Consider the following 142772-nt stretch of genomic DNA (forward strand, 5'->3'; position numbering starts at 1 on the left):
TTTAATAGTGGAAGTTAAAAAGTCTTGTAGGTCTGACAGAAAAGACGCAGCAGACCCAGGTGGACGATAAATTAAAATGCCGTATGTGGGCTGTTCTCTTCCAATTTTTATCATAAGCATCTCAAAAGAGTTTTAGCAGCTTGAAGAAATCATCTGGCATAAAAATGTATTTTTAAAAACATTCTGTCTGACTCCTGACACTGTTTCACAGACAGGCAGTCACAAAGCACTGTACACAAATACATGTATGACATTTATTAAACATAGATTTAATGAACCCAATCCAAAGAGGAAGTCTGGAAGTCCGCCATTTTGAATGTAAAATGATATTTTGGCACGTTTTAGTGTTTTCCAGGCATCGCTGGTTTACACATTCGCCTGCAAAGTGAGAGGTCACTGGTTAAATTCCATTTGGTTACTTCAGGAACTTTTTGGGGTTACTTCAGAAAGGGACATCTTCATCAAAGTCATGTTTGTGGTGGAATTTTGATCATTTACCACTGAACTTAAGATTTTCATCTCTAAAAATGTATTTTGTCCAGTCTGTCCCAAACTTCACATGTTTGATGACAGTCTGGCGACGACTACATGCCAATATCTGGTCACACATGGTGCCACAGTTCTCATATAACATTTTAATCAAGACTGTGATTGAAGTATTTCTTGCAAAACAATCATAACCAAACAAAACCTGTCCTGTACTGTAAATGAACAGTAGGACAAAAAGATTTCTAGTCATTACGGAAAGCAATGTTTTTGTTTACATCGTTGGAACGAGGAAAAATTCCCCCACCACAAAAACACAGAAATACTCATGAAAGCAACCTGTAGTGCAAACACGAGGGCTGAATTTATTACTTCCTGTGCTAGAAACCTGCTGATGTTCCTGATATGAATAGATCACCAGTCTTCCTTATCTTTATCTTATCTCCTGTTGAGATGTTGCAGCAGAAAATGTTTTTAAAAGCATTAGTATGTCAGAAAGAAAGACCATTTTCTCCATGGGAGTGATAAACTCCTATATTTGTGGTTTATTGCACTGGGTAGCATCTTCATCTAAATCTACTGCTGGAAAAGGATGATGTCACCACTAAAGGTACAGTGCGTTCTCAGGGGGAGTAATGTAATGTTGAAAATGGCATTTCACTGTGACTGAAACACAAAAAGGAACCAGTCCCATCCCTACATACACAAGTGGGCATCCATAGCTGCGATTTATCAGGTGGGTGCAGTGTGTGTTGGCAGTGGACTCACTGTGCCTAAGCAGCCATGAATCATAGAGGACTTCATGCTCCTCCATCATAAATCCACTGGCACCTACCAGCCAGTCACTGTGGGTTTGTCATTGTAGAAAGCTGAACATACAACCTCTGCATAGAAGCACAGCTACAGTTAATATGTTAGCTCTGTATTTGTTCTAAAACCTTCTATCACTGTGTGGTGATGGATACTGGTTGGATATTTTTAGCTGCTTCAAATGTTGAGACAATCAGCTCCATTATCCATTTGCCGATTTTTTAACACAGGTGAAACCAGTTACTCATTTCTAGTAAATCAGTTGCCTGAGAAATTTTCCCTGGAAGCCAAACTGTGGCAAAGAACGACCCTGAAGCTGGCTGACCTGAACAAAGTGCAGCAACACTTAATAATTACACAAGCACATGTAAATATGTCTACTGCGCTGTTGCATAATTTTGGTTAGGTTGCAAAGCATGACAATAATGTTAATATCATTTTTACCAACTTGTACGTGAAGTGGGGAAACTAATTATTAAATTGCACCAAAATAACAACAAAGAAAAGAAAACAAAGCTGCCTTACTGCACTAACAGAGAAAGTTAGAGCTTCATGAAATTTCCCCTCTTTTGTATTTGACCCTTCACCCTCAGTTTTTCCTGTTCTTCGCTATTAGAAGCTGACCGTTTAAACCTCTGAGTTGGATTGAAATGTCCTAGCTCGGCATGTCAGACGGAAGGAGAATCACAGCTGAAACTATATATCTTTTTTCCCTGCAGAGCCATAGAAATGATTGCACTGTAATGTTTTTAATAAACGTCTATGGCAGGGGTCGGCAACCCGCGGCTCCGGAGCCGTATGCGGCTCTTTAGTCTTTATTTTGCGGCTCCGGGTGGTTTGGGAAAATAAATTAGAAGTATTTAGCTGAAGTGTATTTTATTTGTGTTTATTTCTTTTTTTAACTTGTAGTTCTAAATTAGAAGATTATTGTGATATTGAAATATAAAAATACAATTATATTCTATTATTTTTTTTCATCGCTCATAATAAGCGTCACACTCGCAGAAGCCGGTGTACCCGCCGAAACGCCTGCATTTATCGAGACTTTCAAACCCAGGTAGGCCAATTATGGATCTTTGGATCCACATTATGTCAGCAGCTCCACCGTGAACTATGTTAAAAACAAACATGCTCACGCCTCACAGACGACAGCTTACAGTCCTGCGTAAACTGACTTCGTACAGCCCCGACCTGCTGTACACACACAGCCGGCTGTAGCTTTGCAGCTCACAGCCCGACACACACCAACACAACAGCAGAGAGAGCACAGACGTAAAGGCGGCGAGGCGTGATTGCGGGTGCCGCTCAGGTGCGTCGCCTCCCCTGCGGCGGCGCTGCAGACCACGCCCCGCCACACACATTAACCAGGTAAAATACATATTTAGGCAGAATTTTGCAAATATCTATTTTTCATTTTTTAGCAGCATAGTGCTTTTTTTTCCAAATATTTTTAAAAGTCGGTTCAAGGCTCCAAAAACACAAAGGCGATATAAGGGTGGCGACTCACAACAGTTTGTTTGCTGGATCATTTTAGTTCAGCTTTCCTTTTGTTATATTTCTTTAAGAGTTCAAAATGTGTTAATTACATAAATAAAATGTAATTTTCTCTGTAGCACTTCATGGATTTCATAAGCAGCACACCTTAGTTGCTCTGTGGATTCTTTTAAAAAGCAGTTAAAAACTTTTCTTTTCAAACAAGCCTTTTGTTGATCTACATATTTTATATTCTTTACATTATGTACATTTGATCTTTTACATTGTGTATAATGTCTATTGATTGAATTGTTTATTTTAATATTTGTGTACAGCGCTTTGTGACTGCCTGTCTGTGAAAAGCGCTTAATAAATAAACTTTACTTACTTACTTTAGTTGTTCACACAAAGCATAAAAGTAAAAAACAATATATACAGTGTTATCTTCATTTTAGATGTCAAAAAGTATTTGCGGCTCCCAGCGTTTTCTTTTGCGTGGAAACCGGCTCCAAGTGGCTCTTTGGTTGTTAAAGGTTGCTGACCCCTGGTCTATGGCAAGTATGACAGAAGATTCTTAAATCATCTTAAAAAGGAAAGTCTCATTTTGCTCAACTGTTTCTGGAGGTCACAGCTCACGATTGAAATGGAAAACATTAAAGGAAAAAAGTGCACATTCTCTCATTTTTAAGGTTTGACATATAAGAACATAATAGAAATGATCTGGTCTTTACGAGCTCAGATGAACCACAAAGTGTGTGGAAACTAAGAACACCCCATGATTCAGTAGCTTGTAGAAGCAGCAATAACTTTATCAGGTTCTTAAATCACTGTTGATAAGAATGTTGGCCTTCACTTCATTGAGGGTTTGAAGACATTGGTTCATGCACAGCTCTCTTAAGGCCCAACTGCAGCATTTCAATCAGGTTGAGGTCTGGATGTCGACTGGGCCGTTGCAACACCTTGGTTGTTTTTTTACATTTATCTTTTCACCTAGCCATTTGGTTGCAGATTTGCAGCAGAATGTGTTTGAGATCATTGTTTAATCTGTTATGTTGTTGTTCATCTGAGGTTGTGTGTACCCAATTTGAGCCAAGCTTTATCTGTCAGGCAGATGGCTTCACGTTTGATTCAAAAATACTTTGGTACACAAAGGAAAGGTCCTGTGGACTTGCTGTGGATGGTCCTTTCTAATTGTACTGTCATGAACATTAGCATGTAACATGCTAGCAGTGGCCTGAAGAGTCTGAGACGTAGCTCTTGGGTTTTGTGCAGTTTTCCTGAGTATTGCACAGTTTGATCTTTGGGCATATTTGCTGGGATGTTCACTACTGAGAAGATTAGCAACTGCACTGAATGTTTTCCACTTGACAATCATCTGTCTCTCTGTAAAATGATGGGCTTCTAATTGTTTGGCCTCATTATAGCCTCATAACTTTTCCTAGATTGATGGGAAGCAACCATTTCTTCTCAAAGATGATTGTTGATGTCTTTTCTAGTTGGCATTGTGTTAATGTAACGGGTGTATTAAAAAATTTATATTTCACCAAAGATCCATCCTGCAGTGTTATCTCGCTTTGTCAGTATTGGTTATGTATATGTGTTTATTTATATATGTTTATTTTCTGTATTTATATTTTGGGAGCTTTTATTTTGTTTGTGTGACCTTTGACTTCCCACGAAGTCACTTCCTGTAGCTGCGCGCTATTTTCCTCAGTCGCCTAGAGGCCCCGCTGAGGAAAGTTCTGGGAGAATAAATCCACCCAGCTGGCAAAGTGAGAGCTGACTCCTCTGGTCATTCGCACAACACAACGCAGAGAACTAACGGCAATAAGAGTTTAAGGCCAGACCGGCTACAGTGGTGCCGTGACCCGGATCCACATCACTTCAGACTTGCTCATCGTGGTTCGTGGAGACGCGATCAACATCAGTTTGGTCACCAGAGGTTGCTGTAATGGACAATGTAATGTAAGCTTTGAACACAAATCCCAAGCGTTCGAGGAAACACTTGCACCTTTTTTTTGGACTGTTGTTTACAAGGTAAATTTAATTCTGCTGTTTGCATTGTACATATGTTATAACAATGGATGATGAAAAAGTTTTAAGTGACGGGTTCAGCTTTGCCATGGGAAGAGGGAGGGTAATTGAGGGGTTGCCTAGTACACCTGTTCGTAGTGCAGGCTCCCCAGCTTTCTGTTCCACTCGCATACTTGGTTGCACATCTTCCAGTAAAGGTAACTCATTCTCAGACCCTTCAGCCACAGCAGACCCAGCATTAAATGACCTGATAACACATATAGCTCAACAGGTGGGGCAGACCATTAGGGATCAGTTGAAAAAGGAATGTGGGGAAAGGGATGACGGGGCCGCACAAGCTCAGAGCAGTGTAAGCCAGCCACCCAGCGAGCCCACTTACCTTAACCTGACTGGGGCAAAGCTAGTCCTGCAGTCAGATGTGAGAGAGCCTCCAGTCTTCAGAGGAGATGGGTCGGATAAACATACAGTCTGTGAGTGGGAGGAGCTGATGAGAATGTATGTCAAGAAGCGAGCAACACCCCTTCAGGAACAGTACCAAGAAATAATGTTCAAGTTGATGGGCAAAGCTAAGGACATTGTAAGAATAACTCTGAGAAGCACCCCATCGTTAAAATCTTGTGAGAATCCAAATGTTATATATGACATACTGAGGCAACATTTCAGTGACATGACATATTCGTGTATGCCTATGGCCGATTTCTACAGCACAGTTCCAGTGCCAGGAGAAACTCCTGTAGAATATTGGGTCAGACTGAATAAGGCAGTTGATGCAGCAGAGGAAAGCCTGAAGAGACTCGGACGGCACATGGAGGATCCCTGCCAGGAGGCAGCCATGATGTTTGTGAAGTACTGCCCTGATCCCACCCTTGCTGCTGTTTTCAAGTTCAAGGCACCAGATAAGTGGACAGCCAGTGAGATTCAGGAGCAGGTGAATCGGTACCAGCTTGAGATGAAAGAGCGTATGCTCCCCAGGTCTAAGTGTCTCACACCAGTTAAAGCCAACATCCAGACCCCTGCAGCTGATGGTCTAGCGACATCAATGCACCCGGGAGAAACACAGGTGCAGGCGGGATCAAATGAGACAGTAAAGGCCCCTTGTAATGACAGTTGCCTGAAATTACTAATCAGCCTTTTTGACCATGCTTTATCGCAGAATAACCAGGTTGCAGACAAGCAGCTTCCTCCAGGTCAGACCCGACCCAGATGTTGTAGAGTATGCCAGTCCCCTGAACATTCTACCCTTGTGCATTGTAGGCAGAAACACCTATGCCTTGCATGCTTTGAGCCAAACCATATTAAGAGAAACTGCCCTCGTCGCTCACCGATTCAAAGGCGCCCTGCCTCCCAACCTAATGACACCCAGCCTTTAAACTAGCTGGCCCGCATTTGGTGAGGGGATGTGTGGGCACAGATGTTGAAACCCTCGGCAGTGATGATGTTGAAAAGCATTACATTAAAGCATGTGCAGCCGCACCAGATGGTGTTAAGGTGGTAGTACAAAACACACAGAGAGTTGGCCCGTTTGACAAACTGTTTTACACTCCTGTCAGCATTAATAACAGACACCACATGCAGGGTATGCTTGACTCTGGTTCCATGGCGTGCACACTCAGTGAGCAAGCAGAACAAAGTATGCTGAGTGCGAATACACTGCCAGAACCCACTCCCCTGCCTCAAGAAATAGTGCTAGTAGGCTGTGGTGGCACACTTACCAAGCCCAAATGCATGTATGAAGTTGAAATGAAACTGTATGGAGAGACCTGTATTGTTCCCATCCTTGTAGTGCCAGGTCAACGTGATGATATAATCATTGGCACAAATGTCATCCGGTTTCTCATGCACCAGTTGAAAATAACCAATTGGCGCCTCGTGTCAGGTGGCGGTTGTCCCCCAGAGTGTGAGCAGTTTCTTGACCTCATGGCTAATTCATCCCGATGGAGAGGTGAAGAACTCCCAGACAAGATCGGCACAGTCAAGCTTCAGCAGTCAGTCACCTTGTTAGCAAGACAAGAGCATCTAGTCTGGGGCAAGCTGCCGAGTAATGTTTCTATGTCACCAGGGAGCACAGTGATTGTTGAAGCCACTTCATCAAAGTCCATGCCACGTAACATCATGGTTGGCTGCATCATAATGCCATTGTGGGGTGATAGGTGGGTTCCCATGAAGGTCACTAACCTGTTGGATAAACCAGTCACCCTGAAAAGAAACAGTAAGTTGGCTGACGTGTCCCCTTGTGTTGCTGTTGAGGATTTTGAAGTTTTCCAGGGCACCTGTCGACCCCAGAAATCTGTGCAGGAGGAAGAGAAGGATGATGCCCACCTCACTGATCTTAAACAGAGACTAAAACAGGTTGGGCTCAGCGAAATTGATATTGACCTGTGCCATGTTGGTCAAGGGGGGAAGGAGAAACTGGTTAAAATGCTTGAGAAGTACAATGACATTTTCTCCAAGCATGCACATGACTGTGGCAAGGCCGAAGGCTTTGTACACTGCATCAGGCTCACTGATGAGAGGCCATTCCGCCTTCCTTACCGCCGAGTCCCTCCAGCACATTATCAAAAGCTGCGACAAGTTTTGTCTGAAATGGAAGAACAGGAAATCATCAGAAGGTCCGTGAGCGAGTATGCCTCTCCACTGGTGTTAGTGTGGAAAAAGGATGGTAGTTTGAGAATCTGCACTGATTTCAGATGGCTGAATGCAAGGACCCTCAAAGATGCACACCCACTGCCACACCAGTCTGACTGCCTTGCTGCATTGGGTGGAAATACCTACTTCAGCACCATGGATCTGACCTCGGGATTTTATAACATCCCTATGGCAGAGGAAGACAAGAAATACACAGCATTTACAACCCCAATGGGATTGTTCGAGTACAACAGAATGCCCCAAGGACTCTGTAACAGTCCCGCCTCATTCATGCGAATGATGCTCAGTATTTTTGGGGATCTGAACTTCAGTAGTCTGCTGTGCTATCTCGACGATCTGCTTGTATTTGCTCGGACAGAAGAGGAGGCCTTGGAGCGGCTAGAGACTGTGTTTCAGCGCTTGCGCATCCATAACCTCAAACTAAGTCCTAAGAAATGCCACTTAATGAGGTCATCAGTCAAGTTTTTAGGCCACATTATAGATGGCAATGGAGTGGCTGTGGACCCAGCAAAGGTTGAGGTCATAGCAAAGATGACAAAGGCTGAATTGATGGAGGATGATGGCTGCACCCCGTCAGTTAAGAGGATTAAGTCATTCCTGGGGATGATATTCTACTATCAGCATTTCATCCCTAGCTGCTCCTCTATGGCCAAGCCTTTGTTTGCCCTCACTGCTGGACAGAAGAGGAGAGGGAGAGTTAAAACAGGCACCAATGCTGGTGTATACAGAAAACTGAAGCCCTCTGACTGGACAGATGAATGTGACGCAGCTCTGTCTAATCTGAAAGAGAAGCTGTTGAATTGTGTAGTCCTTACACATCCAGACTTTTCTTTGCCTTTGATATTGTCCATTGATGCTTCATTAGATGGGCTCGGTGCTGTATTGTCACAAATACCAGCTGGACAGCAGAAAGCTCGTCCAATTGCTTTTGCAAGTAAGACCCTGAGCAATTCACAGAAAAAGTACCCAGCCCACAGGCTAGAGTTTTTGGCATTGAAATGGAGTGTGTGTGAGAAGTTCAGTCACTGGCTAAGAGGTCATCCCTTTACAGTGTGGACAGATAACAACCCTCCCACCTACATCATGACAAAACCAAGGCTTGATGCTTGTGAGCAGCGTTGGGTGTCCAAGCTTGCTCCTTACACATTTGATCTGAAGCACATACCTGGTACCAAGAATGTCGTAGCTGATGCTCTCAGCAGAGACCCCTTTGCAACAACAGTCAGCCATAGGCTGATCACAGAGCAGTACAGTCACCTCCTTGCTGAAGCTGAGAGTGTCAGTTCTGAGGGAATACAAAATGCATTCCGGCTGAAGGTCCAAGGTCAACACGTGGACACACCACCTTTCCACACCACAGGACTGCAGACGCCCTCGTCTCAGCCTGGGTGTGATGCTATGGATGTTAAGGCAATCCTGGATTTTCACAGTGAGTGGGATCTGGCTGCTGAAACAAGGGCTGTGGAACTGTTCCAGTCTGTTCAGGACCTAGTGTGGCCAGGACAGGAGTCATTTTCTGTGTCCACACTAGAGGAACTCCAGCATAGCCAGGAACTTGATCCCAGTATTTCAAAGATCTTACCATTTGTCACAAGGAGAAGGCGACCTTCCAGGCGTGAAAGGGCAGGATTTGATGTGAAAGCCATGGTGTTATTTAAACAGTGGGAAAGGCTTAGGATCCAAAATGGAGTTCTCTATCGGATCACAAAGGAGCCCCTGAGTAAACAAAGGAGACATCAGTTTGTTTTGCCTGACAGTCTCAGAGCAAAGGCACTGAATGGTGTCCATGATATTGCAGGACATCAGGGGCAAGCGAAGACTTTATATCTGGCAAGACAACGGTTCTTTTGGCCGAAGATGGAGTCTGATATAAAAGAGTATGTCAAATGCTGTCAAAGATGCATCCTGGCCAAAACACCAGAACCCTCTGCTCGAGCCCCACTTGAGAGCATCAGAACCTCCGCCCCTATGGAGCTGGTGTGTTTGGATTTTTGGAGTGCGGAGGATAGTAAGCAACGCTCAGTAGATGTTCTTGTCCTTACAGATCATTTCACTAAGCTAGCCCATGCCTTCCCTTGCACAAACCAGACTGCAAAGCAGGTGGCTAAGAAACTATGGGACCATGTTTTCTGTGTGTATGGGTTTCCTGAGCGGATTCACTCCGATCAGGGGGCAAATTTTGAAAGTGAGCTCTTGGCAGAACTGCTCAAGTTCTCAGGGGTCTCCAAATCCCATACTACGGCATACCATCCCATGGGCAATGGAGGGACTGAGAGGTTCAATAGGACACTTGGCAACCTGCTTAGGTCCTTGCCCCTCAGAGAAAAGAACAAGTGGCCTCAACAAATACAGAGTCTGACATTTACATATAATGCAACTGTACATGAGACCACAGGTTTTGCCCCATTTCAGCTCATGTTTGGCCGCATCCCGAGGCTCCCCGTTGATGTGATGTTTAAACAGGTGCTCTGTGATCCTGTAGTTGTGGATCAAAAAAGTTATGTGAAAACACTCATGTCACATCTTCATGAGGCAGCTAAGATTGCCCAGACTCATGCCATCAAGGAACAAGACAAACAGGCAAAAGGATATAACAGAAAAGTAAAGGGCACTCATCTGAACATAGGAGACAGAGTACTCATTGCCAATAAGGGTGAAAGAGGAAAGAAGAAACTTGCTGACAAGTGGGATGCAACAGTGTACACAGTCAGAGACAGAAATCTGCAGACTCACACATACAAGTTGGAAGATGACAGAGGCAACATAAAGGTGGTACATCGCAACCTGGTTTTAAATATCAGCTTCCTGCCAGTAGTGACTACTGAACTGTGTGACACTGGATCAGAGGGAGGGTCATGTGCGTCAGACCAGTTAGATTCCTTGGATGAGGAGACTGCAGAGGACAGGACCAGTGCTTGGATCAACTCAGATGATGATGAGAGTCAGGAGACCCTGAGTGAGGGACTCTCAGGATTGAGCAAGACAAGTCAACAAGCTCCAGAGGTGGTTGCAGGGGATTCAACCCAGTGTTCCCTGGTAGGAGAGGACTGCCCAGACAGAGACACAGACTTGGACAGTTTGGTAGCAGAACCTGACTTGGACTCCCCGTCTGTGTTAGACACACTTTCAGAAACTGCACTCACTCACTCACATCCATCAGACACAGATCGTGATGCACACACCAAGCCCCTATCAGTAGTCCCTGTGCATGTCGCCGACACGCAGATGCCTCCAACGGATGTATGTCATGATGTGGGTCCACAAGGACAGCCACGGGCAGGCCCGGACAATGTTGTCATGACGCGAGCCGGCCGAGTTAGTAAAAGAGTTAATCGACTCATTGAGTCCATGGTTCAAAAGCCTTTTGGCTTTAAGCGTTTGGCAAATTCAGTTAGCAGAAGGTCTCAGTCTCTTCTTACGCTGTTTTAAGTAAACCCAGGTGTCTAGAGATCTTTCTGTATTTTGATTCTGAGGGACAGTATCATTATGGTACAATTAAATACATAGTGTGTTTTTAAGGTATTGATGTGTGTGGATGGCCGGGAATGTGTGTGGTGTAAATGGCATCACACTGATCTAAGAAAGGCTGAGGCCTGATCACCCTCATGCTCTTTCTGAACCTATCTGGTAGGTGGCTTATACAGCTGATACTAGAGCTTATAGCTCGGAGGTTTAAACCCGTGCCCAGGAACCATAAATTCTGTAGATTTGTCCCTGTGTTCCAATTAGATTGTTCACCTGACTGTTCAGGATTTTGGTGAAATCTAGGAGGGGTGGATGTAACGGGTGTATTAAAAAATAATTTATATTTCACCAAAGATCCATCCTGCAGTGTTATCTCGCTTTGTCAGTATTGGTTATGTATATGTGTTTATTTATATATGTTTATTTTCTGTACTTATATTTTGGGAGCTTTTATTTTGTTTGTGTGACCTTTGACTTCCCACGAAGTCACTTCCTGTAGCTGCGTGCTATTTTCCTCAGTCGCCTAGAGGCCCCGCTGAGGAGAGGTGTTCATGCAGAAGTCCAGTAAAGTGAAGTTGCTGTACTGTTTTGTTTTTATTTTAAACAGTCGCCTAGAGGCCCCGCTGAGGAGAGTTCTGGGAGAATAAATCCACCCAGCTGGCAAAGTGAGAGCTGACTCCTCTGGTCATTCGCACAACACAACGCAGAGAACTCTGTCAGTGCGCCCCAGGGTGGCTGTGGCTACAATGTAGCTGCCATCACCAGTGTGTGAATGTGTGTGTGAATGGGTGGATGACTGGATATGTAAAGCGCTTTGGGGTCCTTAAGGACTAGTAAAGCGCTATATAAATACAGGCCATTTACCAATAAGAGTTTAAGGCCAGACCGGCTACATTAACAAACAGCTTTCAGACCTGCAAGCTGACAAAGCTGCTTTCACAGCGGTGTGCACACCTGCTGTTGTGAACACCTCTTAATCAAGTACATTTGATTAGTAGCACCTGGCTGCAACATATCTTCTAAATTCCTATTAAAGCAATAAAGGTGAACTCAGTTTTCAACACACTGTAAATTGCATTTTGGCGTAGCTTTTTAAAATAAATAATGACACAGTGTATCATATCAGTGTTATACATGATAACATGTGATATATGTATGTAATATGTAGTTCATCTGACGTTGTATTTACCTCATTTTAAGACCTGCTAAGAAACAGATTGTTTTTATGGTATTTTTTTTTTTACTATGACTACAAATAAGGATTTTAGCCATCTAGAGCATGGCAGAGTGAAAGATGGAAAACAGAACATAGAAAAAAAACAGAGGTTAATGTTATTTATTGTCTCAAAATATCTCAAAACACCCACAGATCAAACTGGAAGAGGACTTACACCCTGTAACAAAAGAAAAACGGCAGACGAATGAAAGAGAAAATCAGAGAGATAAAGGCAGAAAAAAGTAAGTATACCTCTGAAAACACTCTGTAAACTACACACGATTGGACGTTCAACCCTGTTATTGCAGTCAGTGTTCGTAAAGACCATTTCAACGTGCAAAGCTGTCAGGTCAAAATTCCTCGCTACGTAACACGTCAGCCAAAACTGTCATGCGCGCCCCCACTGTTTCGTGAACTGTTCATGAAAAAAAAGTGTGACGCGGTAGCTCTGATTGCATTCAAATACTGTAGTAATTTTAAAAAAGAGAAACAACCTCTATAGGAGTTTATTAATAAGGTAATAACTTGGCATTTTTATTACTTGTCGTCCTTTCCAACATCTTGAGACAATGTTCCACATTTTGACTGGCTCTGCAGGACATGGCTGGCTTTTAACTAATGCAACATTGCAGTCAAGCGACGGTTCGGCAGTCCAGTGCTATGCTGAAAGTTACGAGTTACCAGAAAGTCACAAGTCAACATGGTGGGAAGTAGATAATTTTTTTCCCATTTCAATGCAGTGTGTGTGTGTGTGTGTGTGTGTGTGTGTGTGTGTGTGTGTGTGTGTGTGTGTGTGTGTGTGTGTGTGTGTGAGTATATAATGACTAATACATGAAATCATATAGGGAACAAAATTCAGCTTCCTGTTATTATTATTATTATTACTTGATTTGGAAACGTTTCATTTAAATATAATGTGTCTGACTGTTGCGCCACACAAACTCTGTGCTAGTTTGTTGGGGTCTGGTCGCCCTGGTCAGCCTGTACAGTCTGCTTAGTATTTGATATCAAACACCGATGTAGCTTAAAAGCAAATGCAGTTTCCACAAAGTGCTGCTCACGGAGTTCTGTTTTCCTTCGTTTCCCCATTTTAACAAATCAGCTGGTGTGTTACGGAATATGACATATTTTAAATATTGTCACAAACGAGAGGAAGCGTTGGTGAATATGTTTATTGAGACTGGGATATCTACACAACTGTGTGAGTCAGTTGCCTTCAAAAAGTTTAGCAATGCACCCGGTGCTGCAAGAGTTAATAGTCTTATTGGGGCCAAGATATATCTTTTACAGTTGCCTGCTATCAATGGTTGTTCATCTGCCCTCATTTTTTTATTTTTTTAAAGAACCCATAGGTTCCCCTTAGGTGGGAATGTGAGTTGTCTGTCTCTGTGTGTTAGCCCTGCGACAGACTGGCGACCTGTCCAGGGTGCAGTATGGTAGCTGGAATCGCAACATACCCAAGGATGAGCAGAAGAGAATGACTGATATGATGAAACTGGGATTTTGTTGCACTTAATTATTGCAAACACAACTAAAACTATAACTGAAACTAATCAAAACTATAACTGAAACTAAGGATGTTCAAAAAAATAAAAACTGAACTAAGCTAGCAAACAATTGGTAAAAACTAATTAAAACTGATATAAAATTGAAAATCTGAAGTCAAACCTAAATAAAAACTCTTGATTTTCGACTTTGCTAACGAAACAACTTCATCCTTAAGTGTTTTTGACGGGGCTAGATGTGATGTGATTCGAATGTGTTTTTCTCAATTAAACAACATATTTATATTAACAATTCACAGTTAGATTTAATCTCAATATTGAGCGTTTCAGTTAAAAGATGCTAAATACAAGTTCATTACTCACAATCAGCTCCAGGGCTTGTCTTATGGGAGACTGTATGTCCAAAGATTTACGGCCCTGTATTTTGTATCAGTTTTTACATGCTCTAGTCAAAAGCACCACTTTAAAAACATTACCTTTTAACAGGAAACAGCACTTTGTTTTGACATCAAGAATTCATTTAGTGATTCATAAAAAAAATGATTCGTGTATTCTTCAGTTCTCTCACATCCTCGAGGTGAAGTCCATTCTCCTGACCAGGGACCTGCTTACTTCAGAAACTGAACGACAACCTGGACACAAACACACAAAACCATGTTTGTCAAATAGTCTCCAGTGATGACAAAGTCTGAAATCTGAACTGATGTAAATGTAACAAGACTCAATCAGGTTAAATATATTGATACAATAAAATAGCTTACTTCATCTTGTGTTTTCAAGATTGGAGGAACCAAATATTCTAGAATAATTTCTCCACTTTTAACAACATATCACAGTCTTTGACTTTAATGTTTTAGTTCTGTTAATTATACATTTCTTATCAGTTTGTTTTCATATTCCTTCTTACATCTCTCATTCCCAGCAGAAAAACACCCTAATCAAAGTCATATTCTGAGGCTGACTGAGAGAAAGTCTCCGAGCTTTAAAGTATTTAAGGACTGGGCAGTGGGAATGTTCCACTTAATACTTCATTATGTTTTTTGTGGATTCTTCAGTTTAGAAAATTACATGGTGTCAAAATCCTAAAATGAAAAAAAAAAACATCAATACATATGAATGAAATTAATATAAAACAATTGCAGTAAAAAGGCACATGTAATGTAAAACTAGCAAAGCAGATCCACATAATAAAACAAATGTTAAAAGTTCTTAATAAAAAACAAAGATCTATTTGAGCTGCATCATCAACACATGCTGATCACAGAGCTCTACAATCAGAACAATCAGAGCTTTATATTCATGTTTGAACTTGGCTGAAGGTCGACAAATATCTTATCCATGGCGTTGAGACAGAGCCTCTGAGAGTCTTCACCTGGAACTCCATGCTACTGTTTTGGGATATTGTGGGTGAAAACCAGCAGGAGGCAGCAGAGACCTGAGCAGACCTGGCACACACAGGCCTCCTCTGTCTGTCATACGGCAGATATAGTAAAGATGGGCCTAATCTGGGTTGTCTTGTCTTTTAAATCCGTTTATTGAAGATTGTTTTTGTCCTTGCATCCTTGTTTATGCATTTATTCATAGACATTGGCAGCATAGAACATCTAATGATTGATTCCACAACAGTTCATTGTTGGCATGTAGTTTGCACAATTCATCTGTTTTTGGAGTCATTTTAACAACAGATAGGTAAGGCTGTCTTTGGCAACATACAATATAATTCCTTTTTAACAAATTAAGATAAATTGCTGCTTTCTGAAACCAAACCTTAACCCTAGTCTTCACTTTAACATACACAATGTGCTTTTTTTGTCCACATTTGTGTTTATATTCAACGGGTTTGTAAAAATAGTTTATAAGTGACTTTTCTGCAAAGTACATTTCCTGTGTTCTTGTTACCTGACAGGGCCATAGCCAGTCGCAGTTCATCTTTCAGAAGCTCCAGAAGCTCAATAACTCCTTGTTCCCCCTGGGCAGACATAGAAAACCAAGATGATGTTTTTATAAATAACCATCTTTATTTTGGAGCCCAAAAATGTGATGGTGGAAAAAAGCTACTGAAGTGCTTCACCTGGCAGGCAAGGCCCCACAGCACAGGTCGACCAATGAAAACAGCCTTTGCTCCCAGAGCTAAGGCCTTTAGGACGTCTGTCCCGCGTCTCACTCCTCCATCCATGTAGACTTCACATCGACCCTGCACTGCCCTCACCACCTCCTCCAAGGCATCTAGCTACACACACAAAACACACAGTGATCAACTACAATGACAATTATTAACTCAAATCATATCCTCAAATTCTAATGTATCAATGTTCCAAATGAATTTGGTATAGATGTTTAACATTTTGTTCAAGCACACGTCAAGAAATAACACTAGTGTTGACCTAAAAAGTAAACTAAATGTCTACAGGAACTAAAGTTAGCAAATACTGAAAACTCCGACAAGAATTCAATAAAACTTGAAAAGAAAAATAAAGACTTCTAAACTAAACAAAGAATTAATCTAAAGCAGGGGTGTCAAACTCAACCAAACAGTGGGCCAAAATTCAAAACTGGAACAAAGTCGCGGGATAACGTTAGTATTTATTAAATATATTTATTCCTCCAGATATAAGAATGAATCTTTTCTTATGGACTCAAACCCGTTTTGCTGGAAAACTGAATATGGAACAAGCAAAGCTTAATACTAAACAATATATATATTAGCTGTATGATACCAGCAGGCCAGCTCTGATAGTAACTTGTTTTGGCTTCGTGGGCCAAATGTTAATTAGGCTGCGGGCCAAATTTGGCCCGCGGGCCAGAGTTTGACACCTATGATCTAAAGCAACAACTTCACAAACATTAAACCAGATATCAAATAGAATAAAAGACAAATTGACTCCAATCCAGACGAAAACCAAAAGTACACGACACAAATTACAAACTAAATGAACTTTAACAAATAGTAAGGAAATCTGTGTTTGGTTGATTATTCATTGCAACCACGTTTCCTGGCAATAAACAGTCTTTCCAACAGTAAGATTCATTTGCCCTTAAATGTTGCCACATTCTTAAAGAAAATACATCGATGGGTTGAGCAGAGGACTTACGTCCTCTCATACACCCCTTCGTACATCAAATTACTTTTTGCACAGCCCATTGTTGCATTTGCCTGCATTGTTCTGTTCTGTCTGGTGTTGCACTGTCTTTGTTTTGTTTCTGTTGCAATTTTTGCACACTTGCACTTTATGTATTCCTGTGTTGATTGCCTGTTATATGTAGCACCGCGGTCTTTGAGGAACGTTGTCTTGCTTCACAGTACACTGTACCACTGCACATGGCTGAAATGACAAGCCACTTGACTTAAGTGACTTGACTTGTTTTGAGCTGCTGGTATCCCAAGTGCTGACAATTAAGAGTCTGGTTGGTGCCTGAGTGAGCATGTCAGCAGTCAGTTGGTGTCTGCTCCCATCATGCTAAGTTTGACTGATCTGGATAGGGCCTGTGCCAGAGGGCATTTTCAAGCTGCTGTTCCTAAAACAACCAAAAACCCCAAATTACAGCATTATTTGGAGTGCCCTAGTACCATCTTCAAATTGAAGGCCAAGTTGCATATAACAGGGGATGTCAGACACAGGCCATGAAGTGGGCGTCCCAAGATGACGACATCACAAGAATAACATTTCCTCTCCCTGTCAGCACTTAGGAAACATAAGCAACCTTCAACAGATTTGCAGTCAAGGTTTTCAGGACAATATGGTTGACTGCTCTCTACCCAGACAATCCAGAACAAACTGCACACAGCCAATGTCTGGTCTCTGCCAGGAGTCCTGCCATGACTGCCCTTCATCGTCAGGCCCATATTTCAGCGATGAGTCCAGATTCTGCCTATGGCAGGTGGACGTGGGTGGGTAGAAGTGTGGAGAAGACTTGTTGAATGCAATACTGAGGGCAACATGTTTTGGTGGAAAAGGTGTGATGATGTGGGGTGCTGTCTCCCATAAAGAGACAAGGCTTGTCATCATCTGAGGTGTTAGAAAGCACACCGTTTACATGTTGGTTATTTCTCTATAGTATTATGTTTCATCCACTGATAGTCTGTGAAAGCCATCTCTTACTGGAGCTCCTTCAATGCACGACCTGTGTTTGATGCCATGTGGTGAATGTTTATAATGTCTACTTTCTCCCATTACGGCTGCTGATAGCACACATCTTTTTCTTTTGCCCTTTTTACTGGATAGCTGTATTTCCTTGGTTAACTGCTCTGTGTGAATGCCAGAAGGTGAGTTCTGATGATGTCATGTAGATTAAATATTAGCACATGTATTTGTTCACTTGTGTATACACTAATCTTATGCTAAGGCACCATTCATGCTACTAAGCTAATTTATGCTAGTTTTAACCCTCCTGTGAGGTCATTGTTTATGTTACTGATTGTTTAGTTGTTTGTATTATTACTACAGACCACAGCAGAATCAAGCCAAACCGAACCAAGCTGCACCACTTTAGAGGACATGTCTCCTCTGTTCTGTGCCTGTCCTTGTCACGAGGCAGTCTCTATGCAAAGCGATATTAAGATGAGATTGACAATCCTTTATCTCCATAGTCTGGAACCAAACTCCAACCACGCTTGTGCCCACAGAGTGTGGTTTTATTAAAGACTACCTCCGGTGGAAAGGATGGAATGGTTTCCTGCAGTTCTGAATTTTATATGCAAGGCCACAAGAGAGTCACAAAATGATAACTACAACCAAAGCCCTCAAAGATAAATCACTTCCAAAACCAAAAGGAAACATGAACTCAAACTCAAAACTGTCACCGTAACACTGCACGCAGAGTAGGAAATGAGAGTCTTAAGAAAAGTAGATAAGATTTCATATTTAAACATATTTAAGACAATCCTGGGTTCAGCAGTCAGGTCCTTCTTCGGGAGCCCCAGTTTTATCCAAAACAATCATTTCAGGTCACCTCATGCATCTGTGAAGCCACTTTTACTGGATGGACGCACCGAGTATAAAAACAGATTCAGGTTATACATTTTTAATATTATTATTATTATTATTATTATAAGATCAAACATTTAGGGCTGCTTAATGAAAACTTGTATTTGTCAGAGTTCAATTGCAATCCACCCAAAAACAGAAAAATTCAAATGCACACACACACACACAGACCGTGGCAGAAACCCCGTCCAGTTGCCGAGCTCCGTGATTGGACACCAGGATGCCACTGACACCACAGTTCACAGCCTTGGCAGCATCCTCACCTGACACACAAAATCAGAGAAATAAGCTCAGGGTTTCTGTGTGATGAGCATATTCTGTATTTGAATACAGTTACTCTTGATAGCATTGTTTTCCTAGTATACCTGTGAGGAACCAGTGTGTATGTACCTCACCAAATGTCTGCGACTTTCATTTTCCTAATACTGCCAAAATATAACCACTGATGTGTGCAGCACTGGATGCTTTAAAGTCTACTTGAAAAGCATCTTAAGTCAAATTTATTTGTATACAACTATCCAGACAAGCCAACTCAGAGGGATAGAAAGGAGTATAAAGATACATGTATACAGGTCATGATATAAACCGTACAAAACTAATCAGAGAAATGGAAAAGTCTTGTTTCTTTTTTGCTTCTAATCGGAAGAGTTGTTTTCTGTGTTTGCAGATCTGCAGTAATATATATTTATTAGAGATTAGAGGTTATTTCTGCAACAACTTTGGTAAAAGTAATGTCAAAACAGTTTATTAAGAGAAGATCCAGTCCTCTGTAGCCAACTCTTAGTCTGCTCTCTGACATCTAACTTTTAGACCACAAAAAGGTGAACATGAGGGACCACCCACTAGAAATTAAATGGAATCAAATCAGTTTGCAGATGTGGTTCATTAATAGGCTACTTCCAATAATAAAACGTTTTGAGGCCTGATTTAAACGAAGTAAAACTCGATGATTTCAGGTTTTCAGAAAGTTTGTTCCACAGTTGATGACAAAAAAAAGACTAAATGATTTTTCTTTGTTTTTTTCTTGATTGGGGATATTTTGAAGGTCTGTTACTGCGAGTTCAGTACATAGTGTAAGTTACAATGGATGCCTTAGTATTACGCTGATTCAGTCCAAGTCCATTTAGTTCTTTTTAAACTAGTAGAAGAGTTTTAAAATACATCCATTGTGACATCAGATGCTAATGTATAGATTTGAAAACAGGACCAATGTTCTCAACATTTTTGAACCTGGTTGATTCAGCCCCCTGCATCTGAATAAGCTGTAGGAGATCTTTTGCTAAGACCCGTAAGACCTAAAAACCGTTTTATTTTCTATAAACGAGGGTAGGAGCTATGGTCCTGAGTTGATGATAAAATATAGAGTTGTGTGTCATCAGGACTCTGTGCCTGCCAGCCAAGTTCTTCCACACCACACTCACTTAATCTTGTGCGTTGGTGCACAGACATGTTGGAACACAAAGAGGCCATCCCCACACTATTCCCACATAGTTCTAGGTATGTTCTAGGTATACTGAAACACGCGTTCCTTTCACTGTAACTAAAGGGCTGAGCCAGCTCCTGAAAAAGAACCCCACACCAGAATCTTACGTCGGCACAGTGTAGTCAGACAAGTCTCCTGACCACATCCAGACTTGTCCATGGAATTGCCAGACGGACAAGCATGACGCGTCACTTCAGAGGACATGTCTGCACTGTTCGACAGTCTAGTGGCGGAGTGCCCCACAACACTGCACTTTGCACTTGCTCATGTAAGACTTAGATGCAGCTGCTTGGCCATGGAAACTGAGCTGAGAGCCTCCAGGTACCTGATTCCATGTGGCCATGGAAGTGACTGGAACACCTGGATGGGTGAGTGAACAGTTTTGGTAATATGGTGGATATATGAGTGAGATGGTGAGACTGTCATGATTCTCTTTCCTCACTCCGATCTGTAACTGTGTGTGTGTGTGTGTGTGTGTGTGTGTGTGTGTGTGTGTGTGTGTGTGTGTGTGTGTGTGTGTGTGTGTGTGTGTGTGTGTGTGTGTGTGTGTGTGTGTGTCCATCTACCATTTAATACTCCTTTTACAATCACAGGGAGGCGTGTGTGTTTTTTCAGCCACGTGATGTCATCCCAACAGATAGAAGGGTCTATGGCGTTTGCAACATAAACAGCCAGGCCACTGTCATTGCCGTAGTCTCCCTCGGAGAAAGCCAGGGAGGCTGTTGAGAAGTTAGCCATGCTGGAATCACACATGCACAAAGACACAGAGAGAAAGAAGAGTTCAGAGTTCGATGCTACAAAGGAACGTGGTGTAATTACACAGCCTGTACTGTTCTTTTTGTTTCCCTACCTCAGGTGTGGGGGCATCTTAAAGCGGTTGCGCACATCATCCAATCTCTTCCCTAGGTATGGTGTATCCACGGTAACAAAGATGGCTTTATAGCCCGCCTTCTCGGCCCGGCGCACCAACGACAGCGTGAGCTCCCTGTCTTTATAGATGTAGAGCTGCAGCCAGAGGACACCACCACTGCCCAGTGAGGTAGTCATTGCTGACATCACTTCCTCTATTGTTGAGGTGGCCCAGGAACTCAGCATCATCCCAGTTCCCATTGCTTTGCATGCTGTGAAGAAATGTTATATTACTGGTGACAATGGTCTTTTCCAAAGAAGTTTCAAAGGAGGTTATGATAATACTTTAACTTAACTAACCCAACTCAGGTATTCAGTAAAGATCTCGCCCTCTCCCCTTCCTCACCTACCTAATAATTTTTCCATAGATCTGTCCAGTTGCCTTTTGCCCACTAGTCGTCTCTACAACTTAACTGAACCCAAATGAAAAGCTATGGAGAAATATTTCACTCACTCTCTTGCTTCCAGTATAATCCGCCCCTTTCCTCTCCTATTGGTGATGTTTTTTCTTTGTTGAACAGAGACAAAGATAGATTTCTATGGCCTCAACAAAATCACAGTAAAGAACAAACTCCTAAACACCTCTAAACTCCTACAGGGGCATGTCATACGTGTGAAGTGTGAGGGTTGTGATGCCCCAAATGCAGAGGCTTTGAGGCAGTGTAAATTTAATCAAAGACTAGCCGCTTAGTAGGCTGACACAAAAAATGAAAAGATGAAAATAAATTAAACTTGAAAACTAACCTATGAGTAGGGAGCAATGAACCAAGAGACACGAGGGAAATGTCCTCATGTCAGGTTTTGGGTTTTTTTTTGTTTTTTAAATGATGTGTCACTGTTTATACAGTGATACTTAACACTGAATAATATATTAATCATGCAAAGACTATAATTATTTAGGATTAGAGAACAGAACAAGATAATTATCAGAACAAACTTATAGAAGACCTTGATAAAACTATTGCCATATTTTATAGATATATATGTTCTGACAACTGTAATTCCTTCATGCTCCTATGATTTTGAAAGCAATCACATGAATCCATCTTGTACTTACTTTTTCGGGGGTAGTATTTGTCTTCAATACAGAACTTTCGAATAATCGAAACAGCCACCGTGAACATGTAGCACACATGAGGCACAGCAGGGAAGAATGTACCTTTTTTATCTTAGTTCTGTTAACTTTTAATCAGGACACAGTGTTTTTCTGTGTGCTGATGCTGTGTTCATGTCTTCAGCGTGCTGGAATATTCATGTTCCTCCCGTGGGGGGCACTCTTGAGTCACACAGAGAAAAAGTGAGTGAGAGTTTTGTCAGACAGAGAAATGGCCAGTGTTGGGACTAATGCGTTATTAAGTAACGCGCTACAGTAACTACGTTATTATTGTGGTAACGAGCACGGTAACTAGTTATTATGCCAAAATCAGGAACGCGTTAGTCGTTACTGGGATTTAGATAGGCTCGTTACTCGTTACTTCGTGTGGTGGCTGTCGCGGAGCTTCCACAGATTCAGTAACATTAGCAAGTGGTGGAGGCCAGCAGGTGGATGAAGGAAAAGGGAGGCAAGAGGAGAGACCCGAGGCGGGCGCTGGTCCGAGAGTGTCAGGTGAACTGAACTTCAGGTAAGAAGTTATGACCTGCAGTCTATCTGTGTCAGATATGAACCAAGTTTAGGTGGAGTTTATTTTCGTTATGCTGACTTTTTCGTGCTGCGTGCTAGCTAGCATGATAGAGTTTCTGTACAGCTGGGTGGTGCTATGTTACTGATGTTGAACTTTATTTTGTTCATAAGGTTAATTATTAGAGTTGCCAACCGTTCCCTAAAAAACGGAATCGTCTCGTATTCAGAGAAAATATTACGCGTTTCGTGTTGAGGTGAAAAGGAACACAGTTTGTTCCGGACTTCAGCTACGATGAAAAAGACAAAGCTGGAGTTATTCTGTGTTTACGCTGCACAGCTGCCTCTTCTTCTCTCATTCTCTCCCCTCCCTCTCCTGTTTCTACTTCAATCATGAAACTGATCAATGATCAGCTGATCGTCTCTCTCGTTTGTTGATCGCCCACTTTGCGCCAGAAAGAGGAAACCAGCAGATGTCGCGCTAAACAACAGCAGCACGTTTAAGCTTGATCAGCTGTTGTTAGTAGAGATGGCACGATACCACTTTTTTATGTCCGATACCGATATCAAAAATTTTGATATCTGCCGATACCAATATGAATCCGATATAGTGTGTTTTAATCAATAAAACAGTTTTTTTTAATATCTTGCTGCTTTTTGTATGAGTTCATACTCAAGTTAAAAAAAACAAAACAATTCCACTCTCGCATTCACACACTGGTGGAGGCAGCTACGGTTGTAGCCACAGCTGCCCTGGGGCAGACTGACAGAAGCCAGGCTGCCATATCGCGCCATCGGCCCCTCTGACCATCACCAGTAGGCAACAGGTGAAGTGTCTTGCCCAAGGACACAACGACCGAGACTGTCCGAGCCGGGGCTCAAACCGGCAACCTTCCAATTACAAGACAAACTACCAACTCCTGAGCTATGATCGCACCTTAAAATACAGATATTTGGTTAAAATATCACTAATGCTGGAAAAAGGCTATCACCAAGGGATAGGGAAAAGAAGATCCTCCTACCCTGGACCAGTGGACACAGATTGTAGAGGAAATCTACATTATGGAAGAGGTGACACACCAAAGGAAGCTCAGCACGAAGAAAAAAGGACTAAATGGACGCTTTATAAACCAGAACAGCAACAAAAATTCAGAACAACCGGAAAGGAAAATTTACCAATAAAACTAAACTGACAAAAAAGGCTCCTGACTCAGAGGATGAATCAAACCTGGCAAAGACTTTTCACTTGCTTGTTTAAGCAATTTTACTGGCAGATGGTCACAGAATAAATCTATGACAAATGCCAACGATAACACAGTAACAGACAAAACAATATTTTTGCACCAACAAGGTGATTCCCAAAGTTTCCCAAAGTATCTCAGTAGGAGTATGTCGGAGGAAATAACTGAACCCTGTGATCGACTAATAAAACAGTAAAATAAAAAGATGAGAAGGCAAAGAATCTTTGAATTGAAATTCTAATTTGAATGTTTTCACTCGGCTTGAATCTGTTATGAGAATGAGAACTTTTTAGCTGTTGTCTGTTTGAGGGCGACTTTGCTTCCACAGAACAATGAGAACAGTCAGGGGTTAAAGTGGGAGCCTGAGATCTGTGCAGTGTCTCACAACTCGCAGTGATGTGTAATGTGAGCTCCAGGACAGGCTGTGCAGGGTGTGACCAGCTGACCATTGTGGATTTACAAAACTGAATCCAACAAGATAGAAGCAGACATTTCACAAGCTGTCCTTTACAGCATGCTGTTTGTACCATCTTTATCCACTGGGGATAGCCCACTACCATCCTTATACTGTATACAGTTGTTATAAAGGTTGAATTAAGTGGGTTAATCTAAGTATTATCATCTTAAATGCTAAGTAACCTACTGCGTAACATAAGTCTGACCATAAGGAACAGCCTAACAGTGCTTTACTAGGAATTCACCTCAGTACAGCACAAAACTACCCAGTACTTTGATGCAACAAATTGTAGGATGTCTCACAATATGAAAATACATAATTTATGAAAATACCCCATATACAGATTCAATTTGTGATGAAACATTATGACATTAATCAAATCTTTAAATGTGCAGTTCTTCCCTTCAAATACTGTCATGGTCCTTGGTCGGTGACCCAGCGCTTTAAGTTTATTATTAGCATTTTCCAATTTATTATCATGATTATTATTATTGTTCGAGTTCTACGTGTTATATTTGGTCTGCCTCTGAGTCTGCGTCTGTATCTGTCTGTCTATGGTGTCACCCCGTCTGTTTGTTAATCTGTCTGTTTAGTTCAATGTCTTGTCTGGTTCCATGTGTCTGAGTTTCCTGTTTTATTGTGAAGGTCTCTGTCGTATGTGAGTGTGCTCAGATTACGTTTCCCCTGTCTCGTCAGCTGTGATTTCTCCCAGGTGTGTTCCCCTCCTGTCTCTCATCCCTTGATTACTGCCATCTGTGTATTTAAGCCCTGTGTTTCTCTGTGTCAGTGTCGCGTCGTACCCGCAACTTGCTGTGTGTTTGTAATGTCCTGTCCTCCAGCACCTCGGGTTGGAGTTTTGTTTTTGTAAGTTTTATTTCGTGAATCATTCCTCCAGCAATAAAGCTGCATTTTCAGTTTATTCCCATCTCCAAGAGTCCTGCAATTTTGGGTCCACCACGTCTGCTTGCCTGCCACACAGCCAACCATGACAGAACGACGCGACCAGTACATGGACCCAGCGGACTCATCCCGGGAGCGCAATCTCGCCCGCGTCATGACCCTAATGAAGCGGATTTCCCACACAAAGGATACTTTTTTTTTCTATTTCTTTCTTTCTTTCTTTTTTTCTTTTCTTTTTCTTTTTTGTCTTTTTTCTTTTTCTCCTCCCTTTTCCTTTTTCCTTCTTCTCTTTTTTTTATTCTTTCTTTCTTTTCTTCCTTTTCTCTTGTGATGATTTAAATTAAGCAGTGTTCACCGAGGTTTGTAATCATGTGGTACTCACTGGTTCTGGTTCGAAATTAACAGCAAGCAAAAGCACTGAAAATTATGACAAAACTAGTTCAAAATTGGCTCGAGAAGCAGTGCACGCATGCGTCAGTTTGACCGGATGTCCAAGTTGACACACGTTTAAGCTTGATCAGCTGTTGTTAGAATTTATTTAACATTAATTTCTAGTATCAGCTGATGCTTGCTGGAGCCACAGCTGTAAAGCTGCTGGTCATGATATCGATTTGTATATCTGGTGAGAGGGAAACATGAAGATGAAACCAGGAGATGTCCTTACTGAATCATCAGAGCTGAACAGCTGATGGAGAAACAGGTTTACCTTTTAGGTGACATGAATGAGTTGAAGGGAAGTTATGAACTGTTTCTGAGAGACAGATAACACCAGGATCCTTTTCTAAGTCACTGACAGCTGGTAACAGCTTTGTAAGAGGGGCACAAAGAAATACTTTTCTTTCTTATTCTCATTTAAAATGTCTAGCTTTAATAAATAATTATCTTACAACCAAAGTTTTTATCTGATGCAAAATGTATAGAAATCATACATATACCAACAAGACTGTACATCACTGTCACAAGAGCGTTTGTTTTCATTCAAAGGCTTTATGCCTTTTCCTTGAGTTTGCATAAATACATTAGTTGTGGCGCTTCTTAATGACGGTATCTTAGCTAACAACCCCAACTTATTCAACTTGTAATTGGCTAAAAATAACTTAGCTAACTGGTGAGAGGGACGTTGCTAGCTGGCAGTTTTATCAGTCAATGTTGAAATTTCCACATTCAGATACTTCAAATGCTTCAGGAGCTTTCAGCTCAGTGCATCATCCATCCATCCATCCATCCATCTTCATCCGCTTTATCCGGGGCCGGGTCGTGGGGGCAGCAGCCTAAGCAAAGAGGCCCAGACCTCCCTCTCCCCAGCCACCTCCTCCAGCTTATCCGGGGGAACACCAAGGCGTTCCCAGGCCAGCCGAGAGATATAATCTCTCCAGCGTGTCCTGGGTCTGCCCCGGGGCCTCCTCCCGGTGGGACATGCCTGGAACACCTCACCCAGGAGGCGCCCAGGGGGCATCCTTGTCAGATGCCCGAACCACCTCAGCTGGCTCCTTTCGATGTGGAGCAGCAGCTGCTCTACTCTGAGCCCCTCCCGGATGGCCGAACTTCTCACCTTCTCACTTCTCAGTGCATCATCACCACGGAAATACACGGATACATCCGTAGACTTGAGACAGAATTCACAATGCGTTTTTGGGACTTTCAGGTGTATGGACCAATGTTTTCTTTTCTGATCAAACCAGAAAGCTTTAATGAGGAGCTGGGTTTGTCTCACATTAACTGCCTGAACACAGAGGACATCGAAATGCAGCTGATTGAACTGAAAAGCTTGACACTGTGGCGGTCAAAGTTTGCAGAACTACAGATGCAGCTGGAATCCACAGCTGTGTGTGTTCATGGAGCTGCATGTTCACCTGCTGGACATCACTACTTGACAAGTTTAACTGTCTTCAGAACATTGCAGAGGCCTTATTGACAGTATTTGGCTCTACATGTCTGTGTGAGCAGATTTTCTCTCACATGAAGAGTGTCCTCACGTAGCCTCTGAATGCTGGACACTGGGAGACCTGTGTCTCTGAGTGGGAGACCAGAGATCACATTAACATGTGTGTCTCTGTATTAACAAACATGCCATATTGGCCCAGTTTATTTTTCTTGTCATTGTTGTGAGGAGACCATAAACAGCATTTTGCATTTTCTGTTTCAGTTCGATTGCTATTATGGATAAAATGTGTTTTTTCTTTTTTGGTTTCAAAATAGCTGAAAACTATTAGCTGACAGCTGCCAACATCTGCGAACAAATATAATGGTCTGAGTCAGGGGTCACCAACACAGTGCCCGCGGGCACCAGGTCGCCCAGCAGCAGCCGAATTTTGGGTCGATTTTGGGTCCACCACTTCTGCTTGCCTGCCACACAGCCAACCATGACAAAATACTACCTCTCATCTTCCTCTCTTAGCGTTCTCTGTCTCTGACTGCAGATACCTGCACGCATTTCTCCTCCTGAGTAATCCAGCGGCTGGACCTTCAGCGAGCATCACACTGTGCAGCAGATTGCACAGTTTGTGTGTTTGTTGTTGTTTGTTGAGCCAACAGAAACATTGCCACTTGTTTTATGATTGCTCCTCTTCTGTAGCACCAGATGCAGAAGTAATAACTTACAGACACCTGCACACTCTGGCTGATGTTGTCTCTACATAGCACAGCTGTACTGTGATAAAACGATCTGGGTTATTTTATCCATTCATTTTACCTAATTGGAAAACCGAGGCTACATTTTTTCCATTTTGTGTTCCCAGTTTTGTGCGTGTGTCTTTAGTGTGTGTTAACCTTTTGCTGTGGCTGTCTCTCCTTCAGGATGAGCCATCCTCTGCATTGCAGTGGCAGCGATGCAGAGCGGCATGCTGAGCTTCTCCCCCAGCACTGAGACAGACAGATCCACTGTAGACACGTCCCTCAGCACTCGAGGAACCAGATACCACCTACACACGTGTGTAATAGTGGAAGAGGTCATTCTACAGTTACACTTCTGCAGCTTCTTTTTACTTACAAAGATTCATTCACACTCTGATGTCCATTGAAAAACGGAGACAGACTGATTCTGAAAAGAAAACACGTTATTTCTTTTTTTTTTTGGAAGTGACATCAGAAACAGCAGCATGTGACATCACGTGATGGCGGAGCTTCAGTTCATCCTTTGTCATCCTTTTTTTTTTTTTTTTTTTAAAAACAAAAAAAAAAACACGTTATTTCTACAACTGAAAGCTTTGGTAGAAGCACATCAATATATATATATATATAGACAAAGTACTGGGCTGTTACATTTATCTGAATTACATATTACACAGCTGTTGAAAGCCATTAAGCTTCCAGCGCAGGAGGCTTGGAGCTCTGCAGGTTTGCAGTAGTGTGTTTGTAAAGGCAGCCTGCATGGCTAACTCCTGGATTTTATACACCTGTGGAAATGGCACAGAAAACACCTGGATCCAAAGATAAACAGGTGTGGTACTTATGTCCCTATAGTGTAATTCATTACACATTAAACGTACCTGTTAGCACATAAATAATGTAAAATGATAAAAAGACAAGCATCAGAGTCCAGAGCAGCTGCTGTGTGTAATTTCAGCTTTGGATTCAGGCTCCAACACGGTTTGTAGAAATTCTTACTCTGAATGTTCAGTTCAGTATTTTTGTATTACCACATCAACGACAGTGACCTCCACACGTCTGTGTTTTACCTGTTGAAGGCAGCCACATTGTCAGCCAGTGTCTTTTGCTCATCAGCTCCTGAGCGGTAGTAGTCATACACAGCTTTAGGAAGAGTTTTCCTGGCTTCCTCCTCAAAGTCCAACACACACACACGCTGCATTGTTTTTCACTTCGAACTACCAGAAAACTGAAAACTGCAGCCTCTCTGTGATTTGCAATAAACAGAACTAGTTTAATCATTAACCTGCCAGAGGTTTCACAAGCTGTGAGCCTTTCACGTCCTGACTCCTGTGCTTTACGTTTCTCTTCAGCCCTTATTGATGGCATCAGACACGACGCCTCCCTGAGCCTGATTGAGCAGAAGGTTTCTTCCTATTAAAGCCCAGTTTGTCCTTCCTGTGCTTTGATTGTTTTATTGTTGGGCTCGAGTGTTGTTGTGACTCTGTCCTATAGAAATAAATCATAAATGAATTAAACTCAGAGGAGTTTCTGCTTTGCTCTGTTTACACAAGATAAGACTGCAGCTGTGAGGATTCCACACCATCTGGGCCTGTGTGTTGCCAGATTAGAGTGTTGCCATGTCTAGTGCTGACTGCCTACGAACTTTGAAACTTCATGTGCCTTCTGTGAACTTTGAACCCAATGATGTTTTCATTAAAAACAGCAGAGAGGTGGTACTCTGTGGATACTTTGTGTCAAACCAGTGATTTATAAGGGTTAGCGTGTTTTGGGGGTTAAAAGCCACAGAAACTCAGTGTTTAGAAAGAATGCGTCTCAGCAGTTCTGATACTCCTGACATGTACGGGATCACTACAGGTTTTCTCTTAGGCAACGGTCGTCCTTCTCTCCTGGATCGGCTGGAGCTTTCTTTAGGAGTCTTCCCAGCTTTGGCAAAAGTCCAGGTGGGACAACTACATTTACTCAGGGCCTTCTTGATGTGCTGTTCTTCTGCCTCCCTTTTTGTATTTTCACCACTGAGCAGTGACAACATTTTCTCTTGATAGTCTTTCTGGTTTAGCAAAACTGTGCACATACCCTTGCCTGTCATTACCAAGTGATGTGAGTGCCTTCCTCTCCTCCATGCTGATGTTGGATGCTGGGGGCTTTGCATTGCTGAGACAGGCCGTAGTTGCTCTGCTTCCACTTTTGCAATATTGTTGCTGTTTCAAATTGCAGTTTCTGTGGCTGTGATCAGCTCCGATCAGATTTGTCTCTGCGTCACAGCAAAATTCAACCCTTTAGCAAGGATGTTTTTCTCTGCTTGGGTGAGCTGTGTGTCAGACAAATTCTTCACCCACTTGTCCACATCCATGGTGTGGCATCCTTCTCTCTTCTGGTCGCTGAGGACACTCGCCGTATTTGGCTGTGGTTTGTCTCCTTCCCGGGCAAATGTTAATGAACACTGACGCTCCTCTTGGTTCGTGAAAGGTTGAGCGTTGATGGATTTTCTTTTGCACTAAACTTTCTTGGCTAGACACCTGAGAACCTAGTTGTGTCTCCATGTGTATCTGCCCTGAGTAAGGCTAGTCCTACAACCAACCAAGATGTGCTTGAGTGTTGCTGGGACTGTACACAGGGGGGAGGATGGGTCCTTTCCAAACCACAGCTGCAGATTTATTGGAGAAGGTAGCACATCGTATGTCACGCGGATGATGAAACTTAGTCTATTAGACTCCGAGCCCCAGATTTCACTCCATGAGAGTTTCCTCTTTTCCACACTCTCCCAATTCATCCAGCGACCATGTTTGGCCAGCGCTACGGCTCTGGCATGTCTGGCTGTTTCCTCCTGTCGACACACCTCCTACACCACCATTCTTCGACATTCGGTTACAGATGCCTGTTGCCACCGAGGTGTTACTGCGCCAAGACCAAATCCACCTCTGCCCTGTTGGACGTGACCCACCACGTCACGATGCCGAAGAGCAGGTTTGGCCCGTAGCACAGATGTGGCTGGGGTCCACTTCCTCCCCGTTGCTAGGGTGGGAGCAGTGCCTCCCACTACGGGGTCCCGGGAGTCCGTGAGTGACATCTCAAGCCTCACATTTGCACATTTAAACTCTGCAACCAGGCTGGGGATAGGCAATGACAGTATCCCGTCGCTGTAGAGTCCAACGCTGCTGAGGCACTTGGGAAGTCCGAGCCACTTCTTAGCGTAGGAGCTCACTAGCCTCTCTAGTTGATTGGCGTGATTGAGTGAGACCTCGTACATTGTCAACGGCCACAGTAGTCTGGGTAATAACCCAAACTGGAAGCACCAGAGCTTCAGTTTCCCTGGGAGTGCAGTGTTGTTAATCCGCTTGAGGTCATCAGCCAAGTTCTGCCTTAATTGTTCTAGTTGCCACGTATCATTGAGGTCTGCATTATACCACCGTCCCAGGCTCTTTATGGGCTTCTCCAAGACTGTTGGAATTGGTTCTCCACTGATATAGAATTGCTTGACTGTCAGTTTTCCTTTTATGATGGAGATGCTGCAAGATTTACTTGGCTTAAACTCCATCCTTGCCCATTGTTTTCCAGGAGCTTCTGTAGGAATCACCTAGTACATGGTTTTGTTGTTGTAATGATAGTCATGTCATCCATGTAGGCCCTAATGGGAGGAAGATGCTGAAATAGTTGAAGGCCATCCACAAGATGTCTTGTGGGACTGACCCAAAGGCGTTGGCAAGGTCTAAAAAGACCACATGAAGGTCTCTTCGTTCTTTTTTGGCAGTTTGAATCTGGTGCCAGATGACGCTAGCATGCTCCAGACATCCCGAGAATCCCCGGATGCCAGCCTTCTAAACTGATGTGTCAACATAGTTGTTTCTTTGCAGGAAAGCAGATAGTCTTTGGGCCAAATCACTGAAGAAGATCTTTCCCTGTACATTCAGCAGGCTGATCTGGCAAAACTGGCTGATGGATGAAGAGTTCTTCTCCTTAGGGATCAGAATACCTCCTGCTCTTCGCCAAGCCTTCTGCCACGCTACCTTCATCAGCTTCCACAGGTATTTGAGGACTCGTAGGGTGTTTTTATAGAGCCTGTATGAGATGCCATTAGGTCCTGGGGCCGATGCTGCTCTTGCCTTCTTCACTACCTTCTCCACTTCACTCCATGTAGGTGGTCTTATGTCCATTTGGTGTTCAGGTGCCTGGATGGGTGGCATATCAGTCGGAATGGTAACTGGCTCATGCCTCTGATCATAAGAGTAAGCTTTCCTCAGATGATCTTCCAGGTCTTTTATGGGCATTTTGAGGCACCCGCTCTGCTCTTCAACAAAAAGGCCCTTAACAAAGTTGTATGGGTTGCTGTAGAAAAGGGTCCTTGTCCGTTCTTTCTTCTTACGTTGTCGTCTGAGGTGTTCTGCTCTTTGCAGCTTAGTAAGTTGTTGCTTTATTTCCTCCTGCAGGGCAGTGAGTCCCTCCCTTTCTGTCTCATAGGCCCTCCTCCACTGTTGCCTCAGTTGTCTTCTAGAGGTGGGAATCACCATACACCCCACGATACGATATTATCACAATACTTAACTCACGATACTATATTATTGCGATTTTTTTTTTTTTAATATATTTTTGCAATATTCTGGGTATTGCAATACAATATTTTGTGATTTATCACATATTTTTTCTACTGCAGATTTTGTCCATAAAGGTAAACTTTATCATTATTCATTTTATCTAATAATAAAGTCTCACACTCAGTCTTTCTCTCATGTCAGTGTAAAAGGTTAACATATGTGTTTAAGTTGAAATGTGTGGCTGGTAAATCTGGATTACACTAATAGTTAAAAAATTAAGAGATAAAAAGACTTATGGGGATGTTAGTTCAGTTTATGTCTTCATACAAGGAAATAAAGGGAACACCCCAGTTATATTTTGGTCTTTGTTATATCGTTCAGTGTTAAATCAGTATTTTCTAATTACACTTTACATCTTCCATGGCATTACTTAAAAAATACCACTAGGTGGCGCATAGCGGCCAGGAGGAGCGTAAACCCCCCTGGGAGGCAAATCTGCAGAATAAATCCTGCAGTTGAAACGTAAACAAGTTCATGATCTGTGCCTCTTTATTTCAATACACAGCTGCAGGATCTAGGATCGCACCCCTCCCAGGCACCTGTCACACCAGGGGGGCAACATCAGTCAGTCTTATTGCTGACAAAGTGAACGGTTTGTATAACAGTCTAGTAACCAACTTAACTGAACGTAACTATCTGGTACAATTATAGCTTAAAACAAAATATAATTTTACATTAAATAAAAAAGTTTTAAATTTAAATAAAATAAAACATGTCTTAAATTAAAATAAGTAAACTGTCCTGTTTGTTGCTGCCCTAAAAAGAGCTCCAGAGCGTGGTTTGCCACTGTGCTTCTATTGAAAAACCCAGTTATGCGCCGCACTCTCCCCAAGACCCTGGCTACTGCAGGCAGGTTTAAGGCTCGTTGTGATGCCAGATTGAGCATATGGGCGAAACACTTCACATGCAGGTATCCCGCTAGCTGAGTGGCAATTGTCATATTAGAAGCATTGTCGGTGACAACCACCAGATTTCTGTCAGCAATCCCCCATTCCTGTGCTGCATTTTGCAGGAGATTTGCAATGTTCGCTCCGGTGTGACTTTCATGTAATGTTCGAGTTTGGAGAACGTAAGACAGCAGTTGCCAGTCCGCTGTGAGATAATGAGCTGTTATAGTCGCATATGAATCCACAGCCCGCGAGGTCCATGCGTCGCAAGTTAATGCAACCCTTTCTGCTGTGCTCAAACTGTCCTCAACTTTACGCTGTGTCCGCGAAAAAACGTTGTGATGGTATCACATACCTGGGTTCCAGCGTCTTCATCATGTAAGAAAAGCCCTCGTTTTCCACAATGTTGTAAGGACGCGGGTCTTTGCAGATGAAGTACGTGATAGATTGTGTTATTTTCTTAGCTCGCTCTGAATTGGGAGATAGCTTTGCTAAGCTAAGAGTGTCCAGCGTTGGTTGATTTTTCAGTGGAGCTGATTCAGAGCTAGCTTTCCCGTCCGCGGTTAATGCTATATTTGGATGGTGCCGTGTAAGATGGGCCCTCATGTTCGTAGTATTCCCAGAGTACTTTATTTTCATACGACACACCTTGCAAATCCCATGTGTCATATCCATCTCATTTGTTCCATCCTTGTTAAAAAATCCAAAGTACGTCCAGACGTTTGATTTAAACGCAGATGGCGCTTTCCTGATCTCTTTTTCTTCCTCCATCTTTGTTTGATCAATTTTCCCATGTGCTGACCTAACCTCTGCTGACCTCACTAGAGAAAAAGCTCAACCGCACCATCTGGTGGACTGGAAGTTTTTGGAACAAAATATCGATGTCTGCTGTCCCTGTATCGATACATTATTGGCAAACAAAATATCGCGATACTACGCAGTATCGATTTTTTCCCCCACCCCTATTGTCTTCTCTCTTTCACTAATCTACCACTTTCCCGCTGTCTCCTAGACTTTAACTGGTTTAAATGGCCTTTAAACCAGTAACCTCTGAGAACTGTTTCTGCTATTAAAACAGTTTGTTTTGATAACCCTGAATGATTCTTGGTCACAACATTTGCGCCATCAGAGAAAGCTCATTTTACTCCACACACATTTGGAAAATCACAGTTTGAACATAAAATCCCAGAATAATTAGTATTTGAGATTGCTGCAGCAACAACATTAAAGAAAAATATCTTTTCATGTTGCTGTGTTTTCATTTGAAAATATAAAATGTTAAAGTTTTTTATGTAAAACATAAAAACAACAAAGACGTTAAAGATGTTCTGATAAAATCTGTGAATGTCTCAATTCATTGGTGTTTCCATCTGAGAGTCTACAGGGTGAACACTGAAGTTGGGTTTTAGAAATACAAATGGCAACAGGACACGGGTTAACTTTGACCACACTAACGTCTAGTTTAAGGTGAGAGAAGTAAATGCATCACAGAAGCTAAAAGGAGCTGCTAATAAGACCCATGAGAAGATTCACATCATCTAACAAGACTTCAACAGAACCTGGAACATTAAAGTTCACTTCCGGTCTGTGTGATGATTGTACTTTTATTACCTGAGCTAATGTGGATGCTGTAAAATCAGCCGGGCTGAAAAAACAAGTACACATTTGGACAAACTGTGCTGTAACTTCACATGTTGTGAAATCTTTGAGAAAAGAAAAACAGAGAAGTCATAAACTCCTTGATATGTTGACATCATGTCAGTAATGCACACAGACGTATGTTGGAAGGGTGAGCTTAACAGTTAAGATACAGTCGTCCTTACAGTCTGTACACACTTTGTCATAGATAATAAATAAAACCATAAATGTTAATCAAGTCATTTGATTTATTCTAAATTGGAAAATTTCATTGTTCTTGACAATGACAATAAATAAATAAATACTAAATACTAAAATACTATTTTCCAATTTATTCAATTTCCACCATTTTTGCGACTAACTGTTTCACTTCCAGGTGACTGTTGTTGTAAATGAAACTGGATTCATACTTCTGCTGTGCAGCTTACTGAGTGTCCTCTGATGGGCAGTGTGCAGTCACACAAAACAACAACTTAAATGTCCCCATAACCATGACTGGAGTTTGGAAATGTAAAGGACATTATACTGTAACTACTACTGTAAAATCATTGCTGTGACTTTAAGATCACAACCTGATTCCAAACAGTCTAACGTCAACATTCTGACCCCTGGAAACAGAATGAGATCACAGGATGGCAACAAAATGGACTTTAAAATGAGATCTACCCTAACAAAGAGTAAGTGCACCTATGTAAGAACAAGCATCACTGCTGTGGAGTTTGTTTTACATACAGACTCGGAGCTGCTCGTCTCCTCTTGGCATTTTCTTATTTAACCATTGGTGACTTGGAACCTCAAAGTTTAGCAACAAAACACTTTGTTTCCTTTTTCCATCAAACATTTCTTTCAGTCATCTGCCATATCGCGCCATCGGCCAGTCTGTCCCAGGGCAGCTGTGGCTACAACCGCAGCTGCCTCCACCAGTGTGTGAATGTGAGAGTGAATGAATAGTGGTATCGTACAGCGCTTTGGGTGCCTTGAAAAGCGCTATATAAATCCAATCCATTATTATTATTATTATCTGTGTTTATCAGTGACTAATCTTTATTCAATAACCACAAAGTACACAAATACAAGATTAAATATTTTATTTTGCTTTATTGGTGGATCAGGGAGGAGTCCCAGCTCGGGGGTCGCACCGTGAGTTAGATGTTACTTGACCCACACTGGCTGCTGTGCGACCCTCTCGGGGATCCTCACTCTGGTACGATCCTCTACATGAGGTGGAGCGTTTATACTTCGGACTTTAATCCAAAAAAGGAAAATCGATTCAAACAAACAAATAAAACGAGTGAAAGCCTTCCAGCGGGGCATGCAGCCTCCAGCTCCCTCCATCTTGTTACAAAAGCACTGGTTTAATTAAGAATCATAATATTGGAATAATAATTATAAAGAAGGCCCAACAGCGTCTCCAATTTCTAAGAATCCTCAGAAAATGGACCCGAAGGAGCTTCTGATCGTCTTCTACTGCTGCTCCACTGACAGTGTGCTCCACCTGTGGATGGGTCTCCTGCTCCAGCATCCTACGGGACCGTCCACACCCAGGACATCGGGTGTTTAAGCTGCTGCCGTCTGGCAGGATGTTCAGGCTGCTGAGGTCGCGGACAAACAGACTGAAGGGCGGCTTTTACATCAGGGTAACAGCCCTGATCAATGCAAACAGCTGAGCTGATTGAATACCTCCCTGGACTTTACTATTATTGTTATTGCCCACACAATAATAATGTGCAATAAACATTCACTCATTTATTAAGTCATTTCATTTTTTTTTTTTTTTACTCGTACCTTTCTTGTGCTTAAAAAAGTCCACTTCAAGTTACTGTGTTGTGCCGACGTGGGACAGTTTCCAATTTCCTTGTCTTATTGCACCATGTGTGACTGCATGACAATAACGAGCATCTTATCCTAATAACCTTTTTACTGTGGTTTAACACATTTTCTCACACAGGTCCATAAAAACCTTTCAAAAAGTTTACTTTTTGACAAAAAAGTAAACTTTGTCTTAAAATGACAACAGTACGACATTATGATTTAATATTCCATCATTTTAATTTCTGTCTCAAACATCTGATTCTTGCCATATTTTTATGATCCAATTTTGGGGGTTATATCAGAATTTTATGATATTCATAAAAATGAGGACTCCCATTAACTTTTATTACTTCCTTTAATACTTACTAAGTCATTATTCATTTGACAGGGGGCCATAAATCACTGGTTTTGACATAAGGCGTCTAATATCACTGTCTCGCCTGGATGAGCTTCAGAAGAGCTGAAGAAATTCAGATGCAACAAACAGATCCGACCTGACTGTACAAAATCGAGCCCTCTGGTTGAAGACTTATCTGTGTCGTAGGTAAGTTAGCATCCCTACGTAGTCGAGCTGGGCGAGGATGGTCATTTCCAGCAGACCCCTGTTCTTTAGCACCAGTCTAATCGTTCAGCCCCAGTTAGAAGTGTCACAGAAAACAGCACACCTCTCTGTTCCACGTTTATTTGGCATCCAACAAAATCCAATAAAAGCTTTAAGAATTAACATGTTTCACCATCACCAAAAACAACATTTCTCCCAATAAAAATGTAAAACTAGAAGGTCCAAAATCATAAAAAGCAAGCATTACGGCTTGGGGTGTAAGTACATGATGCAAGCAGCTCGAGACGGGCAAGTTGGAAAAAGGCAGAAATCTAATCCTACTGATAGTAAAGCACAACACAGATTAAAGATCCACACTGAAGAAAATCAAGCAGAGGTTTTCCCTTCAGCTGACTCACAGCCACCTGAAACTAACATGACAGGGTGTTTCAGCTGTAACCACAAAAAACAGAAAAGACCTCCTGAGAAAACAATTCTACTTCATCTTTTATTCGGTGAAATCTAACAGCACTTCAGAGTCAAGTTTGTTCTTTTTAACAACCAAAGCAAAGTTTGATTACTACGTTTCCACCGTGCTTGCAGCTGGATTGAAATAGAGTTTTTTAAACCCCCATTTCACTCCGTCCTCCCTCACAGTGTTACCCACTGGCTGCTCAGGATGATAATGCCAAAAGTTGAGAGAAAAACGCGTAGCCGTGTAAGCCATCTAACCGTCCACTGAGTTTGAGCCACAGTAAAGTCCCAGCCAGTGTGTCAGCTGTGTGCTCCGGAGGAAAACGGCTCACCTCTCGCTTCATCCCGCCCTCTGCTGGGCTCTGACGGCCACAAAAAGATGCAGTGATGTTTATAGGTACAACTTGACAGTCAGCAATGTAGGTGAGAGAGGGAAGGTATTTTCAAGTTGAGGGTGAGGTGGCTTTTGCCTTCCTTCCCTCCTTCCTCTCCTGGTGCCACCATGCCCACTCAGACCCCAAAAAGGAAGGCCGGTCAGCAGGCGCACCAAGTGCCGTGTTAGCCCAATCACCCATTGTTGGGGGGAGTGTGGTTGCAGCAATGCTACGAGGTTGCTGCCCCAGTTTGGGTACCCAGGGGTGCGGGAGGGTGGACTAAGCATCCACGTCCCATATTCTTCCCCTAGTATGGCCTGGTACTGCTGTGTTGACACCCAAGTCCCGCTGGACTCTGGTGGATCTCCAAGCCTTCGCTGGACCAGACATGAAGCAGCAGAGCGTTCACACCCATGCAGTCCAGCCCTCATACAGCTGGGCCAAGTTATCCATGTTGGTAGCCTCCTTGATAACAAAGTCCACCTGCAACCAAACCAGATGTGGTCAGTTTTAAATACAGACAACGTTATTGTTACGATATCTGACTCTTTCATAATGATTAGAATCTGCTCAGACGATCCGATTCCAGTCTTTGTTTAAAACTGGACTTTGCTGTGCTCAGACTCATGCAGACCACTGCTGCTGCATTACAAAGGCTTCAGACATCTGATAAATCCATGCGACTCTCACAGCAGCAGACATCGACTTCACACTGTGTCAGCACATTTTGTTTGTTTCTTTTAAACAACCTCTTCATCCTGTCACGAGGCTGCTTTGACATGCCTCCCTATTCTCCTGGTGGTTACAAAATGATGTGCTACCTGCTCGGAGACACTCATCCTCCTGTTGGGATCGATGTCTCGGCCCTCCAGTTTGGCTTTCACTCTCTTCCACACGCTGACCGCGTAGGAGTTCCTCTCTTGGACCGCTGAAATCGAACAAAGTGTTTGTTCAGATGAAGTCTCTAATGTTAAGTTTGTTCTGCACAGGAACCTGTGTAGTCACTGGGATACAATTTCATTTGCTAAAGGTAGGTATGCACCAAGCCTACAACTCCTGCTGAACACAAGTACTGAGACTGTAATCCTCACTCTGAGAAAGGGAACGAATGCTCTGACCTCAGACAGCTGCATACATATTACATATTTGTGAAACCTGCTGCTTTTTCAAAAGCCCCAGTTTCCAAAGATTGTGAGGAGAGTGAAGGAAGAGTACCTCGTCCTGTTTTGGGGTCTCGTACAGCCCTCTTGGGGCTGGAGTTGAGACCTTTACTGCTCACTAGAGTACTGGGCGGGGTATCGGTCGGGGTTCCCAGGTTGCGTGGGAGAGCCTTGCGTGCATTCTGGGACATCGAGTCTGGCTGGGTTTTCACCCCACTGCATCTGACAGCTAAATGAAAAACACAACAAATACACACACGTGTGTGTACGTGTCACATGTTCACTTGACAGGACGCACACTGACACCAGTGAAAACCCATTTTCCCCACCATAAGGTTTGTAGCATGCTACAACATCGGGGGGCTATACCTGCTGCAAAGCTCGACTGTGCTGCAGAAACAGGACTGGAGCACTCAGCGTCTCTGTCGGTCACCAGTGGGGAGGCAAAGCCCACCAGGCCGTTATAGACGCTGTTGGAATAAACGCATGCATGCATTAATAACGATTATTAATAATAATTAATACGATTTTTATGTGAAAATGAAAAAGATCACTTAGTGTGTGTGTGACCCAAGCACCTCTGGCTCTGTGAGTGCAGCTCTTTCAGAGTACTGGGGATTTCTTCCAGTAGTTCGAGCTGCTCCTGGCTGAGGTGCTGTCCACTGGCCTGGACAACAGTGAACAGCACTAACTGGATGTTGTCTTGCCAAGCTTTGTACTCCAACAGGAAGTGACGCACGCTGCCCTCGTATGTCACCTCTTCACCATCCGCCAGCGCTGCCTCCTCGTCCTGTACGACATAAGAACAGTGACGACTGCAGGTTCACAGCAGGATGCAGCAACGTGCAACACACGTGTGGACCATTTTTAAACCTTTGTGCTCGCTCATCTTCTACACTTATTCGAATGGCAAACACATAATAGTGGTGAAAACACCCCAGATTTTAAAATCAGCTGTGTGTGTGTGCCTCAGGTGTACCTTGGCCATGGCCCTCAGCAGGTGCTTGACGTCAGCTAAATGGCGGTTGTGATTAGAGAGAATCGTTTTGATCGAGTCCACCAGCAGCTGCAGTGTTTCTCCACAGGTTTCCAGCTGCTGCTCCCGTTCCTCCTGATTCCTCTGCTCCATGTTTAGCTCATCCTCCAGCTGCCTCTGGGCACAGCTGAGCCACTCCACACTGCCTATAGGCAGGTCTAGCACTGGACTCTGTAGCAATGGAAAGCACATCGCCGTCTTATCAAGTTTCTCCAAACTCACTGGGTGATCACTCAAAAAGGTGAGGGCAAAGAAGGACGCACATGGTGGCCATTGATAGAGAAACACAAAGAACAGGTTTCATACAAACATCTGTTAGACTGTGAAGATGAACTGTGAATGCAAACAGAAACATTTAGTCTCAGTAGGAACTCCACGCGTTACATGTCAGAAGTGGGTTTGGAGTGGTTAATGTTCCGCTAGCACCTGTAAAGTCTGGTTGTCCAAACACCGACAGGAGAAAACTGACCCTCGCTCTGACCTCAGGAAATGTTTGTTTATTAACTCAGCTGGTTGTCTGACTGCATGCTGAGAGTTTTAATAAAAAAGTTTTAATAACTTCCTGAACTCGGTGTTTTTAAATGTATCACAGCCTGACAGACTCGTTAAGGGCCGGCTGGAACTAGGTTTCATATCCTACATGTGGAAATGAATGTTATTAAAGATGAAGGACTAATTATTTAAAATGTTATCAGTGCATGTGGTACAAAAACAAGGCTGCACCAGAAAAACTTGACAGAAATGTAGGTCAAAGGTCAAACCAACCAGTCTGTGCAGGAGCTGGAGTTCCAGTGCAGACACCGTGCTGCTAAACTGGGCAGCGTACGAACACGTCTGCTGGCAGCGCTTCAGCAGTTCAAACAGGGCTGCGTCCATGCTGAGAGCCTCGGGGGATCGGGTCCGAAGGCCTTCAAAGTTGAGGATCGTGGAGCACAGGAATGTGACCTGGAAAGGAAGAGTGGCAAAATTGGCATTTTGTCCAAATGTGGTGATCAGTGACAGCAGGAGGCGAACACAGCAGCGGCTGTACCTGGCTGGTGCGCTGGTTGTCTCTGGCCACCATGGCGCGTCTCTCTCTGATGGTCATCTCAAAGTCCTGCAGGACAGGCGCCAGTGCTGGGTTGGCTCCACCGGCCCACTTTAAACGCTGCTCGATGCTAGCCTCCAGCGACGCTAGCTTCTCCTGAAGACACCACCAACGTGAATCACAGGACAGGAAAAATGTTTCATACAACTCACAACCCTGATAACGATAAGCGGAAATATTATTACAAAGTCATAATGAAGCTCTGAGAGGAATACTTTGCACATACTGAGGTGGATGCACATGATCACAGGATCGTTTCCATGGTAAAGGAGGAAGAGAGGGCGGGTGCATGTGGGATACATAGACTGGTTTCCCATTACAACACAGTGTGCATGCTTGTCGTCATAGCAATGCGACATGAACGCTACAACAAAGGGGGCGTCGCTTGGTTAAAATCAGGCTTCAAACTTTCCTTTTTGCTAAAGTAGCATAAGTGAGCGTCTCACCAGACCCCCCTCCTGCGTTCTGAATGACACCTGACGCTATACACAGGGAGGCCCCTCCTGACACTGGCGTCACTTAGCCAGCCTGCAGGGGCTGGTGTAACAGCAGCTTCTGATGAGGGGCGTCCCCACAGTGAGACACTCACATCTGATACTCAGAGAACCTGGGTTACATACATAACCTTAAGTTAGCTTGAAGGACTTTTGGTTCGCCTGGCAACCCAGCAGGCTTTTCCTGAATTTCACTGACATGCCTTTCAGGTAATGTTTCTGAGCTGCTGCAGTTTAACTTTACTATGAGAGTTTCCTGTAGAAGTTCCTGTGTTAAACATACTAAAGTATGTTTAAAAATGTCATTCTCCTAAAGTGGCCAGAAACTATTATGGTTTTGATCTGGGAATGAAGACAAACTCACCTGAATGGCAACGATGGCTGCTTCATCCTGACTCAGCTTATACAGCTTCTTCTTCATGTTGCTGAGGATCACAGAACGAGGAGGAATGCTGACACTTAAAGGCTGATTACTGGGACCCAGAACATCCTCGTGCTGCCACTGAAAGAAACGCACCAATAAAAACAGTGGTATATTTGGACAATCACCAAATGACATGAAGTTACGTCAGAGATGATCCAGACATCATCATGATTCTAATACAGCTGACCAGAACTCGCCCCGTTCTTTGCAGCACTTTGTGTTAGCTTCACTGATCTTCAGCTTACACCGCAGGCGACTGGAAGTATTTTTTGTGATGTGAAAAGTGATCACAACTCCAAAAGCAGCACTACTGGTGCATGTACCTGGAACATAGCGATGTGCAGCTGGCTCCTCTGCAGGCTGGCCCTGGCAGCTTCCAGGTTGCTATCCAGCCTCCTCAGCAGGTCAACTTTTTTCCATGCTGTGTCATAGGACGACACCAGCACTGTGGCTCTGTTCAACAGCAGCTGGGAGACTCGACCTGACGTCAGCCCCTGCTCCACTGCCTTCTTACAGAGCTCGTCCAGAGAAACCTTTGGAGGAACACACATAGCAAAGGTTACTTTACGGTATTCTTTACAGTCTTTGAAAACTGGAACAATAAATGTGTATCCACTCTGCATTTACACTAAAACATTCAACATTTCACACACACAGGGTTTTTTGTAAATAAGGTTTTTCCACGGTGAGTAGAATCTGGTGAAAAATGAAGAATCCATTGTGGAAGAAGGTTGCAACATGAAAAATATTTGGAACAGGTGACACACGAGTATGAGATCCAGAAAGGGCGATGACTGTCCGACAGTCAGGGGGAGGCTTTGAAAGAACAGGTTATCAACTCAAACCCACTGATTACTCTGCAGCTGAGATACTTATTTTTAAACAGGCTGAGTAAGGACTACCTGATGGGCAGCAACGATCAACAGATCAACCAACCTGAACTAGAACGCAGCCAACAGGTGATCAGCATTTCTAAAGACTCCTTTAAGATAGTTAAAATTCAATAATGAACACTCTTTTTTAACGTTGACATGGAGAACATGAAGAAGGTTGAAAAGAACGTTGAGAGAACAAAGATACTGAACACCACATAATTCCACACAGATCATACCTTGCTCTCTGCACCAAAGTCTTTTGCTTCCACCTGAGCGACAATGTCCACACCGAGGGCAGAGAGGGTGCTGCAGAGGGCCAGACTGAGGGCTTGGCTGGGCATACCCATAAGCATCTGCCGGACAAACTCAGCAGTGAAGGCCTTGATGGGACGAATCATCTGTTCCTCACTGACCACTGCTGCACCCGACCCAGTGCTGCCGGGCCGGCCGTACAGGGACTTCCCCAAACCAACAGGTCCATTTGTAGGTAACAGCTCCTCAGCTGGGGCGCAGGTACCTGCAAAGATTTGTCCCACAGTCATCAGACATGCCGCAAGAATATCTGGTTATTTAAACCACAGAGCTCACAAATACCTCGGAAAGCTATGTTCTCTCTTTCTATGCGAAACACTGAGCAGTCTGACTTTGTCAAAGTGCAAACATCCAGAAACACTTCATAGTGGAAGAAGAAAAGGCTGTAGATTATGGCTAAACCAATATTTTAACAATGCTCAGCCCTCTCTATAGTGTCCATGGCATCAAGTGGGTGCTTTTAATAAAGTGCAACAACATGATAAGTTCATCCTCAGTCTGTGTGGCCGTGAAGAGCTCTTACCAGAAAGAGTCTGAGCAAACGAGGAACACAGCCTGAAGAAATCCCTGATGGTCTGCAGTCTCTTGATGAAGAACACTTCCTCCATCAGCTGACGCTGATTCAGGCTATCAAAGAAGTGGAGCTGTGTGGCTCGGGCCTCCCTCAGAACATCCACCTTTCTCCACAGGGGCGGCACCTCTAAAGAACTCAGCTAAGGATAATGCAGAGCAAAGTAATATTAGTCGCTCCAGGAAACAACGGTGTAAGAAACACAGACTAGTTCCTGAAGAGCAGGTTAGGACTGGATCAAGCTTATCCTGCACTGTGTTTCCACCTGCTGTCAGGATACAAAGTGCATTGTTGTTTGCTGTGCTGGTACACAACCATGCCTGTGTTGAGAATAACATGGAACCTGGCGGCCAATTATGGTACAGAATTGAACTCAATATTTAAAATAAACAAGCTATAAAATGCACCGTGAGTCATAAAAATATCCCGTTACAGACGTGACGAGGATTTCTGATGTCATTCTAGGTCTTTCACTGCATTGTTCTGCCCTCTGCAGCCCCTAATCTCTCTGCAGTGGCAGTGCAAGAGTGTACAGCTAATTGACCAGGTGTGGATAAACCTGAGGCGGGCTTTCATAAAGGCTCACTACTGTTTGTCTTAGTGGTACCAGTTATTTTGGCCAACTTGTTATGCGATTTAAAATAAAAGCTCTTCTCTGTGAAGTTCTGGTATCAGTCTCCATGTTTATGTCGCAGCTTTGGAGCCGGGTCGTAACATGCATTCACTGAATGTGCAGAAATGTAAGCTCTACCTTTTCAGTCAGCTGCCCAAAGGCCGTCTCCAGCTGAGTGAACATGCCATCAAAGGCAACCAACAACATTTGACCTGCAGACATCTTTGGTGTGTCCTGGCCCTGTCCATCCATGCTATGAGGCTGGATCAGTTCAGAGTACTGCACACGCAGCATTCTGACAAACAGACACACACAAAACAAACTTTAAGCATGCAGGTTAGCAGCAAGTTAAACAGCACTGTGTCCGCTAAAAATGCACGACAGGAACTCCACCTGGTGATGTGGAGGCAGTGGTTACGGCCGTTGTGGTCCAGGCCTGTGCCGGTTTGCAAACTATCGGCCAAACCTTGCAGGCCAAGACCATCAGAGCTCTGATCTACCAGCTGCTCCAGTTCTGCCAACATGGACTCCAGAGTCGGCTCTCCTTTGATCATACATCGCAGAGCCTCTGGAAAGATGATCTGACGGAAATTGGTGTTCAGCTCCTGCAATAAAAAGATGACAGGCCAGAGCAATGTCAGCAAAAAGACTTTACACGGCCTCAGCCTGTTCCTGCGCGGCTTCATAGTTTGCAGGTGGACCTACCTGTAAGCAGGTATACACAGCACTGGCCAGGTAAACAACCTGGGTGGTAGCTGAAGGTGGAGGGAGCTCCAGGTCATGAGTTAAAAGCGGGCAGCGTTGCAGCAGTGTTACAAGCCCATTGATGTTTCCAATCATACTGCATAGCTCCTCCAAAAACCACGCCCCATCCCGAGACGTCAGGTCCACGAGCTGCTCCCCAGCGCTGGTTGCTGCACCCTCCATCACCAGGTTGCGTCTACGGTCAATCAAACACAAGACAAAAGTGGGTTCACTGTGTCCACTGCAGCTTTTATCCACCCACTCAAACCCAACCACACCGAGGTTGGACTGATCTCATTTCCAACGCTGCTGAGGACCACATCGTTTTTTATTACGTCCCATTAAAGCCCCATAAGTAAAAATGGTGCACTGTCTTTTTCACATGACTGCATGCTGCTGAATAGACACTTCACGTTATGCACAGAGCACTTCTCGCCATGTGACCTTCTGCCCACTCTAATGTGTGAGATCAGTAACAGTAGCACGCCTGCTAGCTTCCATGGTTATTATCACAGGTGAGTTGGCCAAGTCTGACTAAAGAAAACAGAGTCCTACATGATCTGACCAGGACTCAGTCGTGCTGACAGCAAAGACAAATCGCCGAGAGCTGGATGAGGAGGCCTGCTTCCAGTCTGTAGAGCAGCCTGTGACAAGGCCAACAGGCTAGCAGATTGCTTCGGGATACAACCTTTAAAGCTCTGTGCCAATGCAACAACAGGCAGCGCTCGTGCAGGAATCACCTTCTTTAAAATGTAAATAATGATGGTGACCGACTTCAGACAGAAGAGGACCGCTAACATGAGTGACCATCACCATGTGGTTCAGATTAGGGCTCGTTTCTTTCCTCCTGCTTTATCTTACCAAAGATCTCTTTTCCAGAAACAAAGACTTTTTAAATCTTTTCAGTCCTAACCAGTAGTTTGAACCTTAACCAGAGCTTTAAGTGGTCTTTCAGGGTTTTTAGTGCCGCTGAGTGGATTTCTTCAGATTACTGACTCAGAAACTCTGGTGTTAGGTTGGAGTTTTTCCCACCTATGTTTGGCTGCCTTCACTTACATCAGCATGTTTTTGGACCTCATACTACCAGATTCTTATTCATCTGTCTGTTGACCTACAGTACGGACACAATTAAACCCTCACAGACAGTCACAGGGACTGAAAACTGTGAGACACAGAATGAAAATGTGAATGAAACCTGCAGAGTGTGCAGAGGGCAGAGGTGATGATTGCAGCCAGGCTGAGAGAACCTGGCTCTCCATTCTCCCGCAGGAAAACTGTGATGCAGTGCTCAATCTCCTGCAGCTGCTCCTCACACGCTGCTACTGTGGTGCCCTCAGCCTTCAGCCGCTCTGCTTGGTGCACCACGCGCTCGTTGGTGTCAGCCACTTGGTGCTGCAGAGTCAATTCCACACTGGAAAGAAACTGGCAGGAGGCAGCAGAAGGTTGTGGAGCAAACAGCAACTCATATCTGGAAAGAGAGAGACACACATTTAGCTGGTATCGTGAGTTACACCATGAGGAGCAGAACATAAGCTTGGATGTGATTCATGGTGATGCTGCAACCTGTCCTGTCTCATGAACTGCAGGTATCTGCAGGTAACTCAGGTGAAGGGGCGCACAGGATGTTTGCCGAGTTGAAGAGAACTATCATAGGGGACATTTTTAGGTGTGTAACTTGGACCTGACGGTGGGTCTCAGGGGTGCTTCTTCACCAAAAACATTTTAGGGACTCTGCGAGGACTGGTCACCAGTAAGGCTGGTACCAGCTAAGCGACACATGCAGTCCTAGGGTTAACCAATGAAAATGAGAAAAGACAATGCGTGGCTCCTTACTGTCTGTAGATGTGCTGGCAGTGATCTGCTGTCATGTCTCTCAGCAGCTCTTCCAACCAGGCCTTCCACTGATGGGCCCTGTGGAATACTAGGGTAGCCCGTGGGTACAGCAAAGCCACTGTGGCATAGCTGTGAAGCTGCTCCAGGGAGCTGCGGAGGGCTCCACGGCGCTGCTGCAGCAAGGTGCTCACCTCCGCCTCCAGGCTCTCACATTGGCTGATTAGGTGGGCCTGACCTGCATTTTGCAGGAAGGCTGTGGCTGGCACATAGCTGGGAGGGCCTGATGGGACAGCCAAGAACAAGACAGCACAGCTCAGTACAATCAATGCATTTTTACTGAAAACTGAACCACAAGCAGTGTTGTTTAATCGTAGTGTTAAGCAGGGATAAATCATCAATATCACATAAATAATTAACATTGACCCTGACAGGCGGGCACACAGTTAACCATCCAGCTCTTCAAGAACAGTAAATGTTCACGATGACATCACTAGAGACAGAAACAGCGTCCGACAGAGTGAACCTGAAATGTGAGTTTGGAGAATCAATAATTGGATAAAGGGCCATGACACTCAACCAGTGGCTGTAGTTCCACTTCCACAGCACAATGTTCTCGTTCCCTCCTTTGTTCTATTTACAGAAACACTAACAGCAGGACAAAAGGCAGAACTCACACTTTACTGTACAGACAATACTCTTCCAAGACCTTCAATAATCCTGAAAAGAGTCGTATGAACATGTCCCTCCCACTGAAAACGCTACATGAAGGCAAACAATCACGTTCCTGGGATTTCCTGACCTGGACGATTGAGCTCGTATTCAGACAACCTGTGTCTGTTTCCACTGGGTGAGGGAGTCCAAACCAAGAAGTGGGACGCACAGGTGGAGCCCCAGGTGCACGCAGACTTCCTGTGTCATATGCAAGCTTATTGGCTGCTGACTACATATTAAAACGGGCTCCCTCCAATCAGGTCAGGAGCAACTCAAGAGCTGTGCAGTTATTGTGTAAACATGCTACGACTAAAATAGAGGGACAAGATTATTCATTGTATAGAACAGCTGCCAACCTGCTTGGCCTCGCACTACTGAGCTGGTGGGACGTACTGAACATCCTGGGTCAGGAGAGTATGCCTTCTTATTTATTGTTGTTCTGTTTTAAATGGAGGTTATATGAAGTTTTTACCCTGATTTAGAACTAAATGTCAAATCATCCTATTTTCATTTTATATATTTTTAAGTAAAATATACCAAAGCAACACCCAGAAATATGTTGAAATACACAATATTCAGAAACCTGAGGAGAGTATTTTACACAGACACTGACCAAGATCGATAGGACTGCTGATGTCCTGCAGCAGGCTGGCGAGCTGTGTGGCCTCCAGGCTGGAGAATGCTGCCTGGTACTGGGAGATCCACTGGTCCAGTTCAGTCAGTTTGCCCTGAATGGCCTCCTGCACGGTCCGCTGTCGTGACTGCAGCTGGGTATGTTCAGAGTACCTGTGAGCAGGAGGGCTGGGTGAGTAAGAGTTCAGAATGAGGCGATGATGTTTGTGGATACAGTATTTCTGTTATCGTCCTGATCTCATCTATTCCAGCGGTGCTATTAAATTTCCTGCACGTAGCACTCGGCAGGCGTGCGCACAAAGAAGCCATCGCACACGCGGCTGCAGTTTCACATTCTCGCCACCAGCTCTCCGTTTCTCGGACTGAAACCCTGCTCGCACGGATCAGCTGAGTTTGAATGGTCGGAGCAGTGCAGAGGCTCAGCAGTAAATAATCCAGCTGTCAGCATCTCCACTGCTACACAGCAAACTGCTGATAGTTCACTCTGCACACTTTCAAATTGTAAACAAAGTTTCAAATAGTTTTTCTGTTGTTGCCACAGTATGACTGTTTATATAACTATGATCATCTATTCAAAGCGACCAATCGCTTTACGACCCCGTCCTCCTTTGGGCTCCGCCTCCAAACATTCAGCTGATTTGTGTTCACCGAGCTCGTCTGTTACAGATCTGCTTCCTGATACAACCGTCCCGCCTGCACCAGGAGAACACCCCTAAGAGTGGTCTCATTAACATGTGTGGTAACTGTTGAATACTTAATTCGAGTCTGTGTGTCGGCACTGCTGCAAATGAGCGTGCGATCTGAACCATGTATTTATTTTACAGAGTTACATTGTTCTTCATGTTCTGGCTGCTGTAACACATTCGTTTCCTTCCTTCAGGGGTAATAAAGCTTATCTTATGCTATAAGTGTGACCACAATGTTTCCAAGCAACAGCATCACCTAACTTTATCTATCAATGAATAATTTAAAAGCCACATTTCCTTATTTTGTTGTCTGTAGTGACTGTTTAAAAGACGATCAAATATCCAAACATGTTACAAAATTCAATGAATCCACCGGACGCACCTTTCAGTCTTTCAAATGTATATCCTTAAATGCACCTTTTGGCATGCATTTGAAAGAACATGAACAGTGTGCTGTGTCTGACCTTTGCTCCAGGGTGAAGATGTCGTGGTCAGGGTGGTTCTCTGCCCCCTCTAAGAAGGCGCTCTCCTCTTGTAGTTTAGCTTGGCGTTTCTCTCCTTGGCAGAGAAGCTCCTGCAGGACCAAGTACTCTTCTACGGCTTCTTCTACTTGTGGTAGGACCGCTAGCATTTCGTCACGATTCTTAAACCAGTTCACCTGCACGAGGCCCACACAGAACAATAACACATTAAAAATATGAAATGCAGGAAAGGATTCATTCTACAGCCTGCAGGGTTGTTAAAAACAAAGCCAACCCTACTCCTGCCTATTTAGACAATGTGAGCTGTAAGAGCAATAACTGTAGTGTCAGTCAGCTGTGGATTAACCTGGAATGACAGATAAAAGCCACTAAAATTCTCTTTCTTTACACTGTAACGCAGTCCTTATTTAACTTTCTCCCCTATTTATTGTTCTCACTGCCAGACAAAGTGAAGCAACATTGACAACTGCAATTAAAGAAACGGCTGCAACCATGGCAACCTGAGACACCACCACAGAACCGACTGGATTTGCTGATAAGGTGCTGTATGATTATTTGACATCTGTGAACTCACCTTGATCTCAGCCACCCTGGAGGAGAAGAGAGAGCGCGTGATGTCTCTCTCCATGTCCCGCTTGCTCTTTTTGCTGTCAGCCTGTTGGCCTCCCCCTCCGTACACTGCACCAGCAAATCCTACCTCTCCCCCCGCGGTCCAGTCCACCAGAGGGTCGTACACGAAGGCCTCCAGCAGGGTCAGTAAGGTCTCTCTGCCTCGTCGCATTATCTGAACCACCTAGAAACACACATCCCACTTGATTTTTTCCCCCCACGTGTATTTTGACTTCCATCCTGTCACAATAGCCGACAGCTCTAACATCTCCATGTTTCAGTGCATGGGAAATATCCCGAGGTACAAAACGTGCACTGGCTACATCCCTCTAACAAACAGCCTGTAAGCTGCAGCAAACTGTAAAAACAAACTGTCACTCCATCTACTGCTTAATTTTACCTTCATTATTCTAAACTGTGCAAAAAAAGCCACTCGTCTCAATATTTATCAATTACAGCCCAGTGGGAATACTTTCCAATCGTGACCCTCAGGGAAACAATCATCTCAGGCTCATGTGTTCATTTTATAAGCTCCAACATATTGAACACTTTGAACTTGGCTCTCGCTTCATCAGCAGCAAGAGATGAAGATCCTCATTCTAACAGCAGAGGTGGGCGGTGGTATGGTGTACCTGCCACGGGGCACACTGCGACTATGCTACGTGAAATTAGTCCAATCTGTTACAAGGTGTGTGAGAAATGCTACTGATGATAACATAGATGGGTGTGTTTTAGATACCCTTTCACAGATGGGTTGAGTTAACGCCTGTACAAATGGTTTTATATGCAGTGTGATGTGAGAGTAACCTGTTCACAGGACAGCCTGAAGATGCCCTCCACCCCAGTGACTCCCAGAGCCATCTCGATGTTGTGGGTCATCCTGAATGGGACCTTCTCTGGCACTCGCAGGCTTTTCCCTGGCAACACACACACACTTTGATACTGTGCACCCAGGAAAACGAGCAGGTCACCTACTACATGGAAAATCGATACTGTTCCACGCTAGCAGCCAAAAATAACCCCTCAGCTGGGTTTCCTCCAACATCTCAGTGTGTGATAAAGAGCTTTGAGTCTGATCATATTATGGGGGAGGAAAAGAGCTTTATTATATCTGCACAGAACAGGCTGACTAGCTGTGGTGAGCACTGTGAGTGGTGTTCACCTCTGTCCCTTTGCTTCTATCACATGCAGCACAATAGTTTTTTACCTTTTAATAAATGTGGTTCTAAACTATTCTCTTTAAAATGAATCGCAGCAACACAGTTAAACGCACCTTTTTCAAAGCATACGTTGTAGTCAATGTGCACCACCTCTCCAGTGGTCATGTCAATCAAAACGTTGTCAAGGTGACGGTCGCCAAGGCCAATAATGTATCCCACCATTGACATGACAGCAGTAGATCGGGCGTAGGACTGCAGACAGAGAAAAGGAAACAAAGAAACATCTGGATTACATTTCTGAGCATCTGTCCTTTTCTGAAACAGGAGACAAGGAAGAAGGTGAGAAACGCTTTGAATGCATCTCCTCGCACCTGAGTGACCCTCCACCACTCGCTCGGCGTGGTGCAAGAACACCAGAGCTCCTTGGACAGAAGGTTGGACGGCGTTGCTTCCATCAACTCTTTCAGAACCTCCTTCATAACGCTGAGAGGCCAGTCTCTCCGTGTCACATCCACACTCAGCCCCACTGCCTTTAGAGCCGGCCCGATGCGACTGTAGTACAGTTCACTGGGGCGGGGCACTGGAGGTATAGGCTGCTGTGGGAAGGAGTCCTGGGCCTGCTCAGAAAACAAAGTCACGTCACTAACCAGTAATACGGGCCCGAAACCAGAAAGCGCTCGCCGCCTGACCAGTGTTAAAGCCGTGTGTTACAGTGCAGACAAACCTCTACCTTCTGAGCCTGCTGCACAGCCTCCCTCTGCTGCCAGCGTTTGTAGAGGCCAAAGAGGGGCGTGGCACCGTCCACCCACTGGATCAGCCCTGAACGAGTTCCAAGCGGCGTGACAGAATAGTGTCGGGCATGGAAGTGTGGTTGCTCCTGCTGATTGATCTTGGTGAACATGGTGTTGACAATTGACAAGAACTGCATGATGCGCTCATCCAAATGCAAATCCTCCAGACCTGAGAGAAACTTCAGTCACTATTTCATCACAAAGGAAACTTTGACATTTTTCCCTTTGCTTTCTACGCACAACACACAGCTCACGAGCTCAGAGGGATCATTGGCGGTTCACATAAAAGCTTTTTAATGACGACTCTGTCTTGATAAAATGACACTGTACAAACGATTTAGTATGAACACCCACAGAAAACGTTTGTGCTACTCTCAACTCACCCCCAGCTTCTGTCAGGTCTGCGTTTCTTTCTCACGTTCTGTATTTCACATGTACGTGCTGACTCGAAAAGACTCAATCGTGGATACAAATCTGGGCGACCCCGAGTTTACACACAGATGATGTACGTTGAATGTGACGCAGGAAACGAGCAACTAGAGAGCCTAACATCGGGTCAGCGGGTCGAATGATGAAACAAACAAAATATATATGAAAATAAAAAGAATTGGATTTCTTACAGACCTTTTTATAATAACAATCACTATAATGCCAAGTGTCAAAGGTGCTCTTGGGAGGACCCTGTCTCAAAGTGCTTGGACCCCATTTGTTAAAAATAAAATTAGGCATCTGTCACGCAGGCGTGGGGACCAACTGGCAAATATATAAATCAAAGGCTGCATTACCCAACCTTTGGTTAGCACTTGTTGCTGCTGGTTGTCACTAGTTAAAATTGGCGACACCAAAAACCTTGTGGCTGCCACAGTTACGACTTATTTGCTAACTATCGACTGTTAGCAAAACAAAGTACAATAAAAACTGGAAACAGAACCTTCGCCTTCAAAGTAAAAGCTGCGCCTCACTGCTACAGGAAACACTTTTTGGTTGGAATACCATCGTCACTATTTCGCTACAACGTTGCAGATAAAAGTCTTCCATGCAAATTGTGGGTGACCATGGCAACTGCCACGTTTTGTGGAGTACCACCATCTTTATGACCAGCTTCACCTTACAACTGGCCCCACCTCCAGCAGCCAGCTGGGGAATATTCATTTGTCCTGTTTAGTCACACAGCTTGTATTCAAACTGCGTCAAACACAGATGATGTTCTCAGAAACTACAGACTCAACGGGTCGATGTGCCTCTCTCATACTTCATGTTCTAATGACTTTACTAACATTACTTTATCTGTTTCAAAGCACTCCTCTGCCCACTGAAAATCAACAAAAATGAGAAAAGCCAGGCTTCAGTTGTTCACAGAACACAACTGTCAATATTACCAACTGAATGCTAATGCAGTTTTTACGTTTCCTGTTCCCTGCAGCTTTAGAAGACTGTTTCCATCTACGACTGCTGCTGCGACCGAGTTTCCCCACCTTTAAAGAGGTACGGGTAGTTGTGTCCATCTGAGCCCAGGAAGAACAGTTTCTTTGGCTTGGTCTTGGTTGGCAGTATGGTGATGGTGTTCCCTACACTCTGTATGGTCACTGCATCTAATGCCGATGCCTCGCCAGGTAGAGCAATCTCTGTTGTAGTCATGGAAACCAGGCGGGGACTAATCTCGTCCAGATGCAGCAGATAGCTGGTTCTCTTCTGAGCACGCTGTTGCAGGCTCATCATGATCTGTCCAACACAGACAGCACATCAGTCAGGTTTGGAACAGCTACACAATATAAAACTATGGAAATATCAAGGATCCTACATCTGTGGAAGTGATGCATCTCAACATAACAGATTACATACACAGGTACATCTTCACAGGTGCTGGGGAAACAATTCCTGTGTATATTTAACACACACTGCACACAAATACACAGTTTGCTAAGGACAAAATGACACTCGGTGGATCATCAACCGTTTGAGATTTGAAATCACACGTAGTTGAAAGTGAAAACTGAATGTGCAGACTGAGTGGGCTCTCCTTCCAGACCTGAACCAGGACATCAGCGAGCTCGGGGGCAGAGTTTTTGGCAGAGTCAGACGCACCGATGGCCCAGAGGTTCTCAGTTGGACTCAGACCTGGGGAACATCAACGCCTTCATCTTCCAGGAACGTCACAGACACAATGGCCATGTGAGCTGCACACAGTCCTGGACCAGGAGGAGACCAGGGCCCTCTGCACCAGCACCAGGTTGACAAATGGTAAATGGCCTGTATTTATATAGCGCTTTTAATAGTCCCTAAGGACCCCAAAGCGCTTTACATATCCAGTCATCCACCCATTCACACACACATTCACACACTGGTGATGGAGCTACATTGTAGCCACAGCTGCCCTGGGCAGACTGACTGAAGCGAGGCTGCCGGACACTGGCGCCACCGGCCCCTCTGACCACCACCAGTAGGCAACGGGTGAAGTGCCTTGCCCAAGGACACAACGACCGAGACTGTCCGAGCCGGGGCTCGAACCGGCAACCTTCCGATTACAAGGCGAACTCCTAACTCTTGAGCAACGATCGCCCCAAAGGCAATGAGGAAATGATTTCACTAAGCTGCAAGCAGCATACGCTGTTACCACTCTATCACAGGTGCTCCCGTCCATGAAGGGAACACTGCACCTGTGGTGGGGTCGCAAGTTCTGATGTTTCTGCTGTGAACAGATTCCACTGAAGGATGTGAGGCCATTCCACCTGATCAGAAACGGTACCTGTAGCCCACTGGTTGGTATGTCATGCTGCAGGGCTCTGGCAGTACTACTCTCAGCCCCCCTCTAACAATGGAGCAAATACCAGGCCCTGGGTTAAAACCTTTTTATTGGCCTGTTTGAGTTTCCTGGTTTAACAGTCCATCTCTTGGCTTCCACAGTCCTGAGACTTGGCTGGGAGACAAAGCAAAGCCTTCTTACGATGACATGCTGGCCCGAACGTGCAGCAGGTGGGACGACACGTCACTATCAGCAGTGACACTAATAACACAAAACCGAGCTAAAGTCAGTGAGCAGGATGAGGTAAGCAACCACCACCACTGCATTTTTAAGGGTCGTCTTGTTGTCGCCTGTTCAGTGAACCTGTTGTCACACGCTGTTCATCAGTTTCTGCTCCCATTGCTATCCCTGCAGCTTACAGAACTTGAATAATTTGAAAATAAAACCATGGTCATCACTAACACAAAGCACATCATACCTGTTTGAAGGGAAGCCAGCTACTGGCTGGATTAGCCGGGTTTACGGGGTTTCTTAGACGCTCCAGGGCAGACGTGATGGCATCACCGTAGGTCTGCTGAAACCAGGATTCATGCGGCGTCTCTGCCGGAGCTGCTGTGATGCTGCACACATGATCCAGGGCAAAAACCACGGGACGCATCAGAGCAGAGTGCTTTTCACGCATTATGGCGATCTTTTCATCCCTGCAGATCAACAAATGGTATTGGGAGATCAGACAAGCCTAGTAAGAACTTTACTTTTCATTGAACACAGAAAAATACAGATCAGCAACTGACTGGTGACTGCCAGCACCAGCCCTCAGCCTCCTGAGACCTCCCACGCTGCTCGCCCAGCGGGGTGACGACAGTACCCCAAATCAGCCTTTTACAGCTGAGGGGTAATAGCTTTTCCACAGGCTGGTTTTCATCATGTCATCGCTGAACTGTTAAACCACCAGTAACAAATGATTAAGGTTCTACAGGTTCCACAACAGATGAGACCGGGAGCATTGAAGCAACTACAGGACATGGACTGTCAATGGAGTCCAGAGTTTTAGCACAAGAGGGTGGAGTTCAGATGTTCTTACCTTTGACGTGGATGACTCAGTTAGGGAAATACGAGAGAAACGTAAAGAAAGTACAGCTTACAACTAACCAGTGCAACCATAACCTGCAAGGTCCAGTAACGACTAGTGCACATCTACAAACCGATGCGGGATGAGCGGACTAGTTGTGCACTGGTGTGTTACATCCCCATTCTTAATTCAAGGTGCTGAAGAATTCTAGGAGCGTACCATCTGTGTGATATCAACCAAGGTCTGAAAGATCGTGTTTTGGACCTGAAATGCTTCCTAAAACAGATGAAAGTCAGAAGGTTCCAGAATCTGTTTTGGGTCACGAGGAGTTAGGAAGGACGTCTAAGTGGTGTATGGTAGCAGCATTGTTCTACTCTGAACATTCAAAGTACTTTTTACTACAAGCACATGCTGACACTGAGGTGGACAGACTGGGCACCAACCTTCCAACTGGTAGAAAACCCCTCCTGAGCCACAGCCATTTGGTATTAGTGGGTCTATTTCTGGTCACTCAAGAAAGCACTTTCCATAGTGAGACCTTTGCTTATTGTTGGCTCCATGGCACCAAATGAACTGTGGGCCAGCAGCGGTTAGCTTTGATTTGAGATGTTTTTTCAAACAACGATGTACACAGAAAAAAGCAGACCCTATCCTGAGGCTAAGGTCAAAGCAAGTCTCACCTGCGCAGTGTGTTATTGTTCTGCACTCTCTTGACCTCATCCTCCAGCTGCTGGATCTTGCGTAGGACGTGCATGTGCTGCTGTTGTAACACACCTAGCCACAGTTCATCCCACAGTAACGTGACTCTGCGCAGCTCACCCACCAGCTGCTGGACCTGGTCGGCACACACAAGTCAATCATTTGAGAAAATCACATTTCTTTTAACTGAACTTTAGCTGTAGTTGATTCAAGTATAAACAGTATAGCCCCCCCCCATACAAAACGTGTAACCGCGGTCAGCCTTCTACCTGCAGCACCATGCTAGGGTTGGCTAAAGACAGCTTCTCCACAATCTTGCTGTAACAGTCCTGCATCATGGCTTGGTCTTGACTTGAACAGGTCGCCAGCTCTTCTGATGATCTGCCTTGTTCATCACTCCCAAGCTGCTCCTCTTCATCCACACCTAGGTCCTCTCCTTGTATGCTCCCCAAGAAGGTAGGCAGAGCTGACGGCAGTTTGCTCCCTGTTTGCAAAATTAACCAATCGAGAGGAGAAGTCAGAAAAACGAGCACAGGGTGTCTGATGTCAGAGACTCCCTTTCAAACCATGCAGACTTGTTTCAGAATATTAAGTGTAACCTGCCAGATCACATTTATACCACCAAAATAAAACAAATGCATCTGGAGTAACAATACATTTACTGCATTAACTGCTAAGGATTTTTTTATACAGTCTCCTATTTTTCTGACTATGTATTAGTCATTTCTTGCACATATGACTAATACCGAGTGAACAAGCAAAGTGAAATATTTGAGATATTAATGTAGAACTCTTTAAACAGCTGGAGAGAACATGGCTGCAACAAGAAAGAAAAGAAAAGTAAGCCTACCTGCATTCTGAGCTTCCCCTCCCAGGGAGAGTGAGCCTACAATGGCAGGGTAGAGGATGAGGTGTGGGGAGTCCTGGGCCACACGGCACAGCAGGCTGCATATGCTTTGTCGGATGTACGCCTCCGGATGGTTGAGACGCGAAAAAAGCTGTGGGATGATACCTGAAGACAACACGAAGAATCAGTACATGAAAAGCAACAAGTACATACTTTATGACTAGCTAAATGCTAAATGTTGAAAGTGTGGTCTTTTGGTACCCTTGGCTGACCGACATAAACAAGAGTTTACAGCAGGAGTCTCCAACTCCAGTCCTCGAGAGCTACTGTCCTGCAGCTTTTAGATGGATCCCTACTCCAACAGCTAAATCAGATGGTTGGATCTCCTCTTCAGCAGCCATCCAGTTTGGCAAACACCTGATAACAAGCCATTCATTTGATTCAGGCGTGTCAGAACAAGGATGCTTCTAAAAGCTGCAGCACGGTAGCTCTCGAGGACTGGGGCTGGACACCGCTGATTTACAGCACGGACCAAACATTCCCAGGTCTGCTCTAGAGTTCGGAGCTTGACCACAGAGATATTCTCATGTCCTTATTACTCGCAGAGTAACACTAACCTATCACTGTGGCTGTTTTTATTCATTACATTATGTAAACCAGGCATCACTGGACAGAACATCAGTAACCTTTCAGCAGTCACTTGGTACCCTGGAGCCAACAGAGCACAGACTGCCCCCTGACCACATGAACAGCACACATTTCCACTAACTTAATTTCTCTTCTTCCCCCAGTGAACTCTGTGGATCAGACACCCTGTGCTTGTTTGCCAGTTCTGGCCGGGTTGGGAGACACGGTCAGAGACTTCAGGGCAAGAGACAGACCCCTGAGGGCATCAGGCTCTGAGGACCAGTGGCCTTCACATCATGATGAAGGTGTTTGTTACAAACGGACAAGACTGTTTGTCCACTGTGTTTGTTTTCATCTTCACATGCTCTTCTTTTCCATCTCATCTGCCCCTCACTGCCATCAATTTCCATCAGGGAATCGAGAGGTTTTCACTCCAGTGTTGGGAGCTCTTAATGTATGTAAGCTTCAACTATGAGTGAAAAACCCATCTATTATATCCATCACACTCACACACACACACACACAGTAAACCTGCATTAGGACATACCCCTCCAGGGTGCCGTAGGAGTCGAAGCTAAGCCTAGCTCAAGCCCCTCTCTCAGTTCACCGGCATGCTTCACCAGAAGACGCAGGAGACGCAGCGTTGCCATGACAATTACGTCATCATTGCTCTGCTTGCTGCTGTGATATGAAAGCAGCACTTTGGGGTCATCTTCATCTACAGGGACCTAAAACCAAACACACACACAGAGTGAGGGAGTGAACCAAGCGCTGCACTTACATCTATGTCATGATCTTCACATGGCAGTCACTGTTTCACAGTCATCAGCTTTAGGAACTCAGCCTCACGTGTCCAGCATTGAGCTTGAGGAAGGTGAAATAGGCCTGGCAGGAGATGCGGTAGAGACCAAAGATACGGTCCACGACCAGTCTCCAAACTCGGATCAGACCATCTGTAACCTGCTGGCTGGCCTCCCCCAGCCAAGGGCACGAACTGGTGAGCTGCCGCCAAATCACGTCCACCATGTCATCCTCATCATCTTCCTGCTGCAGAGCCATTTCCTCATCCTGACATAAAGCAGAACATCAGGGTTGACACAGGCTGCAGAAAAGAATCCAAGAATATACAAACAATGACTGTTGAAAACACCAAGCGTGCACTGAATACAAGCTCGAACACAACAAAGCATGTGAGAAGAGTCCGGACAGAGGTCAGAAACATCAAAACACAGCAGTACAAGCCACAATGTGTAAGACGTCCCTGTTCAAGTACGTATACCTGTGCATGAGATCAGATCACTACATATGCCAGCAGCAGCCTACAGGAGCTGATGGCACCTCTGACAGACATGTACTGACCAAGCCTGTTACTGAAGTGTACTACGCAACTGCCATCGCCTCTTCAAGCAGTGAACACAGCTGCAGAAACTGACGCAAGGTCCACACGCCTCAGGCAGCAACTGGTGTCCTCGCAGCGCTACTACGCCCAGTGTACTACGCAACTGCCATCGCCTCTTCAAGCAGCGAGCACAACTGCAGAAACTGACGCAATCGTCTTTTTTAAATAAACAGGTAAATGTGTCAAACACCATTACGGCCGTGGTCACAAGTCAGTATTTTAAAAACACAGATGCTGAGGTAGATGAAAGGGAAGCTGGCACATTGGAGACGGAGGCAAAGGTGGAGAGAAAACCCGAGCACAGGTCCACACGCCTCAGGCAGCAGCTGGTGTCCTCGCAGCGCTACTACGCCCAGTGTACTATATGTACGTGCTATCAGCTGTTCAGGACTTTACCTGGATACCAGTAGGTCGACACATGGCCTGTCCCAGAATACTGAAGATCATGTCCTTGTCTTCTTCACTTGTTGTTGCTGGCAGCAGCTCCTCTATCTCCTTCTTTTCCCCAGGAAGAAGAGGCAGTCCCTCCCCTTGGCTGAAGAGGAGAAGCTCCATTAAAAGTAATGTTTCCACTGTGTTGTTGGGCCACCGAAGACATTACGCAGACCAGTAGAGCATACACAACAGTCTGTGTGTGTGTGTGTGTGTGTGTGTGTGTGTGTGTGTGTGTGTGTGTGTGTGTGTGTGTGTGTGTGTGTCCACTAACCTGGCATTATCGACTACCTTCCTGCCCCAGCGGTAAGCCCAGCTGGCCAGGGCTGCCCAGGACTTTGCCACATCTGGAGCCAGACTGGTGGACAACTGATACAGCTGACCCAACACGAAGTCTGGCTCTCCAACACCCACATTGACTGTACAGGGAAGAACATTAACATCAAACACTTTAGAGGGTTGTGGATATTTCAGTATTCATCTGCAGGTACATGGTGTCTCATCATTTTGAGTAATTTGTCCTCCTGAGCCTGGGAAGCATGTTTAACTTCTAGTTATCTGGGATTAGTTGGACTGGAGAAAGAAAGTGTAACAAAACGATTCAGTGTTTTTTAGTTTAAAGATCTTAAGTGTTCATCATGTGCAGAAAAGCCAACATGTACTGCCGACATAAGAGGACAGAGTGTCAGGTTAATATGGATGTACACCTGTCAAAAGTTCAGACACACCGTCTCATTTAATGGTTTTTGTTATTTTCATGAGTAAGTAACATTTATTTCTATAGCACTTTTTAAAACAGGAAGTTGTTTCAAAGTGCTTCACATGGGAATAGAAAACATAAGACATTGTAGATTCTCACTGAAGCCATCAAAACTATGAACGAACACGTGGAAATATGTAGTGAACAAAAACGTGGGAAATAACTCCAAACATGTTTGATATTTCAGATTCTTTGCTTTGCTCTCTCGGCGTCTCCATGAGCTTCATGAGGTCGTCTCCTGAAATGGTTTCCAACAGTCTGGAAGGAGTTCAGAGATGCTGAGCACTTGTTGGTCCTTTGCCTTCACTCTGCGCTCCATCTCATCCCAAACCATCTCCACTGAGGTCAGGTGACTGTGGAGGCCAGGCTGTCTGGTCAGCACTGCATCACTCTCCTTCTTGGTCAGATAGCCCTGACACAGCCCGGAGGTGTGTTTGGGGTCATCGTCCTGTTGGAATTTAAACGATGGGATGGCGTGTGTCTGCAGGATGGTAGCCATGCTGGTTCAGTTTGCCTTCAATTTTGAATGAATCCCCAACAGTGTCACCACCACTGAACCCTGACAGGCACAGCTGTGAGCTGAAACCATGTCAGGTGACTACACCATGAAGCTCACTGAGAGCAGGGTTTGCAGCTCTGCCAACAAAGCAAACAGTGGCTACTAAAATATATTTATTAAGTTTTTCTTTGTCACATAACTCCATATATGCTGCTTCATATATTTGATGTCTTCAGTGTAGAAAGTCGTAACAATAAAGAAAAACCATTAAATGAGGAGGCGTGTCCACACTTGAGTGGTAGTATAGTAGACTGGGAAATTAAAGTGGTACATCCCAACTCTGCATTATTGAGAAGTCATTGATTTAGAGTTAAGAGGGGGACAATCAACATTACTGCAGCCCAGAGAAGTCCTGTGTGAATACATCAGGTTCCAATGGTACCTGAAATCTCAGCAGTGACTGATGGGATGGCCTGATCCTCCAGGGGCAGCTCCAGCAGAGCAGCAATGTTCCTGCTCAGAGCCGACATGCTGCCCAGAGCGCTGCATGCGTTCACTGCTGCAGATTTCTTTACCACCTACAAAAACATTAACAGCCTGAAAGCATGCATTTTAAAGATATATCCAAACAATCACATCTGCTATATTAGACATATTTTATTCTTTTCTAAAATGTGTCAAAGATGCTTCAAGAAGTCCTTTACCCTATTTTTTATGTTTTGGTTAAATATCTTTAACAGGACAATAAAGAAGGGGGGTCAGCACATGCCTCCATGGTGGATTACAACCTGGGCTTTTCACTTTCCTTATGGTATATGCAGCACCTGTCCACCCCAGCAACATAATCCGATCGCCTGCACCAACACTGAACACAATCTTCAGAATGCTGGAGATGGAGTGCACTTTGTGGGCTGAATAAAGTGATCAGGGAAGCTGGCTCTGCAGCAACCTGGACACGTCAGAAGCTTCTGGTGGAGAAGACAATCAGCACCACCACAAGCTGTGCGTCTGCATATCTGGCTGTTTAACACAGACCTGGGTCAGCTTTCACTTACTTAGAGTTGAGTAACAGAGGAAATGTTGCTTCTCTTAACCAGGACAAATATCAGCTGAGCCAAAGCAGGTTAGAGGGTTAGGTCCCATCATTGGTCCGATTCTTACATTTAATGTTCTTGTGTTCTATTAACTTCACTGTACTGCTTTCACGTTAGGCACAGCTCTTTGCATACGTGATTATCATTACCAAATATTCCAAAAAGCAGTAAACCTGTTTGAGCTGAGGCGTCATGTCCTTCCAGTCGGCCAGCAACCATTTGCAGAGTGTCAGCAGCGAGCGGCAGGCGGCGCCTTCATTCTTCCCCAAATGGCAATAAGACAGAGCGGCTTTGCTCAGCATCTCCATGGCTGTCAGTGACTGACCTGCTGAGAAACAACCACTTAGAAAACAGAGCCTCAGGACCCTCATCAATGCTCTGCACATACACCTGGGTTTTTGTAAAATAGGGTTGGATTAGGATCTCTGGTTTCAGTGGCATTACTGCTAAACAGCTCGACAGGGACTTGAAGGGAGAAACTTCCATATTTGTTTTATAAGATGTCAAACTGTGTGTGCTTTTTAAATTATTCTGCTAAGTGGACTCACAGCATCTGTCGTAACTACAGTGCCACTGTCTGTTTTTCTGATGTATTGATAACTAATTAATGATTTATTATTTTTAATTATTCATCATTTACCATCATTATCATTATTATTGCTTCCAGCTGCTGGCAGCAAGGACAGAGGAAGGCTGGCAGACCCCAGGTCAGGTCTGCCAGGCTTTCTTCAGCAAAGAGAACCAGCTGATGACTGACTCAGAGCGCACACACGAGCAAACTCATCTCTGTAAAATTCAACTGGAGGAAAGGCGTTTAATATAAATGCTATTCAAAGTAGCTGTGCATAATTTTACATTCATGAGAAGGTTATGAGTAATTTCTTCTCTCTAACTGAGAGCAGCAAACTCTTTTTCCAGGCTACATGATGGTCTTCTAAATTAGTGAGACTCAATTTTCTATCCAGCTTCCAAGTTATCTGCTTTTTAAGGCGTGCATCTGAGAATTATACCACAGAGTCAAGCACTTTTTCAGAGGAGCTACAGGGTCCAGAGCTGTACACAGTGAAGATGGAAGGGAAGTTAGAAAACTATCCTTGATGCAAAAAGACTTTAGGTTGAGATGCACACCCGTGTGGAGCATGCATAGGTTCATCGCATGCTCAGGCTGCCTTGAGATCCACTCATGATCGTATCCACTGCGTGGCTTGTCCACACAAACTGCTCCACAGTCGGGTAGCTCACCAGGCTAACCTGTCAGGTGGCTGCTGCAGAGCAAGGCGAAATGGAGATACCTGAGGATCTGGCTGCAACACCAGGCGTGAGCTGGGCAGATGAGACCCACAGACCATCACTACCACTTTCCTGTTGCTGGAGCCACATGGAGGATGTGAGGGTTTCTCCCCTGCTGGAGTTCATATGGGAGGAGATGCTACAAGAACAGGGAGGAGGTTTTAACGAGAATGAAGAGGAGTCGGCCGACTCACAGTTCCTGCTGCCTGACAACAAGGAGGTGGACTCCAACTCCCTGGCTAGCATCAGCTGGGCTGCAAAGCACTCAGCTACCAGCTAGGTTGATAAACCTGCAATGGCGTCTCCCCTGGATTTCAACATGCAAGATATGTGTAAGCACGCAGCTTACATATACAAAAATCAGTCCATCTATCATTTACCCAAAGTCGTCTTCATCTTCATAGCCCCGTCCCTCCCCTGGAAGGAAGGCCGCTTCCTTACTGATAAGTGCTACAAAGCAGCTGCTCTGTCAACGAGAGCCCACAGTACCTCCTCTGTGCTACTGGCTCAGAGGACATGACAGCTAAACCAGACACCAGTGTGTGGGAAGAACTCTGCATCTTCACTGACCACGTCCTCCACGTCCTCTGCCTCCACAAATTAGTGGCTACTGGGAGAGCCACAGGCCTGGTGATTCTCCAGGAGCAGGCACGCTGGCTCAGGCTCACCAACCTCACAACTAAGGAAAAAGAGGAACTCCTTGTCAAGGAGTTCCTTGTTGACAAGATCAATGTCTCCGGTGCAGTCGTCAGAAAAACAGATAAAGAGATGGAGATGAGATGTGAGGAGAAAAGAGAGATGCTGGCTTTGAAACTGTGGCACCGTTTCAGGATCCCTAAAGTAGATAAGGTGCAGGGGCTCTCAAGAATCCACGGGCTGGGAAGCAGTCTTTGGGTGGATGTTACCATAGCCACCCGAGGGAAACCGATGCAAAGTTTTCCGTGTTGTTTTACAAGCACTTCTTCATGCACTCTGTATTAAAACTGTGCCGTTACGTGCATCCAGGCAGTTTGCCCACAGCGCTGTCACATTTTGTAAAACACATGAAAACATTAAACACGCTGAAAAACAGAGCAATGCTGTCGGCTATTACACAGCCCGCAGAGTCGCGTTTCCATGGCTGTGACCATGCAGACACCTCGCTCACTTCTCATGGAGGTAACGGGCCACCGGGACAGCATGTCTTACACACTTGACCACCAACATGCTATCTGTGGCAAAGTGGTCAGAGGAAATACAAATGCCTGTTTGGTCAAGCGTGTAGGAGAGAAGCTCTCAAAAGCATCAGTCGTGCATTCAGTTCTCCCAGAACATACGAAGATCAATGTGCGGCTTAATCCCCGCATAGAACCGGCGCCTTTTAGCCGCCGTCTTTCGTCTCAGAGGAACAACAGCAGCTGGATACCTTGTGTCCAGTCTGTGCATTTATATGGACAGGACCTGGAGTTTTAGGTTGTCTGAGTAACCCTCTATAAATAAAGTGAGGGTATACTACACATCAGTGAATGATCACTGAATAATTCTTGAAAAATGAAATTTGTCATAAACTGCTGCAGAAACAGTTTTTACTAAATGAAAAGTGATGCAGACACAGAGTCAGCTGCCATCCTGATATCACAGCTCAGTAAACTGTCTCTGATGTGCGCTCCACATTTCTACCTTCACCTCAGAGTGAACACGCAGACGACCGAACGAAATCAGCTGTTCAGGAACCAAAACCTCAGTTTATGTTTAAGCACAAAGTTAGGCCAAGGTGCTGCTTGGACCCAGATCTCCCAGCTGTTTGCCCTTTCTAAATAATCACCTCACTGATTACAGTGAGGATTTTTCATCATATTACATTGATTTTAATCGTTTTGTTGGGTCTTCCTGGGTTTGGAGTGTGTGTGTGTGTGTGTGTGTGTGTGTGTGTGTGTGTTCGAGGTGAACAGGTCCTTTTTTCCCCATCCAATGGAGTGTAAGGTAGAGTAATGAAGATGTTCCCTCACCTGCAGTTCTTAGGACTTTGGCTTTTTCTATCTCCACCTCTGGTCCCCATTTCTCCCCCAGGGTGCCTTCAAGATTAAGACGCCTGAAGGCCTTGCACAGGTGCTCTTCCTGCTCTTCTTCTTGTGTTTGTGTGTCACTGAACTGTCTGAGCAGGCGAGATGCCAGTGTAATGTTGCCTTTTTTACGGGCAAATTTGACAGCAGTCAGACAAAGCTCCATTAGGTGGCTATCAGTGGAGGAAGAGTAACCTAAGCAAGAATGAGGAGAAATGTTAGAGGTTTACATGGACAAATACATCCAGCATGTTTCCACGGCCCTTTGTCTATGCAGCACAGTGATCACGTTCAGCCCAGCAAAAAGTACGTCTGCAGCACAAAGCTGGATTTGGGACTTTGTAAAGTAAGGTCAGGTCCAACCAACTTCTTCTCCAATCCAAGCTCAGGCTATTTTGGGGACGAGCTGAGGTACCAGCTGGACAGCCTGACCGATCATCCAACCACTGTACCGCCTGGGTTAACCCTCAGAGATACAAAGTGGCTTCATTTCTTTCTTGGAAGAATTGCTCTGACAATTTATGAAGCACGCATAAATTGTTTTTTTCTTCTTCGATGCTGCTGAAACAAAACTGAGGTGTGATTAATTCTCTCAGAAACAACAGGACTCAATGGTTACCCTTAAGTTTGTGGAGGAGTTGTCTCTGAAATGTGCTGTATCTGAGGGCATGAAGGAACAGCTGGGCATCCTGCTGCTTACAAGAGTTGAGAGCCTCACTGCACAGAGGAATCACGCAGTCCTGTGAAGAACAAAGGGTGAAGATAAGCTACGTTTCTTTAAACTGGACAATTACAGTTCAAGCTGGTGCTCATTGCAGCTGCTTCGTCTGAAGTTAACGCTAGAAACCTAGAAAGTGTGTGTGTGTGTGTGTGTGTGTGTGTGTGTGTGCGCGCCAAACTGACACTAAACAACTGTAAAGTCGTTTTTGATGCAAATGAAATGAGTTTATTTATGAACCTCTTGTCCAGTGAGAGCATTCTCCAGGGTGGCAGTAGAGTGGAGCTGCAGGGTGGGAAATGTGGGCAGGGTCTCAGAGAGGGTGAGGGTCGACAGGCGAAGGGGACCCAAGCAGATCCGTCCGGTCTGTTTCAAGCAACGCACCAACGTACTGCAACATCACATCACACGATTTGTTACCAGTCTGAAAATGGCACCGTGCTAAAAATAAGTAACACATTTTAAACATTAACATTTGGAAAGAAAACAGACAAGAGACCGTTTTCTGCAACGACTCCAGAATTAACCGACTTTTTCCTCCTTTTTGGCCCTGGAATGGAGGCTGTCGTTCAGTCTCACTTTACAGAATCAGGAAATGGACTGAACATACCAAGGATAGATGAGATTTACACTCTTAACCCCATTTCAGCCTAAAGAGTCCTTTCACACGAGCACAGAGGACAGTCTGTTGCTGTCAGTCTCTCCCTCCTACCTTGGACGTGCTGCTAAACATGCTCTCTTTTATCTAGAGTTTAAAACGTCTCAGTTTTCACTGTCATGCAAAAGAATTAACAGAAGTTGGCATCAGAGCAACGACAAAGTAGCAGCACGAAAAAGATCTCTGAAGGAACCACATCCAGTTTATTCCAGCAACACCTGCCTTACCTATATACACATCAGTGTTTGCCAAGCCTGGTTGTTACTATATGACCTTATTCTTTCAGTCTGGAGTGTAAACCTACTGCTGCTGCTGACGAAAGAACCTAATTAATAACAACAATCATATACAACACACTAAAAATGTATATTAAGCAACAAAAGCAATGTTCAGTAAACCGTATGCGCTCAATGCTGGGAACAAGCGTGTTGGCCTAGATGAAAGAAGTGTGCACTATAGCGCAGAGTCGTTACACCTTGGAGGCAGGGCTGGACAGGGAGCACGAGTGAGACCACACAGTCTCCAGGAGAAGGGCTGGACTTTGGTTCCCTGCTGCTTCAGGTCAGGGAAAGGTCCCTGACCACCTGACTGCAAGTATGCAGCGAATGACAGTTTTCCTAGAACTGATTCCATTGTTCTACTGGGAAACTTGACGAAACTACAAGACCTAGATTGGCGTTGCATTGACGGATTTGCTATGACACTCAGGCAAAGAGAGGAGCTGAGCTGTTAACTGATCACGCCCTGCTGATGAGTTAGATCAGCTGCTGTGAGAGGAAACTGGACAGGCCCGGTGCGCCTAAATGGGACCCTCCAGAACAGAGACAACAGATCTGTGACAGAGGGTCGGTGCCCTGTCTGACAGACGGCCCAGTCCACAGCATCTTCCTTCCCAACCTTGGGTGTGGAAGAAGTTCAGTTCAAGACTTTTGGTCGGACTCTAAGCAATTCTGGCAAATTGTCAGGTGACTAAAAGCAATGCTCTACTCGCACAGTGTAAATATAGTGTGGATGGGGTGATGCTGCCTTTAACTCATTCACTGCCAGCCATTGGCAGTGAATGAGTTAAACCCATTGACTCATTCACTGCAATTGACGGCTATAGACGTCAATGGCAGTGAATGAGTTAACTGGAGGCAGTGGATGAGTTAACTGGAGGCAGTGGAGGGAATAGTTGGAGCAGAGTCTGTGGATGAGGGCGGCTACTTGCTGATCATTAGGGGCGAGGTCATTGAGGCAGTCAAACTACTAGCTTGTAGGTAGTTGGGCTGTTGGGGGTGGATGAGTTCTTCATGGTCCTGGATGCTGTAGGGCTGCCTTGGTTGACACGCCTCTGCAACGCCGTGGAGATTCGCTTGTCTGCCATAGGATCGACTTGTTCCCAGTGGGTGCTACGGCTGCCCTCTGTCACGGATTCAGTTAATGATGAACGTTATTAAAGGGATCCAGCAGATCAGAGCACAAAGTCTCTCTTCATACAGATGACAAGTTGTTTATATCAGACCCTCGTTTGTTGTTGTTACTTTAAACATTTGGAGAAATATCTGGTTATGAAGTTAATATTCAAAATAATGAGTTAAGGCCCCGCCCTTCTGCATGCGAGGGACAAATTGGATCCAACTCTTTCAAGATTAGCCACAGAAAATCCAAGTGTTTAGGTCTATGAGTACCACGTGATGTTAAGGATCTTTACAAGTCCAATGATCCACCTCTGCTATCATCAGTGGTTCTTCTAAAGAACGAGCCTCTTACTTTAGGAGGAACAAACAACTCTATCAACATGTGTTCGCATCCTAGATTTCTTTAAGTGTCCCCATTTTTTAACAAAACCTTTCTTGTCCAGTCGTAACAGCCAGAAATCAACATTCATATGGAATAAAAAGCTGCCAAAGATACGTAAAAACGCACGTCACTTCCAAAATTCATATTATATATATTATTGGGTAGTAAATGTTAGAGTATTAATATTATTGTACTGGTGAAGAGGGATACCATCAGCCCCAGTTGGTAGTCACTGGAAGGAGCTTGAGTTGTGCGCACCTCCCCTGTAGCCTCACGAGGTTCCAAACATCCAGTCTCAGACCGTATACTCAACCCAGGTGTAATTCATACAGTTAAAACTTGGAATCAGTTTAGAAGAGCCTTTAATCTTACTGGGTTGTGGTTATCTGCACCAATAACAAAAAGAAAATGTTCTAACGTTTGATGTCTGGCTGCAATCTGGGAGTCGATCACTGCACTTCTTGTATATAGAAAACAATGTATGCCTGCACACAGTGCACTGATAACATCCCAGAAACAGTGTCACACTTGTGTCCCTTTATAATAATATTTGGGTTTGTATTTATATCTCAATAATCATCTCTTTACATCTCTGTTTCTACGCTTTGTCTTACATGGCTGCTCGGTTTTCTGTTGTGTGTATGCTGCTACAGCCGTCAGAAAAGGCTTGAAACGCCCCGACTTTATCACAAAAATACTTTCTGAGCAAACTGAACAATAGAAAGCTAAAATGTGGCAGTTCTCCTATTAAGAAGGGTTTCATTACCCTAATGGGGTTTTTCCCCCTTGAAATCAGAGCTGGTACAGCATTTGACAATGATTGACCCATAAAAAATGAACTCACTCTGAGTTTGGTGCTGCTCTCTGATCCTGCTGCTCGCTGACTTTGGTCATTGCACTTACAGCGCTGCGAAGGAGCTGCACCTCGATAGCTCTCTGCAGCTCAGTTGGATCTGGACTCATTGAGGGCAGGAGCCTTTTCAGATCTAAATTTGAGCACAAAGAGTGTTAGAAATACTAGCAGCCACCAGTAGATGGGTCCCATGGTATAAATCTGACTTTCAGAAAAGCTGACCTTGAGGTCAAGGTCACTGAGATTCAAAATGTTCCAAGCCTTTTAGCAGATACCTGTGGTCTTACTTTGAAAATCCTACATTACATTCTGGGAAAAAATACCAGTTTTACTGCAAATGCACAACTCAGTCACAATCCAGACGTCTGTTAAGACTCGGGGCAGTAAGGACACTTACCCAGTTTGTCCTTACTGCCAGAAAGAGCGGTGTAATCCTCTCCAGGCAGCAGCTCCAGTTGAACCCCACATTCTGCTAGATCGCCCTCCTCAAAGTGACTCAAAGCATGGATGTAATTGAAATCTGTCTTCAGGTTGATGCTGACTGGATTGGTCGAGTTCTGTTTGAGGGTGCTGACAGTGGCCTGCCACTCCTTAACAGAAGCCCAGTCACAAAGTGCCACATAACACTGACAGGCTTTGTTGGCCAGAAAGTTCAGCACCTCTGGAGAGCACTCACTCGACTTCAGTAACACCGTCTTCCTGCTGTCACCTGTTGAAAATGACACCAAGCATCATAGCATCAGTGAAACTTAAAGGAAAGATGAAAAAACAAAGAAAGCATCAGAAAACACACGTTTCTAAGAGTCGGGTGATGCACAGCCTACCTGCAGTGGCTGTGTGCCTCACAGCTGTGCTACAGGAACAGTTAGAAAGCTAGCTGAACAAATAAACATGCTGCGATCTAAGGGGATGTTTGCTAGTTACCATTGCTACAGTGTTTTGGACTGCTTGTGTTGCTGGACAGTTTGAGCATGAAGGAGTCAGAGCCTTTGATGCTGCAGTCCATCCCTGTAACTGCAGACAGTTGGTCTTGATACTCCTGGGCTGCTTTCTCAAACCTGCACATACAAACATATGCACAGTTGATTACAGCAATGAAACTACATGAATCTATTACAAATGAGTATCTCAGTGAACCATGAGGATAATCGGTTAGTGTGCCAGTCCTTACCGTCCCTCAGCCTGCAGCGCAACCGATGACAACCAGCCCATACTCTTGCCTGAAGTTGAGGCACTCCAACTTGCCAAGCCCTGGATGGCCTCGGGACAATGCAACTCCAACAGAGCCTCCACAAGCAACACCACGGGCACCTCCAGCTCTGGACCCTTTAAAGTCCACAGATCCACAGTTCACCCAGACAGATGACACTATTTATTACCACAGTATTTGTAGGATGGTCAAATGATACACCGCCTAATCTAACACTCAGCATTTGCACAGACAAACAGAACTACTACAGCACTTATTCACAGCACTTCACTCGTTCCACATTTGGTCATGTTACAGCCTCTCGGCACTCATTTTTGGGCAGTTTCTCCCGTTGTTCTATGCAGAACCTCGGTGCACAGCCATTTTCACATCTGTTCAGTTCAGATCAAGTTTGAACTCTGGCTGGGACACTCTCTTGTTATCTTGGTTTGTGTGCCTAGGATTGTTGTCCTGTTGGAAGATGGGATGGTATTGACCAGGTAATAAGCGGTACCTGGTTTCCTCCAGACATGACCGAAGGGTCAGGTCAAAGAGTTCCTTTTGGTCAACTCTAGCGGAGCTGGCAGTTTAAGGTAGAACGCTATGTTAGATTTCTCAGATGTTAAATATGTCATCAGCAAACAGGAAGATGGTCAGTGAACTGAGGAGAAGGGTTGTGCAGCATGGTGACCTCAGCTAGTTAAATCCAGTGGCTAGCATCCTAAGCCTCTGACAGCACTGCAGCTGTGTACTACATTCAGTGCTGATTACTGTAACATGACAAACAAGTGAAGTAATATGAATATTTTCACTGTATATACATCTCTACTACATCTAATACATAGAGGATATTCTACTAACACAGACCTGAGTGCCACTGTTTTTAATCTCTGCAAGCAGATCGAACCCATGGCGAATAGTTACTGCTGGCTGTCCAGACAGAAGACCAACTCTCATCAGTGCCAAGCGGATCCTCGTCAGCCAGTCCTGGCACGTCTGACGGTTCGTGTAGAAGAAAGTCCGAATTCCCTGAGGAGTGGCGAAGAAGGCATGCGTGATCATTTATACAAGTGATTGATTATTAATCAATCGAATAGAATAGAATTCAACTTTATTGTCATTGCACATGCACAGGTACAGGGCAACGAAATGCAGTTTGCATCCATCCAGAAGTGCTTTAGTGATATAGATATATTACAATATATATTAGCAATAATATAGATATGTGAGTATATTACAGAAATGGGTCTATTATGGTATGTTATAATGTACACGGTATGAAGTATGTTGTGAATAAGATAAGATAAGATAAGATAAGATAGAACTTTATTAATCCCTCGGGTGGGTTCCTCTGGGAAATTCGATTTCCAAAAAAAGCACAGCAACGACCGAAGTTACAGTTACAATATGCTATAACTATAAGTATGTACAGGCTATGAACAGGATGAACAATGAATCGTCAATCGATCCAGGACACTAAATCCCAGACAGAAAATAGTTGTTTCAATTTTATTATGTGACATTATAGAGGAGGCTATATGTAAGGTTTAGCAGATTCAATCTTTGACTTAGCCAATCTGTCAGCAATGACAATCACTCCCTGGAGACAAAAGATTAAAAACGCCCTTCATACATTTTGTTTGCACTTATAAATTACTGATAAACTGTGACCCAGTATCTTTTTCCTTTATCACAAAACTCAAGGACACCTGTAGTAATGATAAAACTCTGAGGCTCTATCATCTCCTTTAGTGTCAAAATATTAAACTATTTCATTTTCAAGCCGTGGAGTTTGTCTGCGTACCTTTGGTGGAGCTGTCAGAGCATTAGCACAGCCCTCGTAGGCATTGTACATGAGCTTCTCCAGGTTCTCCAGGTACTGAAGCAGCAAAGTGAGGCGGAGCTGATTTAAGTGGTGACCATCACTGTCACTTCCACTGCCCGCCCAAGCTCCAACATCCTGCTCGGGGTTCAGACTCTGTGCAGCCAAGCTCCGGATCATACCTGCAACAAAGCAGAGAAAATGGTTTGTGTCTGAGAACTTTAGATGAACTGTCCCAGTTTTATTTCTTTACCAGACAGCATCTGTATGTATCTGAGAAACCTCTTCTGGAGGTTACAAAAAAGATCTTGAAAGTAAATGACAATTACTGTGAATGCAGTCACATGAACTCTTCACTTTACCTTCAATGGTCTGGAAGGTGTCCTGAGCTCGACCCAAAGGTGTTCGGAGTTTGGATAACACGGTGAACTGTGCAGCCTCCCACACTGCCCACTGCCATAGCAACACCTCTGTTTTCAGCAGTGCCCGTGTCACCACGTCTGGCTTGCTACCATCTGTACTTCCACGGCCATCCTGTTTCTCAAGGCGTTGGCAGCTGTAGTACAGGCGCTCCAGCCAGGAGTCCTTGCTGTAGATACAGGACATGACCACCTTTATTCATCACAAGTCCTATCCTCCATAAAACCAAGCGTGCATCACAGATCTCCCTTACATTACGCAGACCTGACGTGAATCTCTCACTATAGTTGACTCAAAATCGTCATGATACACACATCTGTGTAAACCCACAGCACGACTACCAAAGATCAAAAATGACCATGAGACTGTAAAACAAAAGACATTCTCAGAGTTCTGTGCAGCTGTCACTGTGCCATTACCCTCCACGGTGCAGGACGCCATATAGGATGAAGCTAATAAGGTCACTGAAGTCCTGGGGGTGGAAAGTGCTGCTCGGAGCATGGCTCATGTGGTGGCGAATGGCCAGAGAGATCTTCCTCATTTCAGGATGGCTGTGGTTACTGTGAACAAGCAATATACACGCATATGTTGAGAACATGCATCCGATCTCCTGATGGGTCACAACTGCGGTTCAAATCTAACACCAACTGTCCCCTAACTATGACAGTGCTGATGAAAGCAATGCCGTTTGTGAGTGTGCAGCTCTGAGAGTCATAGATGAATAGTACAGATTGGTTAAAACACGGAGCTCCCTTTCATACGTTTAATCAAAACTATTTAATTTATTTGAAAAATGGCAGTCAGGCAGGATGCAACAACCTGCACTCACATTAGCTGTGAGACAGCGTTAGCCGAGCAGCTGGTTAATGAATTGGGACCTGCCGGGTTGTAGTTAGACTCAACTCAAGTAATAACTCTGTATAAGTAGTAGTCTGTAGTTATTAACCAGGACCACTTATTGTTCAGACTCGGTACAACCTTAGCTAATCATTAGCCAGACCCACACTCTACTACAGGGGTGGCCAACCAGTCACAATATACACACATTCTGCTCAGCCAGATTTATTGTAAATGTCACACACCAATATGATAATGACTCCTACAGTACTAAAACCACAGGCCAGTCATTTTCAACAATTGTGCGCACTGTCTCACACACACAAACTCTCAGTTCAACCAAGTCCACAAACAAAAATATAATAATCTACAATAGCATTTACTTTTACAATGCATGTTGTTTAATGGGACTTCTGGCATTCCTTGCCTTGTATGTTGACCCAAACATTGACAGTATCTTAAGCGCAGCCCGTTTGACATTGGGGTATTTTTCCATTGGCATACTTTTCCAGAACTCAATGGTCCCTTCCCTTAAAGCAGGTTTCAATTGGTCCTCCTCACAAAGATCGATCATCTCCAACTCAGCCGCAGCTTTATCTGTGACTAGCGAGACTTTCAAACTCTCTGCATTCAATGGGTCGACGAGGAACGTAATGTGTGGCCTTTTCAATTGTAGATCATGGAACCGGGTCACAAAGCTTTCGTGCAAGTTTTCAATCAGCGTTGCATATCTGGCTCTTTGCTTACTCAGGGCAGCGCTGGTGACTTGCCCGCTTGGCTTTTAGCAGAGTGGGAAAATGCGCTAAATCTCCCTTTTGAATATGTGTCTTGAACAGCTTCAGTTTGTTGACAAACGCAAACACACTTTGCACCAGGTCAGGGAGCATTTTTAACTTACCCTGCAGGGTCAGGTTCAGTCTGTCCAAGTGACACAGCATGTCGACCAAAAAGGCCAGATCCATAATCCACTTGAGGTCCGAGAGCTCGGGATAGTCCTTGTCCTTCTTTTCCATAAACAGTTTCACGGCATCCAAAAGCTCAAAGAAGCGAGAGAGTACCTGGCCTTTTGACAGCCACCTCACAGTGCAGTGCAGCGGCAGGTCACCTGGAAGCCCTTGGTCCAGCTCAGCGATGAGATTCTTGAATTGCCTGTGGTTAAGCGCATGTGTGCGGATATAGTTGACGATTTCCATCACAGGCTTCATGACGTTATCTAAATTCAATGATTTAGACACGAGTTGCTCCATGTGGATGATGCAGTGGATGATCCAAAAGTCAGGAATCGTTCGGTCAGCTTTGCACAGCCCCACAAGCCCGTTCACAGATCCCATCATGGCTGGTGCTCCATCCGTGGCTATTGCAGTTCATTTCGTTATGGGCAGATTTGCTTTTTCTAATGCAGCCATCATGGTTTCTTTCACATCTATGCCACGGGTTCTGTCTTTTAATGGCACAATATCCAGGAGCTCTTCTTTGATCACACAATCGTTTGACACAGACTGTGCAAATATTGCCCACTGAGGCTTGTCTTGTATATCACAACTCTCATCCAATGCGACACTAAAATACTCACATGCTTGAAGGTCAGAGTGCAACTGTGATTTAATAGCCGTGTTAATGTCCGATATTCTGTGTTCAACAGTGTGGCGGGACAGTTGGACGTCTGATACCACGCGTTTTAATTTGTCGTTTTCAGGAGACAAGATTTCAACAACGTCACTGAGGCATTTTTTAACGAACTCCCCTTCATCGTATGGCTTTTTAGCCCGTGCAATGTTCCAAGCCAGCTGATAGGATGCGAGCGTTATGGTCTCTGACCGCTTCGTAAATTTTTGGAAAAACTGTATGTGCTGACTTTTCAAAGTGGCCAACTCGTGCTTGCGAAGTGCAGTCCCTTTTGGGTCGATGGTTCTGGTCGATGTTAGCATGGAGTGAGCTGAAGTGGCGCTGAAGATTTGAAGCTTTGAAATGCGCTAATGACGTCTGACATATAAGGCAGAATGGCTTGCCATTGCGTTCAACAAAAAAATATAAACTCTCCCACTCTGTTAAAAACGTCCTGTGTTCATCTTCATATTTTCTTTTTGCTGTGTATTTTTTCCTGCCATTTTAAGGGCAAACTTGCTCCTACTGGGAAACTTTGCGGTATTTTCATCTCACACACATGGCCATTTGATGAAAATACCGTATTGAACTCAAGCGAAGCGAACGTGCACATTTTAAAACAACAACACAAAAAAAAACACAAAACACAAACTTTGATATGAACGTAAGAGCCGCATGAAACCAGGCAAAGAGCCGCATGCGGCTCGAGAGCCGCGGGTTGGCCACCCCTGCTCTACTAGATACAGGAAAACGAGCCAAAGTAACAGCAGGTTTATTGACTGCCTTTCATTAAAGTGGAGCTCAGAGAGTTTAGGCTCTGTATAGCCAGGAGCCAACAGCTGCTGTAGCACCAAATGCTTCATAGCTGGCCCAAGTCTGAACTTGGTGTTTTTTAGTGGTCACAGAGACGGATATATTCTGCTGTATGGCGAATACCACAGCTTTCATCCCAAAGGCAAATTATCCAAAACATTTCATCCTACTGAGCATGAGCCGACGTCAAGAACAAGACTGTGGAGCTTGTTAGTCTATCAGATGCTGGGTGATGCCTCTATATCACACCAGAGCAATCAGGAAGACATCCACTGCTAATAACAGCACATCAACCATGTATATGTCAAATCACGTGAATGAATCAAGTGTGCAGTGGTACAGCTGTGCAGCAAGTCTTACCTCAGAGCCACATCAAGAGGGATTGTCCTGAGAAGTTTACCATAAGCTTGCCTCACCCTCATGGCCGAGTGGACCAACTGCACTCTGCACACATCTGTACACCTAAGACACCCCCAACCCACAACACACAGACACACACACAGAGGCTTTAATACAAGAGAACAAACATTAGGCATCATATGCTTCCATATACGTGCAGGTCAGAAGCAAGCCGTTCACCTCTGCAGCAGCTCAGTAGACAGTGATGAAGAAAGGACCTGTAAAGTGTGGCAGGTCTGGAGGCAGATACCCTGATCTTCATTCAGAGCTGTCCACAGAAAACGAGGACAGCATTAAACATCCTGCTCAGTGGTGAAGCCTGTGTAAAGCACAATTCTGGAGTTTACTCTCACCGTTAGCCAGAATCCCTCTGCAGAACTTGTTGAAAGAGGGCAGGGAAAAGAGGGGGCTGTAGGTGTCCGACTTCTTCATCAGCAGAGAGATCTCCTGAGCCCAGGTGAGAAGCAGTTTCCTAACATACCAACATAAGACTGTTATAATAGCTGTATCCAATATGTTCAATCTGGTTTACAGTCATCGTTAGACAGCTAATGAGTCATTTAGCTAAACAGTGAACATTTAGTGATAAAACACTGAGCTGTGTTTGGTTAAAAATGGGGAGAGAGAACCTGGCCTCGGGGTAAAGATGCTCCCGGGACAGCAGACCTCCAAGAAGACTAAGCAGTGTGCTGAAATGCTTCTTAGTTGCCGTGGTTACAGTACTGATGACAGCACCATCAAACAGAGAGGGAGAAGACGACGATAAGCTGGATGAGATGAAGTGATCGTGCCTGCAAACAGAGACAGAGGAGGTCATCTGATTAGAGAGGCAGCCATAAAACAGGAACATCGAGAGACACTAAGCGTTCCTTCAGTTTGGTCTGGGAGCCAAACCTTCACACAGCTCACAGTTCACTCAAATAATCTTCAGTGACAGAGACAAACTTGACTTTCTTCATTCAGCTAGTTTTACAACACCACCCATATAATATTAATCAGGTTTGGGTTTCCACTGTTACTGTTAGAATGTCCCATGACAACCACTTGGACATCTGCTGCGTGTCCTCCAATGTGGTAACATTTCAACGCTTTAACTTGAAGAGTGGCCGTATAACGACACAGGCCCACCACAGCTGAAGCCTAAACTGCCACAGTAGACGTCCACACCAAACCTGGGTCACAGCCAAGAAACCAGTTGGTCTGAACAGGTAGGACGCTGCACCTGAGGGCCATTCATCCATCCATTTTATTCCGCTTATGCAGGGGCCGGGTCGCGGGGGCAGCAGCCTAAGCAGAGAAGCCCAGACCTCCCTCTCCCCAGCCACCTCCTCCAGCTTATCCGGGGGAACACCAAGGCGTTCCCAGGCCAGCCGAGAGATATAATCTCTCCAGCGTGTCCTGGGTCTGCCCCGGGGCCTCCTCCCGGTGGGACATGCCTGGAACACCTCACCCAGGAGGCGCCCAGGGGGCATCCTTGTCAGATGCCCGAACCACCTCAGCTGGCTCCTTTCGATGTGGAGCAGCAGCTGCTCTACTCTGAGCCTCTCCCGGATGGCTGAACTTCTCACCCTATCTCTAAGGGAGAGGCCAGCCACCCTTCGGAGGAAGCTCATTTCTGCCGCTCGTATCCGCGATCTCGTTCTTTCGGTCACTACCCACAGCTCGTGGCCATAGGTGAGGGTAGGGACGTAGATCGACCGGTAAATTGAGAGCTTCGCTTTTACACTCAGCTCCCTCTTCACCACGACGGACCGGTGCAGCAGCCGCATCACTGCAGCCGCAGCACCAATACGTCTGTCGATCTCCGGCTCCCTCCTCCCATCACTCGTGTACAAGACCCTGAGATACTTGAACTCCTCCACTTGGGGCAGGAACTCATCCCCGACCTGGAGTGGGCACTCCACCCTTTTCCGGCTGAGGACCACGGCCTCAGATTTGGAGGTCTTGATTCTCATTCCCACTGCTTCACACTTGGCTGCAAACCGTTCCAGTGCGAGCTGGAGGCCATCACCTGATGAAGCCAACAGAACCACAATATCTGCAAAAAGCAGAGATGAGATTCTGAGACCACCGAAGTGAAAGCCCTCCGCCACTTGGCTACACCTAGAAATTCTGTCCATGTCATGTCAACCAAGACAGCCTTACAACATCCAGAGCCTTCAGGAACTCGGGGCGGACCTCATCCACCCCAGGGGCTCTGCCACCAAGGAGTTGTTTAACTGCTTCAGTGACCTCGCCCCCAGAGATTGGCGGGTCATCCCCCTCATCCCCAGACTCTGCTTTTCCCACGGAAGATGTGCCAGTAGGATTGAGGAGATCCTCCTTCCACCGCCTGACGATTTCCTCAGTCGAAGTCAGCAGCACTCCACCCGCACTATACACAGTGCAGGTGGAGTGCTGCTTTCCCCTCCTGAGTCGCCTGAATCTCTTCGAGGCGGTCCGAAAGTCTTTTTCCATCGCTTCTCCGAACTCCTCCCACACAGCAAAAAACAAACAAACTGAGGGCCAGGCCACTTCATTGAGTTCATGTCTGGATAGTATTTACGTCCATGATGAAACTACACAGCAGCACTGGAAGAATCCAGAGATGCACAAGGAGACACTTGTACTAAGAAGGTGAGCAGAGTTCAAATCCAGCGAGGTTTCTAATTAGTTTGAAGAAGCAAAATAAAAGCAGAGTCAGAGGCGTTTGCAGATTTTTTCCTTTGGTTTCTTTTTCTGTGCGCCCTCTCAGTAGGATACATACACTGGTAATAACGAAGCTTGGATTTTCTCAAATGGCATTCTTCTGTAGCAACAATTTTTTAGAACAGCCACATCGTTCAGACGATGCAGAGAGCTACGAAACGAAATGATCGTCCCTTTTCAGACAGACAAGTCAGTGGTTTCTGGGGGCATTTTACTCCTCCTCCAGAAGACTTAACACTAGAACAACCAAGGGGATATTCTAATGAACAGGTATATCTGTAACTGCTCGGGTGCCTCTGCACCATCCCTCTGCCCAGGGAGAGTGCGGCACAGCAGGACGCACGACGGATGTAATCCGTGACAATTCTGACCGCGTTGAGGAGGGAAACAAAGAGCTGTCATCGTGGTCGTCAGCGGAGCAGCACACTGGGCCGACGCGGGCTCTCCTGCTCATCATCCGAAAAACCATGAATGTCCAAGCCGATGCCCAACACAGCATCATCTGTGACCGTTAGCGTTCCTGCCTGGTTCCAGCTCATCTTCAGCTAACCCATCAACATATTCCATGTGGTCAGCCCAGCTAAATGCAGGGGCATCAACCAGACACTCCTTGTGTTCGGACTAGGACAAAGCTGGGGCCCCCGTCTTTCCAGGGTCGAGTACCGGAGCTGCAGACAAAACGCACAGGCTTCGGGCTCCGTCAGTGTTGTCCTAGTGTGGACAATCCCCAGGCAGATGGGCAGACATCGTAGCATTTGCTGTCGTGCAAAGAGAAACTGAACCTCTGAGGACAGGGTGGACAGTGCAGGCAGCACTAACTGCACGGTGGAGGCTAACACCAACACGGACAGTTAAGCCAACCTAACTAGGAGCAGCCCGACTCAGTGAGGTGTAAGAACTGAGGGTGACTGTGATGACGGGGGTATATGTGCAGGTGGGTCTTAAAGGCATGAACAAAGCTTCCTTCAGCCAGGACACGTGGGGGCGTGATATCTCACACTCGTGTGTTGTACTGAGTGAATCGACTGAAAGGGAGCTTCAGGATTCTTCAGGATAACGGCTCTAATTCAGCATTACTATGACGGTGAGCAGCAATCAGCAAAACAACTGCTTCTACTCATAATAACAGCAGTTACAGTTGGTGGTGGAAGATCTAGAAGGGAAGGATTTTGGTAAAAGGACTTGTAACGGTGGCATCTGTTACAGCACCTAGCCTGAGGAAAAGATGGCCTGTTCTTTCACAAGTGTGCACAAAGGCACACCGCATGTCTGCTTGGTTTATACACCTGTTGCAAGTGGACTGAAAACACCTGAATAAAAAGATTAAGAGGGGTGGCCCGTCCCTTTTGTAGTGCATGTCTGCATAACTGAGAATGCTGCAGTGGACAGCAGTGATTCTGTTCACAGTACATGTGGGTGTATTACCTGGTGCAGTGAGAGTACAGGGAGTAGAGTACGGTGTACTGGATAGCAGGGTAGTAGACAGCCAACTCAGAGTGGACCAGCATCAGATTGTGACTTAGAAGAGCAAAGACTGTCGGCGACAAGGCCCACATCTAGATAGAACACACAGAAAACCACTAATGAACCAAAAGAAGATGCGGACACAGACCATGGACTGAATCTTGTGGCGGTGCAAACATTGTCACATCGAAGTGCTGGGTCATACATTTGAAGAGGTGAAATCTTAAAAACGTGAAACAATTGCACGAGCGCTGCTGATTGGCTGAGGAAGAATAAAGTAGTCGTGGTAAACCAAGCCCCTCTGGGGTTGTTGGTGCTTCGATTCTGAAGTACAGTGTGTGTGTGGGGAGTGTGATTGTGTACTGTGTGCATTCCTGTGTCTCCCCATGTTGTGTGAGTGTGAGAGTATTTGTATGTATGTGTGCCTGAGGGTGGGAATGCATGCAGGCCAGGTGCTACACTCCACCTATCTTACAACATCTCAGGCTCCTCGTCCCTGCTGTGGTCCTCCTGGGGCTCTCGTGCTCTGGGGGGCCTCTGGGGCCCGGGTGTCCTCCATGCCTGCTTCGTGTCCTGGGGGCAGGGCTGTTATTTATGCATATATTGGTTGTTGCTGTGGTTTCACTGTTTCTTTCCGTCAGCAGGTATTGACGCAGATTCTCACCGTTGTTTCCTCCTCCCCATCTTTCTCTCTCCCCTTCTGTTTAACTTTTTGCCCACTTTCTCTTCTTTCTTCTTTTCCATCCGCGGTCTAGTCCGTTAGGATTTTGATAACTCAAAATAAAAACACTAATAAACTAAATAAATAAAATATGACTATCAAGTGGTCCATTATTGGATTTGCTATAATGGTCCACTGGGGAAAGTAAATCTTTTGGGCATTTTTTGGCCTTAAGAGAACAACTCTAACAGACAGGCAAAAATACATTGTTGGCCTCCTATCTGCAGTACTGTGACATCATCCATCCATCCGCTTATCCTTTTCAGGGTGCGGGGGGCGCTGGAGCCTATCCCAGCTGTCATAGGGCGAGAGGCGGGGTACCCCCTGACAGGTCGCCAGTCTGTCGCAGGGCCAACACACAGGGACAGACAACCATTCGCACTCACATTCACACCTTTGGGCAATTTGGATTAATCAGTTAACCTATCCCCACAAGCTGCATGTCTTTGGACGGTGGGAGGAAGCCGGAGTACCCGGAGGGAACCCACGCAAACACGGGGAGAACATGCAAACTCCACACAGAAAACTCGATGGTGGAATTGAACTCAGGACCTTCTTGCTGTGCGGCAACAGTGCTAACCACCGTGCTGCCCTACTGTGACACACTGTGTTAACTTTGTGAGTGTGACAGAATGAAACTGTGAGGAATATCAGCATGGCTGTCATGCAGACACTGAGTGATGAACCCAGCAATGACGCATGTCCCAAAATGCGTTACAGGAACATATCTTTAGATGTATTAATGAGTGTAAAGTTAATATGAACCTTTTACCCCACCAGTCACACCAAAGGAAGTACTGCGACATTATTACAGTGCTACTGTGATGTTTAACAATAGACAACGGCTCACCCCAATCAGAGAATTCTTGGTGTTGCCAATGGTGGTAAAGGTGCTGAGGTTGAAGATGATGGTGAACTGGGCTTTTTCTGGCGGTAGGGTGAGGGGAGCAAAAGCAGGGTGCTGGATATTAGGGCAGAGGGTCCCTGGTTCCAGGGGACCCAAAGTCTCCATCAAGCTGTTGAGACCACACGCCATCTCGCCCAACACCATTTTATAAGCTGCCTCCAGTGTTGGGATGTTTTTCAGGCTCAGCAGCGCCTGGTACACACCGTGGACAGCTGACATGACCTGTGCAGGGAGCACATGGACAGGGATTACACTCATCAACACAGAAAATCTTCAAATTATTTTCACTCACCCAACCTACGAATGAGCCAAGAGTCTATATAACTGACCTTCATGCATGTTCCTGCTCTGATATATATGCAACATGTTTTTCTTGGTAGAATCTTAGCTTGTTTCTAAGGTGAAGGCCTTTTGCATTAGCGAGCCACTTGGGTTCAGTACGTTGCCCGAGGATATTTGGTATGCAGACTGGAGCGGCCTTGGATTGAGCCGCCGGTGTATTAGATGTGTAAAATATATGCCAAGCCCATTAAGGTGGTACAGGAACACTGAGTGAAGCCAAACCTCTTTCTCTTGATGAAAGCGAAGCTTCAGCAGCTGGGAGTCTGGTGCCAACAGCTTCTCTACAAAGGACACGGGCAGCTTGGTGTTGACCTGGTCTACAATCTGAAAGGCAACATTAAAAAATTCCTCACACAACGTCAAAGTCAGGCTTGCTAATTGTTTAGACCGTCACAGAATTTTCCACAAGTTGTAGCAGTCCCAGATTTAACTTTAATCAAAGGTTTATCAGAATTGGACAATTTACAGCACTCGACAGCCAGACTGGTAACTGCCACAGAGGGGAGGGGGCACGGTAGGGACTAAGAATGTGTGGGGGTGGAGACAGGGGGCTGTTACAGGAAATCACAATGTTTAGTGCAGAAAAGGACAAAAACTGGTATCTGCAACACAGACTGTAAGAAAGCTGCCATCAGCTCAATTATAATCATAACAGGTCAAACTACAGCATCAGTGTAGACTTTGTCAGTCAGGCTGTGAGCATACAAATGAACACATCTTATTCTATGAGTACATATAAAACCCGTTAGGTGACTGTACCAGAGTGAGGAGATTGAGCACTGCCAGGTTGTAGTCTGGGCCACAGGCCTGGCAGCAGTCTAGCTGGTCTAGACCGTAGGCAAGGACAGCATCCATCAGCTGCCCACAGGGCTCTACACTGGCCAGCAGCACACCCACACACTCATTCCCTGCAGTGAGAACGGCCTCAGAGAACTGCACCTGCTTTGCCACAGTCACACAGGCCAGAACCCGGTTAAGAACCTTTGGAAAGATCAGGAAACAGAGAACAGTGACTAAAGTGATGAAGCCCAGACTGCGAACTTCACAGATTGTAATAATAAAACGTATTAGAGACCACAGAAACGTTTTGTAACCGATTTGAAGTGTAAAGAAATATTTGGCTTATCCTGTATACGCTGACTGCCTTGCTACAAATCTGCATCTTTCTTTTAACGGTCAAATTCACACGTGAGAAAAGTTCAATGTGCAGAAAAAAAAGAATGAGCCTAAATGTCCACGAGGCTCAGTTACTCCGAGTTATGTAAAAAGAAGGTGCACTAAATTCTGATGTTCTGCTTGTTGTGGCTAAAATCAATATCTGTGTCCAACCTGTCATTATCCAACTACCACAGCACGTTGTGTGCACACTTCAGAGGAACGTCTTATTGACCAGCTGCTCCTCAGGCTTTCTTAGAACAAACTAAATACTACTGGAAAATAAGGCACTGTGGTCAATATAGTGTGTATTTAAGTACTTCATCAAAGGAAACCTGGAAGATGTGCTCCTTTTACCAACAGCACAATGTTCTCAATGCATTTTAACAGTAAGTTATTTCCAAACTGCGATCCACATTTGTCAGTGAGTGCTCTCCAGATCTCCTGTTTGGTTGTCAGAGGTGCAGCTCTTACGTCTGTCACGTAGACTTCAGTAATAGGAGGTCCTCTGAACGGGCTGAATCGCTCTCCGATGCTGCGGACCACTGTGCTGAAAACTCTCAGCAGGGCTGCCAACTTGGGCAACGACACTGAGGGAGGGGGGATATCTTCATCGAGCACCTCTCCTGAGACCACGTGGCTCAGATCCTAAAGAGAGCAAAGAGTCAGCCAAGCACGAGACAAACATAGCCATTAGCTCTATGGGGCATCATTTAATTTTTATTATCTGGTAAGAGAATCCAATTTAATACCATCAAGGATCTTTGAGGGTTTCCAGTCTGAGCATAAACTGGACCCAAACACACTGGTTCCAGTTTGTTGCACATTTAAATAAAGCCTACTGAACAGTATAAGGTGCAGTGAAGTCTAGAGACTTAAATTTAGCTGATCTACAGCAGACCGCCCGTCAGGTCAGCACCGCAGCGAGTCCTTTCCCCGGGGTCTGAGCTTCAACATGGCTCATTCACCACAGAGGTTTGGGCTTTTTCCAACAGTACTTGTGCTCACTCTTTACCATACTTGCCAGTACTGAGCACGGCTGAAGACCTAACATACATCATTCAAGTACAAGTGGTCAGACCGAACTCCCAGGGAGGGATCTAACAAAGCAAACCAGTTCTGGAAGCAGCTCACAGGTGACACAGAGACCACCTGGGACACGGGCCGGGTTAAACTCAGTACTGCAGGTACCTGGCTGCTTCTCGTCACTGCACCTTCTAAATAAGTATAACTGGCTGAGAGGCTCGGTGACGTCACCTCGGCATATGCTTCCATATCCTCCAAGAACTGTCCCAGCAATGTGGTGGAGAAGGTCAGGTCGGCCACCCAAAACTGCTCCAGGCTCTGTAACCAGCCTAAGCACAGACAGGGAGAGCAGAGCTGCAGGTAAACGAGCTGAACTGGATTTGTGTTTACACATCAACCCACCCATCCAAACACATGACCCACCGCTCCTTCAAAACGTGCCGGGAGAATCACTGAGAACTTTCCAAGCCCAAAGAATATACAGCATGTACATCTTTAACAGTTTTATTCATAAAAAATGAATAAAAAGAACAAACTGTAGAGTTTAATGCTACTCTGGGCCATGAAGGACAGACCGTGTAAACTCATGAGGGCTGGAGAGACAGGGCGTGTGGCTGCTGCATTTTGCACAAGTCTAAGGCTGCGTTCACACTGCAGGCGAAAGCGCATCAAATCCGACTTTTCTGACCCTCTGCGACCATCTATCCCATCATGGTGACAGTGTGAACGGCACAAATCCGATATTTTCAAATCCGACCTGGGTCACTTTCGTATGTGGTCCTGAATCCGACACATATCCGATGTTTTAGAAAGCGACTGCTGTTTGATGGTCATGTCGCATTAAATCCGTCTTTTACGTCACTGACACGAGACAGACGCCAATTATCAGCGCCGGAGAAGACATCGCGAACGCTTCCTGGCCATCCAGTGTAGATGTTGGGAAGAGAGCGTTGGAGAAACGTGAACATTTTATTTGTACTGTATAATCTGCAGATTCTGACAGAAACCTGCAGCTGTCCTTTGAAGCAGCGCTCCTCTAAAACATCAATAATGATCGTTATAAAGTTAGTTTGTAAAAAACAAAATAACTTTATAACTTAAAGCAAAATTGGGAAACGTAAAGTCCGAAGTCTTTATATTAAGGCCATCAGTCAAACAATAGTTTGTTCTGGGTGTAAACAGAGCGTGCTGTGTGTGACGTCTTCTTTTGCACATGCGGGCACTTTGAGCGTTCACACTAGAGCGCGTTTGCTGTCGCATTTTATTTGTAGTGTGAACGAGCAGACAAAAAAAATCGGATTTGATCAAATAATCGGAGTTGAGCATCAAGACCTGCAGAGTGAACGTAGCCGTAGTGTTTTCCCACTGATGTGTATTAAAACACTATTATAATAATCCAAGTCTAAATGTCACTCGTGATATTCCTCCAGCGGCAGCAGCAGGACTGGGGGACCTTGTTTTATCTCACAGGTGTGCCAATAACAAATCTCTTTTATTCAAATATATTTTTATAAGTTTCTTAACATCCATTTGTAAGGTTGGAGAGCTTTGCTGAATGCTTTGATGTTACTGCTGATGGAGCCGTGAGTCAGCAGCAGAACAGGTCTGCACTCATCGAGTGCTTTGAATAATTCAATTATAAAGACAGTCTCTACAACTTCTGATCATTTAACGCAGCACCATAGCATGCTGCTGTGTTAAACACTGTAAATGTGTTTCACCCACATTTGCAGCTAAAAGCAGAGCTGCAATGCAAACATGTTTAGGAGCAGCTTCTGAACAACATCAAGCCCCCACAGCTGAGTTCAGTAAAAGACACAGCAGCGCTGTTTCTGTGATCACCACTGAAACCTTCACTTGGAAAACCTGACATGAAGACAATTAACCTCGAGCCTTCCATGAAGACAGAGTAAAGGTACATTTCTCATAAATTAGTTCAGATTGTGTATACATCTTATTTTATTTGACATAATTCATTAAAAGAGAGAAAAGAAAACATTTTCCTGGAAGTAGCAGAAAAAAAATCTAAATCTGAATATAATGATGCTTCTGTGTTAACAGTCATTTTTGTTATGTGCACATAGAACTTAATGTTATGTTATTTATCCGTAACTATTGTTGCGATTCATTACAGTCTGTTTAAACTGTACTGTTTGCTGCACTGCGGCTGCTGAGAAACAGTACTTGGTCTCAGGCTGGGTAAATACGAAATGACAATGAACTCCTGAGTACTAACGATGCACTCACTTTGCAAATGAAAACACACAGCTCTCCTCTGCATAAGCTCAGGATTAGTATCAGTGACACTGGCCCTGTATGTACAGTATCACACAGCACTGGGAGTAGCTTTCCTTCTTAATGTGTCCATGAACGCAAACATTAAGGCTGTCATTTCTGGTCTCTGAATGTTTGCCTTCTTCTTTTAATCTAGGGTACTGGCCAAGTAGCACGCTTGGTCCGTACATTTAAACAGCTGCAATAGAATCTAAACTAGAGGTACAAAGGGGGTAGAAACCACTGCTCGGTGTTTCAGGGTGTGAGGCAGGAGGAATCCCAGTGGTGGCAGGGAAATGTGTGGACATGTTGCTCCCGTTTTCTCATGAACCTTTTCAATGCTCGTCCTTCCCACTGGGTTATAAATAAGCCTGCTGATGTCAAACAGCTGCAGAAGTACTGCCCGCTAACATGCGCTTACTGACCTGAGACTTGCTGGGTGAGTGCCTGCTTCTGTGTGTGGTCAATGTGCCAACCCACCAGGATGTCCACAGTGTCCTGTGAGACAGCAGAAGACATCAGGACAGTGGCTGGAAAGATCAGAGATGCTGTGATCTGAACACAGTGCACCTGTTGGTCTCAGCCATGGAACAATACTCACCCTGAAGTTGGTGCTGAAGACATGTGGGTAGCAGTGTGCCACCTGAAGAATACATTTGACACTTTGACAAAGCAGCTCTGGAGTGTCCACGTTTTCAAGGATGGACTGCAGATTGCTCATCACCATCTGAAACACACAGCAGGCCCCATCTACAGTACATCTCTGCAGGGCTTTGCTATACACGTCTATGTGATGTGAAAGTATGATATGGCAACTGGTTAAAAATTGACCAAAATATGATAAACATCCCTGATAGAACGTGTGTTTACTATGCAACAACACTGCACGGCTCTTTGAAGATTGTTACTGTAGCTACTGTCAAACTAAACTGCAGCTCTTAATTCAAACTGACTGAAAGCAATACCCACTGCCACGGCACTGGCTAACAGCAACCAACCTTATGCATGGTGTGAATTTCAGTGCAGGTGCTGTGAATAGTTTAACAGATTACTATCAATAAGCCTGAACAACACTCTCTCTGCAAGACTTGCACTCCCTCTGCTGTTCCAGCACTAGTGTACGCAGGCATGTAACATACACCTACATCTTACATCATCATCATCAGTAGTATAAATGCAGGCTAACTGGCCCTGGGTATCTGTAGCCTGAAGCTGTAACAGTGAATAGCTGCATGGTGCTGATGCAGAGACAGGTCAAAATGAACCGGACAGATAGAGTTGTACTCGTGAAAAGCATCAGGCCGTGTCTTTACCTGCATAATGTGAGAAAAGGCCTTCCTCTCCCCAGCAGCCTCCAAAGCGCGCTGTGCTGCCACCAGGTACAACAGCTTCACCTCATCACGACTGCTTGAATTGAACTTGACAAAGAGCCACTTGAAGATGCGCTCTGCCTCATAGCTGAGTACGGTGCACAGGATACCAAGGCAGGCTGCAGCATCCTGACGCAGCTCCCACAGCATCTTACTGCTAAAAACATCAACACAGGAAAAAAAACAACTTTAGAGCGGCCTGACTATTATTTCGATCGGCTTGGATGGACAGCGTCGGTGCACAGCCATGACTCTTCAACCCTGATCGCTCAGACTTGCCACGCAGGAAGCTCTAGGAAGAGTCCTGGTGGTTCCAAACTTGTTCCACATATGGATGATGGAGGCCACTGTGCTCCTTAGGACCTTCAGTGATGCAGAGACGTCCTCAGATCTATACACTCCTACCTCAGAGGTCTACAGAGCACTCCCTGGACTTCATGGCTGGGTTTGTGCCCCGACACTGTCAAATATGCGACCTTATATAGACAAGTGTGCACTTTTCCACATCATGTTCAATCAACTGAATTCACCTCAGATGAACTCCAACAGAGTTGAAGAATGATGTGACAGATGATCAGTGGAAACAAGAAGCACCTGAGCTACATTTTGAGGGTCATGGCAACAAAATAACAACCTCAAATATAACCTTCGTCATTATGGACCATTTCATTGAATATAGAGGTGAAAACTGAATGTAATTCATTTTGGAAAAAGGTTGTAACCTGACAAATATTTGAAACAAACTTCTGTAATAATTTCTATTAAACAGTAGAAAAAAGAACAAGCACCAGCAGCTGACTTTAGATTGAATGCGCAGAGAGCACAGCCGGAGTCCTAATGATTAATGCAAACTTTGGTGGGGACCGGTTAGCACAGTACGGTTCGCTGCTCCGTGTCCGATTTTTCCATGTTAGGAATAAATAGTAGGATTTAAGATGGCAGCAATGCATCTGCAAGGATGCCAGCTGCCGTTAAACACCAAAGAAGAAGAAGAAGCAGCAGCAGCAGCAGTCCCCGGTACCACAGCTGTGTCCAAATTCGGGGGCCGCATCCTTTGGAGACCGCATTTGTAAGCCGATTAAGTCACAGCGTGGCCCACCATATCCCAGAATTCATAGCGCGGCCCAGCTAATTCCAGTTCCCAACAATGGCGGCAGCTACTTAGTTTTAATATTACTCTTATTATTCTTTCTGGGTCGCAAAATGAACATTTAACATATTTTCAGAATGTAGCTGTGTAAACTTCTAATATCTGCTCAGTTTATCAAGACAACACATATTTTCAAAAGTGCGCCGACGTTTTCAGAGCCATCTGTTACCCACTAGCTCGATAGCTGACCGGGAGGTCAAGGGTCACTAGAGCCGGTGAAAACAGGGGATTCCCGGCACATCATTTTCAAACCCCCCGGAGTTCTTTCCCTACTCAGGTTAAACATGATATATGAGTCACTCAGATAACTTAAAAATGTTGTTGTTTGGCTTTGTTCAGTGTTTTATTTGTTCCTGAGTAAATCGGTTTGGCTGAGATTAAAGTTACAGTTTGCACACAGCTGATTAAACGGTTAACATTGAAAGTTTAATAAACTCTCATCTTGTCTTTATTGTTAGTTAGCACAGACCTTAAACACTTCCAGCTGTAAGCTAATGATAGTTATATAAGAGCAGATGCTGCTGGTGCAACAAGCTGTACGTTTTACGCCCAATGGATGATGATCCGATTAGTCGCTTGTGGCAGCGCTACTGAGCAACAGTCTGAGTTTATGTGAATATTTTAATCTCCTTTCTATTTCTACAGCCCTGAGTTATTGAAACTTCCTGTACTGCCAATGAACCCACGCACCCAGCATCCTCTTACCTCTCATTTAAAATGTCATTCAGAGTGCTAAGGATGGTGTCCAATTGTTTGACCAGAGTCTGTGGAGACAAGACAGAAGTCATTAGGATTACACAGTCTCACTAGTTACTCACTGTTTATCGAACTACAGTCCCCTTTATGTATCAGTCACATCTAGCTAGCTCAGGCTCATATTATAGCAGCCTTCACATCAAAATATGTCTAAACAATCATGTTGCTAGGCAACTCAGTGCATGCCAGTAGTTGTTTTACGTTAAAACTAAAGCCCCCTGCAGCGCTGCAGGTAAAAGCAGTCATAATGTTTTTGTCCTTTGTTCTCACACACCTCAACATTCAGTATTTAATGAAAAAGCCCATTTTAGGAAAAGCCAGGAAAACTGAGACGATAGGGTTTTATCTTAACACAGTTACAGGCCCGAGGGTCAAAGTATTCATAAATACATGAGTACTAGAGCCTACGAAGGACCTTTAGGTAAATCAACAGTCCAAGCTGGTCAGTTGGGGTGGCTGTAGCTCAGGCGGTAGAGCAGGTTACTGCTGATCTACTGATCGGAAGGTTGGTGGTTCAATTCCTGGCTTCCCCTAGTCTGCATGCCAAATATTCTTTGGCAAGATACTAACCCCAAACTGCTCTCTGATGCATCCATCGGAGTGTGAATGTGTGTGACTGTTAGCTAGAAAACACTTAGAAAAATGTGCTTTTGCGAATGGGTGAATGCACAAGTTGTATAAAGCGCTTTGAGTGCTCAGAAGAGTAGAAAAGCGCTCTATAAGAACCAGTCCATTTACCCTCACAGTGTGTGCTGGGAGAAGTAAATATGTAAACACATCGTATAATGTATTCCAATACAGTTTGCTGCACCCTGTGAGTGTGACTATAGTGACGTTGCTGGCTATCACGGATTGAAACACCAGGAAAGTAATCTGACTGACCCCTCTGCTCTCGCCATGGCTGATGAATTCCTTCAGCTGTTTGATTGTAGCCAGCCTCCGGTCACGATCATCTTCCCTGGAGACTCGGCGCAGGAGGTTGGCCAGTCGAGACTCCTCTGAGTGAGCCATTCCTCTGTCTGCAACGACATCCCGACACTCCGAGTGAACACACATGATCCCGCTGCAGCTACACCAGTATATTAGAAAAAACTAAACTACAACCACAGCTGGAGTTCCTCAGCATCATTTCAGAAGTATATAGATGTAACTACTGCAGAAAACATGTTGGGAACATGCTCTTTAGACACAAGCTGTTAATTAGCTAGTCAGAGCCTAGTGTTCCCATGAAAACTGGGTAGGAACTGCAAGGAAACCTAAATTTAAGTCTTAATACCATTTCTCCACTTGTGTTAGAGTGGAAACTTCAGTTAACCAAACCTGGCATTACCTTTTTCCAACTGTCAGTGAATGACTCAGGCAAACCCGATCTGAACACAACGCGAGCTTATTTTTATAAGCCAACTCCTTTGAACCTGCGTTGAACGTGTGCTTCTGCATGCATTTGCTGCACCACTTACCCTGCGATTTCCTCATGTCCTTTGAAGCTAGAGCACGGTTTCCATGCTTAAAAGGAATCAAATCCGTTGTCAAGTCATCTGGCCTCAGCTCTTGCCCCAGCGACTTCCAATCAAACGTAGTATCACAGACACCTTGACCAGCTTCATATCCACCTAAGAGACATTTCATAGAAAGGCCAAGTACGCATAAGCTGCACTATTCAAATACAATGTGTGTTTGTCCATGTAAACAGCCTGTTTTACAACTTGGTTTAACCAACAAGTCAAAGAGGAGCTGACCTGCAGAAGGCTCACGACAGAAGATAAATCATTCTTTTCAACATTTCACTTTAATTAGAAATCTGCATCTTTGCTTCTTCGTTTGTCTTTAGACGGGTCAGTGACTAGAAATGAAAATCTGCAGTTAACATGAATGATGGGAGTTTAACTTGAAATTTTGACCCTGAAACTGGAAAATGTTGAAAGTGGGGCAAAAAGCTTCCTTTTTGGGTTATTTTCAGCCAAAGTCTAAGTAAGAAGTAAGAGTTTCAGCTTAACCACAGGCCTCACCCTCTTCCTGATGGGTATCTGCAGCAGCATAGACATTACTGGGCACTGCTGGCTGTTCAGGGCAACTGGAGGCCAACACGTCGTACAGTGGTCCTGAACCAAACTCTCTAGACTTCACCTCGTCCTGGCTGGATGACACACTGTTAACTCTACGGATAAAACAAACACAGACAAAAGAAAAAGACCACCAATGTCACAGCTGACTCTTGATCTAACTCTGAACTCATCCCATTACTACCAGTTTAATACTAATGAATGTCACAGTTCAACTGGAAAGTTTCAGCGCGTGACTAATGAAACTTTCAACTGTAATGACACCACAGGTTGGAGCGTATGAGCTACAGGTGTACTTCAGTGATTCAAGCAAGTGCCACTGCTCAGCAGTTCTTTTTGTCTGGGAGTCGATCATTGCTAAAGCATGACCTACAGAAACATGTCACCATCTGTAAGCAGGGGTACAGCTTTTACACTGTGTGCTCCTTCTCTCTGCCCAATCACAGGTGGTGAGTGTTCTGTACAGGTAAACATCAAACTAGTCTCCAGATGAGTCGGTGTAAAGTAAAGATAAACCACGAGGGACTGCATGAAAAGCATTTGGTGCATATTCCAACTTATTGGGCAACTTTAAGGGTAAACAGTCTATTGCATTTTTAATACAGCAGAGGGAACAACTGCATTAATCACATGGTATAATACTTACATCACATCATGGCATACTGTTAATCAGAAAGAATACAAACAAAAATAATCAACACAAACTTCATCATTTCGCTATTGCATCCTCTCACAAAACATGAAGTGTTGCTTCGACATTACTGGTTGACTCTAAGCTTTGAAGCTTGCAGTATTAGTGCCAGCTTAAACGCCATCGTTTAATCATTAACAGCAACATTTAAATCTCACTTAGCCAACTAACCAGAAAAAGTCACTAAGGATGGCAAATGAAGCAAGACACCAAACAAAATAAAAACACACTAAAGCAGGAAGTAAAAATAAACTATTTAGCTGGCAATTCTGTGCATGAGGTGCAATGCTGCTCAGTAACAAGGCCTACATGGTAACTGCACTGGTTCTTATATTACAGTGTTTTACTCTACTGGAGCACTCGAGGTGCTTTATACAGCATGCCTCATTCACACACAGATACTCCGATGGATGCATCAGAGAGCAACTTGTGGTTAGTATGTTGCACGAGGATTAATTTGGCATGCAACCTGGAGTAACTGGGATGAAACCACCAACCACCCAGTTAGGCGATGACCTGGTCTACCTGAACTACAGCCACGCCAGAAATGAAAGGCTAACATTAGATTAGTTTAATGCCCAAGAAAGAACTGATGAACAGACTGTCATTTTTGTTGTCATACTACTTTAATCGTTTAGAAATTCTTTGCAAACAGATGCAAATCAGGCCTACCCCCACCCCTACTAAAACAGGAGCAATAACCTGCTGCTGAGCCCAGTCTGCAGTCTTCATTTAGCGTGTGACTACAACAACAGGCACCTGACGCTGTTCACACGTCTCACACACACCCAAAATACCCTGGGTCGACACGGGAGTATGGAAACATGGATCCCGTCTCTTACAGAAAGCTGCAGTGAGCCGCATTTCAAAACTAAGCGAGGCCTTCGGGCAGCTGCCACGCTCACAGCCAGCAATGACATCTCCTCTTTTACTCATTGCCCAGTTAGTTATTATAACGCCAACAGGTTAAAAAACCAACACCATCGTACACCTCTCTGTGAAGAAGCTGTAAAAAACGTATCCGGAAGTTATCTGAGGAGTTGATAACATTGCTTTGGGTAGTCTTTCCCATTAGCTAACCATATGTAGCCAGCGCGAAGACCCACAGCTCACAAACACTTTGAGCTACCATGTGTTTCATTTTAAATATCGCTCATCAGTAAAATACATAAAAGATCAGTATTATTTTTTCAACTGGCGTGCTTTTGTACCAAAGCCTCACAGTTGATTAGCCATTAGCGTTAGCTTGTTAGCAGCGACAGTCCACGACACAGGCTCGTCACAAGCAAGCCCTACGTTTACCGTGGGTGAGTCTATACTGCGTAAACAAGATGCTTTTATGGTTTTCAAGACAGTGCAGTTACGGTCTGTTAGTATTAAGCGTTTAAGCACAAACAAACAGTGCTTCCCTTCCATGTGGCCCCAGCTGAACACAACAGCGAGCCGTAGGCCCACAGAGCACCAACCTGGACTGCCAGTCGTTCCAGTGTGGCCGCAGTTTGTGGGCGCCGCTGAGCCGAGACCCTGTGGCTTTACGGCTCATTACCTTTTAGAGCGCTGCATGACCTACTGTCAGCGGTAACTTATCTCTCCGCAACGTTACTTTTCTCTATTATGCTTTATCAAACCTCACAAATAGGTTAGCAACTTCTTGTTACAGCTAGCTTACGGCACTCCTTCTTCTTTATGTTTTTTTGGCAGTTGTCAAACCAAAGAACGTGCATTACCGCCACCTATCCGGATTCTAAGACAATTACCCAAAATTCTTAGGACCAAATTCATTTGCCTGAATAAATGACAATATTACATTATTGGATACGTTTGCAGAAAGTCTCGTACACTTGAATCTGTGTCTACGCCACATGTTTATTCTTTGGCTATTTGGCGTATTATTTAAACTGTGATCAAAGCTGAGCGATGATATAAGTGACACATCTCTCCTGTTTCTTCTGTATCCATAATCCTAAGCAAAGGAATTTACTACTACTAATAATATCTTTAGTGTCAAAAAAATCTGATGCAAAACTGATGCAACCCTATGACTGCAAACATCTTTAAAGGCCTTAAATATGTCTGTAAAAATACAACAGCAAATAAATAAATAAATAGAGTAGAAGGTCTATAACTATGCATAAAAGTCTCGAAAAAGTAACCTTAAAAATGTCTGACAAAAATTTGTACTTCTGTGTGCTTGCTGGTGGTACTTTGTAACCATAAACCCTTCTACAAGCCCTGAGTCATAACCTATGCCCTAATGCAGTGGTTCTTAACCTTGTTGGAGGTACTGAACCCCACCAGCTTCATATGCGCATTCACTGAACCCCTCTTTAGTGAAAAATAAAATGTGATTTTTTTTACTGGTGCACAAAATGAGCCATGCACGTCATGGCGGAGGCTCTGCCGAACCCCTGAGACTGAGTCACTGAACCCCTAGGGTTCGATCGAACCCAGGTTAAGAACCACTGCCCTAATGTGACAAGGACTGCCATAGAAATGTAACAACAAAAATTGTTGGGTTGCCACAGCCTGTGATTGGCTTGTTCCATTTCTCTTATGCATTTCTAGCTATTTTTTTAAAATTACATTTTATTCATTATTATTCAAATCAAATCAAAATTCACATGTTTACTTTGATAGGGCTAAAACCAATAATAAAGTTACAGACCGTGCTTATATCAAACATGTGTATACTTACTGCACTTGATGCATTTTAACCATATATAATATATATTACAGAATATGCAGAAACGCCTGCATACGTGTAAAGAAATGGCTTTGATTTTGCCACCCCATTTGATTTCCATGCCACCAGAAGAAAGTTTCTCTAGATCCGTCTTACAGTACAAAGCACCTTAAGGTGATTGTTGTTGTAATTTTGTGATATATAAATAAAATTTAATTGAAAAAAATGGATTTTGTTTGTAAATATTCTAGAAAACCCTAACGAATGTTATTAGCTCACTATTCGCCTTGTACCGTTGCCCCACCCTGGAGCCAAGCCCCATGAGAGGGTGCCCGAGGGCGAGCGTCTGGTGGCCGGGCCTTAGTCCATGGTGCCTGGCAAGGCACAGCCCAAAAAAGGGACAAGGGCACATGTTCCTGCTGGCCCACCACCTGCAGGAGGTGCAGTAGGGTCGGGTGCATTGTGAGCCCAGCAGCTGCTAGGAGTGGAGATCCTGGCGGACCGATTCCCGGTGCCCCTGGTGAGAAGCAGCGGGCTTGGGTGGGTATCCTTGCTGCCTGTATGTTGGAGTTTCTTCCAGTGGATGAGAGGGTTCATTCCCTGTACCTCTGGGTCCTGGGTCCTGTTCATTGTCTGCGCTTATCCGCCGAGTGGTGGTTCAGAGTACCCAGCCTTCTTGGAGTCCCTGGGTGGGGTACTGGAGGGTGCTCCGCCTGGGGACTCTGTTGTCCTACTGGGAGATTTCAATGCTCACATGGGCAACGACAGCGAGACCTGGAGGGGCGTGATTGGGAGGAACGGCCTCCCGGATCTGAACCGGAGTGGTGTTTTGTTGTTGTCTTAGAAATGAACTTTTACAGCATGATTGGAATATTGTATATGAACAAAAAGAAGTTAATAAAGCTTATGAAGCATTTTTATGAACATTACTTGAGAAAAACTGTCCAGTAATTGAGATTAATAGGAAACACAACTATGTTGGAAGACCATGGATGACTAAAGGACTACAAAATGCCAGCAAAAATAAAAAAGAATACCCTATATATACCTATAAGCTCAATGTTTTTAAGAGCAGTGGAAGAGAAAGAGATTTATGACATAGTTAGAGGACTTAAGAACAAAACCAGTACAGACTGGAATGATATTGATATGGTAACAGTAAAGACAGTTATTGATGGTGTTGTAAAACCATTAAAATATATATTCAACTTGTCTTTTCAAAAATGAGTTTTTCCACAAAAAATGAAAGTTGCTAAAGTTATTCCCACTTACAAAACAGGTGAAAAGTATCATTTTACAAACTATAGACCAGTGTCAATACTCTCCCAGTTCTCTAAGATACTGGAAAAACTTTTCATAAAAAGATTTGACAGTTTTGTGGAAAAATATGAATTACTGACAGTCAGTTTGGGTTCAGAAACAACAGATCAACAGCTTTGGCACTGATAGATTTAATGGAAGAGATAACAGAACGTGTGGATAATAAGAGGTATGCGCTCGGAGTTTTCTTAGATCTAAAGAAGGCGTTTGATACTGTTAATCATGAAATTCTATTAAAAAAATGGAAAGGTGTGGTTTTAAGGGGAGTGGTTTTGGAATGGTTAAAAAGCTATGTAGGGAATAGGCAACAATATGTACAAATAAATGAATATAAATCTAATTTGATGCATATTGCTTGTGGAGTAGCTCAAGGTTCAGTATTGGGTAGTAGTTAAAAAAATGATCAAATTATAGCAGAGAAATGTGTAGGAAAGGCAGCTTTGAGAACATGCCCTGCTGGATCTGCAGCTCCACTGCACAGACATCGATTAAACCTGCCTAATAACACACATGCAATGAAAATCAGCTTCTTATCTTTCATCAGTGTTACATAGTGTAAATTTAACACACTTAAAGCCTGAAGTTGAGGAATAACTCAGGGGAGTTTCATGACAATAGAGTGACTTTTGTGAAAAGGAAAAAGATAAGCCAGTGATTAAAAGCCTAAAGTAGTTTTAGAATAGTGAACTGGAAGTGCTCTCGTGCTGATTGAGCAAAAGAAGTGATTACGGTAAAAATAAAAATAATTTAATCATGTGGTAATGTTTAAATATGCATTTCTCTTGTCGAGGCAACTTCTTGAGATATGACTCAGTATGCAAATGAGTTGAATGAGTGGTGACAAAAAAAAAAGAAGGATTGAAGTTTCCTGTCGGGCCGTGTGAGTGCAAAGAAACATGTCTGTGACTGCGTGAGCAGAATTGCTTGGTAAAATATATAATGGTAACATACAGGATAATTAAATAGAGTGGTCAGGTCTGTGACTAAGTGCAGTCGTGCAGATCTGAAGAAGAAGTTTCTAATTTAGTGATGACACATTGTTATAACGTGTTTAGAAAGTGCTTAATGGGAATATTACTGTTGCGCAAACTGCGCGGCTTTTAACAAGATTTTCTGTGTATTTCGCAGGTGAAATTATATCAGTTGACCTCAGACTGTCAGGACGCTGAAGAACCGAGGCCAACCACTGAGATATGAGGTGGGGAAAATTAATTAACAAATGAATGAGCTCATGTTGCTGAGGGTGGAGAATCTGATTATTTGTGTGGGAGTCTCCACTATCAGCAATATCTGGTGTGAATGCGTGTGAGTGAATGTGTGACTGAACTGTGATGGACTGATGATGTGGACTAAAGTTTTGACTGACTTGACACTGAGACCAAGACTGGACCAAGGTTAGGATGAATAAATGTTGACAAACAATTCACCATGTCGGGAAGAGAAGGGTGGATGCTTTACTTTGCTATGTTTTGCTTTGCCAAGAGCAGGAGGAGAAGAGAGACCAGAAGGGAAGAGTGTAGTTTCACATGAGGGTGGAGCTGCAGACTTAACCCTGGGGCTGCTAACTTTGGGTTGCTGATGTTTGCTTTAAGGAAATTCTGTTTTATTGACTGGGCTTAGATTATGGTATCACATTATATTGTTGGGAAAATGCCAAATGCTAAAGGGGAGAAAATTTCTGATATTACTCAGATTACCATTAACAAAAGCAGGCCACTGTATAAGTCAGTTAAATTTTATAGAGTGAAATAGTCAGAACCAAAGCAATATTTAGGAGTTATATAGGGGATTGGTAGACTTTTCACATTAAGAATAGAGTTATGGGGGACTTCCGGTGTCATGGTGGCGAGAGTAGCAGCATAAACAGGAGCTCCTGCATCGATAGCTAAAATAATCCGCAATTCAAGAATACAATTCATTAAAAGCGACTTTCCCTTCAAGAATAATGAGCGGAGATAAAAATAAGAAGGGACGAGCCCCGGGCCAAAGCTTAGAAACGCGACTTGAGAGTAAGACATATGAAACACGCTCCGAGCAAGAGGGCGAGAAGATGGCGGCGGTGGCCGCAACATCAGCGCTAGGCCCCCTCAGACAACTGGTGAGTGAAGAAGTGGCGGAGGGCATGCAAGACCTTAAGGCAGAGATGAAGAAGGAGCTATCGCTCGTGAGAACAAGTTTAAAAGAGGACATGAAAGCCCAAATGAGCGAGTTAACACACGAGATAAATCAACAGGTTACCGCCGCCACAAGCAGGATCGAGGAGGTGGGGAAACGTCTGGAAGAAATGGAAAGAAACATGGTAGGGAAGGAGAAATGGGACATTGGAGTGAGGGATGCCATTGTTACATTACATTACACCGGTTTTAGAATCGCTGCACTGGCTCCCCGTGTGTTTCAGGATCGATTTTAAAGTTCTTTTATTGGTTTTTAAATGTCTTAATGGTCTTGGGCCTTCTTATCTCTCAGATCTGCTTTTACCATACGAACCCTCGCGGACCCTGAGGTCCTCTGGTACTGGCCTTTTGATTGTCCCTAAAGTCAGGACACATACTCACGGAGAGGCAGCTTTTCAGTGGTATGGTCCTCGTCTGTGGAACAGCCTGCCGGAGGAGCTCAGGGCCGCAGAGAACGTACATGTTTTTAAGAACAGGCTCAAGACCCACCTTTTTAATTTAGCTTTTACTTAGCGTTTATTTATTTTATGCTTATTTATTCTATCCTGTTATTCTATTATTCATTTAGGCTTTACCTAATATTTATTGATTTTATTCTTATTCATTTTTTAATCTTCTTACTCTATTTATATTTATATTTATATTTATATTTATATTGTATCCTGTTCTTATTTGTTTTATCATTTTACCCTGTATACATCGTATTGCGTCATATCTCCAGTGTTTCCTCGGAGGGCGCTCTCTGCACCGGGGCTGTGATCGACTGTGGCTGCTGGGTCTCTGGGGGTCCTCTCAGCCTGGCTGGGGGGCTCCTTGGCCTCCCTCCTGCTGTGTGCCCAGCCTGGAGGCTGCGGTCTGTGACCGGCTCCCGGTGCAGACGGCTCCCTGTGATAGTGTTTCCTCACTTGGCCCAGCCCAATTTTTACTCTTTAAGTGTGCGCGTGTGTGTGTGTGTGTGTGTGGGGGGGGGGGGGGGGATATGTGTGTATTCACATCATTTATGTTAATGAGAGTGTGGGGAGTGAGTTGGAGGGTGGGGTGGGCTGTTTTTAACTATGTAAAGCACTTTGTGCTACATTGTTTTTTGTATGAAAAGTGCTTTATAAATAAAGATTGATTGATTGATTGTTCAGCTGCTGGATAACCAGAGGCAGCTCCAAGAGAAGGTTACGGATTTGGAGGGGCGCTCACGCCATAATAACATACGGATATATGGCCTCCCTGAGAACATAGAAGGCACCTCCATGCTAAGGTATGATGATATCGGAGTTGGGGGACGGTGTGGACTTGGGCAGCGAGAAGAACCTAGGGATAGAGAGAGCTCACCGGGCGCTGGGAGTGCAGCCGCTGCCGGGGGCGCCCCCTCGATCAACAGTGGTGCGCTTCTTAAAGTTCAATATTAAAGAACAAATCCTACGCGCTGCATGGAAGAAGCCGGTATATATAAAGGAGAAACGGATTTTCTTTGATCACGACTATGCCGAAAACATACAAATGAAGAGAAAAGAGTATGGCCCGGTTAAAAAAGTACTTAAAGAAAACGCCATCCGGTTCCAGACCCCGCTTGCTAAAATGCGGGTTCATTTTGACTCGGGAATGGTCCTATACAATAGCGCGGAGGAAGCTGCGGCGGATCTAAGAAGACGCGGATACACGGTGGGACCGGTGGCCACAAGAAAGCCCAAAGGCATTACGGCGGAGATGATCAGCAGTATCCTACCGACAAGCGTGGTTGGGCCGCGGCGCGCCGGGAATACAGCTGATCTACGCGGGAGCGCACGGGAAAAGCTGAAGGTTTTCCTGCACACGGAGGACGTCGGTACGGAGGAGTAACACCTGTGCCCCACCCACCCCGTTTCGCTGTTAAGATGAACATAAGACCAACGGAACAACAGGTGCGCCGGGCTGCTGATCATTACAGGGGGGTATATGGTTGGATGGCCTCCTCCCCTGGCCGTGATGGAATATGGCACGTCGATCCCCCTTTGATCATAGAGTGGTGAGGGTCCGATGCAGGTGACTCACATGTTTTTTGTTTTTTAGTTTCCCTTTTTCTTTTAAAATAGGGAACGAGAGGGGCCCCACACTGTGGCATTTCCCCCAGACTGAGAGGAGAGAAAAAAAACCTCTCTTATGGAAGACCTGGTTTATTTGGTTAAGACAAGTTCTGTCTTTGTTCATGTGTGTTTATTATGTGTTCTGAGGGCTGGGAGTATTGTTATGTTGGTGCGGGAAAATAAGTTGGAAATACATAGAACATATGCGGTATTATAAGGTATTGTCTTTGAATGTAAATGGTATAAAGAATCCCATTAAGAGGAGTAAGATAGTTTCAAAGCTAAAAAGGGAAAAAATTGATATTGCATTTCTACAAGAAACGCATCTATCAAAGGAAGAACATGAGAAGTGGAAGAGAATGGGATTCAAAAATATCTATTATGCCTCACATAGATCTGGCAAAAAAAGAGGAGTGGCCATTCTGATACCGAACAAGGTTGGTTTTGAGTTTACTGGAGAACATAAAGATAAAGAGGGAAGATTTGTGTTGGTGAAAGGGAAAATGGAACAGGAAGACGTCACGCTGTGTAATATATATGCACCCCCTGGTAGTAGTACAGGGTTCTTTAAGGAGATATTCAGTCTTATTGCCGCAGAAAGTGTTGGTACATGTATATGTGCAGGAGATTTTAATTTACTTCTCCATCCAAAATGGGATACAACTAGCCGAGACCGGAGGGGAACTAAATTAGAGAAACAAGTAAAAACAATGTTGTCTGAGTTGGGGCTTATAGATATATGGAGATATTTACACAAACATGAACGCAAATTTACATTTTATTCAGCGAGACATGATATGTACTCGAGGATTGATTATTTCCTTACTTTTAGTAAAGATCTCCACAGAGTGAAGGATTGTATAATAGGACAAAGAGATTTATCTGATCATTCGGGACTAACTATGAAGATTGGGTTTAAAGCTAGCCCCAAAAACACCTTATGGAGGCTTAACACAGGTCTGTTAAATAATGACTTGTTTAAAAGAGAAATGGGACAGGAGTTAAAAACATATTTAGAACTCAATGACAATGGAACAGTTAATCCTACGATTTTATGGGATGCGGCTAAGGCATACCTTAGGGGTAAAATTATTGCAAAATGTGCAGTCCTAAAGAAGGTGAGAGCAAAAAAGCTGTCAGATTTGCAGGAAAATTTGGGGAAATTGGAACAATTGCACACCGTTACAAGGTGCCCCCAGGTATTGGAGCAGATGAGGCCGGTTAAACAGGAGATCCACAAAATTTTAAGTGAGGAAATTGAAAAAAAATAAAAATATAATAGACAACGGTGGTATGAGGCAGGACCCAAAGCTGCTAGGCTATTATCATGGAGTCTCAGGAGGCAACAACAGGAGAACACTATTCATAAAGTTCGAAATTTAAAAACAAATAAGATAACTAATAAACTCGAAGAAATTCAGAGAGCATTTGAAGAATATTACGCTGAGCTATACACACAACTGGATAAAGCAGATGAGCATAAGATTCAGAATTTCTCATCCAGCCTAGATCTACCATTTATAGGTAAGCAGCAGAATGAAAAACTCGTCAGAGAAATATCAGCAGAAGAGATTAACATTGGGATCTCAAAACTCCAGACTTTTAAAGCCCCAGGATGTGATGGATTTCCACCAGAGTGGTATAGGCAGATGAGGGAACCCTTAATCCCGCTACTAAAGGCCTCTTTTAATTACTCTCTGAGTGGGGGGGCGCTCCCACCATCGTGGCGGGAGGCGTATATCTCTGTCATACCAAAAGCAGGGAAGGATAAAACTGACCCCAGAGGTTATAGACCTATTAGCGTGTTAAATATAGACTATAAACTATTTGCCGCGATTTTGGCTAGGAGGTTGAGTACATTGATGCCCACGCTGATAGAGGAGGATCAAACAGGCTTCATAGGTAACAGACAAACACACGATAATATCAGAAGGGCCATTCATATTATTGACCAGATACTTAAAGGGAAAACTGGAACAGTTCTCATTGGGCTTGATGCGGAAAAGGCATACGATACAGTCGGGTGGGAATTTCTGCTTCATGTGTTGAAGAGATTTGGGCTATGTGACAGGTTTATTCAGTGTATAAGAATGATTTATATGTCTCCAACAGCGAGGATCAAAGTTAATGGAAGCCTCTCAAATTGGATAACACTACAACGTGGCTGCAGGCAGGGCTGCCCGTTGAGCCCGCTGCTCTTTAACCTTTTCATTGAGCCGTTGGCTCAATGCATCAGAGAAGATACTCGATTGGAGGGGGTTACAACAGGGAATGTGGAAAATAAAATTTGCTTGTATGCAGACGATGTGCTGGTAGCGCTAGGAAACCCGGAAGAGGGAATTCCTCTGCTTATGGAAATACTGGAAGAATATGGCAGACTGTCTGGTTATAGACTGAACATTCAAAAAACTCAAATCTTGACATTCTTCTTTAACCCCTCAAGACAATTGGTAGCAAGATATAGATTCGGATGGCATCAATCTCAAATGGAGTATTTGGGGATCCTGCTGACAAAAGACCCTGCATTGTTATATGAAGTTAATTATAATCGGGTGAACAAGAAGATATATGAAGATCTGGAGAGGTGGTTCTGCGCCTCCTCGATCTAGGCAGCAGAGTTAGAGTGATAAAGATAAATATCCTCCCAAAGCTGCTATATTTGTTTGCAGCACTTCCAGTTGAGGTTCCAGCAAAACAATTTAGGGAGTGGGATATGCATTGCTCAAGATTCATATGGGGAAATAAAAGACCGAGAGTGAGATATGCAACATTGCAGCTGCCTGGTGAGCGGGGGGGCATGGCTCTACCGTGCTTTGAGGATTACTATCTGGCAGCCCAGATCAGACCTCTAGTGTGCTGGTGTAACTCTAAGTTTGAGGCAAAATGGAAGCACATTGAGCTTTCTTTGATGGATTTCCCAATACAGTCTGTTCTGGGGTCCCTTGAGAGTTTGCCACAGGCATATCAGATGCAAAATTTCTGTGTAAGTTTTTCCCTGAAAAAATGGGCGGATGTGATTAAAAATTTTGGTCTTAATAGGGAAATAGGGTTGCTGGGATGGCCAGCGTATCTCCCACGCTTCCTTCCAACATTGTTAGACCATAAATTCAGGGAGTGGTCCAGGCATGGAATCACTGCAATCTGTAAGATGGGGAGCTGATCAATTTTGAGGACGTGTCAGATTTACGAGATCGGCAGGGAAGATTTTTATCGTTACCTGCAGGTTCGGAGCTTCTTCCGGAAGGAAATTAGAATGCTTGACGCAGATGCTAGTGGGGTGATCCGAATATTTATGGATGCTTATGGTGAGAACATTATAAGAGGTACTATAGGCAAAATATACAGAAGTTTTACAGCCATGAAAAAGACCTCAACAAGATATGTCAGTCATCGATGGGAAAAAGAAGCAGGTATAACTATCTCAGAGGGAGATTGGTTGCGGATGTGGAAGAATGTGTTGTCTACCACAAATTCTTTAACATGGCGAGATTTTGGATGGAAGAATTTAATTAGATTCTTCATCACACCAAAGCAGAAATCCGAAATAAGTGGTTCAGGCGCTTCATGCTGGAGGGAGTGCGGGGAGGTCGCTGCAGGTTGCTTCCATGTCTTCTGGTCATGCCCTAAACTGAAGACCTTTTGGGAGGAGATTAAACAAATGGTGATGGATGTGCTGGAAGTAACACTGGACTTCTCCTTTAGTACCATGTACCTTGGGAATATCCCTGAGGATATAAATAACAGAGACTCATACTTACTGAAAATAGTTATGGTTGCATGCAAAAAGGCAATTACTAAGTGTTGGTTACAGACAAGCCCCCCCACACGGAAGCTGGTCATAGACATTATTAACACAATTCATCATATGGAACTGATTACCCTCTCACTGCGGCTACAGAAGGAGAAAGGAGAGAGACTTTGGGAACGATGGGATCGTTATACGTCAAGAGACTAGAAACTGATACCTCTGTGATGCAGAGGGACAGCTACGAATTTGTTTGAATGGAACCTGCACCTGTGTAATATGTAGTATGTGTAAGTAAAACAAGGCGTTGTGTATTTTGGAATATGTGAACATATGTGACTGTGTTGGTTTCCCTTGCCCTCTTTAGTTCTGTATGTAAAATAAGATGAAAATCAATAAAGAGAAAGTATTAATAAAAAGAATAGAGTTATGGAATAACAAACACTGGTCCAGGGGACCGAGGGTTTTTCCCTTTAAAACAGTAAATTATTAAAAGAGCACAATCGGTAAGGGTATGTGATACGAGGTGGTACTGGAGGGAAACAGGAGCAAAGTAAGGAAAGTAAAACACATTTTGGTTAGCTCTGATAAAGTCAAAATTAAAAGAAGTACCATGACACGCAGAGGATCGAGGTGAAATTAAAAAGGTATGGAAATTTTGTATGAAGCACATGACTGATAACTGTTTTAAGTTTTGTTTCTTATAACACAGATTGGATCATAAGTGGGGAAAACTGAGTTTCAAATGTGAAGTTCAGGTTAACACACAGGTTTGTTTCTAGGCAGTTCCGAGGATGCAGGCTCTGGATGGAGCCAGGAGTTCAAAAGATTTAACATGATACTTAAACTGATTTTATTCCTTAACACAGGTTTGTTGGCAAATATACTCGAGAGGAGAATTGCTGAGGTGTTCTGAGAAATAATATGATTAACCTTTTTCTTTTCTTTTAATTTCCTAATTGTGGTTTTGTTCGACACATGGAAATGTGTCAAAAAGGGTGAGTTTTAGGTCTAATGTGGAACAATGGATTATATGATCATTTTATGACTTTTTGTGTGTTTGATAATTTAAGTATGGTAAAACTTAGGCAGAAATCATTATTTTCATGTTTAAACCAAAGGATTAGAATAAACTGAATCCTTTTTAGAAGATAAAATGCCGGTGTTCATAGGAAGCTGAATACCACACTCAAGGGGAAACTGTGGGGCGGCAGCTTGAATAAAACATATCCTTTGGTGAAGGGAGGGAAGATGTTAGGATTGAAAATGTTTGATTTCTTTTGGATTTCTAGAATAAGCGTTTATTATCATTTTTCATACACACATTGCAATTGTGCTCATAGGAGTTCCCACTCAGTCTTGTGAAGGTCATAAGCTTTGTTCAGTGTGACTGTCTGGATTGAAATATCGTAGGAAAGGGATTTAGAGTGCTTAGGGGTGAATGCAAACATGCTTACAGACACAGACATGACGTGGACCTATTTCTAGGGTAGAGGTGAGACATATTTTTCTTGTAACTGCATTTGTGCCTGTAAAAATAACAGTTTTGTACAAGACGTGCTCGAGATGTTCCAGAGATAAGGGTGAAGAGAGCAATGACAGAAAACAACTGGAGCGGAGGCGGGGAAATTGTCTCTTTAAGTGTGTTAAAGGTTATCAAAAAAGGAACTGTGGCGACTGTCGCTAACTGTAACTTTTTGCATGTTAGGTATCTGCTTGAAGCAAAAAGGGGCGTAAACCCTGATAGACAAAAACCATTTGAAGTGTACTTTCTAGTGGAGATCTATGCTGATATGGTGATGGTGTATATCTTCCCCTGGGTGTGTCGAATAAAATTAAAAGCGTCGGTTACACACATAAAGAACATGGAGATTAAATACATATAAAGGATAGAGCCCAGAACATGATAGTTTGAACTAACTTAGGACAATTTAGATAACAATTGATGAACATATTAGAATATTGAGGCGTAGCAGAGAGAGGTGTTTTCGTTTTCTGTCCTTTACAGAAGAAGGAGCAGATTCCAGAACCACAGCAAAACTACGAAGGGGTAGGCGAGAATCCAGGAAGGATCAGTCTGAACGGATCAGGCCAAGAGAGAGGGACACGGATGTGACCCAAAAGAAGCACAGAGAAACCTCTCAGAAGAGCAGTTGTTTAGATTGCAAAGAAGATCAAAAACTTGTTACACAGAGGTTATAATGTGAGCATAAAGTAATGAAGAGTAATGAGAGGGACTTTAGTAATAGTTTGTAGGATTTTTATGTTATGTAAGTTGCCCAAAAACAGTGTTAAGGCCGGATATGCGCTACCCGTTAAAGGGGGTGAAGAAAGCAGGAGTAAATTTTTGAAAGAGGAAAGAGTGACAAAAGTGATGTAGGACCTTTTACCAGAAAAAGCTAATTATATCTGTTTTTAGTTCACAGTAGTTATTGAGGGAGTCAGTTAATTAGGTTAACTAATAAAATTAGTTAAAAAGGGGGTATGTCACAAAATAAATATATATTCTTAGTGCTTATTTTCTGATTATATTGTTTTATGTATTTTAATAAGAGAGGCCTTTAGAAACCAAGCCCAGACGAGACAAAAACTAGGTCAGAGGGTGACAGGTCGCCCTGGCAACAGACTTTAGAAAGGGGAAGTTTAGTGCAGAGCTGTAGAGGAAATCAGACACAAAAAGAAAGAGGAACTGAGTGTGTGTGACGTGCTGCAGAAATATAACCATGCTGGCTGAATGCAGTAGTCTTTGTGTGTTCAGGCCTCCAGAAATGTAAAATAAAGATAATTTTTTAAACTTTGACCACTCTGAGTCCAATCTTTTTCTGCCGCCAAAGGAATTCAAAAGAACTGAATTTAATACTACTATCTTGAACCGAAAATCCAAACAAAATAATAATAATTGTCTTTTCTATTGTTTATTGCACAAATAAAACATTGTACCAAAAAATATGTCCGTAAAAATTCCCAAAGCCCAATTATATTTAGGTTTATAAGTCCTTCAGTATATAGGCTCTCAGGAAGAGATACAGATTCATCTGCTGTGCTTGGTGGAAGTAAGAAGTTCTCTGACATTATAAGGCAACACAAGCTGAAAACGGCTTCATCACAGGTATAAGGTCCTCTCTGTTGGCCTTCTTGCTTACAAGCATCCACTGCCTCCCGAGAAACCTCTTTCAGATGATCCTGTCCTCCAATGAGATGAGGGATGGTGTACATGAGAATCGGACGCCCACTTGGAGCAACTGCATTTCTGCTTCTGCGTATTATGTGGGTGTTCCACATATGTGCAACTTGCTGCAGCTCTTCCTATTAAATATTAAAAATTAAAAAATCTCATATCACTAAAAGAACACATTTCTCTGGGCTCAACATGTTACCCAAAAGCACCACACAGTGACAGTCAGAAAAACAGAGTTTATCAAAAATACTCAACAACAAGAATAACAGTGGTAGACACGTGATACTGTGGAAAATTTTAAGTAATTATTAAACGTGAATTGTTTTAGACATTTTATGTTTCTGGCCAGTGAAATATGCATTTTTTTCACATCCTGAACGCAGTGATAATAATAGGGATGGTGCATGGTGGGTGTTAAAGCAAACTTTTTATTCTCTCTCTGTGTCTCTCTAACACACACACACACACACACACACACACACACACACACACACACACACACACACACACACACAATGACTCATTAAAAGAATATAAACATGGTTACATACCTCGATGACGTTCAGGCATGTAAACAATATGAGCTGCTTGTCCAAAAAACATCCAGAAAAGCAGTCATGGTCTTTTAGTTCCTGGAGACGATTTATCCAGTGCTGAGCATGATGTCGTCTCAGAAAGGCCCACCAGCCTTCAATACGCTGATTGTGATTGCTGGACCCAGTAATAAAACAGTTTCTGACGTTCGGATCCATAGTCCATCGCAAGAATCGTTGCATCTCGGCCATTATGACATTTTCTGTTCCCAAATCAGAGTGAATCCTAACAGGTGTTCCCATCCTCTTTTCAACTTCTGCTATGAAATATCCAGCAATGAATTTGGGATCATTGTTTGTTGAATAGGCATGAAGCCAAATTATAACTCTTGAAAAACCACCAATAGCTCCATTTATACAGATTCCAAAAGGCTTCAGTTTGCCATAGGAGTCAATATGCCACATGAAATTTGGTCCAGGATTTGTTATATACATCGCATAAGGGCCAAGATATTTCAGAAAATGTCTCACAGTACTCTGCGTGACAACATAACCTGCCTGAATGCAGTTCAGGTGGTGTAGTTTGTATCCATGGAGCCTCCCGTGTTCCTCCAGTTGATCAATAAGAAATCGTGCTACCTCAATCGGATCGGACTCATTCTTTCTCCTGTACAGTCCCATGCGTTTTAGGTTTCTTCTAAGTGTCCGCATGCTTATCACAATACTGTCCAAACTGCTCAATAACAGCAAAATCTCCCCATGCCTCAATCCAAGCATAAAATAGAACTTAATTCATTCCAATAAACGAGCCATTTTCTCGCACTCTGATCTGCACTGTCACCCACTTCACTGTTTTATGGTAATATATCATGTTCGAACAATACAATATGTTATAACGTGAAAACTTTATACGTTCGTACAATATAATATTTATATTGTATGAACGTGATATTATGTTGTTCAAACGTGAAAAGTATCTTGTTAGAACAATAAACTTTTCACGTTATAACGTGATATACTTCTATTTTTCTTTTCTTCTGTACCTTCTTCATGCTCACATAAAGAGGAGGGACTTTGCGCTTCCTTTGTACCTTTGTGTTAATTGTGCGCTGTTAAGAGACCAACCCTCGCTGGATTACTTAAGCTAACGTTCAGATTTCCAGACCGTCAAACTTCTGCAGTTTTATATCATCCAGCAAGAAGACTTGTGAGTTTGACCTGCTTAATATCCACGCAGAATAAAGGAATAAAGCTTTCCTGTGTTCTTCCAACCGACGTTGAGTGTTTGAAAAGAGTTGGATTATTGAGGCGACAACGAGCTAAATTGCATTTAGCGTCCCGGAAATGGCGCAGCGAGAAAACCAGGTGAACCGAGACAAACTCTGCTGCTCGATCTGTTTGGATCTCCTGAAGGAGCCGGTGACTATTCCCTGTGGACACAGCTACTGTATGAACTGTGTTAAAAGCTACTGGGATGAAGAGGATCAGAAGGAAACCCACAGCTGTCCTCAGTGCAGACAGACCTTCACACCGAGGCCTGCTCTGGTGAGAAACACCGTGATAGCAGATTTAGTGGAGGAAACAAAGAAGACTGGACTCCAAGCTGCTAAAGCTGATCTCTGTCATGCTGAACATGAAGATGTGAGCTGTGACGTCTGCACTGAGACAAAGCTGAAAGCTGTCAAGTCCTGTCTGCAGTGTCTGGCCTCTTACTGTGAGCAGCACCTCCAGCCTCACTATGAATCCTCTGCCTTTAAGAAACACAAGCTGGTGGACCCCTCCCAGCAGCTCCAGGAGATCATGTGCCCTCGCCACAATGAGGTGATGAAGATCTTCTGCCGCACTGATCAGCAGTGTATCTGTTATCTGTGCTCCATGGATGAACATAAAGGCCACGACACAGTTTCCACTGCAGCAGAGATGAGCGAGAAGCAGACAGAGCTCAAAGAGAGACAGCAGAACATCGAGAGGAAAATTAAAGAGAAAGAGAAAAGTGTGAAGGTCCTGCAGCAGGAGATCTCTGAGCTGAGGAGGAGAAAAACTGAGCTGGAGCAGCTCTCTCACACAGAGGACCCCACCCAGTTTCTACACAACTACACCTTGCTGTCACGTCTCAGTGAAGCTCCAGACTCAGCCAGAATCAATATTCATCCTGAGAGCTACACCGAGGATGCAGCAGCAGCTTTGTCAGAGTCCAGAGAGAAACTGCAGTCCAGTGTTGAATGGACCATAACTGCTGTTGAAGAAACTCAAAGGGATGTTTATCAGGCAGAGTCAGAGCCCAAGACCAGAGCTGAATTCCTAAAATATAAATGTGAAATCACATTTAACCCAAACACAGCACACCAGCGTGTTGTGCTTGGGCCTGGCTTAAAAGCAAAATATAGTCATACTCAGACAATCAGGCGCTATGATCACACTGACAGATTCACTGACTGGCCTCAGGTGTTGAGCAGAGAGAGTTTCACAGGACCTTGTTACTGGGAGGTGGAGTGGAGCGGGGATGATGTCTTTATAGCATTAGCTTACAGCAGTGTAAGCAGATCAGGAAAAGAGAGTGCTTTTGGAAACGATAACAGTTCATGGGCGCTGGAGTGTTTCAGTGGCGGTTATACATTCAGACATTCAGGCAGCAGGACTTTCATTAAAGGTCCACAGTCCTCGAGAATTGGAGTGTTCCTGAATAAGGATTTAACTAATTTCATTTTTCTGTCCTTCTACAGCGTCTCTGAAAGCACTCGAACCATGACTCTTCTCCATAGCTTCTGTACCCGGCACTATACACCACTCCTGGTTGGGCTCGGTGTATACGGTGGTAGCGCTGAAATCTGTGAGATTTTATGTTAAAACGATAAAATTCATAAAATCATTCTCTTATGCAACAAAAAGTAAAGACGCTCCATAAACAAGATAGTCACTTATTTGAAGGTAAAATGTCTTTGTTTTATACTTTTTCATGTTATAAGTAGTGGATTAGTAAAAACTGGCAAATGATAATTCATCAGTTCAATCTTAGAAAATAGCACATTTTGTACAATAAAGCTTCATTTCTCTAAACATACTAAAGCATATTTTTAAATCTTTTCTGATTCGTGTCAGACTTCTGATAATTGAAGATGATAACAAAATTCCTGGATATTTTTGTTTGCATTTCATTTCAATATTCAATTCATTTCAATATTGTATGTAACAGATTAGATTGCAAAACATCTCAAAAATAAAACTTAATGTCATGTGATGCCATAACAGCTTCCTGTCTGCTGATGTTGTTTAGTGTGGATTATGTTTTTGGGGGGAATATTTCATCCATGGAGCGTGAGGTAAATAGTTTCAAAACAGTGTTTTAGTTTAAATAACTTTTATTTGATTGTCTCGTATGGCCAGTGTTTTATTGTCTAGCAAATCAGTAGCAAAGGCAGTGTTTCTAAAACCTCTAGAAATTATGAGACAACAAAAAAGTATTTATCATAAAATCCAGTAAACTAACAGCAGGACCTGTGGAGAGTGTGGGTGTTTTTCTTTCCTACCTGATACAGAGTTTACTGGTTTTACTCAAAATTATTTAGTTTCCAGTTTCAATAAAGTTTTCTCCATTTGTCTGGTGCGGTGCTGAAAACATGCTTCAAAGATTTTGGTCCATATTGACATGATGGTGTCACAGAGTTGTTTCAGATTTGTCAGCTGCACAACTCTGATGTGAATCTTCATTTTACCACATCATAAAGGTGCTCTATTGTACTGAGATCTGGTGACTGTGGAGTCCATGTGAGTGCAGTGTTAAGAAATAGAGAGATATTTTTAATGTGTATCTGCTCATTAGATTGTTTTATGTACTTTAATAATGAAGGCTTGTAGAGCAAGGCCACTTTTGACTCACAAGCTAAGTGCTCAGCCAGACTGAAAAACAGGAAGTTTTAGTGCACAGATATATTAATAGATAAGACACAGAAAAGAGGAACTTTGCCATATAAGCAATGTTTGAGACTGTGTGACGTGTAAAGTGCAGAAATAACACCATATAAGACACACTTGGAGCTAAAAATGTTAGAGATCCTGCAACTGGCATTTGAGCTGTGCAGGGGTCTCTCTCTTCCAGAAGATGATTGAATAAAAAGAAATATAAATGTTTTAACACACTATGAGTCGGGTTTCTCTGTTCTATCACAGGGACAAAAGAATCGGGGTTAATATTTGGTGTTTCCGCCCGGTTCTTCGTGTGACAGAGAGAAGAAATGTGGCCGAAGGTTGGATCTGATATGAGGCGAACAGAAGCCTGGTCTAAAGAGATTTAAAGGTACAGGCACAAACCTGTTCAAAAAGCACATTTGTGCAGATTGGATGAATTCTAAATTATCTGTTCACTGAGTGATGATCTTAACTACTAAATTGGCTCAGTAGTGGTAAAACTAAATTCTTGAGAATAAAGTGAAGTTTTGAAGTAAGGATAATGAAACCTTGAGAATGACAGTACTGAGTTAAAGGTCATATGGTATTTTATGGTAAAAGAGACCAATGTGTGTTTAGGATAACACAGGATCATAGGTAATTGGTCAGTTTATGGTTTAATAAGTGTCAAACTCACGGGGTTGAAGAACCTCCTACCCCTCTGAGACGTTGGAAGGGGGCTCCGGCGTGGGCATACTGCAGGTGGCACCTGCCAAGAGTTGTGGGCTTGGTTTTAAAAATAGCCAATGATTGACAGGATCATTTTAGGAGACACTTATTTGTGAGTAAAAAGAGTAATTCCGGACGTGGAAGTCTGATGAGAAGGGCACCTAGAACTGGGCAAGGTGTCTAAGTGGCTCAGGATTTCAGAGAATCGAGTCAGTTGTGATTTTGAGTTCTAATGGAAAGTTGATTTTAAAGGAAAATCAATGTTGACCATGTTGAAGTAATTCTGAAGATATTACTAGATGTGCTGTGCACAAGTGAAGAATCAGTTGTGTACATGGGGATACACAATTGTGTTGATATTGATGGATCGGCTGCGATCCATCTGATAAGTTAATGCTGGGTGCACTGAGACAAGAAACTGTTTTAAATCCTCACGGGCTGCAGTGAGATACATGTGCTGAAGATTACTGGACCCATAGAGGTCCATTTGATGAAGTTCTTGGGCAGATAAATGACAGAAACAGTTTTTGAATCTTGTGAGAATTTTGAAGCACTGAGACTGAGTTTTCTCCGTGCTTGGTGCGCTGTGAGGACTTATATCACAGTTATAAGTCCAAAGTTTTATGCCCTGGAGGCCAAGAGTTGTGTGTAGAGAAGAACATGACTCAGAAAAGGACACTTATGGTCATATTTTGTCTAATTTGGGGAGAATTGTCCCATATGTGTTTATTTCTCTTCCCTTTTAAGAGGACATACGCAGTTACTGGCTGCAGTGTACTTCCTCTTTCTGATTTTAAATACTTTTTTGCCCCACTGTAATCTTTAACTTGTTTACAGATTAAGTTGTGTTATTAGCAGGGCTAAAAATAAACTGGATAATGCTGAAGTCTGACAGATTCAATGATATACACAATACACCACAGTGAGCAAGGTTTCTTTAATAACCACATAGATCACTGAAGCTTTCCTAATCCTAATAAAACACACACAGCCATGCTGAATTTACTGTATTATTATAATATTAACACATATCATGTTTAATGGTCAGTTCACTAAATGACACCACCCTCCACAAATGTGACCCCGATGATGCATATTTGTTGACCGTACAGCAAGTAAGCCATGACACACATGAGGCCGAACTGGACACATATGAGGACAGGAAAGAAAAGAACAGACAGCTTCACATGAAGTTCCAACGCAGTTTAATTTCCAGCTGATGACGATCACAAATTCTTCTTCCTTTCACAGCTGCTGCATCCAGCCCGGGTGCTTCAAACCGTCCTCCTAAATTAAAGTCTTGTTTTTGACTGAAACTTTATGCTGCCTCATCAGTTCTTAGAGAGCATCAGGATGTGTGATGGAAATATCTCTGTAGTGACATCACTTTAAACTGACCTCAGCCTCCAGCCATGCATGAGCAGCATTTAATCAGTTCATTTTCTTACTGAGTAGATACTGTGCCTACTGTGAGTTCACAGGCAAATGTGGTCAAAAGTAGATCAGACGTTTTCAGTTTTTCCATTCACATATCAACCCGAATCAACTGGCTTCTTTGTCTATTTATCTGTCATGTAAGCAAAGCAGCTGACTACACTCAGTAGAATGATCAGTCCTTTGTGTTTACTGGATGAACTTTAAAGGCGTTCTTTTCTCATGATGATTTGATTTTAATAACATTTTTCAACCCCATGACTTTGTTATAAGACTGACACGGATTAAAACAAATTTCTGGAGCCCCCTAGCCCGTACTAGGGGGCTCTCTAAATGGTGGGGAGGTTGTTATATCTTTGCAGGTGGTTCCAGAGTGTGGGGGTGCCTACTGGAGTCAGCGGGGGAGCTGGCCCCAGGGAGGGTCCGCTTGCCCCTCCCTTTCTTCCCTCCCCATCAGACGTTGGTGTGTTGGTGGTCCTTGTTGTCTGGGGCTTGGCGCTCATGTATGTACCGGCTCACTCCTGGTGGCCGATTGGCGGGGCCGGGCGCCTGTGGCCCGGCTGGGCTCCTTCCGGGGGGTGGGATGCCCTCAGGCCTCTGGCCTCTGGGCCTGAAGCTTGGTCCTCTCTGCCACAGCTGGCTGCCGGCAGAGCCCGCGGGCACGCCACTGCAACCCCCTCTGGCCTCTGCTCCGTAGCTGCGGGGCGACCTCTCCTTTGGGGCTCTACTCAGCTCTTCCCAGGAGGGTGGCACGGTCCCCCCCCCCCCCCCCCCCTTTGGTGGTCCTCCTCAGGTCCTTGTACTCTGGGGCCTCTGGATATCTGGGGCCTGGATCTCCTCCATACCTGCTTCATGCCCTGGGGGACGGGGCTGTGGCCCCCCACACTCCCTAGCAGATCGTTACATGGAGAATCCTTTGGAATGCAAGCATGCTGATCCACACAGGTATGCACACAGGTATGCACACAGGTGCACACACGGGTATTCACAGACGCGGACTACAGCTTTCTTGGCTGCTGCCTCAAAGCACATTGTGCGCTGTCTATCTTGCGTGCTGCACAATATCGTTTATTATTTAGTATCTACTGTTATCTACTGCTAGCTAGTTTATTGTGATGGTGCTGTTTTTTTATTATGTTGCTCTTTGTTGTTTGCTTTCTCTTCTGTTTTTTTTCTCCATACAGGTGATCCAGGTGTTTTGTTTGTTTGTTTCCTCCCCCCCCCCCCCCCCCCCTTTCTCACCGTCTCTTCTCCCCTTTGGTTTTCTTTCTCTCCCTCTCTTTCTTTCATTCTTTCTCCCTGTCCTATCCCCCAGTCATGTCTGTCTCGTTTGTAGCAACTGAAAATAAAATAAATTCATAATTATAATAAAGGTCAATCAAATGGACCAATATGGCAAGGCCATGATGATCCACTTGGTAAAATAAATCTGCTTGGCATCTTTCTTGGCCTTAAGACAACAATTCTGATGCTAAAGATCCAAACGGGACAAAATAAATAAATGAATAAATAAAATAAAATAAAATAAAACAAATTTCTTTTGCTCAAGTAAAAAAAAACAACAAAAAACAGGTTTTAGATAAAAATCATGTTGAACCTCATTACCTCATCATTAGCGTTCAGTGTCATCAGTGTAATCAATCATAATCATTAATGGTGGAACAAACAACACATAACTTGAATTTATTTATGTGTGGTATCTTTAGGATTAGGATTCAACTTTATTGTCATTACACATGTATAAATACAGTGTAACGAAATACAGTTTGCATCTAATTAGAAGTGCAATCAGAGAAATTCTACAGTTAAGTTAAGCAAATATACAGCTGTACTACGGCCTAATGTATGGATATACTGATATATACAGATAAGAGTAGTATAAATGGGGCAATAGTTATGAACAGATTATGTACAGAGAGACCAAATATACAGTACATATGTACAGATATAGAGATGATCGGTATAGCATACAGATGTTCTATATTGCTATACAGATGGGCAGATATAGAGATGTACTATGAACAAATATACAGATTTGCTAAATATATACAGATGTGCTGGTGTGTGGTAACAGATCTACAGAGTCCTATGAGTATATCTACAGCAGTGGAAGCGTAGCGCTCTGAGCAGACTATAACAGGGAACAGTGTACGCACTATACCAGAGACTATACTATGTCAGTGTCCTAAACTATAGCAGTAAACAAGTAACCATTTATTGTAAAATAATTTTTATAAAAGAACGAACTGAATGTATAGAAATGTATAGAAACAGAAGGCGTTCATTAAAACTTAAAATTTTGAAAAATTAACTATAGAAAAATAAAAATACATCTCAGGGTTAAGAAATTGTTGTCTTTTCCATTAGTTTCTTCTTTAGTTGCATTTTACTTGATATGACACTTTAAACTGTATAGTGGACTGTATATATTAAGTAAGTAAGTAAGTAAGTAAAATTTTATTTATATAGCAACTTTCAAGATATAAAATCACAAAGTGCTTCACAAGACCCAACAATGAAAAAATAACAAGCAAAATTAATAGAAAGCAGATTTAAAACATTTGTTTTTAACTCATTTTTTAAAGAGATCACAGAGTCTCAAATCGAAAGAAGGAAGAGAGAAAAGTTCCAGAGTCTGGAGGCCACTGAACAGGAGGCTCCGTTTGTTTTCAGCTGAGTATGGGGCCCCACACACACTCATTCACTCACTCAGGTCGTGTGCATGCAAATAAGAAAACGTTTGAATAGGCGCAGGTCACCACACTGTCACCTGAGTTTAGGTTTATGTAAAATCCGCATGTATTTTATTAGTTGATTTTCTTATTCAGCAGAAATTATTTGCATAATACAATAAGCAGCCAGATAGAAAAAAAATGTTGTTTATATATATTTATGCGTGTGTGTTTCAAAAGTCTGAATGCTTTCTGCATTCAGTTGCAACCAGGTGCAACTATGTGTCAGAGGTCAGTACTAGTTCGCTGGGCGTACAGTTAAAATGGTTTGCATATTCTTTAAGATTGTATGTAAAACATTATGTTACAATGCGTACACATGACACTGTCATAAATTTATAGACACTGTAGGATAAAAACTTTGGATAATCAAGTGCCCTGTCCTTTGTTAAACAGCAGCCTGTGTTTGGTATCTGCATTAGTACCAGCCACCATCACTGCCACCACCCACCATCACTGCCACCACCCAGAGGCTGACAGTATTTAACTCCAACCCTCATTTTCAGGAGAAAGGTTCAGTCTACCTTCTACTTTGCTGTGAGAGCTGTCTCAAAGGAAGGATGGGTTTTTTTTCATCACTGTTCACGTTTATCAGTGTTCTCTTCTATGGAAAGATCACTGCTGACTTTAAACCATGCATTGAATTTTTCTACGCAGAAACGATACCACAGGGCATCAGTGGAGACGGCTACCAGGCATTATGTCAGTACTATAAAAGTCAATACCACTTTGCCACCCTGTATGACAGAAACCGTCGTATACCATTGTTCTCTGCGTATATACTCAGTTCTGGAGAGGGATCTAGGCCCAACAATATAAACTGGATGATTGAACCACGGGTAAGCTATGTAAAATATCACTGTGTGATGTTCAAAGACAGTCATTTGAACTGCTCTCTTTTGACTGATACGGTTTATTTTAAAGATGGTTTTCTTAGAGAGGATGAAGAACAATAGTTACAATGTGAAGGAATCGCTCGTTTGGATGTTAACTGTTTGTTGAAGTGTGTATTCTCTGCATTTTACTGCCACATTGTTCTCCATCACCTCAAACAATATGCAACACATTTAAAGCAGTTATTTTCCTCCTGCCTGTCCTGCCTTAGATATCGTCATACTATACCACATAATAACTTAAATAACACAAGTATAACTGAATAAATAACAGGACAAGATAAAGAAGAAAACATACACAAGATTAGATGATCTTCAATAAAACGATGGTTAAAAAAGTCTGTAGGATTTTATTTGCTCTCTCACATTTCAAAATGACATGACTGTGCAGTATGACAGTACGCTCTCAGTGTTACACATTCCCACAAACTCACACTGAAAGACTATTTGCACACACAGTATGAAGAATGATAAATAATCTTTGTAGCTTCTAAAGAAATAAAAAGTCTGTCTTTGTTGTCATTCAGCTGGTATCAGACGAATTCAACACAGGAATGAAGTACCAAAGACATCCTGACCAAAATGTGAAGAACAGCCAGGCAGTCAATCAAGACTATAGAAACTCTGGTTATAGCAGAGGCCACCTCGCCCCCAGTGGTCACCAACAGACAGAAGAAGACAAAAAGGCTACCTTCACCCTGACAAATATTGTTCCTCAAATGGAAAAGTTCAATAACGGCCCCTGGAGCAATCTGGAAGATAGGATGGCAGAAAGACTTAAAGTCTGCACATCAAAAATGTATGTTATCACTGGAGTCATGCCTTATGAGAAAGATGAACCCACGATCAATAACAGGGTGACTGTTCCTGAGTACTTTTGGACTGCTTACTGCTGCCCAACGTTCACAGCTGGACTGCAGGAATACTTTCCTACTTTTGCTGCAGTGGGAAGAAATGATCCCAACAGTAAAGATGACATTGTGAAAAAAAACACAGAAGATGGCCATGATGTGATGGAGATGTCCTTGGAGGACCTGGAGAAGATCCTGCAAAAAAGGCTAAAGATGCCTAAAATGAGTCTCTTTAAAAATGAATGTAAGGAATAAAAGTCTTTTTTTGCTTTTGGTTGAACTAAAAAAATCAAATACTTAAATGTGTTAAGATAAAAGTGAAATAAATGAAATGAAATAAAGAATAATAAATAAAACTGTAATGTTTTTATCATTAAGTTAAAACAAAATTATATTTTAGAAACATAACATATCTGAGTTTCTTCAAAAAAGTGAAAACATCGTACAGCCTTGTGCTGCAGGACGGGTTAAATAATACATTTGTAAAAAACTACCTATTTTCCTTTATTTTCATAAAGTATAATATTTTATTATATTTTTCACATTATATAGAGATGAGGTGATTAAATTTTGGTGGTGAAAGAATGCTCTTTGGAGGGTTTACACTCAATAAATATTCAAAAGGATAATTTAATGAGATGATGATGCTTACATCCAGGGGCGATTTTAGCCCATTTTTGGTGCTTCAGCACCCCCAAAGATTTCTTACTTTTTTGACAATATTTGCTGTTTGTGGGACACACTACTAAAATATAAAAAGCATACAGTACGTAATTGAGATGGAACATTTTAACAACAGAAATCGATAACCCCCCCCCCCCCCCCCCCCCCCCCTCCCAAAATGGTTTGTTCCAGCTCTTCCCTACTCCGGCTCTGGTGCCCCAGACGCAGCAGAGCGGAGGTGGAAGCTCCTGCCTTAAAAGAGGACATATTAGCTGCATTTATTGGCTCAAAATGTGGTCATAAATATTTTGTACTTGTAAATCGGTTTTGTATGTGTAGAAAAAATTTGTGTGTGTGTAAAAAAGATTTGTGTGTGGACTTAGCCAAAAAAAACCCTGCAAGTTACAAGTACGAATTTTGACCCTATTTTTCTTCCTTTCATCTGATTGGTCAATGTCATGTCAATCACAAATGTAACAATCCAATCAGAGAACAGATGGGTTTGGCTGTCGGACAGATGTCAGTTTGGCTTATATTTTATAAGTTATATTTTATTGTGTTGTGGTTTGCAGTGTTTTGTGTTGTTTCACTTTCATTTGTTTAAAAGGAAAAAGCTGAAAATTTAAGTAGTTAAAAGTTGAAATGTGTTTTTGTATTTTAGAATTTATTTATTACATTTTATGTGGAGTGAATACATAAAAAGTATATTTACAGTGTCCCTTAGAGACAAAGCACGTACAAACTCCAAAACACAACAGAAGTGCTCCAGGATGCTAGGGGCTGTGTTGAGCTTTTGTTACCTCGTGGCTACACAAGTCAGGAAGTACCAACAATCGGACTGAGGGTGTGGTAGTAACAGATTAATGAAGTTTTTTTTTTTAATTATTTGAATATATATATGAGTGTTTGTGTATTAATACATGTTTCATCTCTAGGGGCCCCCATAAATATTTATATATAAACATATATAAAGAAAACCACGTTTTTTTTACATTACTAATTCCTTTTGTGCATAATTTTATATTGTTGTTGATAATTAATTACAGCAACAAAACAACCTGAAGAGCCGGTTCGGAGCCAAAAGATCCGGTTCTTTTTAGTGAGCCGAGCCGAAAGAGCCAGTTCTCTAAAAAGAGCCGTAAATCCCATCACTAATACTTTCCCTATTTCAGTAGTGGCTGGGCCGGAGAGAAGGGAGGAGCGGCTACAGCGGAGGGTTGGAGCAGAGTGCACTGCAAAGTGCCGAACCTCAAAGTTAAAAAAGCTAAAATTGACCATCCTGAGTCTTGTCAGATCCTTCAGGGTTACAGTCACAAGCCCAGAGTTCTTTTTTATCATTTTCAATTCTGTGATTAACCCCTGTGCCACTGATCCTGCTGCAACAGTCACAATGGTGTGGTGTCTCTTTAATGTAACATAAGTCAGAGGTTTATGATGTCATTAGAAGTGTTGGGCAAGTTATTTTGAAAAAGTAATTAATTATAGTTACTAGTTACTTCTTCAAAAAAGTAACTGGGTTACAACATTCTAAAAGTAATTAATTACTTGAAAAATAACTATTACGTTATGTTACTTTACGTTACTCTAAAAAAATGCTTAACTCTGTAGGGTCCAGGGTATAATTGCACTCAAAAAACAGATTCAGGTCCTTCTTTCAAAGAACACATACAAATTTTGTTAGTTGTTCATAAATGTAATTAAAAAATACCAAATTAATTTGATTTTCTTTGTGTAAATTTAAAATTATTCTGAACCAGCTGATTCTGAACACAAAATGAATGAGTTTGTTGGGGCACTGGGGGTAGGGGGAGTACATTTTTGCACTTGCGCATTTGTAAACTCAAAAAAAAAATTCAAGCCCCTCTTTAAGCTTAAACATTTTTTTTTCTCACTCAACGCAAATGTAGCACTCCAGCATTACTGCAATTATTATTCGTGTGGTAAATGTTGAGCTAGTTAATAGGTATGCCCTCGTTGTCATCTGTTGTGATTTTATTTTGAAAGGATGCTTCCTGTTATGCTGAAGAGTGCACGCGAGAGTTCAATAATAAAAACTAAGTGTTGTTCCGGTGAAAAGCCGATGCCCCACGTGTGATTATTCCTCCGTCTAGACAATATAAGTATCTTCAATATTCATGCAGATTCCGCTGGAAGACCCGTCTCTGCTAACAGGTTATGGGCCCAGGAAAACATTGAAGCTACGCCAGGGGAAAGTTTACCACCAGAAAAGTCGCAAAGTACAGCGTGTTCGGTGAGGGCTAGCGTGCTAAGTTAGCACCATGAATAAGCGTGCTGGTGAACCCAGTGGCCGATGGGCAAGGTTGGTTTTTGATGGAGATGAGAAGAATTATGAACTGTGGGAGACAAAATTTTTGGGACATCTTAGATTACAAGGTCTAAAAGACACAATATTGAAAAGTGATGACGACGATGAGGACGACGAAGATAAGAATGCCCAGGCCTATGCAGAGTTAATACAGTTCCTGGATGATAAGAGTTTGTCGCTCGTGATGAGAGAAGCTGCCGATGATGGACGCGAGGCACTGAAAATTTTAAGAGACTATTATGCAGGAAAAGGTAAACCAAGAATTATCAGCCTTTATACCGAACTGACTTCTCTGAAGAAAGCAAGCAGTGAGAGCGTCACGGAGTACATCATACGCGCAGAGACATTTATTACAGCCCTGAGAAATGCTGGAGAGACACTTAGTGATGGTCTGCTTGTAGCGATGGTGTTAAAAGGTTTACCAGAAACATTTAAACCTTTTTCCGTTCACATTACGCAAAGTGAATCAGAAATCAAGTTTGCGGAATTTAAAACGAAACTCCGCAGCTATGAGGACACTGAGAAAATGCGCTTAATGGAACAAGAGGATAACATCATGAAGGCGAGAGTGCAACCCAGCGTGAGACCCGCAGCAGCTGCTAATGACCACAGGAGAGACATGTCAGACATAGTCTGTTTTAAGTGTGGCCAACGGGGACACAAGGCCAGAGCATGCCGCTACAGACAGTGGTGCGGTCACTGTAGGAGCAACACCCGTCGAGAGTCGACTTGCAGGAGACGACAACGGAATGATGAAGCACGCACAGCCTCGGAGGAGGGCGACAATGCAGAGAGCGACGACACCTATGTCTTCCGGATGAGCGATGACTACGCGGCACCTCAACAGCCACAAGACATCAGGACCAAAGGCCTAATGGTGGATACTGGCGCAACATCACACATCCTGAATGATAAAACAGCGTTCAAGAAATTTGATGACGACTTCCAGCCGGGAACACACTGTGTGGAATTAGCTGATGGCACCAGGTGTAAAGGAGTGGCTGAAGGCAGAGGAGATGCAGAGGTGTGCTTGATAGACAGCAGAGGGAGACAGTGTAAAACAACACTGAAAGACGCCCTATGCATTCCCTCATTTCCACAGAATATCTTCTCTGTGAGAGCGGCCACCACGAACGGAGCCACTATCATCTTTAAGAAAGGAAGGAACGTCCTTCAACACAGAGACGGTACAAAGTTTCACATCCATGTGCACAACAGACTTTATTACCTTGAGACTGTAAGTGAGTACGATGATAAGTGTAATAATTGTTTTGATGTGCAGACATGGCACGAAATTTTGGGACATTGCAATCATAGAGACATTCTGAAGCTACAAAATGTGGTTGAAGGTATGAAAATCAAAGGGAAAACTGACAAAGAAAGTTTGAACTGTGAGGTGTGTATTCAGGGAAAATTTGTCCAGACTAGGAATAGAAACCCTGACAGGAGAGCTGAGAAACCTCTCGAGCTGGTACATACGGATCTAGCAGGGCCGATAGATCCAGAATCACGAGATGGACACAGATATGCATTATTGTTTACCGATGACTTTTCCGGTGCAGTATTTGTATATTTTCTCAAAAACAAAAGTGAAAAAATGCAGCAACTGAAATCTTTTTGGCCGATACAGCCCCACTCGGGAAGGTAAAGTGTATCAGGTCAGACAACGGCACAGAGTTCATGGCAAAGAGTTACCAGGTATTGTTAAACAAACATGGAATAAGACATGAAACTTCAGCCCCATATTCCCCTCACCAGAATGGTACAGCAGAACGTGGCTGGAGAACACTTTTTGATATGCGAAGGTGCATGCTTATTGAGAGTGCCATACCAAAGGAATTATGGACGTATGCAGTTCAAACAGCAGCTATCGTGAGAAACAGATGCTTTAACAACCGGACAGGGCAGACACCTTACTTTTTGCTGACTGGGCGGAAGCCCAATCTATCCAGAATGCGAAAGTTTGGGTGTGAGTGTTATGCTTACAAGCAAAACAAGGGTAAGCTGGATTCTAAGTGTACAAAAGGGATTTTTGTAGGCTACGACAAAAACAGTCCAGCATACAAGGTTTATTTCCCAGACAGCGCCAAAGTGCAAAAGTTTAGGCTGGTTAAGTTTGTAACCAAACACAATGAGGAAAAGCAAACACAAACTGATACGACATCTGAGGATGAAGACATACAGGTGAGGGAGAGACCAAACGTGAACAGGGAAAGCCCCAGTACCAGTTCACAGGAACCAGGTACTGACAACCAACCAGAAGTGAACAGTCAGATGCCACTTAGTGATGAGACTGAAAACTCCAGAAGGTATCCTTCTAGAACAAGAAAGAAACCAGATTATCTAAATGAATATGAGTCAGGAGAAGACATTGATGATCAAGTGCTGACTAACATAGACTACTGTTACAGACTGATAAGTAACTCACCCGTGACATTCAGTGAAGCTGCAAGGTCACCCAACTCTAGAGAGTGGAAAGCAGCTATGGATGAAGAAATGCAATCCTTAAAAGAGAACAACACCTTTACCCTAACAAGCTTACCTGAGGGAAAGAAAGCAGTGGGGGGTAGATGGGTATATGTGAAGAAAAACAGTGGTGATGGATCAGAAAAATATAAAGCACGGTACATAGCTAAAGGTTACACCCAGTGTTTTGGGATAGACTATGATGAAACTTTTTCTCCAACTGCTAACCTGACAAGCATAAGAGTATTGATGCAGTGTGCAATACAAGAAAACCTGATTTTGCATCAGATGGATGTAAAAACTGCATACTTGCATGCACCAATAGATTTTGAAGTGTATGTTGAGCAGCCAGAAGGCTATGAAGTAAAAGGAAAAACAGATGAGAAACTGGTCTACAAGCTGGAAAAGTCACTTTATGGGCTTAAACAGTCAGGCCGAAACTGGAACAGGACATTACATGACTATTTGATAGAGAACGGTTTCATGCAGAGTCCTGTAGATCATTGTGTTTACACAAGGAAAACAGGAAAAGACAAAGTGATCATGATTATATGGGTTGATGATATTATTATTGCAGCCAGTGATGAAAGGGTTTTGAAAACTGTGAAGGAAATGCTAACTGCAAGATTCAAAATGAAAGATATGGGGAAACTCAAACATTTTCTTGGTATTGATTTTGAGCAAACCCAAGATTGTGTAAAAATGTTACAAGAGAGATATGTAGAAAACATACTGGAAAGATTTCAAATGCAAGACTGTAAACCAAGATCAACTCCTTGTGAACAAAGGTTGAACTACAATGATGATGCTGAGAAAATGAACAATGTCAGAATGTACAGAGAGGCAGTAGGTAGCCTTATTTACTTGACCTCTTGCACACGACCAGATTTGAGTTTTGTTGTAAGTAAGCTGTCACAGCACTTCAAAGAACCAGCTGTGGAACATTGGACTACTGTGAAACATGTTCTAAGGTACCTGAAACAATCAAAAGACAAGACATTGTGCTACAGGAAAAGTGACAAAGATTTGAGAGTACAAGGTCACAGTGACTCAGACTGGGCTGCGGATGTGACTGACAGGAGGAGTACTACAGGTTACTGCGTAAGCCTGAATGAAGGAGGTACTTTGGTGTCATGGCGAACAAAGAAGCAGCCAACTGTTGCCTTGTCAACTTGTGAAGCAGAGTACATAGCTTTGGCAGCAACAACACAAGAATGTTTGTACTTGACACAACTGTTGCAAAGCATGTATGAGCATCAAAAGAGACCGCCAAAGATTTTTGAGGACAATCAAGGGACTATTGCATTGGCAAAGAATCCTGTTAACAGACAGAGGTGTAAGCATATCGATATCAAATATCATTTTGTGAGATCAACAGTTAATGCTGGAAATTTGATATTGGAGTATTGTCCGACAGGTCTGATGGTGGCCGATGTTATGACAAAGCCAGCAACAAAGGGGAAGTTATTGAAGTTTGAGAAATATATGTTTGGAGTGTAAACAAATAGTAAAGAAAAACTGTTTCTTTTGGAATGCATGTAAAGCTGACAACGTGAGTGCAAGTGGGGGTGTTGAGCTAATTAATAGGTATGCCCTCGTTGTCATCTGTTGTGATTTTATTTTGAAAGGATGCTTCCTGTTATGCTGAAGAGTGCACGCGAGAGTTCAATAATAAAAACTAAGTGTTGTTCCGGTGAAAAGCCGATGCCCCACGTGTGATTATTCCTCCGTCTAGACAATATAAGTATCTTCAATATTCATGCAGATTCCGCTGGAAGACCCGTCTCTGCTAACAGTAAACAAACTCCAAAACACTTGCAAATTCCAAAACACAACGGAAGTGCTCCAGGACGCTAGGGACAGTGTTGAGCTTTTGTTACCTAGTAACTACACAAGTCAGGAAGGACCAATGACCGGATTTGGGCTGTATCCCAATTCAGGCCGATTACGTCACAGCGGCGCGACGAAGGCTGTCCCAGTTCAAAGGCTGCTCGAAATGCGGCCCTCAAATGCGTCCTTCATTTCCCTGAATTTTAAGGATGTGGCGGTGTAGCCTTCATGGCCCAACATATCCCAGATTTCATAGCGCGGCTGTGCGTGTGGATAATTTTGCCGAAAAAAACGGCGGAAGCGGAGCCGCCGAAGAGTAAACTTTCAGAAGCAAGTACTGAATATTATGTCACTTATTTATGTGCAAATGTTTAATAATGAAGAACATTAAAACATTACTGTTGGCCACATGTCGGCAGAGTTATGTGACGTTAGCGATGTTTGTACTAACTTGGTTTTAAAGCCTTTACTTTTAAATATACGCCGTTCAATAGTTGACTTTAATCTCACAGAGATGTGATGATTTTGTGGATAATTAAAGTCAGTCATATATCCACAAACACAAAAGTCAGTGATGCTGCTCGGTTTGCAGTCCTGAACATCACGGCACAAGCAGCAATGGCGTGTCCAGCGGGGTGGCCTGGGGGGGCACAGGCCACCCCCCCAACCAGACTGGCCACCCCAGGTGCCACCCCAAAGGCAAAACAATAAAATTCAATCAAATATCAAATGTCCGATTGTTTTCACGGTGACACTCAGATATCCGAGTGTAAGTGAATGCAGCATCGGCTTCTGCGCTATGCGCATCACGTTAGCAAAGGTAGGAGAGCCAAGCGCGAAAGATGGCACTGCAGGAAACAATTTTTCGGTGAAAGAAAATGAGGACAGAATAAATGTCCCGATAAGTAATATTAAGTTTGTTGAGTTTAGTAAACTTCGGTGAAATTAGAATACCAAGGAAAAAATAACACTTAAAGAATTATTGCAGCTGTGGAATATTTCAGACAGTATGCTACTGAGGGCAGCTAACATAAGAGTTATGAGTTATAAGATATAATCTAAGTCGTAACATTGCTGTATGGAGCTGCAGATTTGGTTGCAGGTTAACATAGCTGGACTGGCCATCGGGCTTATTTGACTTATTTTTTATTTTTTTTGTAAGGGCATGAACAATGAGAGATGGTGGATTGGCCAGATGCAGGTCGATGTGTAGAAATAACTCCGTTGTTTGGTGGTGGCTATGGCGGGGCTTCCACAGAGGCAACAGGTGGATGAGGGAAGGGGAGGCAGGAGGAGAGACCCGAGGCAGCCACCAGTCCGAGTGTCAGGTGAACTGAACTTCAGGTAAGAAGTTATGACCTGCAGTCTATCTGGGTCAGATATAAACCAAGTTTAGGTGGAGTTTATTTTCATGTTGCTGACTTTTTACTGTCAGTTGCAATAACTCATACTGTGTTCTAGCCAGCTTGACGGAGTTTTTATACAGCTGGGTGGGTGCTATGATGTTACTGATAGTGAACTTTATTTTATTCATAAGGTTAGTTAGTAGAGTTGCCAACGGCTCCTTAAAAAAATGGAATGGTCCCTCATTCAGAGAAAATATTACGTGTTTCGTATTGAGCTGAGAAGAGACGCAGTTTGTCCCGAACTTCAGCTAGGATGGAAAAAAGACACAAAGCTGGATTTATTCTGTCTTTACGCTGCACAGCTGCCTCTTCTCTCATTCTCTCCCCTCCCTCTCCTGTTGCTACTTCAATCATGAAACTGATCAATGATCAGCTGATCGGCTTTTCTCTCTTGTTTATCGCCCACTTTGCGCCAGAAAGAGGAAACCAGCGGATGTCGCGCTAAACAACAGCAGCACGTTAAAGCTTGATCAGCTGTTGTTAGAATTTATTTAATATTAATTTCTAGTATCAGCTGATGTTTGCTGGAGCCACAGCTGTAAAGCTGCTGGTCATGATGTCGGTTTGGATATGTGGTGAGAGGGAAACATGAAGATGAAACCAGGAGATGTCCTTACTGAATCATCAGAGCTGAACAGGTGATGGAGAAACAGGTTTACATTTTAGGTGACATGAATGAGTTGAAGTTATGAACTGTTTCTGAGAGACAAATAACACCAGGATCCTTTTTTATGTAGCTGACAGCTGGTAACTGTGCAGGGGCGGGTCTAGCAAAGTTTTGCCAGGGGGCCAGGTAGGGCATTAACAGGGAAAGGTGGGCACAAAGAAATACTTTTCTTTCTTATTCTCATTTAAAATATCTCGCTTTTATTAAATAATTATCTAAATCTTACAACCAAAGTTTTTAGCTGATGTAAAATGTATAGAAATCATACATATACCAACAAGACTGTACATCACTGTCACAACAGGGTTTGTTTTCAGTCAAAGTCTTTATGGCTTTACTACCTGGTGGGCCGGTCTCTAGTCAAAATGCCCAATTTTTTTGTCCCAGTCCAGCCCTGCAGGTTAATACTGGCAGTGTCACCATGCCAGCTGACTGTATTTTATCATCAGCCAGTGTTGTTCTTTATCAATATTACCAAAGTTTACCATAAGGCAGCATAGAAAGTATTTACTTGCTTTCAGGTTTCATTCAAATGTTAGTCTTTTCATTTGTTTCCCCACTTTTTTCCTGTTTCAAAATCAAACACCAGTTTGTGAGAAGATTATCTTCTGTTTCTAATAAGCAGATAAAGTTTTGCATTGGCTAATTTGTCAATTGTTTGTTACAAATGTTCATATTTTAATATTCAAAAATGTTTTTGCCCAAAACATATGTGCACTATATGTCAGTAAAAATACTATGCAAATATTGCTGTCCTTGAATGCTGAGTAAACACTGACAAAGCACTGATTGTATCTCTTGTACTTTATCAACGCAGTATCTAAAAACTTTGCACCGTAGTGGTTAAAATCTCATTCTAATAAGAGTTAAAAGCGCATTTGGTTATTAGGTTTATAGGATTATTGAATTATGGTTAACAGTTGGTAGAATTTTTTTTAAACATTATCTGCCAATTAAATCTGCCACCCTTCTCCAAATCTGTGCCCCTACCTGGCCCCCCCAACAAAAATTTTCTAGACATGCCACTGACAAGCAGGATTCACTGCACTGTTAATGTTAGCTGTGTTATATTGCTGCCTCTGTTCGGTGGTGTCGAGCCAAACGGACTTTAACGTGTGTTTGAACGAGCTGACGGTTCACTCGTTAAGCTGAAAGAAAGATGCTTTAATCACAGCAGTCACACATGTGTCCACTGCACCATCTGGGAACTGTTTTTGTTTAGTCAAGTCAAGTCAAGCTTATTTATAAAGCACATCTAAAAACAACCAAGGCTGACCAAAGTGCTGTACAATAAAATACAAATATAAAATACAATAAAACACAACTACATAAAACACCTCACTGATAAAACAATAAGTTAAAACAGTAAGTTAAACCTTGCTAAAAGCCAATGAGAAGAGGTGAGTTTTAAGAGCAGTTTTAAAAGTTCGTAGGCTTGTGGAGAATCTGATGTGAGGAGGTAAACTGTTCCACAGTCTGGGTGCAGCCACAGCAAAAGCCCTCTCTCCCCTAGTCTTTAATCTGTACCTGGGAACATCTAAAAGCATCAGGTCTGCTGACCTCAAAGATCTCCTGGGGCAGTAAATGCTAAGAAGCTCTGCCAGGTACTGTATATAGCCTCTGTAGAAATTATCCACACCCTCACTTATCTTAACTGCACTACTGTATACAGGGAGTGCAGAATTATTAGGCAAATGAGTATTTTGTCCACATCATCCTCTTCATGCATGTTGTCTTACTCCAAGCTGTATAGGCTGGAAAGCCTACTACCAATTAAGCATATTAGGTGATGTGCATCTCTGTAATGAGAAGGGGTGTGGTCTAATGACATCAACACCCTATATCAGGTGTGCAACGTCCTTTCCTTTGGCAAAATGGGTCAAAAGAAGGACTTGACAGGCTCAGAAAAGTCAAAAATAGTGAGATATCTTGCAGAGGGATGCAGCAGTCTCAAAATTGCAAAGCTTCTGCAGCGTGATCATCGAACAATCAAGCGTTTCATTCAAAATAGTCAACAGGGTCGCAAGAAGCGTGTGGAAAAACCAAGGCGCAAAATAACTGCCCATGAACTGAGAAAAGTCAAGCGTGCAGCTGCCAAGATGCCACTTGCCACCAGTTTGGCCATATTTCAGAGCTGCAACATCACTGGAGTGCCCAAAAGCACAAGGTGTGCAATACTCAGAGACATGGCCAAGGTAAGAAAGGCTGAAAGACGACCACCACTGAACAAGACACACAAGCTGAAACGTCAAGACTGGGCCAAGAAATATCTCAAGACTGGTTTTTCTAAGGTTTTATGGACTGATGAAATGAGAGTGAGTCTTGATGGGCCAGATGGATGGGCCCGTGGCTGGATTGGTAAAGGGCAGAGAGCTCCAGTCCCACTCAGACGCCAGCAAGGTGGAGGTGGAGTACTGGTTTGGGCTGGTATCACCAAAGATGAGCTTGTGGGGCCTTTTCGGGTTGAGGATGGAGTCAAGCTCAACTCCCAGTCCTACTGCCAGTTTCTGGAAGACACCTTCTTCAAGCAGTGGTACAGGAAGAAGTCTGCATCCTTCAAGAAAAACATGATTTTCATGCAGGACAATGCTCCATCACACGCGTCCAAGTACTCCACAGCGTGGCTGGCAAGAAAGGGTATAAAAGAAGAAAAACTAATGACATGGCCTCCTTGTTCACCTGATCTGAACCCCATTGAGAACCTGTGGTCCATCATCAAATGTGAGATTTACAAGGAGGGAAAACAGTACACCTCTCTGAACAGTGTCTGGGAGGCTGTGGTTGCTGCTGCACGCAATGTTGATGGTGAACAGATCAAAACACTGACAGAATCCATGGATGGCAGGCTTTTGAGTGTCCTTGCAAAGAAAGGTGGCTATATTGGTCGCTGATTTGTTTTTGTTTTGTTTTTGAATGTCAGAAATGTATATTTGTGAATGTGGAGATGTTATATTGGTGTCACTGGTAAAAATAAATAAATGAAATGGGTATATATTTGTTTTTTGTTAAGTTGCCTAATAATTCTGCACAGTAATAGTCACCTGCACACACAGATATCCCCCTAAAATAGCTAAAACTAAAAACAAACTAAAAACTACTTCCACAAACATTCAGCTTTGATATTAATGAGTTTTTTGGGTTCATTGAGAACATGGTTGTTGTTCAATAATAACATTATTCCTCAAAAATACAACTTGCCTAATAATTCTGCACTCCCTGTAGCTCTGTGTAAATAATCATTCTGTACATACGATAATTTTTAATCCTACAACTGTTTACAACTTGCATAGTTCCCATTTCTGTATAGCTGTATATCTCAGATTTCTGTAAAGTTATTTATTTCATATTCTGTATAGTTTTTCATATTTATATCCTGTTCATAGCCTGTACTTATAGTTATAGAATATTCACAACATACTTCATACCGTGTACATTATAACATACCATAATAGACCCATTTCTGTAATATACTTACATATCTATACTATTGCTAATATATATTGTAATATATCTATATCACTAAAGCACTTCTGGATGGATGCAAACTGCATTTCGTTGCCCTGTACCTGTGCAATGACAATAAAGTTGAATTCTTCTTAATCCCTGGGTCCTGGACTAGTTCTGCTGGGTGTTTGGGGGGGGGCATATGTGGTGGACCACTAGAGGGCTCCACTCACACCCAGTGTTGAGGAAGTGTGTTGCTGTGTTTTGTGGCACGATGTGTTCAGTTGAAGTATGGAGAGGAATAAAGGATGAGTGAGAACTAAGAGCTCCGTGTCATCCATGCTTACCTCCACATTATAGTTTTTATGGACAGAATTTCTAGGTGTAGCCTCAGAGTCTCATCTCTGTTTGTTGCAGAGGATATGGTTCTGTTGGCTTCATCAGGTGGTGGCCTGCAGCCCATGCTGGAGCAGTTTCAGCCAAATGTGAAGTGGCAGGAATGACAGTCAGCACTGGTCCTCAGCCAGAAAAGCTTGGAGCGCATACCACAGGTCAGGCTCGAGTTACTGCCCCAAGTGCACGAGTCTATCTTGTGCTTTTGTTCATGAGCGAGAGGAGACGGGAGCAGCAGATTGATGCTAGCAAGTGAAAGTATTATCATTTAATTTGTCACACATTTCTCACCATGAACTTAGTGACTTCAGTAACACTATCACAGGTAGGCTTTCAATTTTCAGTTCATTAAATATACTTGCTGAACCAATCTGGATCATTCACCTTATCATAACTAGATTAACCACCAGAGGGAAGAAGAAAACCACAAATAAAACAAAAGCGTTTCAACTTTGCCACTCACTTGTTTTCATAAGGCTCTTAGCTGAGTCAGTCATAACTGGTCAATTGCAACAAAGATTTGAAGATGATCTGTTTTTGTAAAGAAGTAATAAACAGCGCTTCAAATGCGATTTTCTCCCTCAGTCAACATGTGAGGCTGTTTAAGTTTAGTTATTCAAACCAATTTATAAAACAAAATATACAGAGGAAAGACTTATTTATTATTAGAACCACAGGTTTAGCTCAGGGCTGAGTAAAATTCAGTCTTTGCCATCATTATCCCAGCATGAAGTTTGGTTGGCTTAAGGTTTCTGGGAGTTAGTGTCATCAGGTTTGTTGTACACTGTTAAACATAGCATGCAGATGAAGCGTTAGGTTTTATTTTTAATTAATTCAAAATAAATGTTATAAATACATTTAAAAAAAAGACTAAATATGTTTTAAGTTTTCATGGGCTCATTCGGACCAATCACAGCACATTTTCACACTTTAAATCTGAGCAAACATGTCTGAAGCAACCTCTGAACCTTCTCTTTATTTCCAGCCTATACTGTTCTGGATGATTGACAGGGATATGATGTTAAACACAGTGTGTGTCTGCAGGTCTGCCCCAAGTTTGTGTGCCCTCACAACTGAATTGATGTCTATGACCTACTCCCTGGTGTTTCCCGACACTGGTTTGTTAGCTTAAACTGTAACCCAGGTAAGAGCAAATCCGCCTTATGAGCCGTTTGGGATGGGCAGCCTGGTTAAAGAGTTTCTCCTCCTCCCTCCTGGAAGTCATCACCTCATGGTTGGACTGGTCCCTCTTCGCCAGTTATTGCTACAAGAAGAAAGAAAAAGGAAGCAGAGCTCCCACCCTAAACCTAATCCACACCAGTGGAGCTGTGGATTCAGGTGGTGGAATCTACAGCTCCACTGGTTTATGCTGACACCAGGTCTCTGGTGCAAACTTCGAGGATGAACGTTTCTCCTGTGCTCTTTACGAGTCTGAAGAAATTAAATGGTAAATGGCCTGTATTTGTATAGCGCTTTACTAGTCCCTAAGGACCCCAAAGCACTTTACACATCCACACACTGGTGATGGCAGCTACATTGTAGCCACAGCCACCCTGGGGCGCACTGACAGAGGCGAGGCTGCCGGACACTGCCGCCACCGGGCCCTCTGACCACCACCAGTAGGCAACGAGTGAAGTGTCTTGCCCAAGGACATAACGACCGAGACTGTCCAAGCCGGGGCTCGAACTGGCAACCTTCCGATTACAAGGCGACCTCCCAACTCTTGAGCCACGATCGCCCCATTATTATGAGGAAGGGTTTTGTGTTCCAGACCCGGCCACTGAAGCAGATATGTGTTTTGTTTCTGACCCTGCAAACAGTAGAAAACTGAGTTAAATGTTGCTGAGCCTACTACCTGCTTTTTGTGAGTCTTTCCCATGCTGAAGTTCATATCTCTAAATTGTGTAATAAGTTTTGTATTTCCAAGCTGTCTGATAATTATGTAGCGAGTAAAAGCCACCGAGTAACCGCTAAGGGCCTCTATACTACTCGTGCAAACTTTCAGGCCCAAAGCTCTTACAGGAACGAGCCCAGAATAAACGGGACAAGAGGGTCAAATATCAGTCAGATACGTTAAAATTTATTATTTTAAAAGAAAACAAAGGGTTTGCAAAAGGCCTAAAACATCAAAATGGAAAAGGTCACTAATGACCACAATATAGTCTTATTGGTGCAACCTGCCAGCAATGCAACTTTCACCTGTGGGCTTGCTCTCCCTCGACGGTCCCAGATGCTCGTTGCTTTAAAAGAAACAAATCCACCCCAAATAAATCCGAGCCCAACAGAACACTTATTGCATGCACTAAGTGTTTTAGTTCAGGCAATAATTGGTGGCACTAAAATCACTCTTAATAAAACTTATTCACCGCAAATCCACACAGAGCACCTCTAAAAGACCTAATTCCCCTAAAGTAAGAGCCCAGCTCAGGGATTGCACACTGCCCGACTAATATTGCACCAGCCCACTGAAAATAAAAACAAACCCAGCATAAAAAACAAACAGTTTTAAAAGGTGACCCTACTCTAAAACCAACCTGGGAGAAAAATGCAACGAAAAAGAGAAGGAGGAAAAAACTGACAAATTCACATGTGCAGCCTGTCCTGCAGGTGGCAATACAATATAAACTAGATTGTAGCGCATAAATATACTTTTTTTATGTCAAATATATTAAGTTAACATACCTCCAGCAGACAACTGTGTTTGCTGCACACCTGGCTTGTCTTCTAAAATCACTACTAGAAACATAAAATACAATAAACATCAAATACATTTCAACGAATTTAAAAAAGCACTAAAAGAAAAACAGCCTGTACCTCGAACCTCTGCTGTGGAGGTTTAAAACAACCGTTTGTGTAGAAGACAAAACTTCTCAGGCTCTTCACCTACTCACACAACCATTGTTCACAGCCGCTCGTCAGTACAAATGAGAGAAGAAGAGCACCTGGGTCCTAAAGCCTTCCCCATTACAATTAAAAGGAGTTTGGTATTTCATGGACAGACATTAATGCTTATTAGGTGGTTCTCAGGCAAGCAGTGATACCTGGTGTCTCCGAAGCCTCAATTAGTGACGTATGCGCTGGTGTATGCGCTGTTTCTGAGGCAGCTAGAAAAGAAACAATATTTTCAGCTTCAGAGCCGACAGTTAAAGGGATTAGGGCTGGGTATCGTCACTGATTTCTAGAATCGATTCAATTCCGATTCACAAGGTCCCGAATCGATTCGATCCACGATTCGATTTAATTCGATTCGATTCGATTTAAATCTGGGAAATTTTGACAGTCAGAAATATTATAATTCAGATCAGAACATTTACATATTTTTGTATCAATAAAAAGGAAGCTGACACTCGCAAGACTTTATCACAGGTGTGAGCGTCACAGCAGAGGCCTTTGTGTCAAAGTAGCTGAAGATAAAACACAGAAAAACATGAAGGTGATTTTCCTGGCCTGGGATTTTATAAAAATATTCTGCAGTACATCAAAAACGAAAGAAAACCATTAATCAACATATGAACATCACCTCTGAAGTTACAGCGGTTTTATTACAGACACAGCGTTTTGCATTTTGCTTAATTTTAAAAAGTTTAAATTTGTTCAGTATTGAACGGCAGAAATGAGGTTTTCTTTTCAGAAGAATGTAAAAGAGAAAAAAACAGCGGCCGACAGCCTGTAAACAACAGTAGACTGGTGCGTAACAAGCAAGCGAATAATGAAGAAAGGGAAACTGTTCGAGAGAGAGGGGGGGGGGGGAGAGAGGGAGGGAGAGAGAGAGAGAGAGGGAGAGAGAGAGGGAGAGAGAGAGAGAGACAGAGAGAGAGAGAGGGAGAGAGAGAGAGGGAGAGAGAGAGAGAGACAGACAGAGAGGGAGAGAGAGAGAGGAAGAGAGAGGGAGAGAGAGCTGTGCATCGCGGTGGAAGCAAAACAGTAAAAGTCAGAGTGAATTCATGACGATGTTTATGTGAAGCGTTTGGATCTTCTTTGGCTGCTGGTTCGGTCAATATTGTTTGGAGAGAGCTCAAACTAACAGCTTTAGAATCGGCTCATAAAGGGCGTGAACACAAAGCGCCGACAGATCAGAGTCAGCGAGCTGTCGGCTTTCAGCCCCGACCGTGAGAAAGGCGACATCTCACTGATTCTGATCCGCGGGTCGCGCTGTGTGTTTAAGTCTATGTGCAGAATCCCTGTACCTGCTCTCATTTACTGTCTTAACTGTTTGGTGGTTCTTGAAATTTTGTGAGATGTCACCTGAGATTCTGGCATTTTGGGCAAAATAAATTTATATTAAAAAATCGATTCAGGATTTTAATGAATCGATTTTACGTTATCCAAGCCAGAATCGATTTTAATTGATGAATCGATTATAAAAACCCACCCCTAAAGGGGATTTCGTTTTCTGTGGAGGAGCCCAGGCAGCTTATTCAGGGACAGTGTTATTCAGTGTTTTATGTGTTTCAATTGTTAAGCAGGCTCACAAAAAATATTTGTCTTTTGTTCCTCAGTGTAGAAACTATTAGTGAGATTCCTGATTGCCCTGGTTGCTCCTCTCCTGTTTTGGGCTCCTCTGCAAATGTTGACAGTGCATCTGAGCTGTAAGCTGTACTGTTGCCTAGCATGGGGCCCCTGCAAAGACTGTTTATTGTACTCCTGAGGTCACATTCTCTAAGACAGTTCGTATTCCTGAGGTCTACAGAGACTCTTGTTTGTGCTACAAAACTGGTTCTCTCAGAGTCTGTTTCTTTGCCCAGCGTCTGCCCAGGGACCAAGCCAGAGGCCTCGGTTTACTCTGGACCCCTGGAGAATTCTAAGCCAATACAGCCCCAGCCTCCAGTGTTAGCTGGGTGCTCTGCTGAGCCTGTGGTTATTCTCCTTTGCCATTGCCAGCCACCTATCAGCACACCTTTGGTGGTTTGATATCACCTTTGCCAAAGGCGGCCCCCCACCAAGCCTCCAGAGGTGGTCCGTCACCTCTACCTTCAGCAGAGTGTCTCTGCCACTTCTGGCACCCTGTCCGGCAGCTTGGTGGTCCGGCAACTTATTACATCACCTTTTTCACCACTGTGAATATCTGGACTTGACTCCAAAGGGTCTCTGCCAGCAAAGTCAGCCTCCGTCCAAGCCTCCCGAGGACCTCCGACGCTGTCGTCAGCCACCTGTTTCAAACTCTTCTGTTGGGATAAATCACAGTATTCACTGGGTATTTGTTGAGTAGTTGAGTACTTATGGAGATAAGCTCATCAAATAGTAATTAGTTACTAATTACTGATTACTTCTCCAATAAAGTAATCCCATTGCTCTACTGATTACTTATTTCAAAAGTAGTTAGATACTTATTACTTATTATTACTTATTACAAAAACATGATACACAAGCTGAATACGTAATAAAGCAACAGACCTTTCAGCCCAATTCTGCTGCATAATCATCATATCAAATCGAATCAAATGGAAAAGTCTCTTTTTAAAAATTGTTTTATTAGTTTTAATCTTTTAACTTTATGCACATTTCATCAAGCAAAAATTTAATTATATGTTACAGTCTTTCACATGAAGAAATTTACCATTTAAACCTATGTTCTGCATATTCCAGCATATCAAATAAAATAATGTTTTGTGTTTACACTCTTTCAAATAGATGCAAGTAAAACACAGCAAATAAATAAATAAAATCAAAGACTCAGCAGCTCCTAAATCTATTGTCACCTGTTTAGCAGGAGTGGGGCGAGTGGAGGTTTGTCCACAGCACTCATGTCAGTGGGGGGATCCGGGGGTTTCTCTGTGAATGTCACGTTCCCGTGGCAGCGTGCTCGCTGCTCGCTCAGAAAGGAGTTTTCTTCCCACGCAGAGTAACAGCAGACGCTAATGTGTTGTCACTTTTTACAGAATCAAACTCAAAGTAATGTGAGTACGTCCAAGCTTTAAGTGCTGCGTGGGCGTACTCTCTCCATCACTCCATATTATCCATTGTTGACCTGCACACGTCTGTAACCACAACATGCTCGTGCGTCACTGTAATGACACACTGTCACAAACTAAATCACGGTTTAGTAATGCAGTAACGTAGCGTGCTTACAGGAAAGTAATAGTAGTCTATTTTCTTCCTTGCTATAGTAATCCTCACTTTAGTCGTTACTTGAAAAAAGTAATCGGATTACAGTAAAGCGTTACTGCCCATGTCTCATCATCCTGTTCCACCTGTTGTCCCAGTTTTTCAAATGAAGGCTGTGGGGACATTCTTACTTTCTTTGTGCTTTTAGAAAAATTCTGGAATATGAGAAATGTTTCTCTTCTCTGGCGTCTTGCAGTGTATTCTTACTCTAACTCAGTCTGGTATTTTAGAAAGAGATGGTCAAATTAATTGACTAAGTGAAAGCATCCTTCTGCTCTCTGACATTTTACCATTGTTCAAAAATATCTTGCAGTCTATCAGTCCCTGTGTGCCCTCCATAATCAGCACTTCACTGGTAGCTGGTCAAGTCCCTGCTTATTTTAAGAACGGTTAAATCCACCTACTTTCAAAAGACAAAACAAAACATGTGTGTTTCACCACATGAACCAAGGTGTGGAATTAAGGCTTGGGTCATTATCAGCAGAGGTCTTGGGTAAAACCATTGTGAGACCTCTGCCATGTGAACTGAAGGTCAGAGGGCCCGGTGGCGCCTGTGTCCGGCAGCCTCGCCTCTGTCAGTGCGCCCCAGGGCAGCTGTGGCTACAATGTAGCTTGCTATCGCCAGTGTGTGAATGTGTGTGTGAATGGGTGAATGACTGAATGTAGTGTAAAGTGCTTTGGGGTCCTATGGACTAGAAAAGCGCTATACAAATGCAGGCCATTTACCATTTTACCATGTGAACTGAAGGTCAGTCAGTCAGAAAATTGCTAAAACTTCGAATGTGTCCCCAAGTGCAGTCACAAAAACCATCAAGACTACGATGAAACTGTCTCACATGAGGACGCCCCAGGAAAGCAAGACCAAGAGCCCCTCTGCTGCTGAGGATACAGTCATCCGAGTCACCAGCCTCAGAAATCACAAGTTAACAGCGCCTCAGATCAGAGCCCAGATGAATGCCACTCAGAGCTCCAGTAGCAGACACATCTCTACATGTTCAGAGCAGACTGTGTGAATCAGACCTTTATGGTCAAATAGCTGCTAAGAAACCACGACTAAGGAAAAGCAACAAGAAGAAGAGATTTGTTTGGGCAAGAAACACAAGGAGTGGACATTAGACCATCTGTGCTTTGGTCTGATGAGTGCAAATTTGAGATCTTTGGTTCCACCTGATGTGTCTTTATGTGACGCAGAAAAGGTGAACGATGGTCTCTACATGCATGGTTCTCACTGTGAAGCATGGAGGAGGAGGCGTGATGGGGATTTATACAAAACTGAAGGTACACTGAACCAGCATGGCTACTACAGCATCGTGCAGTGATATGCCATCGTGTCCGATTTGCTATTTTTCCAACAGGACAATGACCCCAAACACCTCCAGGCTGTGTGAGGGCTCTCTGACCAACAAGGAGAGTGGTGGAGTGCTGCGCCCAATGGCCTGGCCTCCACAGTCACCTGACTTAAATCCATCGAGATGGTTAGAGATGAGATGGACTGCAAACAATGCTCGGCTCCACAAAGCAGGGTTTATCAGGGACTACCTCCAGAATGAATGAGTGGAGAGGGTGGATGGGCTGCCTGCAGTCCTGACCTCAACTCCATCAACACTTGTGGGATCAGCTTGGGTGTGCTGTTCATGCCAGACTGATCAGCACGTTGGCGAGACAAGACCTTTGGTTTCTTTATTTTATTGTATTCAGCCCGTTTTAATTAAACTTAAATCTCCTTGGATCTACTGAATCTAATTTAACTATTGGTTACTTCTATTATTTACCTTGTTGCTGTCATTTTTTGAAGTAACCAGCCGATCAGTTCTGTTAGCGTGTGTGCTTTGCTCTGCTGCTGCCATTCTTACAAAACACATAATTGTGGATAGCTCTTGAAACAAGAGGACATGGATGTTGTGGACAGTGAAAATATGAGCACTGACACTTGGCAGCTGTCTGATACAGACCTGAAATCTTTCTGGCCCTGCCTTGTCATGGTTCAACTTTGAGAATGGCAAAGCAGACTCCACCACCAAGAGAAACAAGACAACCTGATATCATGGGAAAACATGTAATAGACCCGCCGGGCCACTGTGTCCATTTCAGGCTTTGCCTCTCCAAAGCATCAAATAGACACCCATGCAGAAGTTGCAGTAAGCTGCAGTATCAGCAGAGGGAGATATTTTATTTCAAGCCAACATTGCAATAATCACAGGAAGGCGTTTACACAGACATTTGTAACACATGTACGCATAAATACTTGTTAGCTGCCTAGTGTAATCATTTCTGGTGATTAAATAGTTTTACATTTATTAAATATATATCTCCCCCTGCTGGTATTGCAACTTCTGCATGCAGTAATTGAACTTGTGCACATGTGTCCATTTGATGCTTTGGAGAGGCAAAGCGTGAAATGGACATGGGAGCGACATGTCTATGACACGTTTCACTGTGATACTGAAGAGTTTGGTCACAACCGTCTGGAGATGAAACATGACAAAAGACATTATTTGGAAGAGGTCACTGTGACCACATGTATAGCATCATGGAGAGGACATGGCAGATGGGGAGGATGCTGTTGGCAAGGCTTCACAAGGTCCAAAACACCCACAGCACTGGCCCAGTTCATACTGGACCAGGTGAATTAGATAAAGGTGGCCGGTAGCTAGATGGTTATTTTCCTGAGGAATCTCAGAGAAAGCCTTTAAACATAAAATAAATATATATAAAGAAATAAAGTATATATATTATATACTCTTTTTGCACTTTCACTCATTTTAGAATCCACCCAAATACTGAGCCAGAGACTTACATCATTTCTCAGTGCACACACTCACACACACAAACACACAACTACACAGTGGTCTGTTCCTCGGCAACTGCACAGTTACTAAGAGACTGAATGCAAAGAGGCAGTGTTTCCATGGCAATGCTTGTGGCTGAGTCATCTCCACTGCAGTACATGCTTGTATATGAGTTCACATATATTTGACTGTGATTCAGTGGACACTCATTTGTATGAATACAATATGCAGAATGTTCAAACCCAGATTATGACTTGTGTTGATAATGTCCCACAGCACAGGGCTGTGGGCTGTACTGGACCCACAGCAGGCTTTTAACCTGAATTTGAATAAAGTGTAGGATGACCCAGGGATTAAAACACCAAACTAATTGCCACCACCCCCGCCCCTTTTTTTTAAATACATATTTTTTGTTATATTAATACATTGCTGGTGAAAAAAGAAGCAACTTTCCTTTTTATTGGGTGAGTAAGCATTTCGTATTAGGCATGTGCATTTGAATACTGATTTTCAGTTTCTGCTGCCTATTTGTAAGGCAGAAGAACAGCTTGAGTAAACCTGTGAATGGACACTAAAGGTGACCTTCCAAGTGTTTCTGATAGAGTTGTAGCCCATCCTTTCATGGAGCAGAGTTAGGCAGCACAAATCAATGTTATTTAATTTAATCGTGTTTTAGATGAAATTTTGTGCTGATTCTTCAGGTAACTCATGAATTCACGAGAGCTTGGAACATGATTTGCCTGTGTGCTCCAACACAGTGGATTTGAAATGAAACAATCAAGATGTTGATGATTGAGGTGCAAAAGTACTCCTATTCAGAGGTTCAAGTAAGTGGGCAAACTAAAACACTTTTACATAAGATTGGTTTTAATAATGTGCTTTGTAATC

General features: G+C 43.5%; 4 protein-coding genes and 2 long non-coding RNA genes across 10 annotated transcripts; 3 read left to right on the forward strand and 3 right to left on the reverse strand.

The window, feature by feature from the left end:
* Nucleotides 1-13287: 13287 nt before the first annotated feature.
* Nucleotides 13288-29040, reverse strand: hao1 (hydroxyacid oxidase (glycolate oxidase) 1). Its single transcript, XM_026186292.2, has 8 exons — nt 28906-29040; nt 27998-28149; nt 20954-21224; nt 20670-20842; nt 18792-18883; nt 15707-15865; nt 15535-15604; nt 13288-14267 (listed from the first exon to the last, which is right to left on the reverse strand). The coding sequence occupies exons 1-8, from the start codon at nt 29034-29036 to the stop codon at nt 14200-14202; spliced, it is 1116 nt and encodes a 371-aa protein (XP_026042077.1). The 5' UTR covers nt 29037-29040; the 3' UTR covers nt 13288-14199.
* Nucleotides 22316-38126, forward strand: LOC145428397 (uncharacterized). The gene is made up of 2 exons (XR_013908691.1): nt 22316-22634; nt 28025-38126. It is a non-coding gene; the product is annotated as an uncharacterized LOC145428397 (long non-coding RNA).
* smg1 (SMG1 nonsense mediated mRNA decay associated PI3K related kinase) lies at nt 37431-95264 on the reverse strand. 5 transcript variants are annotated; one of them, XM_026186269.2, is made up of 64 exons: nt 95048-95264; nt 92837-92985; nt 92288-92440; nt 91710-91846; nt 90777-90835; nt 88865-89078; nt 88153-88278; nt 87977-88049; nt 85509-85606; nt 84726-84899; nt 83856-84077; nt 83319-83420; nt 82698-82976; nt 81088-81218; nt 77604-77765; nt 77328-77446; nt 77155-77242; nt 76936-77037; nt 73740-73880; nt 73263-73489; nt 72883-73082; nt 71946-72107; nt 71061-71215; nt 70814-70947; nt 70287-70598; nt 69881-70022; nt 66837-66987; nt 66498-66618; nt 65825-66073; nt 62720-62871; nt 61895-62030; nt 60468-60612; nt 60158-60296; nt 59212-59430; nt 58910-59090; nt 57739-57900; nt 57158-57372; nt 56870-57024; nt 55596-55818; nt 53850-54096; nt 52314-52543; nt 51955-52200; nt 51697-51835; nt 51231-51340; nt 50389-50607; nt 49797-49990; nt 48627-48799; nt 47303-47582; nt 46665-46937; nt 45431-45665; nt 45119-45330; nt 44864-45020; nt 44065-44254; nt 43466-43746; nt 42678-42887; nt 42295-42432; nt 41380-41532; nt 41115-41294; nt 40293-40520; nt 39892-40103; nt 39683-39783; nt 39369-39542; nt 38975-39081; nt 37431-38636 (listed from the first exon to the last, which is right to left on the reverse strand). In XM_026186269.2, the coding sequence occupies exons 1-64, from the start codon at nt 95122-95124 to the stop codon at nt 38559-38561; spliced, it is 10953 nt and encodes a 3650-aa protein (XP_026042054.1). In that variant the 5' UTR covers nt 95125-95264; the 3' UTR covers nt 37431-38558. The 5 variants fall into 5 exon arrangements, with proteins under 5 accessions (XP_026042054.1, XP_026042052.1, XP_026042053.1 ...); XM_026186267.2 differs by having other exon boundaries at nt 52308-52543; XM_026186268.2 differs by having other exon boundaries at nt 62720-62874.
* Nucleotides 95265-110401: 15137 nt separating this feature from the next.
* On the forward strand, nt 110402-112920 carry LOC113034061 (tripartite motif-containing protein 16-like). Its single transcript, XM_026188355.2, has one exon. The coding sequence runs from the start codon at nt 110616-110618 to the stop codon at nt 112116-112118; it is 1503 nt and encodes a 500-aa protein (XP_026044140.2). The 5' UTR covers nt 110402-110615; the 3' UTR covers nt 112119-112920.
* A 30-nt stretch (nt 112921-112950) lies between these two features.
* LOC113034060 (endonuclease domain-containing 1 protein-like) lies at nt 112951-120146 on the forward strand. Its single transcript, XM_026188354.2, has 2 exons — nt 112951-113565; nt 119472-120146. Exon 2 carries the CDS (start codon nt 119499-119501, stop codon nt 120048-120050), a length of 552 nt encoding a protein of 183 aa, XP_026044139.2. The 5' UTR covers nt 112951-113565; nt 119472-119498; the 3' UTR covers nt 120051-120146.
* Nucleotides 120147-135050: 14904 nt separating this feature from the next.
* LOC145428481 (uncharacterized) lies at nt 135051-136631 on the reverse strand. The gene is made up of 2 exons (XR_013908774.1): nt 135805-136631; nt 135051-135726 (listed from the first exon to the last, which is right to left on the reverse strand). It is a non-coding gene; the product is annotated as an uncharacterized LOC145428481 (long non-coding RNA).
* Nucleotides 136632-142772: the final 6141 nt, after the last annotated feature.

The sequence above is a fragment of the Astatotilapia calliptera genome, chromosome 4 (genome assembly GCF_964374335.1).
Source record: "Astatotilapia calliptera chromosome 4, fAstCal68.1, whole genome shotgun sequence".
In the NCBI taxonomy this organism is placed as follows: Eukaryota; Metazoa; Chordata; class Actinopteri; order Cichliformes; family Cichlidae; genus Astatotilapia; species Astatotilapia calliptera.

Coding starts and splice junctions, on each gene's coding strand:
- hao1 (XM_026186292.2), bottom strand. CDS start 29,036: ATGCAGCGTGTGTGTGTGTTGGACTTTGAGGAGGAAGCCAGGAAAACT. Junction 20,843..20,953: donor AAGATGCCCCCACACCTGAG/GTAGGGAAACAA, acceptor GTGTGATTCCAG/CATGGCTAACTTCTCAACAG. Junction 15,866..18,791: donor TGGACGGGGTTTCTGCCACG/GTCTGTGTGTGT, acceptor TTGTGTGTGTAG/CTAGATGCCTTGGAGGAGGT.
- smg1 (XM_026186266.2), bottom strand. CDS start 95,124: ATGAGCCGTAAAGCCACAGGGTCTCGGCTCAGCGGCGCCCACAAACTG. Junction 73,490..73,739: donor GGCGTCCTGCACCGTGGAGG/GTAATGGCACAG, acceptor CTGTATCTACAG/CAAGGACTCCTGGCTGGAGC. Junction 40,104..40,292: donor TGCTGAGGGCCATGGCCAAG/GTACACCTGAGG, acceptor TATGTCGTACAG/GACGAGGAGGCAGCGCTGGC.
- LOC113034061 (XM_026188355.2), top strand. CDS start 110,616: ATGGCGCAGCGAGAAAACCAGGTGAACCGAGACAAACTCTGCTGCTCG.
- LOC113034060 (XM_026188354.2), top strand. CDS start 119,499: ATGAAGTACCAAAGACATCCTGACCAAAATGTGAAGAACAGCCAGGCA.